This window comes from Tasmannia lanceolata, unplaced genomic scaffold (genome assembly GCF_043159265.1).
Source record: "Tasmannia lanceolata isolate RefF3 unplaced genomic scaffold, GAP_Taslan_0.1 ptg000025l, whole genome shotgun sequence".
Lineage (NCBI taxonomy): Eukaryota > Viridiplantae > Streptophyta > Magnoliopsida > Canellales > Winteraceae > Tasmannia > Tasmannia lanceolata.
In genome coordinates, this window is record NW_027518702.1 from 12,589,011 (window position 1) to 12,710,906 (window position 121,896).

Consider the following 121,896-nt stretch of genomic DNA (forward strand, 5'->3'; position numbering starts at 1 on the left):
CGAATCCGGATAATATTCACTTTAAAGGAAAGATGATGAAAAGACAAAAGTAAATACGATATCAGTTAGATAACATCAGGTGCCACCCAAATTTTCTCATTATATGTGGAGTGCTAGCAAGAAGCTAAGGAGAGGGTACTGTCCATGCAACTGCTACCCTTGCATGCCCTATATGTGGGCAGGAGGCTAGCATGATTTATACACACGGGGCATATGTGTTAGGCAATCGGGACCATTGATCTGATGATCTATCATAATTAATTATTAGATGATCTTAAACGTTTGATTTGTGAACTAAGAAATGAATGGTAAATAGAATTGAGTAACACCACACGTACGTTCAACTGTTCAAGGCCACTAATCAAATTGCTGAGATCGCTTGATAGGGTCCATCCAGATGAATAATTTGAATCATGCCGGGTGGGTCCACTTTACATATGGATCTAACAATAAATAAAAACGCCATAAATTGCATAGACAAACACATTGAATACATACCTAAAGGATAGTAAATGGGGACAAAACACACTAACAATGTAACCTTTTACCAACCCTACTCTACTTTCTAGATGTTGGCCACATGACCCGTGTCATATTTTAAAAGTGCTTATCCCCCACTCGGCCATGATTAGTTTTGTAGTTCTATGTTGTTTTGTTACTCTCACATCAGTTCTTTTCTCCCCCTTTTCAAATTTTCACATAACCATAGTCTTTTAAATTACAATTAGATATCGAATTAAGCTTCACATTTTGGCTTTTGGCACGTAATGGGGTTGATTAGGGCCCACTTCCTATCACCATCTGATCAAGATCCACCAGAGGTTGACGGCAATGACTGGTCTACTACTAATTTTGAACTAGGATTAGCAAATGCACATTGATCCACATGGAAACCATCATAATCCGTTCCGTAAACAGTGATTAGCTCATCTCAAATGTTAAATTAAACTATTTTTTTTTTTTTTTTTTGGCTAAGTAAAGTTGGGACTCACTTTGGGCTGAAAATAAGAAAGCCTTGACCATTGAGCTAGAGGCTGAATCCCTTAAATTAAACATGTAAGGGAATGGGACTCTCAAATCAATTTCGTATAAAACCTTTCATCATTGCATGGGTGGCATTGTTTAAAAAAGGGGGCTGCGAAACATGTAAGGGAATGGGACTCTCAGCCTCCTCATTTCTCCTCTCTCTTGCTTCTCCTTGCAAACCTTAGAAGTCCCCTCTTTTAATTGCATTTTGGGTTTTTGTATAACCCTAAGTTGAAAAATTGATCTGAGCCGTCCATTTACTATCAATAACTATGACATCTTCTTTCAATCACCGTCATCCATTTCTCTCTTTCATCCTACAGCCCACATCTGTTGCTTCATAAAGAAATCATGTCAAACTCCAAGAATGCCCTTAAAATGATATATTACTTAATTTCCTCCCCAAAACACTTTTTGTTTTTTGTTTTTTTTTCTAAGAAGAAAATTCACTTTTCTTTTAGAAATAAAAGATAGTGTGTCATTAAAAAAAGATTTATTGAAAGATAGAGGGTGGCTTTACTATAATGCATTGGGGTCTAGCAGGTGGATGAGGACTGTGGAGATTTTGGTGACGGAAGGGGAGGATCAACTGTTCAAGGCCACTAATCAATGGCTGAGATCGCTTGATGGGGTCCATCCAGATGAATAATTTGAATCATGCCGGGTGGGTCCACTTTACATATGGATCTAACAATAAATAAAAACGCCATAAATTGCATAGACAAACACATTGAATACATACCTAAAGGATAGTAAATGGGGACAAAACACACTAACAATGTAACCTTTTACCAACCCTACTCTACTTTCTAGATGTTGGCCACATGACCCGTGTCATATTTTAAAAGTGCTTATCCCCCACTCGGCCATGATTAGTTTTGTAGTTCTATGTTGTTTTGTTACTCTCACATCAGTTCTTTTCTCCCCCTTTTCAAATTTTCACATAACCATAGTCTTTTAAATTACAATTAGATATCGAATTAAGCTTCACATTTTGGCTTTTGGCACGTAATGTGGTTGATTAGGGCCCACTTCCTATCACCATCTGATCAAGATCCACCAGAGGTTGACGGCAATGACTGGTCTACTACTAATTTTGAAGTAGGATTAGCAAATGCACATTGATCCACATGGAAACCATCATAATCCGTTCCGTAAACAGTGATTAGCTCATCTCTAAATGTTAAATTAAACTTTTTTTTTTTTTTTTTTTGGCTAAGTAAAGTTGGGACTCACTTTGGGCTGAAAATAAGAAAGCCTTGACCATTGAGCTAGAGGCTGAATCCCTTAAATTAAACATGTAAGGGAATGGGACTCTCAAATCAATTTCGTATAAAACTAGGGCTGCAACTCGGGTCGGGCGGATCGGGTTTTGGAGAACCCAACCCTACCCAAGAAATATCTCGGGTCGGGTTTTTTTCGGAAAACCCACGATTCCCAAACCCGGCCCTGCCCATGATAAATCTCGGGTCGGTTCGGGTCGGGTCGGTTTTTTCACGTTGACGCAAATTTTTAAGGAAAATTCTTGTTTGGCAAGGCAACTCAACTCATAGAAGCATAAATTACACTCACATTACACTTGAATCAAACAATGATGTACTTACACTCACATCACACTTGAATCAAACAATGCTGTAATCAAACAATGTTGTAATTACAATCAAACAATGCTGAATCAAACACTTGAATCAACTCAACTCATAGAAGCAGAAATTACACTCACATACAGTAACAGTGGGTGCGTGGGTTTTCACTTTTAACTTTGGGATAATTACATTTACACCCCCTCTAGTTTCTGACACATCCACTTCTACCCCTATAGTTTAAAACGTGACAAATACACCCCTGTAGTTTCAATTTGTTTAAGGTTTGCCCCCTCAGCTGAAGGTTCGTTCATAGATTGAAGGGTTAGGATGATCCGATGGAGCTGATTTTTTGGGCACACCATATCTATGTCAGGACCCATCAAATGAACGCTTTGGATCATCCAAATAATGTGGGCCCCTACCCAAATCCCAACACTACCAAAAAATCATCCAAATAACATGGGCCCACATTGTTTGGATGATCCAAAGCGTTCATTTGATGGGTCCTGACATAGATAGGGTGTGCCCAAAAAATCAGCTCCATCGGATCATCCTAACCCTTCAATCTATGGACGAACCTTCAGCTGAGGGGGCCTACCTTAAACAAATTGAAACTAAAAGGGTGTATTTGTCACGTTTTAAACTATAGGGGTGGAAGTGGATGTGTCAGAAACTAGAGGGGGTGTAAATGTAATTATCCCTTTAACTTTTAACTAACAATAGAAAAAAATGTACATACTATAACTTATGTAACTCGGGTCGGGTCGGGTCGGGCCCCTTCAAACCCGGCTCGACCCGAGATTCATGCGGGCTTTTGAATGCTGAACCCGGCTCGACCCGAAACCCATGAAACTTGAACCCGACCCAAGCTATTTTCGGGTCGGGTCGGGTCGATGCGGGTCGGGTAAAACCCGGCTCGAGTTGCAGCCCTATATAAAACCTTTCATCATTGCATGGGTGGCATTGTTTTAAAAAGGGGGCTGCGAAATAGGTTTTGCGAAATTCCATCACATTCCCAAAAAAGAGATGTAGATGGTAGATGTAGGCTATACAAGCAACATTCCCTTTTAAGAGAGTGGGAATCCTTAGGCGCTGATTTCATAACATGGGCACCAGATCCAATGCAATACAAAAAAAATGCAAGAAAATGAGAGCCACTTAACCACACCACATGCATTTCCCATTTATTTTCTTTTGTATTTCATATTTGTATAGATATGATATTGCCACTCTCTTTCTCCCTTTGTTTTAACAAATGGGAAATGATACATTCACCCCCTTTTCTTCTCCGGGCCGGCCACCCACTTGTTGTGTATAAATACACTAGAGAGGGTGTCTAAGGGAAGAAAATGGGACGCTATGTCACTTCCCTCACACGTTTCTAGAGTCTCACCTCTTATATTTTCAAAAGGGAAATGTGAAATCGAGTTGTAAAAGTCTCCGTATCAAACATCACCTCTTCATTAGTCAAATATTCGAAGTCCAAGTTTGATCTTATCAAGTTAATCGAACACTCATTTGACTCGCCGGAGTTAATGAAAAATCGACCTTAGGCTATATTTACTTCAACCAGACTATGAGTTTTTAAACACTAAGAAGTACACATACCTAGAAAAATTCTTTACTAGATGATCATTTAGACGTCTATGATAGGAGGGTATGTGAGATTGTGTTACGTGTGCATCTCTCCATCTATGTGATACGTGTGCATCCACAGTCCAGAAGTATCTGTTATGTGTGCTTCTTTACAAATATTCATTAAGCAGTGTTTATCTATTAAGAGTCCAATAAAATGTGGTTAGTTGGTTGTGGGTAGGAGATATTGATAGGGATAATTGGTGATTTGTAGGGGTTAAGTTGCTAGGATGTAGGAGTTAGCTACGAGTCTCTTTTTAAGTTTGGGCCATATGCAATGTAAAGTGGGGTCTTGAATAAAAATTTATTTCGGTAAGTTGTGTTTTGAACAGAAAGGAGGAACGACCCTTCCCTCGAAGTGGGTTAAGAGGCCGATCTTCCCTCTGAGAAGATCAATCCGGTTGCGATCCGAATCGGGTTCATTACAGATTAAAGGCTCGAAAAGAAAAGAGTGGTGCCATTTTCAAAACAAGTGGGTCAATAATGGAGTCTTAGAAGAATAGAACATTCTACGCGTTTAATGCACCTCATAATTCGACAAAAACTTTGCAAAATCATGGTTGTTCAATTTTTACCTTGAAAGACCTCCAATTAAAAATTTAATGGTATCCCTCTAGGTCATACCCGTATCATTTCACTCTAAATTGTGGAATGGACTAAATTTTCTTAGAGAAAAACATTTCACATGAAATATTTTTCTTGGAATCTAAACAGGGCCTAAGGGCAAGTTTGGCAGCCATGAAAAAATATTCCATGGATTATTAGTGGGGCCAGTTATGAGAGATGTGAGGAGAGGGAGAACAATTGAGAGGGTGGCCCCTAAAAAACAGGGGAAAAATCCAATCTGGAGTAGTGTAATTTCTTTTCAATGCTTTTAGGTGTTTCTCATCCTCTGTCCGTACTCCCTCAACATGTGCCCTCCCAAGTCTCCCCCTCCTTGGCTCCTATTTTATAAGGGGGCCAACGAATATTCCATGGAATATTTTTTTCATTGTTTGGTGCATTTGCTACTCACTAATCTAATCGGCCCCTACTTGATTGGGATGTGTGGGTTCATTAATTCATTTCGTACGAGGGAAATAATATTACCACCCTCTTTTCTCGGCATTTCCACGCTCTGAAATAATATTGTTTATCTGGAAAAGACAAACAAAAGGTCAAAATGTGGAAAGGTGGCGGAAACGAAACCATTTTTTTTTAGGAAAAAACGAAGGGGTGGCAATATCAAATCACATAGAAAATGGTATTGCCAACCCACTTGTATTACATATGCACCCCATGTGGTTTGGCCATTTTTCGCTTTAAACCCTGTGGTTTGGAAGTTACCAACGACACCCCCTCAACTTTCCGTGGATTTTTTTAATGTGACGGATTGGACGGAAAGAGGGAAATGACTGTTATGCCCTCATCTTCCCCAATTGAAATTAGGGTTTTCATACTTTAAAACTGAAAATTAGAGTTTGATTCAAACCCTTGTTTATTTATCAACATAAACCCTCGATTTAGGAGTTCTATTTGTCTTCATTCACATCATTGTCATGATTTGCACATAAACCCTAATATTTTAGGGACTTTTCTTTTATTTTTATCAATGTTTTTTTTTTCTTGAAATGTGGGTTTGATGTAGCCATGGGGTGAGGTTTCATTGTCTGTGGTGAAGGTGACAGCGGTGGCCGGAGATGGCGGCCGCGGTGGTGGGAAATGGCGTAACCCTAATCCCTTTCGAAATGGCTTAAAATCAGTGATAAAGAGTATTTATATTCTCAAAATATTAACCATGGTTAGTTTTAATCATTCTGTCAGATTATACTAACGGACCGTCAACAGAGGGGGGTCTACTTAAAAATGTCAGGAAGTTGAGGGGATGTCTTTGGTAACTTCCAAACCACAGGATTTAAAGCGGAAAATGGCCAAACCACAGTGGGTCTATCTCTAATGTGGGTCTATCTCTAATTTTCCCTTTTTTATAATCACACGTCCCCATCTTCTACTTTCAATTTTTCCATTGAAGTACAAATAAAGTCTCGAAATAGAGCGGTGGAAATGTACCAAAAATAAAACAGAGACATCCACATCAAAACAAGGAAAAAAAAATCATTTTCACACCAAATAAAGAAATGGGAAAAAAATATATTCTCTGCAGTCTGCACATGTATTAAGACAAAAACTGGAAAAGAAAGATAACGAATTAGGGTTCGAAAAAGAATCTGCACTGTTTTTATTTATTTACTAAAAAGAACAAAACAGGAAACCCTAAAAAACCCTGACTGAAATGCAGAGAAAGAGAAGAAAACAGAGAAACGAATGAACAGAGGACTCGAAATTTATTGAAATATTTTTCCCCAAACAGGATTTTCAGGAAAGAAGCTTCTCCGTATACCGTACAGTAACAGTGCTTCTTTACAAAGGAAGAACTAAGCCAATATGTACAGAGAATAAAAAAAAGAGCGATGATAAATTCGCACCCACTACAGGATAATTCGCCATATATCCTCCTTTCACGGGGAGCGGATTATCCTACAATGGGTGCGAATTTTCATTGTTTTAATAGTACCCACTCGTATCGACCATCTAATGGCAAATCCTTCTCCACATCGTAATTATACCTGAAGAAAAAAAAGGACGAAGAGAGCGCAGGCTAAGCGAATTATTTATTTTCTTTTATACTTCATATTTGCATAGATATGATATTGATGTTGGGATAAATCCCAGCCTTAGGCGGCCTGCGCAAAGATCGACGGTTGGGATTAGTGGGGCCCATGATATTAGGAATCACAAGAGGTTTAACAACAACCTAACTACCAAAAGGAAGTGGAAACGTAAATGTTGGGAAGAGTGGGAGAATGAAACGGTGATGGGTAGTTTCTATTCTTCAAACTCTATAAAGATATGTATCTCTCCCACGAAGAGATAAGGGAAATCAGTTCTTGGTATCCACGGAAAGAATTGATAGATTCCGGGCATCCCGTCAGCCTTTTGGATGTGAAGTGAGGAGAGCGACGCGGGTTTGACGTTTTTCATGTGTTCTCAGAATCCAAGGCTTGCAAACGATGGCAAGGAGACCGGAGAGGAAAAGCTTCCACTGTTCAATACCATCTCCGGACATCGCTTGTGCGAGATGGATCAACGGCGATGGAATCCAGTAAGTCGGTTTGTAAAATTTTGTTAAAAACGTATAAAAGTAATGGGTTCTTCAAAGTTTCGCGCCCAAGATCGTCCAGTACCGAGCACTTACAATTGGCACTCTATTTCTCTCTTTGTTTTAAGAAATGGGAAATGATACATTCACCCCGTTTTCATCTCCAGGCCGCGCACCCGCTTGTAGTGTGAAATGAGCAGTCACAAATACACTAGAGGGGTGTCTAGGGGAAGAAAATGGGACCCTATATCACTTCCCTTGAAAAATTACATGTTTCTAGAGTCTCACCTCTTATATTTTCAAAAGAAAAATGTGAATCGAGTAGTAAAAGTCTCCGTATCAAACATCACCTCTTGATTAGCCAAATTTTCGAAGTCCAAGTTTGATCTTATCAAGTTATTCGAGCATTCATTTGACTCGACTGAGTTAATGAGTTTCTAAACATTAAGAAGTACACACAATTCTTTACTAGATGATCATTTAGACGTCTATGATAATATGAGAGATGAAAGGCTTTTAAAGAAAGGATTGGTGCCATTATCAAAAAAGTGGGTCAATAATGGAGTCTTAGAAGAATAGAACATGAGCTACCACATGCTAAAGACTAAAGAGCACCTCATTTCGACAAAAACCTGGCAAAATCATGGTTCTTCAATTTCTACCTTGAAAGACCTTCAATTAAAATTTTAACAGTATCCCTCTAAGTCATACCATATCATTTCCCTCTAAAATTGTGGAAGCGAAGAAATTTTCTTAGGAAAAATATTTCACACGAAATATTTTTCTTGGAATCCAAACAGCGCATAAGGTCATGTTTGGCAGCCATGAAAAAATATTCAATGGATTATTAGTGAGGAGAGGGAGAGATTTGAGAGGGTGGCAGTGAGGGGAGCATGAAAAGCCCATAAAAAACCGGGAAAGAAAAAACAATATGGAGTAGTGTATTTTTTTTGCCCATATAAAACCAGGAAAGAAAAAACAATATTGAGTAGTGTATTTTTTTTTTTTCAGCCCTCTCAAGTCTCCCCCTTCCTTGGCTCCTATTTTATTAGTGGACCAACGAATATTCTATAGAATATTTTTTCATGTTTGGTGCATTCGGTACTCACTAATCTAATTAATGGACCCACTTGATTGGGATGTGTGGGTCCATTAATTCTCGAACAAGTGGCTATTCCACGATCAAACTAATCGGTGCTTTCTAAAGAATAAAAAAGTTATTGGACTGATAAATCGACCCCCATATGTCTTAAATCGACCCCCTTTGTGTCCTTCTCTCAAACCGGGGTCGATTTAAGATATTTGGGGTCGATTTATCACTGCCCAAAAGTTACAATAAAAAATCATTTTGCATGCGCAAATGATATTTTACTCCCTCTTCTTCCCCAGTCCACCCATTGTGCTGTAAAAAGAACAGTAATAAATACACTAGAGTCGGTTGGCCAGGGAAGATAAGGAGGCGAATATATCACTTCCCAAATTCATTTCAAATTACCACCCTCTTCTCTCAGCATTTCCTCCCTCTCAAATAATTTTGTTTCTCTGCAAAAGACAAACAAAAGGTAGGGCTGCAACTCGAGCCGGGTTTTACCCGACCCGCATCGACCCGACCCAAAAATAGCCTGGGTTGGGTTCAGGTTTCATGGGTTTCGGGTCGAGCCGGGTTGAGCATTCAAAAGCCCGCATGAATCTCGGGTCGAGCCGGGTTTGAAGGGGCCCGACCCGACCCGAGTTACAAAAGTTATAGTATGTACATTTTTGTTCTATTGTTAGTTAAAAGTTAAAAGTGAAAACCCACGCACCCACCTGTTACTGTATGTGAGTGTAATTTCTCCTTCTATGAGTTGAGTTGATTCAAGTGTTTGATTCAGCATTGTTTTATTGTAATTACAACATTGTTTAATTACAGCATTGTTTGATTCAAGTGTGATGTGAGTGTAATTACATCATTGTTTGATTCAAGTGTAATGTGAGTGTAATTTTTGCTTCTATGAGTTGAGTTGCCTTGCCAAACAAGAATTTTCCTTAAAAAATTGCGTCAACGTGAAAAAACCCGACCCGACCCGAGATTTATCATGGATAGGGTCAGGTTTGGGAATCGTGGGTTTTCCGAAAAAAAACCCAGCCCGACCCGAGTTGCAGCCCTAACAAAAGGTGGAAAGGTGGCCGAAATGAAACCATTTTTTAGGAAAAACCAAAGGGGTGGCAATATCAATTCACATAAAACAAAGAGCTAGCATAATTGAAAATGATATTACCACCCACTTGTTTTTTTTTATACTTACACACACCCCCACCCCCCTGCTTCTACTTTCAATTTTTTTCCATTGAAGTACACAAATTCATCTGAGAAATAAAGTTTCGAAATAGAGAGTAGTGGAAATGTACCCAACAATAAGATAGGGACATTCACAATCCACATCAAAACAAGGAAAACAAAATCATTTTCACCCCAAACAAAGAAATGAAGAAAAGAAAAAAAAAATTATCTGCAGTCTGCACGTGTGTATTAAGACAAAAAATGAAAAGGAAAGATAACGAATTAGGGTTTGAAAAAAAGAATCTGCACTATTTTTATTTATTTACCACAAAGAACAAAATAGGAAACCCTAAAAAACCCTTACTGATATGCAGAGAAAGAGAAGAAAGGCAGAGGAAATGAACGAACAAAGGGCTCGAAATTTATTGAAACGTTTTTCCCCAAACAGTGCTTCTTTACAAAGGAAGAACTAAGCTAACATGTACAGAGAAAAGAAAAAAGAAAAAAGGGAGCAATGATAAATTCGCACCCAGTGCACGATAATTCGCCACATATCCTCCTTTCACGTGGTGCGAATTATCCTACAAGGGGTGTGAATTTATCATTGCCCAAAAAAGGAGTTCTCGAATTTTCACTGTTTTAATCGTACCCATTCGTATCGACCATCTAACGGCAAATCCTTCTCCACATCGTAATTATACCTGAAAAAAAAAAAAGGACGAAGAGAGCGCAGGTTAAACGAATTATGCTAAAATGCGCTAAAATGTCAAGTGTCTTATCATGCGCACACGTTTTTTTTTTTTTTTTTTTTTTTGGTTACTTACTTTTCTGCAAATAGCTTTTGCTCGTTTTTCTCAGCTGAGGAGAAAAATTCTTCGATCTCAGCCTTCGATGGCATTTTCTCAGCCGTCGATTTAAGGCCGGAATTCGGCCCCGCCGTTGAATCCAGATCGTCCGATTCTGCGTGGAAATTACTCGAAGGAGTTGTCTCTCTCCTGAAAAAAATCAAAAGAACAAAAATCTAATACAAAGAAGAAAATGTAGAGGAAATAAATAGATAAAAGAAAATCAAGAAATCGAAACGGAAGACACGATCTCGTTCTTAATTACAGTTAATGAGCTCTTAATTAGAGTTAATAAACTATAAAATAGAAATTAAAAACTAAGAAACCTTTCTCTGCAGTAGAAATCCGTTGCGTTTTCAAAACCCTCGCCCTGAGAGAGAAGAATAAAAAATGTTAATAAATCAAGCAATTAAAGTAATAACTCAGAATTGAATTTTCTGAATTTCTACTTCAATTTCACCTCCCGATCTCCTGATCTCAACCTCTCCACTACGAGCTCCGTTGATCCGTTACTGGAGCAGCGAGAGATCGGAAACCGGTCGTGATTAATCCACAGATCGGCCTGAATCCTGCCGGAATTCGCCGATTTCGCCGGGGATATCTTCATATTCTCATGCGAAACGTTTCTCCGGCTGCTCCGTAGCTGGAGATTCGAGACCTGGAATTCCGCCGGAGAAATCCCGCCGGAATTCGACGATATCGCCGGAGAGATCGTCTTATTTTCATGCGAAAGGTTTCTCCGGCTGCTTCGTAGCTGGAGATTTGAGACCTGGAATTCCGCCGGAGTGATCCTTTCGGAATTTGTCGATTTCGACGGAGAAATCGTCGGATTCTCATTCGAAAGGTTTCTCCGGCTGCTCCGTAGCTGGAGATCCGTGGCCTGGAATTCCTCCGGCGAAATCCTGCCGGAATTCTTCCGCTTACCGGTCGCCATCGCGAGTGCTAGGGTTCGAGCTCTTGTACGTACACCGATCTGAGCCACCTCCATCACTGCAATCTCTCCATTCCCTTTGCATTTTCTCATGTATTTTCCCATCTCTCTCTCTCTCTCTAAACTTCTGGTACTGAAAACGAAAAGGAATGAGTCTTTTTTATGAGGGGAAAAAGGTGAGTTATGATGATGAGATCGGACCGTTGAGATTTGCTTCTGTTTAGAGATCTTAACTCCGTTAATGGTGAACGGGAATCCGTGACGGCGCCGTTTAGCAGTGTAAGAATCCGATCCGTAGAGGATGAGGCCGATACGTTGGCTAATGACATACAAACACGCGGCAATCTGCAGGCCGTTGGTTATACTGTCTGAACCGGTGAGATCCGATCTTGACCGGCTGTAGCCGGTCAAGAGTGGTTAAGCTGCAATACTACCCATTTCGTGCGGGATGTGGTTGTTATGTCTGAAATCCGTTAGGTGGGATATCGGTCCGAAACGTAATTATCATGTACGTTTGGGAAATTACTTAATTAACCTTAGTTTTATACAAATATGACAAGATTCCTATTTTTATATGGTGTATGGCCTTATAGTAACGTATTTCTCTAAAATTACTGTATGGACCACTTCGTAGGATGATCCAAACCGTCCATGTGATGGGCCACAACTTAAATAGGTGATGCCCCAAAAATCATTTCTATATGGTGATCCTAACCCTCCGATCACTTCTAGAAAAACAAGGTACTATTAGGGCTTACACCATGTAAAAACTTACAAGTCACTAAGTTAGGACCTTTTTTAGAAAATTCATTGGAAATTGAGAAATTATGTGGTGGACGACCGTGCATGAATGTGCAACCCAAAAACACTGTGGGGCCGACATTGTTTGGGTGATCCAGACCGTTCATCCATTTGGTCCTTACATAGAAAACTTCTTGGTGTGCCCAAAAGCTCTTCTCCATAGGATGATCCTGACCCTCCAATCTGCGGAGGTTTAAAATTGACAGCATAGTTTAGATCATCGTATGGAGAAGATTTTTTGGGCACACCCCTATCTATGTGAGGGCAAAATGGATGAACGGTCTGGATCAACCAAACAATGTGGGACCCACTGTCACTTTTATTTGTGAGGTGTACAACTAATGGTTCCATGGAGTGGGGCCCAGTTTGCAAGTGGCACATCGCCTTTTTTTTTTTTTTTTTTTTTTTTTTTTTTTTTTTTTTTTTTTTTTTTTTTTTTTTTTTTTTTTTTTTTTGATTGGTGAGTGGCACATCGCCTGGTTGTTGTAAAGTTGATGTACCATTACCCAACATGAGTTGAAAAATATTTGTCTAAACTATGGACAACAATCCACGTTTGATAACAAAGTCACACTAATCAACGGTTAGGATTGTTTGATTTCAACCACCAGATCAAAGATGGAGCCACTACCGAAACGGAAACCGTTTTCGTAAAAAAAAAAATTTAAGTGGGGTTCTAAATGTGTGATACGTGCACAAGAGGACAAAAGTGTCAATTGTCAGCCAAAATTTGGGTTCTTTAAAATGACCAAAATACCCCTATTTCAAACACTACCGACAAGAAGAACTTCTTGTCATGTTGCACACGTGGCGCTATTCAAGGCCCCTATTATATTGAAGAATAGATTGGAATTTATTAATGATCTGGAATATTTTCCTAATTTATACCAATTCAATCAATGGAATTACTAACATTAGTAATGAAAACGGAAGTGATATTTGCGCCCCCTTTTCTTCCCCCGACAACCCCCTCCAATATATTTATGAATTATGACCATGGTTTAAAATACCGGTTTCGGTCCCCGGGAAAACTGAAATTCCAAAATTTCGGTCGAAATTTGGTAAGAAATTTTAAAGAGTAATTAATTAATTTCGAAATTTCGGCCGAAATTTTGTAACAAATTTTTTTTTCTTTTTTAAAAAGTCCCAAAAAACGAAATTTTGAACGGACCATGATTATGACTACTCTTTTTATGTAACAAGGGGGTGGCCCGGGGAAGAAAAGGGGGCGTATATATCATTTACCTAATAAAAATTAGATAATGTGGGGACCATCGGATTGGAATATCAATGAGGCCGTTGAAGGGCTACCAACATCCACATGGGAACGCTTTAAATCGAGATCGTGCGGTTGTTCAGATCGCATACACCGAATTTTCGTCGCAAAGCGATGATTAACACAATGTTGGTACCAATCCCACGCTTGTCAATTCGTTCGATGCACTTACACCAAATATTCGGTGTCAGTGCTTACGCACAATCAAAGGACTTCAATAGAAAGAGGTCACATTGATAGAGAAATGATATGTTCATCCCCATTTGTTTACTTTGGACATCCCCCTCTAGTGTAAAATAGTAGTAAAAAGTGCACAGAGTGGGCTGTCCTAAGTAACAAGATGGGGCTAGTATATCAGTTCACCTGATATTGATACGTTACTATATATTTGGCTGTTGAAGTAATGATATTTGGATCTTTCCTATAATAAACGTTGCAATATTTACTCCATCATATAGATTGTTAGTTAATATATTACTATCACAAAAAGGGAAATGATATTTCCACCCTCTTTTCTCAGCATTTCTGCAAGCTTTTGTTTGGGTTTTTTTTTTCTTTTCTTGAGAATGAAGCCAATTTTTACATATTTACACCCATTTGTCTTTCTTTGAGAGTGGAGTCATTTTCTAGGAAAAGAAACTTCATTCTCACAAATTGCAAATACAGGGCCCAAACATCTAGTCGTTTTCTAGAAAAAAAAACAAACAGACAGGGTTAAGGAATGATATAAAAACTCCCTATTTCAATAATCGATCCCCTTTACGTTGGCAGCAGAAGGCATTTCGCAGATGCTCTGTTGCATGTGAGAGCAACCACCTCATGAAGAAGACAAAATCTGTTGCATTTGAGAACAGAGCATCCACGAAATGCCTTCTGCGATGGATGCTAGCAAATCCCTTCTTGAATGTCTCATGAATAAATTGAGTAAAACATCTTCTACTAAATTTGGGTCACTGAAATTGAACGAGGAGCGGTTAGTTCTACTCTAGGCTTTACCTCCCATTTCAATAAAAACTACAAAAAAAAAAAAAAAGGCGGCCTGATGCACGAGTCTCCCGCCATTGCAGGGTCTGGGGAGGGCTAGATGTACGCAGCCCCTTACCCCTGCATTGGAGAGAGAATTCATTACCTTTTTTATGGAAAGATTCTTGGTTATGCTTGTGTGATATTGGCACACTTGTGGAAGGCTAAGACCAAAAAACCAATGAAAAGGACACTAAGAAAAGATCCTAGAAAGATACATACTGACCAAATTCTATGGTGGGCACTGAAAAATAGGTTATATTTCTTTTTTGGTAAGATTTGATTTTAATCATGGATTCGCTAGTAGACTCCTTTTTACTTTCTCTGGTAGACTCCTTTTTACTTTGGTTAAGTTCTTGTTATAGTGCCAACTTTCCCAACCAATGCAATTTGAACTATTTTAATTCTTTAAGGCCCTGTTTGGATTATGATGGGGTATGAAAAGCAGCAACCAATTAGCTGTCGACACGTGGTCCTCAAATGACCCACCACAAATTCAGCATCTACCCAGGGGCAGTTTGGTAATCTGTCAAGAGCAGGTAAACCTAAACCCACAAATGGGTCGACACCTGTCCTGGGGTAGGTAATTCAACCACCCCAGGGCTCTCTCTATAAAAGGCCCCCTAAGGCCCAAAGAGAAGGGTAATAACTTATGAACTACCACTTTTAAAGTTCTCTGCACTTCTGCTCATACTGACTTGAGTGTCGAAGGGCCCGTCCGAAGCAACGACTCCGGGTTGTTCTTCTGACCTTGTGCGCTCGTGTGCCCCTCGGGCCCGCCCGATCAGCTCTTTCGTCACTGTCGTGTCTGTTACCAATTTTAGGCATAACAGATTGCATAAACTTTCTAAAAGAAATTGGATAGGAAAAATAGTTCTAAATTTACCTATTTTTTCAAACACCAAAAGGATGACTTGAACCAAACCTATTCAATTTTTATTTTGAGCGACCTTCAATTTAATGATATCCCTTTAAATTAACCAAAATCATATTATTCCCCTATAAATTGTGAAAAGAAAAAAAACCTCACAGAAAAAATATTTCCCTTAGAAATGTTTTTCTTGCAATCCAGAAGAAGGCTAAAATTGACCACATCAAACATTGACCCACACAAATCGACTCCCTTTTACCTTGGCCGAGTTGTGATCAAATCCAACCCTATGGTTGTGAAAGAGAAAGCCAAGATGGGTCTATGAAGAATGGATGGAGAAAGAGAGAAGAAATGAGAAAATGGTGAAAACGCATGCTTTTTCTTGTCCAAGATATCACAACCCAATCAAATGATTCACTAGGAAGGAAAAAAATGGAGAAAAGGGTAAAGGGAGAAAAAGTAGGAAAAGCCATTTTGGCTCGGGCTCGGCTCGGCTCGTTAAGGATTTAATATATTTAAATATATATTATATATTAATATATACACTAAAAGGTTGTCCAGGGAGTGAAAGGGGGAGGCAAAATATGTCACTTTTTTTTAACCCCATTTGTTACTTGGATTCACCCCCGTGGTGTAAAAAGAGTAGTCAAATTACACTAGATAGGGTTGTCCAGGGAAGATGAGGGGTGTGAATATATCATTGCCTTAATATGTCCCGAGCTCGGTAAGGCAGGCTCGCGAGCCTGGCCGAACTCGAGCCTGGTTCGAGCGCAAGCCGAGCCTGAGCCGAGCTCTTGAGCTTAACGAGTGAGTTGGGCTCGTTTACACCCCTAGCTACAACAAAAAGGATTTTTAAGTGGGAAGGGGTGCCGAGACTAAACAGGGGCATCTTTTCCGATGTCCAAACAAAGACATTTCCACCGATCAAACTTATCTCATTCTATACTTTGCGGCTCATATCTTTCCACAATATAAAGTTACACGCAGATCGAGAATTTTGTTCGAAAATGTAGGTCATATTTTAGTGGCCACTGAGCAGGTCGACTTGGCCTTATTAGAACTACGTGGTTGAATGTTAAGATGTCACTGGGTGAGTTTTTGGACCACACCACTTTGCACTCGGCTAAGATTTATAGTCAAGAATATGCACTATAGCTTTCTTTACGTGACATGAAGAGATATTTTATTAACAAATTTTGGCTACTGATATGGGCACTACCATTTTTTAATAATTGCACAAACTCAGCTTTTCTTTTCTTTTTTATTGACTTTTTTTTTTTTTTTTTTTTTTTTTTGGGTAGGTAAGTTGAGATCGAACCTTTGACCTCTGGGTTGAAGAACAAAGCCTTGACCATTGAGCTAGAGGCTCCATCCCAAAAAAAAAAAAAAAAAAAAAAACCTTTGAGAGTTTTTCAGGAACTCTAATAACCTTTGAGAGTTGTTCAAATAATAGAAGACAAGATGAGTTAGTGCAATTACCAAAACATTTTAGTGCCAACATCAGTAGCCTAAATTTATCATCTCAAGTGAGTAGATGGATTTCAAAACTGGGAGCTAGGTGGCGGTTGGGCGGAGACTTACGAGTTACGAGAACTCCCCAATTCGCGAGGGAACCTTGGCCCACCATGGTTGATTCGGATCGTGCATCTCAACGAGATGAGATGAATCTTTGAATATGTTTGCCGATCTTTAGTATGCGATTTTATACTGTGGAAGCCCTTATAGTCCCTTATTTTTCAAAGGGTTTTGCTAACGAGTGCCCTGGCACTCATTAAGGTGCACCGGGAGCAGAACCCTTTTTCAAAAAGTACTTTACAAACCACATCATAGGATGATCCAAATTGTCGATAAGATGGAAACATGGAGCACAATATAAATAGGTTGTTCCCCAAAACCATTTCTATAGGATGATCCCAACCCTCCGATCTATAGAGAAACTGCGTATCCATAATTTTTCAAAACCCAATCATATCTTGAAATATGGATCCTTAATCTAGATCTATCTTATCTAAATAAGTCCAAATCCATTCTAGTTTGATAGGATCCTGGGATCTATGAGACAGTCTATGGTAATGACATCCCTAACAAGGATAAGATGTGGAAGCCAATGGACCCACCGTGGGCTCCACTCTATTCGCTTTGTGAGCTTCTTGGCTTGATCCAGTACATCCATAAACCTGTTGATCCATGCCACATCTTGATCAGATTGTATTGATGCATTGATCAATCTCTAACTTACACATGCACTATTTGATAATCTGAACCGTCCATCAAGTGGGCCCCACCATGGACTGGCTGCCAAAGTTTTTGCCTATATTAGACAACCACATTTTGTCAAGAATTTTGTGCTTCTCTCTCTTTACCAAAATGAGGATGGGGAGACATTTTGCCACTTGGATCGTAGAAAAGTCAGATTTTTTTCCAGTGAGAAGGTAGAAACTAGAAAAGACAGAAAGAACGGTGGGCCCCATCTCCAGCGAGGCTCCGGATCCAATCATCAGCCGTGGGTCCCACCGAGCGTGCTGCGCGTGTCGCTTTCAATTCTTGCGCGCGAGTGACGCAATGGAGCATCGGATTCTCTCTTTTTTTTCTCTTTGTGGGCCCCAGAGAAAGAGTTGAGATAGCGTCTCCTCGTCAACGTTAGCTGATCTCATTAAAGGCTTAGAGCCCTCTTTCTTTATTCTTGTGGGGCCCAAGAAGTCTGAAATGATATGGGCCGCTCTTTCAACCATGGTTTAAAATTTTGGGGACCGAAATCAGAATTTCGGATTTTAGTTGAGAACTTGAGATCGAAACCGAAACCAAAACTTCCGAAATGTGCAAAATTTCGGCGAAATTTCAGCTAGAATTTCGATAAAATAATATTTGTTTTAGGACGATGATAAATTCGCACCCCTTTAACGTTGAAAAGCCTTAAAGTGTGCGACATCTATCCACTTTAAAGGGTGTGAATTATCCCATAGAGGTGCGGATTTATCATCACCCTATCTTTTATTGTTTTACAGAATTTCGGCCAAAATTCTAGCCCAAAAAACAGACAATTCAAGATATTTTATCAAATTTCAGCCAAGATTTTGGGATTTCCACTGAAATTTTGGTTTTGGCAAGGTCCGAAATTTAGTCCGAAACCAAAATTTAAAACCTTGCTTTCAACTATTGAAGTAACTGTGAGCGGGCTGATCCAGGTCCGGATCCGGATATGGTCCTACTTATGTTAAAAAAACGGATTCCCTTATCATCCCTATCATTGAATAATTAGTGAGCCGGGTTTAGGTGGCTAAGATCTTTTTTTCAACAGCCAGGACGTAGTCATGTGTTCATCAATTAGACATAATCGACTGAAATGATCGTGTCCACATGTTTCACATGGGGGTACAACATGGTCCGGGCCAGGTTGGGTTAGCCTTCCCCAAAATTAGGTTAGATTAGGGTTGGAAAAGACTTGGAGAGTACTAGAATAGGAAGTCAACGGGGACATACAAGCATTGGATTTGCCTGGAATTACCTCGGAGAATAGTGGTAAGTAGTGTTTGGTTGCACAGCATAGGCTCAGAGAGCATGGGGAATAAGAAGGGACTATCATCATGGTTTTAAATTTCGATCGAAATTTCGTCCTAAAAATGGGATTTTGTGCAGCAATATCAAATTTCGGTTTCGGATAAGTCCGAAATTTTAGCCGAAACCGAAATTTAAAACCAAGACTGTCATTACCAATATAGGGAAAGAAGAGAGTAACGAGAGAGAAAACACCGATTTTTCAAGTAAAATTTGGTTTGAAAGCTATAAGGAAGGGACAAGAATTCCACTTCAGCAAACATGCAATAATTACCTAGAAGACATCCCAAGGAGTTTTCCGGGTGTTCAATGCAATATTAGCAACCAAATGAGAAATGACATCACAATTCCAACCCAAATTCTGATGGCTGCTGATATTTTATGCAACCAAACACATTAAATAATTTTATTTTTTTAATTAGGTTTGGAGAGCTTTTTGGGAACTGTAATAACATTGGACAACCGTTTAAATTAATAATGAAAGACAAGACGAGTTAGTGCAATTATCAAAAGTTGGTAGTACCATCATCAGTATGGCCAACATATATCATCTTCTTCTTTATAATGAAAGCAAATACTACCTGTCAAGTTGTGAACAAGAATACAACAGGAAGCTTACAGCCTTGGAAAGGGATGACAGGAAGCTTACAACCTTGGAAAGGAATAGCATCTATTATTCCAAAAGAAATGGATTGTTGCAATGATTTTCTATGGTGAAGTACTTTGGAGACAGATTTAAGATCACTAATCTCACATGGTTTCCATCCAGAGTTAAGTCATTGGAAGATCAATATCTAGTAGATTTTCATTCTTCTCTGACTAGAAAATCATAAGAGTTTTACTTTTTTGGTAGGTAAGCTGGGATTGAACCTTCGCTGTTGAAAAACAGCCTTCAACCTTTATTGTGGTGGCTAGAGGTGCGAGTCGAATTGATTTTTGGGGTTTTGGGTTGAGCTTTTTCCATTGGATTGATTCCAATTTATTTTGGGCGATGATAAATTCGCACCCCCCATAGGATCATTCGCACCCCTTTCGAGGAGGGTATGTGGGAGACTTTAACACTTTTTGACGTGTTAAAGGGGTGCGAAATATCCTATAGGGGCTGTGAATTTATCATTTACCTTTATTTTTAGCAAAAGCTCAACCCAACCTGACCCAAGTTGCACTCCTAGATCTTGGGTCCGGCATTTTATTTTTGAACAAAATGACTTTAGGGGCACGTTTGGCTACCTCCAGTTTTTCCCTAGAATATTAGCTTATCTAATGGTGAGGGACCGAGTGAGGAGAGGGCAAGAAAAGGCAGAAAAACTAGAAAACAAAATACTCCACTCAATATATGATTGACTTTTTCCTGATTTTTTTAGCTGCTTCTCACCCTCAACCTATTCATGCCCTCTCAAGTCTCCCTTCTTCCTCCCTCCATATCCCTCTCTTACCAGTTGGAGACACTAATTTATCATGAAAAAAAAAATTCCTCGCCGCCAAACATGGCCTGAGACTTCAAACGTGAGGAGGTACTGCTAACCCAATGCGGTTGTAGTGATATAGATTTATGAGTTTCAGGTGCACTCTAGTGCGTTGTAACACCACTTGTGAGTATGGAAAGAGATAATGTGGGGCCGTGATAGAATATGCGAGATCTCACCGTTGGATTGAGTTGAGATCCTACCATTAGATAGATTGAGCAATAGCTTAGGGGAAGTTGGTTAGTTTAGGCAACTCAAATAGATTAGTGAAAAGTAAAAAAGAGCTGAGCATGTTCTTCATCGTGGATGTAGGCTATTAGGTAACCACATAATACCAAGTTGCACTCCACGATCCTTACAAGAGACAGAATAAAAAGGATTAAAAAGAACAAAAAAGGCAGCAAGTGAAGATGGGAAAGAAGATAACCGATTATATATGTCGTTCAAGAGTATTGAGCAGTTTAAACTCTTAGGTTTAGTGTTCTGTTTTTGTCTATCTCGAGTTTTCGGATCTCCCTTGCACTCACTTACATCTATCTCTATCTAATAAACTTGTAGGGATCTCCACCAAAACCCAGCTTAGCTACAAAAAAAAAGAATTTGGAGAAAAATTGAACAAGAAATAAAGATAACAATAGATAGAGGATCCATATGTATTTTATCTTAGGAGACCTCACTTTGGATAAAAATTCAGGCCAAAGCTTAAAAACTAGTGCTGTGTATTTGTCGTCATTGAACATGAATAGATTTTAGTGTGTGGCCATCCATCTTAGAATTAGATGTGTATGATCGCTTTTGGGTTCATACGAGATTCAAAGCAAGGCCTATCAAATTGACGGTTCAGTTCAGCTAAGGGTGGGACCCACTATGCTAGTAACTGTTTGTTTATTTTTTTCCTCAAAACAAAGAGTGCTTTACAACAGAAATCTGATTAAAATTTCCCCATTTTTTTCTTGGAGAAGAAAAATCTAACAAGGAAAAAGCAGATAGTTGATAATGGGATTCAGATGAAGACGAGAGAGAGAGATAAGTAAAGAAAATGGCGAGGTTAGAATGGGGAAATCAAGGGAGGGGTAAATTTTTTTCTTATTATAAAAGAACGACAATCGTTATCTGTTCTATCAACATTGTGGCAGCTCTCTATGTTCTACACTCTCTCTACACCTCTTTCTACATCTTCCCCAACCCTCGTAATGATAATGTCACCCCAAATTCGTTTACAGGTATGAGGAAAAAGAAAAACCCATTTCGTATATTGCTTTTTCTTTTCTTTTCTTTGCGTTTTCTGGCTCTAATTCGCTTTTGGAGAAGAACCCATTTGCTGTTTTGATGGGTTTTGTTTATTTGGTGTTTGTTATGTAAAAGAGAGAGGGGGTGGGTATTTTTTGTTTATTTATTTGGGTTTTGTTTTGCAGGTTTTAAATACACAAACGATCAGATTAAGAAGATGGAAGAATCGATTCAGATTCGGCGAGCGGCGGAGCCCATTGAACTTGTTAGGCTGGTAAAAATCACATTTTGGTTTTTTGAATTTTGCTGTTTTTTTAATGTGTTTTTTGGTTATTTTTGTACCATTGAACTTGTTAAGCTTGTAAAAATCACATTTTGGTTTTATGTTTCTTTTTCTTAGTTTTTTTTTGTTGTTTTTGTAGATCTGATGGTTTGGTTTTGGGGATTTTGTTTTTTTTCTCTCTCTTCCTTATGATGCTATTTTTTGTTGTTTGTTGTTAAAAAGGTGAAGGGAATCAAAGAGGAACTCTCCAGAGAAGAAAGAGCGTTGGAATTGTCGCGGCCTGTGAAGCAGAAGATAGCTAATGAAGTTCTCCAGTGCTTGAAAGGGCTGAATGCTAATGCGAATTTGAGTGAACAAAGAGGTGGGTGTGTTTTGATTTGTTTGGTTTTGTAAATAATGTGTCTTTGTACTACTTTGATTGCTTCAATTGTTTGGGACATCACATTTACCTTGAAACGCACACGGGTATACAGTAATCCATAGAACTGGCTTGCATACTAATCACATGGGATGTTGCTATCATAATATTAATATATTATTGGATGAGGTTGTCTTAGAAGGAGCATTAAACAATTTTTGTTTTCTAGATTTAGTTCAATAGGGGAAAGTTTTTTCAGTGTTTCACCAAACAATCTGAGGCTAAGGTTCCAATTACCCCCAATTGTACTTGACTTGGGGCTCTACTATCATCTTGAGACATCTCATGGTGTGTGGATGGAGATCACAATATTATTCTCCTTTTGATTGAATGGGGATGAGGCACACATTTTTGTTATATTTTTTTAATAGACGAAATTCATTAACAAGTGGAAGGATACAAGGAGAGGCTGCCAATTCAGACCCACCGAAAAATAAGACTAAAAGAAGACATCTTGTGCCAATAAAACAAATTCCTACTTAAAGTGCCATAATTTGCTAGACTATCTACTTCCACATTTTCTTTCCTTGAATGTGAGATATGAAGACAACGGAAAATCATTCCATACATGCCAATTCCCTAAACTAGAATAAAAAACACCAAGGTGGACAATAAGATCTTTTAATCAATTTTATGGTGATCAGAGAATGTCCTTTAATCCAAACTTTAGAGTATCCCATCTCATTATGCAATCTCACTTCATGCCATGCTTCTTTAACTTCAGCATTGAGTGCCTACTCTTCAGCTAAGGGACCTTCAAAGGCCATAATATGTTGATAACAATGCTATTAGAATTTTACTTCCAAAAAGAAAAAAATAACACTATTCGAAGCAAATGTTGTTCTATAAAAGCCATTACAATCACTATAGACCAATGTTTAAAAATGCGGATGTGGCGTGGAATGCGGATGAAGAAAATCCCAGTCAACTCGGCACGACGCGGCTGAGTACTTGCTTGACGCGGTCATAATCCTAGAGAGTCAAAGAGTTTTTATTGACTCTGTAGGTTAAAACGCGGAACACGGATGCGGCAAAACGGGGAACGCGACCAAGGTAAAAGAGACGCTATTCGGGGGAAGTCCATGATGACGCAGGGGAGTTTTAAAAGTATGCTATAGACTTCTTGAACAACTATGTTGCTTACTTGCTTTCATTGAATTTAACCTTAAACCATCCCAAAATTCGAGGAGACAAAACTTCTGGATTTTTGCCAATTGACATGCAATCCTTGCAAACACCTAGTTAGAAATTAAAAAATTAAAAGGAATATTAGAAATACATTCAACATTAGAAGCACATATCTTCCCTGTGAACTAAGTGATACTCATTATTGTTTCACATGAAATTCCTTTGAAGTTGTTTAATTCTCTTAATCATCATCACACGATATTGACAGACTGACATGTAATAATATAAGGGAAAGTTTGCAAGCAGGCCTTGATAAGGGTGATTCTACCCCTCAGGGAGAGCAACCTTTCCACTCTCTCAATCACTGGATCCCAAAGGCTTTTTGCAAGCTTATCGACACACACCGGGAGACCAAGTATTATGTTGGGGATAGATCCAGGCTTATAACCCAAAGAATTGGCAAACTCTTCCATGCTGACTCCCATGACTAGAGATGGCAAAATTGATCCGTTGCCCTGAAACAGCTTCGTAGCATCTTAATACAGCCTTAAGGTTTTTAATTTTCCATCTATCAAGACAGTTAAAAAATAAGGGTGTTGTCAGCTTATTGATGATGAAAATTTCCACCCTAGGACAACCAATAATAAATCCCTCTATCAAACATCTAAGTATGGCTTTCTTTGTCATTCTATTGAGAGCATCCTCCATTATAGTGAGCAACAAGGGATATAGAGGCTATCCTTGACGAAGACCTCTATAGGTTTTAAAGAAGCCTAGCGGAACCATTTATCAGAATAGAAAACCAGGTCGAAGATAGACAACTCATCATCCACCCAAGTTATCTATCTTTGAATCTTATTCTACCCACGAGATTCTCGAGGCGACCCCACTTCAGTCGGTCATGGGATTTTTTATTTCAATTTTACAAATGACACCCATCCTCTCAAATCATGATAGAAGTCCACTCACTCAGTGGTTAACCAAGCACCAACTGTGATCTGTCTTCCATCAGTGTAAGGCACTTTGATCTTTAGATAATGCCTCTCAACACACTACACAGCCTATTCGCCATAATTTCATAGATGCTCTCCACCAAAATGCTAGGTTTGCAGTCACCTAATCTGTCTGCTCCACCCATCTTAATGACCAAACTTCATATCCTCCAGATTTGGAAGTGTGATTCTCGGAGGAATACACTACTTCGAAGTAAGAGACAATCTCCAAAGAAATGACCCTCAGGTCATCTATTCTTTCTCCACTTATGACCAGAGCGTGGATTCTGTTTGAACATCTCCTGGCACTAACAATACTATGAAAATTGGCTGTGTTTATATCACCCTCGTCCAACCATTTTGACCTTTGTTTTCATTTCAGCTCCTATAAAATTATTCAATTGTACTCTTCCTGGAGTTGGGTTCTCTCTAAAAGCTCATCCAGGGATTACTATCCAACTACACAGATACCTTCAAGCACCGAGAACCTCTCAAGAATTGTGTCTTTCTTCTACCCCTTCTCACCTAAGAACTCCTTAGCCCAAATTTAAGCATTTATTTGATGAATCAGAGCTTCTGAGCTAATCTAACATACACGGGGCTAGTGCATTCAACTTTGAACTACCACTCTTTTAGAAACACTTTCAAAATGGTACCTTACAACTAGACATGCTCAAAACAGAAGGCTGAAGGACCCCACAACCCCAGCATAGGGTCTCGGAGGATGAGAGGGTGATTCAAAATAGGTATGGAAAGAGCATTTTCAATGATACTCAGAAAAGGCACGCTCCATTGGGGGAGTAATCTATCTAATCTACTTTTATTTTGATTCGTTCCCAAGTAAATCGCACCCCAATGAAGAGGAGATCAACCGGCCCATCCCCCCCATCCCCAACCAAAAAAAAAAAAAACACCACCACGAGATTTGCCAGTGGTCCAGGATAACATTTAGTTTAGTCCACATGACATTGTGAAGGGATCCATCGATTCGGCCATAAAAAAGCTGAGAAGACCCAAGTCTTATTATCCATCACCCTTCTTCTATTGACCGACACTGGAAAAGCAACAATAATTTCTTCAACAACAGAATTTCCTACTATCCCAGTCAACAGCAATTTCCCAGGCAATTTTTTATGCAATGTTTCCCAAGTAATTGCAATAGTAACACAGTAATGTAAAAACCCACATAGCATGCCGGCAAAGCCCTAAAGAGTAAATAACAATAATAATAACTGAAATAAGATTCTAATACTTATTAAATATTATTGGGCGGGCCCACCTCAAAGGGAAGTCAATACAAACACTTATTACTTATGTTAGAAGAATAGAAGGAAACTTAACGAACTTTAGTGTGTGTACCGAAAGAATGAAACATGCTTTTCAGTTTCAACACTTTACAAACAGCCATGTCTAAGTCTAAGCACGTGTCCACAACTATTTCCGTGTCAAATCTATGTGCATCGAGTGCCTATGAATCATAGGAAATATACTATTTTTTATGCTTCCGTTTATCATTTACTGTAATATCTCACTTAAGAGAAGTCAGTCATTTTGTAATATTTCACTTAAGTGAATAATAAGGTGATGCTACACAACATTAAGCATACCCTATTGCACAAACTCTATTTCCTCTTTTCTCTTGTCTCCTCTCTCTTTCTCTTAAATATTTTAAAGATGCTTACATGGTATCAAAGCAGATATGGATCTGAGGACGTCAAAATCCATCATCCTCTCATCCAAATGAATATCAAGTGCATAGAAGAAATTTTGGTGGACTGAAGAGAGAACATATACTTATCCCAAGGTCATATGGTTGACCTCGTCATCTGTACAGTACATCTTCGTCCAGATATGGAGGATACGCCTGATTATTGATAGATGACATGCAAAAGGCATTTATGATTTATCGCGATTTTTAAGTGATTTCATTGATATTAAGGTGGTTATACATAGATCTGAAAGTCTCAGATTTCTGATTTTTGAGAGTCCGGATCTGGACTTCTTCCATCTGCTTTCGATCTAAAATGGGAAAATCATTGCAATCCCATCATTTTTTTTTATGGTGGAGATATTGGAACATATTTGTGGTTGGTTATCTGTTTTGAATGAAGTAGAAGCACATGTCTTGAGATTTTTTTTTAGGATGATTGTCTATTTCTTTATGAATATTTGTTTTTATAAGAACCAGCAGATCGGGAAGTTGTGGTGATAATATTTTATGAATAATGATATGGTAACCGATTTGGGGACGAGAGTGGAACCGAACAAATAGCCTCTTAACACATTAGCAATCTTTCCCTTAATTTTTGGTTTTTTTTCTCTGTGAAAATGGCAAAACTACCCTTCCCATGCCATGGGGCATGTGGGGATTTGTTAGGTTACACTTTCGGTTCTACTCTGGGTATCCATAGTAGCAGTCATATTTTATTTATGATTGAAGTGAGATCATGCTTGAAGACATCTCATCCATCAGCTCAGTGACAAATTCAAGTCCATATAAGATATATAGTAAACAATAAGTTATGAGCTGTTCACTTCCTCATATTGATGCGGGAGATCCATATGGGCTCTGAGGCTACAAGCTGGTAATTCATTTCTTGGAACTGAGATAAGCAATGCCAGGGTGGGGGAGAGGCTTTGAATTCTCCATTCTACATTAACTCATGTTGGTTGAATTTTCCAATTGGCATGTTTTGTCATCCCCGTGTAGTTCAAGAACTTTGTATCCTATCTGGGACTAGTGATCACCATGAATGACTACTCAGCGTGACTCAAATTACCTCCAAAAGTTCTAGGACACACAAATACACTTGCCCCTAACCATGCTCATGTACAGTAATATTGATGCACAGTTCTCCAGAAGTTTTGATCAAAACTCCTAACTTATGCTCAAGCGCCAGTTATTGTTGGCTAGCGCTACTGTTCATCACGTCTTGGTCTACCCCACTGGACATGGTCTTTGATTTCCTACCATTATTTGGAGAACCTAACTGAATAGAACTGGTAGATGTTTCTCATCTATTGAAGATAACTCCTATTGTCTTTAACATATTAAAGAGGTTTTTTTTAATGGTAACATATTAAAGAGGTTACTTTTCATCATGAATCTTCTTTGCATCTTCACATTTTATTTTAAGGTTTAATTTATGAGTAGACATTTTTTTGCATTTTGACGTGTCCTTCATATTTCATCAAACTTATATATGTTCTATTAAAATGTCAATCACTAGCTAACTCAAAAAATTATTTTCTGTCATTTGCTTTGTATACTGAAAACTTTTTTTGGTAGCAGCGTCACTAGAAATATGGCGCAAGGAAAAACTAGAAGAAACCAAACTGGTGGCACTTGGGGGAGCAATGTCTAATTCAACTATCTCTGCTGAAGAAGCCAGTATAATGTTCTTCCCTTTGAGTGCTATTATTCTGTGTCCATTTATTGTCTGATTTATAAATTTAGATTATCCTTAAGTTTTCAACCATCTTGAAGCTACATTTTTGGTGGTTCCATGCCTTTTTCTTTTTTCTTTTTTTACTGAATCCATGTGTTTAGTATATTAAGAGTGCCTTTCCACAGAGATGTTGCAAAGAGTCTTGGAATCTGAATGGGTCTATCTATTGGAAGAAATTGGCCTTTGGATGCCAGCTGAAATCATCAACAAGGACAGCAATGACAAACTTGAGAGTGAACAAGAGTTAGGTAACAAATGTTTTCATGCATCAATTATATTTTGTTCTGTATTTTCAAACCAGCTGCAGCATTTACATAAACCAAAATCATAATTCATCTCTATCACGTGCCGCTTATTGTTATATCACATACATATAGTAGCTGCTCCTCCTCGACCACCTCGGTCTTGGGATTTTTATTTTCCCCACCTTTGTTTTCAATAAAATCATCTGCTGCCATTAAAAAAAAGATAATTGAGATTTGACATTGTGGGTGTGGAGAATATGGAGTATTCTTCTACTGCTGTTTGTCTTTTTAGGATTTCCCTAATGTTCTTAATGATCTAATGAATTTCCATCAAGTGAAATACCGGTTCGTCTTTGTTGAACTATAAATGATTAAATAACATCAACGATAACAGCTTGAGCTCTTTGAATAATTGGTTATTTCATAGTCTTGATCAATTTGAGATAGTATTTTTATACTTTTTATTTGCCAAACCAATTCTCTAAAAACAACTATTGATTTTCTATTGTTTCCATGTTAAGAAAAGGTTTCAGGATGTACAACTCTAACATGACGTTTTATGATTTAGATTCATAGTTCTCAGATTATCTTATAGCTATGTTGCATGGATTCTTTGCCCCCCTATGCCGAATCTGTGTCGACATGCCTCCACACGCTAATCGAACATGGATTCTCGTGGGACACACCCGGATTCTTGTAATAGCCGTGTCCCGCACGAATCCTGTTTTTTTCGGATGAATCCGACTCATCGGATTCTCTTTTAAAATGCAAATCCTATATATTTCCCCTTTTAAAAAAATTTCTTCTTAACTTTTTCTATATGAAGGCACAACCTGTACTTTCTTAATAAAAACCCTAGCGCCTCGACCCTAGAAGATCGACTCTCCTTCCTCCTTCGACTCTAAATTCAAATGCATCAATCCTTCACCCTCAAAATTTTCATCAATCCTTCACCCTCAAAATTTTCATGAATATATATATATATATATATATATATTTTTTTTTTTTTAAATTTTAATTTTATTTAAAAATTACCGAATCCACAAATCCTAGTTTTTGGGGTTTGCCGAACCCGACACGCGAATCCGAATCCATGCAACAGTCCTATAGATTTTAGAAATGTTTTTTTTATTCTTTGTGGTATGCCTCCTCTCCGCAGAAGATGACATCACCCCCGGTCGGCCAATTCCACCTGAATGCCATGCTGAGCCACACAGAGATTATGGTGGGGCCGCTGTCAGATGGGGTCTTACCCACCATAAGGAAAGTGCCGGTGACTGTTGCCAAGCTTGCTTAGATCAGGCTAAAAGTGCAAAGGCGGGTGAAATGAAGTGCAATATATGGGTTTATTGTCCATTGGAGAATGGGTGCTATTCGCCAGATATTTATGAACACAGACATCAGGAGTGCTGGCTGAAACAGGTAAGGATCTCTAAAGCATATTTGTTATTTTTAGTTTTATTAACCATGTTATGCAGCTCATTAGGCTCTACAGGTTGCTTTATTAAGTTGGTTGTTATGTAACTTTCTATTGTTGCTAAATGAGTTTATTAAAAGAAAGAAGGGATTTGCTAGGGACTATCGCAGAGAGACATTTCACGTCTGGCTGTTGCATGTGAGAGCAGCCACCTCAGATGAATTAAATGAATAAAACAAAATATGTTGGAAATCAAGCCTATGTGGCTGCTCTCACATGCAACAGCCAGACGCGAATGCTCTTGAACTAGCATAAACCTTGACGCCAATGTTGGTTTTTTTTTTTTTTTTTTTGAATTGATAAACCAGTTGGTATTAGTTAGTTAAGAAATCAAGAAAAGAGGGAAGAAGAGAGAAGAAGAAAGGAGAAGGGAGAAGAAGAAGAAAACTAATGGTTTTGATTTTTGAAAGTTAAACACCACAACTCCTGATGTTTAATATGTGGGATGTGATATATTCGCGCTTTTTGTTACTTGGGACAGCCACCTCTGATGTATTTATTACTAGATGAGGCTGTCCCAAGTAAAAAGGGGTGAATATATCATTTCCCTTATTATATAGTTGAAACAAATATTATATTTACATAAATGCCACCCATAAGTTGTGCTCCCCATCAACAACATATAAATCTCCCCAGGAAACTGACAGCTTGCACAAGATAGACTCTAATTGGATTTACATTTTATTAATTGGAAAACAAAATTACAAGAGGGGGGCATACCGCCTTACCTCAAATCTGATAAAACTATTCTAAAGAATCTAAACTACTTAATCCGAAGACTAGGAATGGTGATGCAAGTGATTAAGAGAGAAGGAGAAGCAACTAGAACACAATAATAAAACCAAGAGAAGGAGAAGGATGGAAGCTATGCTCAACCAAATTGATATATTATAAAAAATACAAGTGTCAAAAATACCCCAACTACATCTCATAAACACGTTTTATATTATCCTTCCATAGGAATCTCCCCACAACATTAACTACTACAATTACAATTTTCAACAATACAACTTGCTAAACTCCCCACAACATAAACCTATTTATGTTGTGTTCCATCACATGGACGATTTGGATCAACCTATGATGTGGTCAGTACAGTTCTTTGTCGGCCCGTGCATCGCACGGGGTTTTTTACTAGTATATATATATATTGAATGGTAGTATATTATATTTTTTTTCCGACATTATAATCCGCATAGCTGGATTTTAAGACTTTTACAGGTCCAATAATAAGATTTGGACTCAGGAAGTGATATATCCGCCCTTTTATTTTACTTGGGACAGACACCTCTGGTGTATCTAGGACTTCAGACGATTTATTTACTTCATCTGGGAAGGAACCTGATTGCCAAGTACACTGGATTTGGCTGTCCCGTGTTAAAAAAGGATGGCGAATTTATCATTTCCCTCTGAACTCATAACTAATTCTCAAATCCAAAATGAACCAAATGAAGTATCAAAGAGACCAACAAGTTAAACAAAGATTACTTCCTTGCTATATTATTATTATTATTATTACTACTACAACATAAGAAAAGACTACAACTGGGGTTGGGCTTATAGCTCATTGGTCGAGGCTTTATTTCTCAACCTTGAGGTTAATCAAAAAAAAAAAAAAAAAACAAAAGAAAACAAAGAAGAAGAAAAAAAAGAGGACATGATCATTTGACTAGGCAGATGGTGAGTCCCCAGTGCTTCTTTGCATAGTCGACGAACTCCTTAAACTCCGAGCCAGGATCTATGCGGCCATTATGGTTGTTATCGGCATGCCTCACCGCTTTCCATGCTCTCAAATCCACGAACCATAGATTCCGGTGATGGAGAGCTGCCTCTAGCTCTTCCACACTTATGGAGCCATCTCCATCTGTGTCAATCATATCAATGGTGATACTTCCGTGACCTTGGGGACCAGATGGAATGATGATTAACCTTGGCATGGACTTTAGAAACCAAGATATATTGTAATCCGGCATATCATGGAAGAGTTGGAGAAATGCTCGGCATAGGTAGCTTCGAGATCTCCGTGGGAAGATTGCAAAGATTAACAATGGTTTTAGTTTCTATGAATCAGTAAGGGGGCGTTGGTTTTTTAGGTATACAGTGGTGGAAGCATTTCTCGTTTATTCATGGATGAACTTGTCTCATGGTGTGGCCGGAGTTTTTGGTATGGTATAAAGCAGAAGTCAATCTATGGTATCTATCGTTAAAAATGGACCTGTGGGTATTCTGGTTTTGCCTTTTTGGTTTAGGATATATCATACTATGTAAAATCACGTGGGGACTCCTGGTCCCCAGCGTAACCTAATGTAATTTTCACGGTATGAATACAATTGTCATCTTTCAAAAAAAAAAATTATCCAACAATCTTAAGAATCATAATATTTGGGCTTCTTAAGATATGGGTTTTTCCAACATTTAACTAGCCTTGAATTATACCTACATGCTCAATCCTAATCATAAACTTTCATCATTTATGAATACAGGCAGAGCAACCAAGATTGAATTTCAAAGACAAATATTCAGACTCATACAGAAGCTCTCACCCAAGAGCACCATTAATTGTTCCTTGGATGTCTGGCGTCGTCGGTAAATGAGTTGCTTCTTCTCCTTTTGGAATTAGGGTTTAGGTTGTTCGAAGATGCGTTCTGCTATACTACACCCATGCAAGGAAGCTGGAATGTCACCATTTTGATCCTCCCACTCCATGTTGGTAATTTCATTATTCTTTTTTAAAATTTTTTTGGGGGCCTTTTCATAATGTCATTTGTAATTTTTTGCAAGCGCCTTTTTCGATTTTGAACCTGAATTTAAGGAATCCTGTGCTTTGGCAGAGGTTTCCAAAGTTGGTCATTCTTTGATACATGTAATGTATTTGGTATTATAATTAATTAATCACGTGGCTGTTCATTCTTAAGCATGATTAGATGAAAGGAGTTTGTTGCGTGCTACATGAAAAATGCTGAAAACGGGCCCGTTTGTGCATCGTGGATAGTATCGATCCGTCGATCTGGACGGCAACCATAAATTTGGTGGTCCGAATGCCATTGGGAAGACCTTGATCGGATCATCTAGCCCCTTGATCCATCAAGTTTCCTCGTTTAGGGTTCCACCAAGAAAGACTAAACTGTTGATTTTTGTATTGCTTTATCTTACCCATGGGATGCCCATTCGAGATGGGACCAAGATCATCTGGGTCGCCTCTTGAACCCCACCGAAAACCAAAATTTCGGTCCGAAATTTGGTAATTTGGTTCGAAATTCCGAAATTTTGTTACACTTTTATTTTTTAATAAATAATGCCATTTAATCGAAATTCGGTAAATGGCGAAAAATGAAATTTCGGTTTCGGTCCCCAATTTCGGATTTCGGTCGAAATTTAAAACCATGGTACTTCTATCAGATCAACTGTCTTGATTTCACTTACATGTTCCCCTATGGGACCCAAAAATACCTTGCACCATTAATAGTGAAACTGGACTTTCTGCGTATTGTGTCTATTGTTCGATTTGTTCTTCTATGAATCTTGACCGTCCATCGGCTGGTCCCACTGCAATCGGTTGCCCATGTTGCACCAGCTTAGCAACTCCATCCCATCCATCTGCCACTTCCCCAACGTAAACGGTGCTGTGAGTTTTCTCTCTCTTTCCTATGAATGTCTGGTGTAAACCTGTGTGGTCCAGTATTTTTCAAAAAAAAAAAAGTATCTTATGGCCCATGGCCCTCGCATAGGATGATCGAAACCATCCATTTGATCGGCCACAAAGTAAATTTGCCAAAAAAATCATTGAAAACGTCCATTTGATTGGAGTTGTGCCCGAAAAAATCATTTCCATAGGATGATCCTAGCCCTCCGATCTATAGAGGGACTGCACATTATGGAAAGTGTTATAGGTTGGAGGGTTAGGATCATCCTATGGTAATGATTTTTCGGAGCACAACCTATTTAATTTGTGGCCGAACAAATGAACGGTTTGGATCATTCTGTGGCGGCATCATGTAAAATCTCCAGTATATCGTAGAGCTAGCATTGGGTATTTCTTTCTATCCTGCACGTCTGATATAAGCTCAACTCAACTAAGCCTCTCTCCGAAACTAGTTGGGGTCGGCTAATGAATCCTTTAGAAAAATTCTATGAAGAAGGTGAAAGGACCTATCCGGCACTATTTACTGATGTCTTCATTTTTAATTCGATCTAATCTTCTGTGGCCGCACATCCACATAAGCATTCACATCTCCGCTACACTCATCTTATACACATGCTGCTTCTTGGTGGCCCAACATTTTGAGCCGTACTTATATAACTTTCCCTACAAAACTTGGTAGGTATTTTATGGTGGCACAGAACTCCTGAAACATGCTTCCACTTCAACCAACCTACTCTTATTCTGTGGTTAACATGCTCTTCAATTTCTCCTTCCTTATGTAAGAGTCGGATATAGGCTAAAATCTCAAATAGCAGGGGCACTAGACAAACACAATTTAGGGGTGCAACTTGGGTTGGATTGGGTTGAGTTCAAACCTAACCCAACTAGAGATAGCATTCCCTCAACCTTAAACCAACCCCACCCAACCCTCGGTTTGAGGATGGTCAACCCTAACCCAAACCATCTAACCTGAAATCGAGTTAGGTTGAGCGGGTTTGGTTTGGGTTCACCCTGGGCCCAAAAAAAAAAAAAAATAACCCAAAGAAAAGCAAGCTAAAATTAGAGGAGGGAGGTCATGTTGGGTCTCCAAGGCCTCAATCCTAACGCAACCCGAAATTAAATCTAGTTTGCTTTTCCCAACCCAACCCAGCCCGAGCCAAAATAGGGTTGAACCCGTAGGATTTCTGTCGACCCCGACCCAAGTTGCACCCCTACTCGGATAGAACCCAAAATCACTATAAAAACACCCCTTGACCCTTGTCTCTGTGAGAGAGGTCTTTCCATCTTTGAGTAAAGTGGAGGTTGAGCACAAAAAAAAAAAAAAAAAACCATATATCTATGGGAGAAAAACAATCTCAATGGAGTGTATTCGACAACTTTAAGACCTTCCCAACCACTCCAGAATCTCTAATGGCAGAGATAGACACTGCAATTGCCTCATCAGAGTATGCCCACGCCACCGCAGTCCTCGACTCCGCCGCAACCTCCGTCCGGCGATACGACGCCCGCCTCGCCGACGAAGCTTACCGGTCCGGCTGTGCTGCTCTGGCTGCCGGCAAGACCGAAGAGGCCCTCCGATCTCTCGAAATTTCGCTTTCTCACTGCCCCCCTGACAAGAAATCTGCTATTGCTAAGCTCACATCTCTCATCTCCTTCACCTCTTCTTATTCTCTCCCAAAAAACCCCCCCACTTAAGTTTTTTTTTTTTTTGGCTGAATTGTAGTTTAATGGAATATGTTGGATTTCAACAACAGGGAAAACCCATGTCTGATCTACTGTTAGAATTCCACACTAGGGTTTTTACGACACTGATATTGACACTATCATGTTTTGATAATTAGACGAAGTGAACTTGTCTTTTATATCCATCCCCTCACAAGGTGTTTTTTTTTTTTTTTTTTTGTGAATTGTGGTTTAATGGACTATGTTGGATTTCAATAAGAGGGAAAACCCATGTCTGATCTGTTGGTAGAATTCAACACTAGGTTTTTTTTTTCAGGATACTGATATTGGCACTACCATGTTTTGATAACTGCACTAACTCCTGTTGTTTTATTATTATTTAACGGGCAAAAGTTATTGTAATTCTAAAAAAGATCTAGAAAGCCGAGTAAAAAAGAAATGACAAAGCGAGTTAGTGCAGTTATCAGAACATGGTAGTGCCAACATAAGCAGTAGAGCTGCTCTGGCAGTTGGGAAGAACGAAGAGGCCTTAAGAACTCTCGAAATCTCACTCTGTCACTGCCCACCTGACAAGAAATCTGCTATTGCTAAGCTCAGATCTCTCATCTCCTTCACCTCTTCTTACTCTCCCCAAAAAAACCTCACCTGATATAGGTGGTTTTTTTTTTTCGTTTCCTTTTATTTTCCTTGTTTCTTGATGAATTTGAGTTTAGTGATTAATGGAATATGTTGATTTCAACAGCGCAGAAAACCCATCTCTGATCTATCGGTAGAATTCAACATTAGGGGCTTTTTAGGCTACTGATATGGGCACTACCATGTTTTGATAATTAGACGAGGTCAACTTGTCTTGCAGCTGTGAAAGACCTAATACATTCCCGAAAGGCTCTCAGCAGGCAATTTTAAAAGAAAAGACGAGGTGAGTTCGTCCTGTTATCGAAACTGGGTAGTGCGAATTTCACTAGCCTTTTTTATTTGGAATTTTTATTTTTATGATATCTTGTGGTTGGAACAGTTATGAATTCAAGGCTTGCAGTTTGATCTCGGATGGGGAAGTGATATATTCGTCCCCTTTTTCTTCCCTGTTTGGATACGCGGAGTTTAGAATCCAGGTTTTAGTTTGAAAACTGTGTAAAAGAGGGTTTATGATCAGGCTGCTGTGTGCTGCCTAGGCAGCGTTTCTTGGATTTTAAGTAAGAAAACCAGGCGTTTCTTGGATTTTAAGTAAGAAAACCAGGTTTTAGAAACCTCTCCGTGAGGTATCCAAACAGGTCATGCTTGGTTCCCTTCTGTTCTAAAACCTGGTTTTTTTACTTAAAATCCAAGAAACGGCTGCTAGGACATCATGCAGCAGCCTGATCATGAACCATCTTTTACACTGTTTTCAAACTAAAAACCTGGATTCTAAAATCCATGTATCCAAACGGCAAGTGTCCTTGTGAGTCTGTGACAACTTTTTTACACTAAGAGGGAATGGCAAGGGAAGAAGAGGGGACCAAACATCTTAGGAGAAACTCTCTTAACGAGCATTAGGCATGGACTTGGACCAGATGTACGGTGATCAGTGTGTCCATTTGGGTGTCATCCTCATTTGATGACTCTAGACCTTTGATCAGGCATGATGAAAAAAGACTCCTCTTAATATGATCTTCGTTTCCCAACAGATTTGGACCCACTAGGGTGCCCTGTGATGGGGCCCATCATATGGAAAGTCTTGATCGCAAATCGAACTAGATGATATCCTAACCGTTCATTTTTTTTGTGTGCCTGAGCTTGATTGTGTACAAATATTAGATTCATTGGTTTTTCTTCAAATCTTAGGAATTTAGTGTCTATGTGATTAGTGTGATTTTGGTCGTGGGGCCAATTAGATGAAAAATCTTGATCTTATAACTGATTGCATTCATTGCGTAGGAAAAGAAAGCAAACCCTAAGCCCTAAACCCTAATGTTAAACCCAGTACCCTAAACCATGTGTAAGCTGGTCAGGAAACACAATCAAACAATTAGGACCATCTGATCAGTATAATCTTTGGGTCATGAAACACGATCCAACGACTAGAACCATCCGATATGATCTTTGGGTCATCTGCCTTTCACAATGAACCCTATCAGATGGCAAGTTTGGTCGACCAAGCATGATGTAGATTAGGTCAAGTTTGGATGACCAAGAATGATATCTAAACCCCCTCGTTTTAATATCGACACCTCCAATATTCTAAACTTTTATGATTAACTGTTAAAGGCTATTACAACTCCCCAAAAGCTATCAACATCCAATAGAAAAAAAATTTAAAGTTATAAGTCACATTATCAAACGCTTCGTTGGAGAAAATAGAAAGAAAGAGATGATAAAACAATAAGAACAAAGAATAAGGAAAAGGATAAGTGCTCATTATAAAAATAAGGCTTCATTTAAGATAAGTTAGAGAGAAAGAGAGGGCTATAAAGTTATCTACTATAATAAGCCGGAAGCTTTTTTTACTGTTCACCCCTGCCGCGTGTCATCGTCCCCTCCTCCCCCAGCTGCTTTTTGTCTGCTTCTTTACGGTTCAGCCCTCCAACAAATTTTGATTTCCCTCTTTAATTTCAATCTTACCCCATATACATGCAGCTTCTGTGTATACCTCCTCTTAAAGAGAAAGATATACACTGTATTTCTGTGTATAGAAAGGCATACGTCCCCTCAATTTACCCCATATACATGCAGCTTCTGTGTATACCCCATTTTAAAGAGATATTTCGGTGTACAGTTATGTCAGAGATGTTTGACTTTTTTCCAGTAATTGTCATAAATTACTACATGTTGTTCGTATTTTTTTGGTAATTTAAAAACTTTGTAACCATTTATTGGTAATTTGTAATTATTACTTTTTTTTTTGTGTTTGCTAGCAACAGTTGCCATTCGCATCTTTTCACCGAGAAAATTTCAATCCTACCCCTTGATGCTTTTAACAAAGGCACCCATTATATCAAATAATTTCAATCCTACCCCTCCTTTATGCTTTAACAACGGCACCCATTAAAGCCGTATAATTTCGATCTTACCCCTCCTTTATGGTTTTTTAATTAAAAAACTATAGGGTGATCTTGACCATCGGATTTAAGATAAGAGGAATTATGGAAACATCTATAGATTGGAGGGCTAGGATCGGCCTATGGAAATGATTTTTGGGGCACAACCTATTTATGTTGTGTTCCATCACATGGACGGTTTGGATCAACCTATGACGTGGTCCGTACAGTTCTTTCTCGGCCCGTGCATCGCACGGGTTTTTTTACTAGTTCTTCAATATACCAGGTATATAAATGTAATTATGGATACAATTTCAAAGATTAAATAGTCATATAGGGCTGACTGACTTGGAAGTTGGAATATGCCTTTTGTGGGTCCCACCATTTGGGGGTCCTACCTATTCTTCAAGAGGAAACTGCATGACATAGATTAAATTCAAAATTTGATCCAGGACCCCTGAAATAGAGAGTTATGAAGCAATTCTTCAGTATACCAGGTATATAAATGTAATTATGGATACAATTTCAAAGATTAAATAGTCTAATTGGGTTAACTGACTTGGAATATGCCTTTTTGTGGGTCCCACCAATGGGGGTCCTAACTTTTGTTCAAGAGGAAACTTCATGACATAGATCAGATTTAAAATTTTATATAGGGACCCCATGCAAGGTGTGAACCAGTAACTCCAAATGAGCTTCTGCTAAGGCTTTTTTAGAGAACTCTCTTCACTTGAAAGAAATCAGGCCTTCCCTCATTTGCTGCAGCAATATCATCTACTGATGCAACTGCAACCACTACTCCTTTATCCTTAACCGCCTCAATCGCATCTGCAAACTCCTTGAAGTCCTTTGAACTGCACAATGAATAGTGGAAAGCTTAAGAATGAACGCTTTTTGGAATTTGGGTTGAACTTTTGCTATAAAATCAGGTCGGATTTTGGTTAATTCCAATTCATTTTTTAGCCAAAGGTCAAAACGACACGACCCAAATTGCACCCCTACTGCAAGATTAGGCTATGAATGAAGATCAAGTCAAAAGCCTATATAGCTTATTTTTGGCATCAGATAAATTGTAAATAGTGAAATGGAACAGGTACCTGGTTGACAATATCTCTTCGCGCCTTTTCTGCCTTTCCTCCTCTGTGATGCCCAATAGATATCGCAACATACTGTAAATGCACAACCGCCATTTCATGTTCATAATCGGCTAAACATGCATCGCATAGGTACTGCTACCTCATTAAGGCCCTGTTTGTTTTAGATTTTGAAAATTGATTTTGAGTCCAAAGCTGATTATTGGAGTCAAAATTGAGTTTAATTTTATGTTCAATTATCAGTTTTGGACTTCAAGTAAAAAACGAACAGGGCCTAAAGAGGTAAATCTACAGAATAGGAATGTCAATCTTCCAAAAGATCCAGTAAAATGTGAAGCATATCCTCTTTACCACCAGAGCTATGCATAGAAAGAATTAAGAGAGAACTGTTCTACATGTTTGATTAAAACAGGTGTTTCATACCTGCTGTAACCTTTGGCATCGGGTAGCTGGTACGAATCCACATCTCCAATGGTTCCAATAATTGCTTTTGTAAGAGTATCATCATCTAGTTCTAGCTCACGGAGGAAACTTGCAGTTCCATCATATACCTCTAGGGTCTTCAACAAGTTCGGATCACGATAAGACAGGTATGAGAATACTCCTACAATGAACAAACAAGGATAGATTGAAACAATCAGTTACTCCAAAAGATTAAGCTGTTAGAGTTGGTGTTACTTAATCATTTATACTTCAACACTCCCCCCCACCACCCAACATCCCCCCCCCCCCTCTCTCAGGCCCCTCTTTTGGGTTGGTCGTACAAGTGGATTTTCACTCTAAAAAAGTTGTTGGGTTTTGAACCCAGGACCTGCCATGAGGCAATAGCTCTGATACCATGTGAAACTACCAATTACTCCAAAAGCTTAGCTGTTAGAGTTGGTGTTATTTAAGAATTTATAGAAACCTAACGTAACAAAGGAGTACCTGAATGAGTATCAAAGTCACAAAAACCTCCATATGCACCACCACTAACACGCACACGATCCCATAGCCACGTATTTCCAATGTATTTGGAAATAACATATGCGCTTCCATTGAGCTGATATCCTGTCTCATATATGTTAGCAGCCTTCCCAACGTAGTTCACCTGTGGAAGCAACAGAAGAAAATGATGGATTAAATGGAGATTGGAACAAGATTATGCTCGGTCAACGAAAATGCAAAAGCAAGGATGATCCAAAAATGGTTTAAAATTTTGGCCGAAATACCAAATTTTCGGATTTCCACCGGGCCGACACCGAAAGTACCATGAATTTGGTGTCGGCCTAGATTTCAGCCGAAATTTCTGAAATTTCGGCCATATGTGATTGTTTTTTATATTTTCCCCCAAAATTTCCGTAAATTTTGGAAATTAATGAAATTTGTTTTTTTATCGAATTTTGGTATTTCGGCCGAAATTTCAAACCTTGGATCCAAATCAATTCAACCTTACCTGAGTGGGAATAACAATAGCTTCATTTACTGGCGAAAGCTGAGCATTCCATGAAGTAGTCTCCATGGATGTCATGCGTGGAAGCAAGTCAAGGAACTTAGTAACATATTTCTCGGTGTTGGTCAGATTTTTCCCATCCGCTGTCAGATTAATCAAGCAACCTTCCCTCGAGAAAAGCGATCTGCGTATCTCTTCGAGAGAAGAAGAAATTTCATCCCAGTCCTGGTCCACTTTCTTCTCAAGGACTTCTAGATACTCCAAATAACTGGAAATTTAAAAAAAGTTTAGGCAATCATGCTTGTTGACATAGTGCATATAATTATGTAGATAGATATTTAGTGCTTATCACTATGATGTCTCAAATAATGCAACACAAAGAAAAATGAGACATTAAGATGCATTTCCTTTAGTATGAACAGATACAAGAATATAACCAAGAGTTTAATAAATTAACAGAACTTCAAAAGAAAATACTGCGAATAAATGACAACATGGCGTATGTATGTACTACAATAGATGGTAATATAATGCATCCAGGATGTATGTATGTACGATGTAACCTCCAATAGTCCAAATATACTACCTGATACCACCCATCTGTTCAGAAATCCATCCTGCAACATTTAACTTTGCATCCATCCTTGCAGCCGCAATTCCATGTCCACTGCCTCTCAATCGGTTCTGCCAACAAAAATCAATCAATAATAATAATAATAATAATAATAGATAAATGGTGTATAAATATGCCATTAAATATGATATAAAAGTCAAATGGATACCTCCATTCTTGCTTTGCTTTGGGAAACAAACTGCTTGAAGCGTTGCTGGTCTGTGAATTGAACATCTTGAAGGATGCAGTTAACCTGAAAAGCAATACACATTCATGAGCCCCTTATTCAAGATCCCATGCAAGAATTACCACTTACTCCGTGAACACGAATTGAAACTCCAATGAGGACATAGAACGATACTATGGGGGGAAAACTGCTTGAAGCATTGTTGGCCTGTGAATTGAACTCATATGAGAACAAATAGTGTCCCACGGGAGATAAAAACGGTTTCAAGCATTGCTGCTAATAAGCTCATTGGCAAAGTAATAAGCTTTTCTAGGGGATTCTAAAGGATGGGTACTTAGTCTCTCCAATCCAAGCAGTATTTATCGTTACTGATCAAGATATAACATGATTGAGCAAAGTGAGAAGTCCACAGAGATTGAAAGTTGATTTCTAAATACTTCAATGAGAGCTTTATGATTGTGATATCAAGCCTCCACATGACAATCACAACCTCAACAGCATGACCCTAAGAGAAAAATGCATATGTATGATCCGTGCTAGATATATAGGAATAAGGTATACATCTATTACTAGGATGCCCCAAATAAGGTATACATCTTTTTCTGATTCATTTTGCTGGTAATTTTGCTCAACCATCTTGATCATTGTGATCTTGCCCCCTTTTTAATAAAATTTTCATCATTCAAAAAAAGCCGGGGAGGATAAATACATAGGTGGTAGGTAGGGTAGGCAACAAACAACGCTATTAAAATGTAATTAGTATTTAGGAGTGGAGAATTTTCTGCAATGGGGGAAAACCTGATGGATTAATGCCGCACAGAGGTGGAAGGCCCACAGGTCGTGAAAAGAAGCAATGACATTATATGGGGAATAAGCATCGGCTAACTCTCTGCCACCAATCAGGTAAGAGAAGATGTAGGGTAACTAGCGTATGATTTCCATCGTTATTTTAGCCTATACCCATAAAGGAGCAAAGAAGGATGTCACATCATTTTCGTATGATTAAGGATCGCACTCTACCTTGAGGTTGTTCAATGTTGTCCATAACAACCTGGTTGTAGAACAATAGGCTATGGGACCCACTTGCACATTTGATGACGTGCAAAGTCGAGTGGGTCAATAAGGGGGATGACTACTCACTCAAGAACACGCTAAATATAAAGAGTATGGCATCACTGAACCAAACATGACGAATGATATGCTCGACGACTGGAATCCCTTTTCTATGGCTATGAAATGTTAATGCATATTTATTTTAGAGAATATCATTTTTTTATAAAGAAAAGCACACATATAAATGTTAATGCAGCCTGACCAATTACTCCATGATACTTGGCCACCAATCTAACATGAGATCCAAATGTGTTGAATCCTAAGGATTAGCGGCTTACTGACAAGAAATTGTTCTTCTACTTTATCATTCAAAAAAAACTGCTCTACTTTATCATATCTTAGATTGATGATTAGATTTATATCTCATGCATGTATTAAGCATTTAATTCACAGATTTCTCCATTTTTAATTGGATACTACATTTATCTTGTAGCAAATTAGGATTGGAAAGGAAAATTGCTTAGTCTCTAATCTTTATAAGTAGCTCTTGGATCATAACATGAAATGAGGGTGCAAGGAGAAAATGACGGGTTTCTTTTTAAGAAGCACTTGGACCATACCATAAAATGAGCGTGCAAGGAGAAAATAAAGCTTTAATAGGAAAGTTTTTGTGAACAATAAAAATATAAAAATGGGGATTTGCGGATATGAAAATAATAATCATACCAGGTTAAATAGGTCTTCAGCTCGTCCCGCCATGGCTTTACCTCGAGCAACTATATGGCTACATGGATCCTTTTGGCCCCGAACAGATGATGTCAATGGATAAACTGATATTCCTCCAGTCTTTCTTCCAATTAATTGATTAAGTTGGACAAAATCCATGTCTTTAGTGCCCATCTCCAGCAAAGACTGACTGTCAAGAAGAAGGCAAATGCCGCCATTAGTTATGGATGCGTGCAAAATCCTAACTTTTGAATTGCCAATGAAACAGCAAAAATAGCTAGTCTCTTCTATCCTTCTCTAGCAACCATTGACTGTCAAAATAACTTTGTTGGTTCACGCTCTAGATGGTCCTCTGTCCTAAGCATGGTTTTAATTTTTTGGCCGAAATGCCAAAATTCAGGATTTCAGCCGGGGCTGACACCAAAAATACACATTTCGGTGTCGGCCCAGATTTCGGCCGAAATCTCGGGAATTTCAGTAATTTTGCCAGAAATTTCGGCATTTTCATTTTTTATTTGAAATTTCCTTTTCTACCGAAAATTCAGGAATTTTGGCCGAAATTTTGGTAAATTTTTCAGATTTTGTCAAAAAAATTTCCTTTTTGGCCAAAATTTCAGTTTCGGCTATGTCCGAAACAGAAATTTTAAACCTTGGTCCTAACTCTCAGATAATCCGTTCAAAAAAAAAAAAAACACTCAGATAATCCATGCAACAGAAACATAGAGACAGACATAGTAGGGAAATAACGACTTCTCACCAAAACAGTGGTACCAATGGAAGTAGTTCCTTCTTCAATGAGCGCATATTAAAGACAACTTCTGCATAGAGAACATCGTTTGTGAAAAGGTCATGCCGCAAAACTTTTACCCCATCAATTTCTCCAACCTACAATTAAGGAGCACAAGTAATCAATAAAATGCACCACCACCTAAATGCACACAATATCTCGAAGGTTGCGGCACTAGCAACAGATGTAGAGAAACACTATGAAGAGAATTAAAAGGAATAGCCGAATAGCATTGATAAAAAAAAAATCATGCTGGAACTTCGCAAGATGACAAAGGTTAACTTAACCATGAATGCTAAACTAATAATTTGGATTGAACTCCTAGATAGGGTACAGTTGGGGCTCTCATAATTAATGCTCCATAAATTTGGGGAAATGATTTTAACACTCCGAAATTTTTATAGGTAGCGAAAGTAGCATGTCTTTTTCCTTTTAAAGGGCTGTCAAAAGGTTATTTACAGTTCCCAAGAAGCTCTGACCACACCAATTGAAGACAAAACGACATTCTACTTTCGCTACATATCAAAACAATGGAGTGCTAAAATCATTTCCCTAAATTTATAATCTCTAATATCTTATTGCTAGACCAGGAACGTACATCGTAGGAAACGGACATTGTTCTGGTAATTTATAATCTCTTATTTCTAATACTTAATAAAGAAAAAATAGGAAAAACTAGTGATATAAGACATAAGAAAGTACCTTCTTAGAAAATGTTGTTCAAAGTATATATACTTTACAATACTATGTGTAGGTACAACATAGGAGAAAGAAGAGAAAATAGAAAATAGAAAAGAAAACATGTATCAAAATCCAGTGATCCTAACCACATTTCATACTTTCTAACCAAAAGAGTGTAGGACCGTCAACTCATCTCTCTCAAATGAGAGGTGTAAGACCGTTAATCTCTCTCTTCCCACTCTCTCTTAGTATTAGATGCTAAAAAAAGAAAAGAAATTTGCAAGAAAAATCGGATGATAGACTTATTTTCTAATACTTAATATGCTCTAATATTTTATATAAAAAGATACCACCGGGAATATAAAATATATGAGCCCCAGCTGAGCCATTCAAAAGAAAAAGAGAGAGAGCCCCAACTGTACTTAATTATACAAAGGAAAGGGAATTTGATAACCTCCATTGGCACATGTATAGGTTCTCTTGGAATATCATTTAAAGAGAGGCTTGGCACAGTTCTCAGAGCTTCTGGTGGATCTGGAGTTTCCTGCTTTAAGCGAAGCTCCTGCGTACCACGAGCTAGCTCCGCAAGATCCTCTTCTGTCATACTTGCTTTTACTTTCTCCAGTATTTCCCTCTCAGCTGCTTCGTCACGAGAAGCTTTTTCTGGATCAGGCTGACATTTGACAAAGATGAGATCCTCTAGTAATCATGTATCAAGGTTTTAAATTTCAGCCTAAATTTCCAATATTTCGGATTTCAGCCCAGACCGATTCCGGATTTCGGCCGAAATTCATTTTTGAAATTTATTTTACAAATTTTCCAAGGAAAAATTGTAAAAAACCAAAATTTGTTAATTTTTTCCATAATTTCGGCCGAAACCGAAAAATTTTGAAACCGACATTTCAATCCATGCATGTATATTTACAGAGTATTATTACATAAACAAATCATTAGACTGCAAAAATCTATATTTGCACCTGCATTTCTATTGTAACGCGGTGAGGATTGTTTAGGATGAATTTCTCTATTAAAGGAGAGAAAACAGCTTTGGATCCTTCTTCAGCTATCTGTGCTTTTAAAGATTGCAAGGGCTTCTCATATTTTAAAGGCTCAAAGGGATCCCTATCATATATCCATTTTCCCTGCAAGATTGGAACTACCAAAATAAGAACATGAAATTTTCACAATCGTGATAATTGCACTTGACATTTTGTTCAATAAAAATTTATTCAAATCCCTTACAATGGAGCGTAGCATCAGAGATAAGCCTCGAGGGAATGAACCAGTATTATTCTCCCTTAAAGAGAATTCAATTGTATTCATAGACGCCTCTATTGCTTCCGGGTCAAAACCTTTCTCCGCTAAGTCTTTAAGAGTAGTCATTATCAACTCTTCAACTTTCTTGATGTCATCTTCAGAAACACCTTTCAACCCTATACTAAATTGGGGTTGGAGGAGTTCGTCCTCAATTCCCCCACCAACAATGGCATCTCCTAAGCCACTTTCGAGTAGGATTCTTCTCAAAGGAGAGGCCGGAGTCCCAAGCATAAGATGATCCAAGAAACCAAGGGCAAGCTCAGTTTGCAAGTCCAACGGCTCGTCAGATAGCAACCAGTTAAGGCAAACCATGTGTTTCTTTTTCAAATCACCACCTTCACCTGCAGGATATTTCTCAACAACCCTGACTGGCCCTGAGAATAGTTTCTGTGGTTCGACTTTTGATTCATTTGAAGCGGAGTTTGCATCAAATAGATCCAGGTATTCTGTATGCAAATAACAGACTATAATTAGTAGAAACCAAAACAAAATTATACCACCAACACCAAAGAAACGTTCTCTACTCTGAACTCTTATGATTACTTAAAAGTTAAAATGAATATTAACACGGGACATTTTAAGATAGACATCCTTCCAACTCTGACAGATAACTAATATTGAAATTGAACAACCTTAGAGCATCACAAAGTTTATCCATATGTTTCTCTACCATTCTAATGCATTACCCACTGATGCTGCACCCATGCAACATGTGTATGAATTCTTAATAAGAAAGTCATTAACACATGCAAATGACTCACCACGGGCATAGTCAAGATAAAAGCCAATCTTGTTGAGATGCCACATCTAAACAGAGGCAGCTAACAAAACATCAAAACTTTGTAAGGCAAAATCACAAAGAACCATATTCTTGGAAGGTGTGCAGTGGTGGTAGAATACATGTATTCCTTTTAACGATCGGAGGGTTGGGATCATCCTATGGAAATGATTTTTTGGGCACAGCCTATTTACATTACGGCCCATCACATGGACGGTTTGGATCATCCTATAGTGTGGTCCGTACAGTACTTTTTGAAAAATACGGGACTAGGCTTACAGCATATAAAATCTCCTTTTTGACAGCATTTTGTCTTTTAATGCTACGTATTCATCCAGTTATTATTATTTGTAAGCATTCTAATGGACGGCGAGGACCTCGAGGCTGCCCAAAGGCCAAACCCTGACTACCTCTTCAAAAAAAAAATTAAAAAGAAAAAGGCCAAACCCTAACTCCATCCCTCAAGCTCTAATCCCTGATTGCCCACCCCTCCAAGGATTCAACCTGAGTGACCCAAGACACGACCAATCTTCATAGGAACCTCTGGGAGAAAATCCTCCTTTTTGCCACCTTGTCCGTCGAAATTTCCAAAGAAAAGATAGGATACCAAGTCTGGCAGGAGGGAAGGGGGGCTCTGGCCCACTAGCCCTCAGCGAGCGTCCAACACTAGGGCCAATAGAAAGATTTCACCGACTCCCAGTACTCATGCAATGGAGGAAACTCGCTGCACAAAGGCCCACTACAATAGGTAAATATCGGTGAGGGCTTACCATGCAAAGGACCTTCAAATCATAAAGCAGCATCTGGAGCATATCAAATCATATTCAGAATTGTTTCTCCTTGCTTATTGAATTTTCCTATCCCTCTTTTCAACTCAAGTCGAGAAATAACCCACTCATCACCTTTGATCAGATCTTGCCTGCTATCATCTTACCCAAACACCCTTCAGAACTTCTACTCACTCAGGCCAAAGTCATCTTCACATCTACTCATTCCAGGACCTCTTTTTGCATCTCTCTCCACCAAGCCTCCTCGATGATGGACTGCCCTTCCAAAGGACTAGTGAGGCTACTACATGCCTGTTGCCATTCGTCTAGCCTCCTCATTCCCACCCCACCTTGAAAGAAACTCAATCTTGCTTTCTGTCTACTTCATCCACAACCCCAAGCATTTGATGAACTGTTGAGTTTTGATAAACACACCATGCTTATGAGCAGCAAAAACAAACTGCAACAATTTTTGCTTTTGCTTGTTCACTTTTTTCTTTCTTATTGTTGTATTTATTAGGTTCTGTTTGGGTTTTTTTTTTAAATAGTCAAAATTAAGAATCGCTACGAAAAATTTTAAACTTAAAACCACAAATCTATCCATAGTTCCATACTACCCCACTCACAAGGTCACTGCTTGTTCAATAACCTTTAACTCATGAACTCCATTTCTACAACTGTTTTTTACGAAGTTCCATAATCCTAGCCCTAGATTAGATATCTTCTCTTATGATCAACCCTCTTTACTAGCTTCTTTCTTCTCAAGACTCCTCTTTGATGGTCATTCCTTTTATTTTTAGTTTTTACTTTTTGTCCACCTCCTCTAACTCTATTCTGGTCTCCCATATTGTTCATAACACTTCTTTTCTAAATTGCTTTTTTGTAATGTCCACAATTTTTATCATTTTCTATTGATTGTTTTTTGTAATGGCAAGTTTATGAACATGTCTCTTACTTTCCAGAAGATAGTATCATCCTATCATAGAATACAAAATTGAAAATTCTATCTTTTGAGAGACAACAAGAATTTTATTGGAAAAGAGAAATGGTAAGAAAAGGAAGGGGATATGAAAGAAAAGAAACATTGAATGAAAAGTAAAATAAGAGAATAAGCAAAAGTGAAGATGAATAAATAGAAAACAGTCATATGGAATACCGCTTAGGATGCGTAGACGCTCATTCTGATCATCATCTCCGTAGAACCATATCCTGGCATTGCTAGGATGGTAATACTTTCTGTGGAAATCCTGAAAATAAATGCCTTGCCATATTATAATGTATGGGGAGAAACATAGTACAATGCCACAGCCATGTGTCCATGTATCGTGCATGTGTGTACATGGATATATGACTCATGCATACAAGTGTGTGTGTGTGTGTGCGCGCGCGCATAATTTCTACAAATGACATACAACTAACAATAGAATATCAAACATATGTATGCGTGTATGTATAACTCTTGATGTCACAGACTTTTCTTAATAGTGGTAGGGAATTCCCTACGCAAGAAGACTCGGAAAGCATAATAAATGCATGCCGAGCATATCTAAGCAAGAATAACCCCCCTCCCCTCTTCATCATCGAAGATTTGTCCTAACACTAGACAAGGGAATGCACCTGAGCCATGGGGTGAAGAGCCTCTGCCTCAGTGAAGTCAGCCCTAAAAAGGATAACTAACGAAGCTTAATGCCCCAAAAAACCTACGGTGATTACAAACCCGCCCCAATTCCTACCTCTCCTTCCAGTTCAATTCAATATTACCTATCATATCATGTACTAGGCATGCTTGTACTGAAAACCGATATCAACACTGCAGTGGTTCAGAGTTACCTTATCTACCAACCTCTGAGGAAAATAGCATTTCGATGTGGAAGATTTCCTTGGCGCCATGAAAACCTTGGTGGGAAAGGTGCCAGGAAAGAGTGCTGGGGTCACAACTCAGGATTCTTTTAGAGAAGGGAAGGATATCATACGCAGGGGCAAGTGCTCCACTTAGAGGGCTTTGTATTTTTTTTAAATATGCAGGGAGGACAATTGTGGGTTAAAGGCGACTCATCGAATGCAATCACAGGGAGACTAGGAAGTGAAGATATTGAAGATAAGCTAACCCAACAGCAAAACTCATTGATATTTGTGGAAAATCGGATATTCATTTTGTTTATGTTCCAAGAGAAGCTAATGTACGGTAAGACTCCCTCGTTAAGGATTGGGCCAGTTGTTTTCTAACCCTAGAAAACACACATCAAGATAACCAAAGTATGAAAGCTAAAATAAAGCCCAGACAACATTCACTTCCAATATATGGGATGATGGTATCATGATAGGTTTTTATTTACAAGTCAAAATGTGTAGGCATATTTAACCACAGATATTTAAGCACTATTTCAACAATAAGTGAGGGTTTCTTCCTTCTAGCCTAGTTTTTGGTTCTCACTGATTGGTCACTGGTTTTTCCTTCTTCTTTTTTCCTGGTTATGTTTCTTTAAAAAGACAAGAAAAAAAAAACATATGTGTGTGTAGAGAGAGAGAGAGAGAGAGAGAGAGAGAGAACAATTTGTGACAGGCAAATATTATGCAGGATGATCAGGTAAAGCCAAAGAACCATTACAATCATTCAAAATTCAAATTAATTCCAAGAAGTTGCAGCATGAATAAGTAAATGGTGTTACAATTACATACTGAAAGAGAATAATCAAGGAGAGCAACAAACCTTGAATTCATCAAATGTAAGTTTGGGAATATCTTGTGGGTCACCTCCACTATCAACCCCATATGTATTATCAGGAAACAATGCCTGCAATAAATTAGCATCGTCATAAACATAAGACCATCATACAAAACTCAGATTTCTAGATGCATTCACATGTGATGCCTCCAGTCCTTCCGTGATAAATACTTGTGAGCAAAATTAAAAATAAAAAACATTTTGAAATAATATATGCAAGTACATAGTTCATCACACAAAGGATAAACTACTCATAACAGATAATACTGAACCAGACCAGGTCCTTGAAACAGCACATCTACAAAGCAGCACAAGCTTGATTATATTTCAGGAATTCAACTAGGATAGATGACAATAGAAAAGTTGAAAGAGTTCTAACATTTGAAAACAGATCAAAATTTCCAGTAAGAAGAAGGATATTGAACACTAAACAAATTTTAAATGACATAAGAAAACTAACAGGCTCCTCTCGTACTGCTTAGGCAATTGGTGAACACATTAGTGATGACATCTTCTAAAGCACTTAAACAGAGAAGTGCAACAAGACGCCCAAGAGGGACGCCAGGCCAGGATGACATCTAGTGCACGCCCAACAAGTGGGCCAGGCCACACAGGTGGTCTGGACACATCCTGGGCATGCAGTCAGAGGGCATCCCAGAATGGCAATCCCCAATTGCATTCCGTAATCAATTTCCATTTAACTAACCATAAAGGAATACGCACAAAGGACCGAGTTTGGGGAACCATAAACTTTGAGTTTGGGTAACTCAAAGTTGGTCCCCTCCCGCTCCTGGTTTCCTAAAGCAAAACTTTGACGGATCGAGTTTGGGGAACCCCAGTCCTGCTGGGGCAGATGCGGATGGCGTTTCGCGTTGGGCCTTCTCTGGACCCCTAGGGATTACAGATTCTAATGAAGCTGAGGTGAGGGCGGTCCTCCAGGGCATTAAGTTGATTGAGCGGTCTGAATTGCCAAGGGTGATAGTGGAGGGAGACTCCCTCAATGTGATTAAATGGTTAAAAGGTAGTTGTTCGTATCCTTGGAGATTTGCGAGTTGCATCGATGAGATTATGGACTGAGTAAGGGAATCTAGTGAATCTTTCCATCGTGTGAAAATATGGCAAATTCGGAAGCAGGTAGATTGGCCAGAAGAGAGTAAGAACTTTTTGACTTTCTCCCTCCGAGGTGTTTGATTTCTTTGGATTTTGGTGTAGTTTTTCTTCTTTCTTATTCTTCATCTGACCTCCTCAGTTGGTGTTGTGCATTCTCTCTCTTATCAATGAATCATTGCCATTAAATAAAAGGAATGTGCAAAAAGAGGTTGGGAGGAAGCTTGCCTGCTGAGAAATCCGACCTAATATATTATCAGGCTGAGAATAAACACCTTTCATTTCATTGAAAACAACACCTGAAAGTGAACAAAAAGAAAATAAACATTAGGGCATGTATGTATCGTTTCGCTTGCATGCACCAAGAGGTAGAAACTTAAAAAAGCAATTGATAGCACACAAAGAGGCTTCCCTTAAAACTCCTAAGTCGGGAATATACAACCAGAGGAAGAAAAATTAGAGACTGCCCTATACAAAAAGAGAGAGAAAAAAACTCGGCAGTAACAGCCCAAAAAAGAAAAAAGAAAAAAGCTCGCCAGTTAGGCGACAGCAGTGTGATATATGAAACCTTTGTAGGTTATTTCTTCTGCGGGGTTATTGAGCTCATAATGCCAACCCTCCTGTTGGAATGTCTGAAAGTCCTCGACACATTTGGGAAAGAAGACAGCATCCAGGTATACATCAACCAAATTGTAGAAATCCTGGAGAGAAAAATGAATTAGGAACTCTAAACCAAAGCTGAAAACCACATCCCAGAGTTCAAAAAATGAATTAGGAGCTCTTAACGATACCTTGGTATTTGTAGATGCAACTGGATAGCATGTCCTATCAGGATAGGTGAATGCATTTAGAAAGGTATGCAAGCTACCTTTCAATAGCTCCACAAAGGGTTCCTTCAAAGGATATTTCCTTGATCCACATAATACACTGTGTTCTAGTATGTGAGGTATCCCAGTTGAATCTTTCCTACATTTACCAAAATACATATGATAAATATACTGTAAGGACTTGAACATTAGTCATGAAGAGATGCTAAAGTATTGAAAAAGCCATCATTTAGCCAACCTAGCACAAAATCAGTGTTATCTGATTATATTCTAATGCAAGTGCCACTCTCAAGTCCTTTTCTTAGTCATGAGTTTTATTCGAAAAAATGATGGAATTGAACTTACTCATTCTACTTAGCCCCCCATCCCATCTGTTTTCTTCTTCTTAATACCTTTCAAAAATATAATATTAAATGGTGTCTGATGATCTGGTCATAAATAAAGAAACAAATAACCATATAGGGCAGGGACTGAATTGTACCTAGTATAAGAAAAGCCCCATATTAGGCGTAAAGCGTGAGTTCAACAAGGAAGAACTACATAGGTTTTTTTGAATTGTGCTCCCTCAATTATCACATAGAATAGACACCATATATGGTTATTTGTTATATAGGCACTTTGCCTCTCGACCACCACCCACACACACACACACACACACACACACACATATATATATATAGGACAGAAAAAGAATTATCCTTGAGGTGCACAAGGACAGAGACTAAAATATTCAAAAGCAAAATCCCAATTTATGTTTACCCGGATGGGTGTGAGCGTGGTTTACGGGTGATTGAGCACATCCATAGGGATTAGTCCCACCCTAAAAGCGTGGGGTACCCTATGTCATAAAAAAAAAATCCCAACTATGTAAGAAAATAAACGATATTGCATTACCAATACGAATATTATCATTCGAAATAAAACTGAGGGTTTTGCTAGGGACCATCGCAGAAGGCATTTCGCGGCTGGGCAGTTGCACGTGAGAACAGCCACATAGGCTCAGATTTTGTCTTACTCATTTAATTAATCTGAGGTGGCTGGTCTCACATGCAACAGCCCAGCTGCGAAATGCATTCTGTGATGGTCCCTAGCAAATCCCTAAAAATGATATTACCAGTATTTCTTTAGTAGAGTTGGTCATCCATTAGGATCCTATCCTTTAATCCCAATTGCCAACCATGAAAAAAACAACACGAAGGGCGAGGTGATAAAATCTCACACGCTTGCCAAAGGAGCTTGAAGGGCAAAGCCGAGAAAAGGAGCTTGAAGGGCAAACCCGAGAAAAGGAGCTTGAAGATCAGAAGCCAAGACTATTCCTTAAAAATATCTAGCTAAAAGTAAAAGGTGTAGCGATAGGTTTGAAAGCCAAGACTATTCAGTTTTCAAGTCCACCACCAATGACCCTTATAAACTGTTATAATTTACCATATTACATCCACATCCAGCTTTACTTTCCAATCATTTATTTCAGTAGCACATTCTAATTAATGAGAACCCATAACTCAATTTCTTACTATTTGAATTATAATAGCTTTAGTTATGCAGTTCTGATGCAATACAATTTTTTTTTTCACAAGTGATGGTTGTATTAGTATAAACCTGAAAAAATTGGCACTCACTACCCATGTAAGGATTACATTTCTGCTTACATTCCAAAGGACTAATAAAAACATGTATACCAGCACTAGAAAAACACAAATAAAGAACCAATAACAGAGTTTGATATTGATAGATTTACTCACGGTGGGGTGCGGAAAACAATACCGAAAACCTTATTCTCATCATCAGTCGATACCGACATTACTTCCGCACCCGTTTTCCGATGCTTATAAAGCACGGCTTTTGACTTGCACTCCTCAATCATCTGTTCAGAAATCTTCTCGAACCCGAGCTTGTCGGCAATGTCATGGCTCCCATCCAAGTCTACTAACAACGAAAAAACAAAAATGGGAAAAAAAAAGAGACCATTTTTAGCTGCAATTTTACATATTGAAGCATTGAAAGAGGGGAAAAAAACAAAAAGAGCCGATTTGCAAAAAATGCAAAAAAGATTATTTTAGCTGTATTCGATTAGAAAAACCAAAAATGGAGAAAAAAAATCCATTTTTAAGCTGCAATTTTACCATACTGAAGCATTGAAAGATAGCAAAACTAAAAAAACACCCATTTACAAAAAAAAAAAATGCAATATATATTTTTAGCTATATATTCGATTGACATGGAATAATTGAAAGAGAAAAAAAAAAGAATCAATTTACCAAAAACTGGCAATTTTCCCCATATCAAAGAATTGAAAGAGTAAAAAAGGGATTAAGGGATTATTTTTTAAATGCAATTTTACCATACTAAAGCACTGAAAGAAAACAAAACAAAAAAGAAACCATTTACAAAAAAAATGCAAAAAATCATTTTTATCTGTATTCGATTCCATTGAAAGACAAAAAAGAATCTACTTACCAAAACCTGGCAAAAAAGACTATTTTTTAGCTGCAATTTTACAATACTGAAGCATTGAAAGAGGGGAAAAAAGAACCCATTTACAAAAAAAAAATTGCAAAAGATAAAATTTTTAGCTGTATTCTATTCCATGGAATCATTGAAGGAGAAAAAAAAAACCCATTTACCAAAAACTTTAAAAAAAAAAAAAAAGGATACTTTTTTAGCTGAAATTTTCCCAATATGGAAGAACTAAAAGGGAGTAGTTTTACCTGGTGGAGAGGGGTGTATTGGGGAAGTGGAAACAGCTTGAGGAGGTACAGAGAAGGATCTTATGAGATTGAAGTGGTGAGGTGGGACCCATCTCAAGGGACCATTTTTGTTAAGGACACGAAAGGGTTTTTTCTGTTTGTGGGGAATTGAAGAGAAGCAAGAAGAAGAAGACCTTGTTCTGAAGAAGAGCTTTCTGTAAGCTGTGGTTGAGCACGATAAGGAGCGAAGGAGCACCGCTCTATCCATGCTCTCTCTCTCTCTCTCTCTCCTCTCTCTCCTCTCTCTCGAGGATTTTTGGAGTTGAGTTCTGTAGAGATGATTTTGCTTGGGGAAGGGGGGAAAAATCTGGGTTTTTTGAGAGGAATGTGTGTGAATGATATAGGTTTACAAATAGCGTTTGGCATTTTCTTTGGGTTTGAGACATGTGGCCCGCGGACCACCATACAGAAATGTAGTATTTTTTGAGTGATACGAAGATAATTGTAGGCTAGTAATATTGGCACTACTATGTTTTGATAATTGCACTAAGTCAACTGTCTTTTATGTTTTGATAGGCTTCTAAGACCTTTTTGAGACGGGAAATGATATCAGAGCTCCAATGTTTTGATATTTCCGCTAGGGTTTCTTGTCTTTTAGTGTTATTGTCACAGATTTTGCAAAGAATTCCGATCATTCATACCTTTTTTACCCTCACATAGATAGTACGTACAGATATGTGGGGAGGGCAAAAAACAGGAAAAATTATCAACATTAACGTGTTAAAATAATTGTATTTTGGAGTATTTTAGGGAGATTTTATATTTTTAGGAAAATGATTTCAACACAAGCATGTTTTGGTACATGATTGTCTTTTATATTTAAAGAGCTGTAAAAGGGTTTTTACGGTCCCCAAAAGGCACTTACGTGACAATTAAATGCTAAAAGACAATATACATGAGAGCATGTATCAAAACATAGTTATGCTAAAATCATTTCCCTATATTTTATATGGGGTGTGGTCTTTTGGTCCCGTATTTTTGCAAAACGTACAGTACAGCCCACTCCATAGGATGATCCAAACCATCCATTTGTTGAGCCAAAACATAAATAGGTTTTCATAGGATGATCCTAACCCTTCGATTATAACTATATAGATCGAAGGGTTAGGATCATCCTATGGAAATGATTTTGGGGGTGCTACCTATTTACGTTGTGGCCCAAAAATGGATGGTCTGGATCATCCTATGGAGTGGGCCGTATCTTTATGAAAAATATGTGTTTGTACAGCCACGCATCATATAATCGCTCCTGATATTGGCACAACCGTGTTAATTTGTCCCTTGTGTGTGACGATACTCTCTGTACAGGTGTGTTGGAGCAGACTTTACTTTTGCTTGGCGAAGAGGAAAAATACGTGTGTTTTTTAGGAGAGGGATGTGTGTATGATATATGTTTACACTTTACAAGCAGCGTTTAGGCATTGTCGCATGTGGCCCCCGGACCTCCATCCAAAAATTTGTATTTTTCCTATACTAGAAGCCACTGATACTGGCACTACAATGCTTTGACAATTGCACTAACTCACCCTGTCTTTTCTTTTTTAACTGGCTTTCTAGATCTTTTTGAGAATTGCAATAACTTTTGACAGCTCATTAAATAATAAGACAAGATAGATAGTGCAATTATCAAAACATGGCAGTGCCAACATCAATAGCCTTTAAGCCTAAGATAATTGTATATGGCTACTGATATTGGCACTACCATGTTTTGATAATTTCAAAAACTCGACTTGTCTTTTCTTTTTAATGGGATTCTCATAGCTTTTTAATTGGAACTGTAAATACCCTTTGATAATTGTTTAAATAATAAAAGACAAGCACAGTTTGTGCAATTATCAGAACATGGTAGTGCCAATATCAGTAGCCTTGTATTTCGAAGTATTTTAGTACATTGGAATTACAGGATAATTGAATTTTGGAGTATGGCTATTTGGATGTAGGGAAAATAAGTGGAATTCTTTTCTATAGCTCTGTTCACTTGCGTTCCCAGGAAAGCAAATATTTAGAAAACAGCTTATTTTTTTTCCTGACAAGACCTTGATAAGATAGAATTATGGTGTTTACTTGCTTTCCAAGGAAAATAGAATTACACATGTGGAATATTTGCAAAAAAGCAAAAACTGACATGGAAAAGCCCATTTTCCCACCCTTTAGGGATTTTATTTCCTAATAAAAACACACAGATTTCGTTTTCCTGAAAAACTAGTGCAAAAAGAAGGGCAAGCAGTTTCCCTGGAAACCTTTTCCAAAGCAAGTGAATAATCTAGGGAAACTTTTTTCTGCACAGATTCTCTGGATTTCTTTTGCTAATGCCACGTCAGATACCCGGTAAACATTTTCTTTTCCTTTCCCAGGAAAACAAGTGAACAGAGCCTATGGGAAATTAAAATTTCCAATGTCTGTAAAAACATTTTCTTCAGAAGCAAAATTTTTCTCTATTTCAAGAAAAGGCAATGATATTTTCACTCCCCGCAGTACGCATTTGTGCGCCTTTTAACATGATTCGATATCAAAAAGCGTTAAACTGGCCCACTGTTCACATTATAAGGGATGTGAATGCGGACTCCGGGGGTGAAAATATCATTACCCTTCAAGAAAACAAACAGCAGTCCTACTATAATTTATTTTCATTGCAGTATTTTCAGAAGGCCCTGTTTGGATTACAAGAAAACTATCTAGGATAGATATTCTTTTCTTGGGAAAATTTTTTCTTTCAACAATTTGGAGGGAAATGGTAAGACCCTCTAATTCTGATCGGAGAAGAGGAAAAATCAGGTTATTTTTAGGAGAGGGATGTGTGTGTAATTGTTTATGATATATGGGTTTACAATTAGCGATTAGACGTTGTCGCATATGATCCAATCAATGTGGGAACCACAGTCCAAAAGTTAGTATATTTTAAGAGGGCTATTGATGTTGGCACAACCATGTTTTGATAGCTGCACTAAATTTGCTTGTCTTTTATTATTTAAACTGCTGTCAAACGTTATTAAGGTTCCCAAAAAGCTCTCAGAAGTCCATTAAAAAGAAAGTTTGTTCAATTACTAAACACGGCAGTGCTAATATGGGCAGCCTTTAAGAGATGCTTGAAGCCAATATAATTGTATTTTGGACATATCCAAAGGTCCTATCTAGCACAATAACATTAGCCAAAGCTTTGTCCGTGGGCTATTCAATAAAGTGATTTGTCCAGTGCATGAACCATTCATCGCACCCATTCCAGTGCTCAGGGTCTACTACCCCAGTGACCAAGATAAGCCACCTCAATGTATGTATGTGGGCGGAATCGATGCTGGTTGTGCATAAGTACAATATGTCCAATCTCAATGTCTGCAATGAATCGGAGGGTCATATATCCCCGCCACGTAATATATATGATGCAGCGATCTTCTTACAGCAAACAACTCGTGGTGGTTATTCTTAGCAATAACTTCACCTTTGAAATTTGAAGAGCACTTATCACCACTACTTGTAACTTCCAAAGGCCGCCGCCGCAACGTTAACTTTCACTTTAAAAAAAAAATAAAAAAATACCCGTAGCTTCTCCTTTGAAAAGGTCTATTGAATGCTAAAAGGCAACCAAACATGGGATGGGACCAAAATTTAACTTACTCTCCCACATAACTCCCAGGAACAAAAAAAAACCCTGCAACCAAACGGAGTTAGGGATGATCTCTAAGCCCGTATGTATTTTAACTCCTGTTTTTGGCTTTCTAATACACATAAAATCTCTCTCTAAAGAAGGCCTCATTGTTGTAAGGCCTTGCACCATATAATTTCTGTTATGGTTTTACTATTTTAGCTCTTATAAATTTTCTCAGCTTCTCACTAAAATCCAATTTGGTTTGTAACGTAGCGTGTACGTTTTTCTCTCTTTGGAAAGATGAATTCAATAGATAACTTTTTAATTAGTGGGAGATGAGAGAGGGAGAGAGAGGGGGTCCATATAATAATAATTGGATAAGACAAAATCAGTGGTTCTCTCCATCAATAGTGAGCCCCCAAGTGGCTTTCCCCCCAAAATTACATAGCTAATCCCATTTCACAATTGGAATGGTTATAAAATCTTGTCTGCTACACTTCTCATCTTCCAGCAATGGAAAATATATTTCTAGTAGCATTGAACTTCAATGAAGATCTGCTTAATTGATACCATGGTTAAAATTATCACATCTCCCATTAGTGTTGAGATCAACGGCGACGATCAATTATAGGCTCCCTCACAATGCACGCGGGTGCAATTAAGACCGTTGATCTTGTAGACCATCATGATCGATCCATGCTGAATAGACATCCCAGGCATAAGATAAAGAACTAGAAAAAAATCATAAATGAATTAAGGGGATGTGACTAGGTTTGGGTCAGGTCGGGTTACCCATAACCTTAACTATAACCAAATCCGAAATAAAATCGGGCTGGAAAGGCCAACCTTAACCCAACCCAACCCAACCCAACCCAACTGAGGGCCAACCCCAAGCCGAAATCAGGTTAAACCCGTCGGGTCCGGGTTGGGTCCGATCCAAATTACAACCCCAGTCTTAAGAGGGTAAACACGTCTTTTCACTAGTCTTAGCCATGCATCTATGCTCGAACACGTCTCCCCTTCTCGCTCCTTTTTACTCGGGTACAACCTATTTACGTTGTGGCCCAACGTATGGACGGTTTGGATCATCCTATCGAGTGGGCCATACCCTATTTTTTTTTAAAAAAATACGGGTTTAAACTGCCACACGCCATACTGTCCGCGAAATTGCTTAGCAAATCCCTCCTATATCTCTCTATTTTTCTTTTCGAACTCTTTCATTGCTTCTTATGTCTTTGTCCAATCAAAGTGTTTCACTAAAAATAAAATTAGGGTGGAGGCACCAAAACAAGAGGCTAAATTTATCGCTTTATTTATTATTCTCTTTTCCATCGTCATCTTTTTTTCACCACTTTGCCCAAACCCTCATTCTCTTCTCTCTCTCTCTTCGATGGGAGCGAGACGAAGAAATCCCTAAAACCCTAATTCCCTACAAGAAGAAAGGAGTTATAACCCTAACCCTAAAAAAAATTCTCGAACCATGCTCGCTTGGAACCTCGCCAAATCGGCGGAGGAAAAGTTCTTTAGATGGTCGATTAAACACGTCTGTAAATTCCTTCTCAAGAAAAAATTGGGGAAATTTATACTTGGAGATCTCGATCTGAACCAGCTAGAGGTCCAGCTTGGAGATGGCACGATCACGCTTTCGGACCTTGCGCTTAATGTCGATTATCTCAACGAGAAGGTATGAATTCCTAAATTCGGTTTGTTTTTCTCTTCTGTTTGGGGAATTCTAGGGTTTTAGAGTCTAATTCACGGTTCTTAATTCTTCTTTTTTTGTTTTCTTTTTGAATTGTGCGTGTGCTAATTGATTATTAGAAGATTTTTGTCTAATTTGCGTAGTTATTGAACTCCTGTTGCTTTTGAGCTTTTTGGGAAATATAACAATCTTATGACAGCTCTTTGAATACTAAAAGACAAGATGGTTTGTGAAAATATCAAAGTATGGCTGTGCTGATATTATTTCTCAATTTTAATATGTAAATTTTTTTTTTTTTTCGTTTTATGAAAGCTTCTATTTTTTTTTTTTTCAATTTTGAATTTTGAACCGTAAAGCTGTTACTTGTCTAATTGGCCGTAATACGAATAAAACAAAGAAAAAGATAGAAAAAGAGAATGTAAGGGTTGATTCGAGGCAATTGGACCTCCTAACAGTTCAATTCGAGAAGAACCATGACTGTTCTGAAACATAAGTTTCTGTGTTGGATGCAAATTATATTCCTTTTCATTAAGATATAACTCGTTAAATACAAACACAAAGGTGTGCCACATCACCAATCCATTTAACCACTTACATGACACATATTAAGTAACTAACACCCACAAATCTAAAATGCATAATCCTGCAATAAATATTTTGTAACTACATCATATACACCATAACATGACATGTACATTTATGGACTCCAGTTGTTCGAAATTCTGGGGGAATTTTAGGAAATTTAAAAATGTAGCCTTTTCCTTTTATGAAGGCTTCTGTGTGTGTGTGTGTGTGTTTTTTTTTTTTTTAATTTTGAACTGGAAAACTGTTACATGCTTAATTGGCCGTAATACGAATATAACAAAGAAAAAGAAAACGGAAGGGTTGATTTGAGGCAACCGGACCTCTAACGGTTCAATTCGAGAGGAACCGTGACTCTCCTAAAGCATAATTTTCTGTTTTGGTTGCAAATTCTCTACATTTTCATTAAGATACAAGTCTTTATATACAAACAAAAAGGATTGCCACATCACTTCTCTATTAACCCACTTACATGACACATAAGCAATAACTAACACCCACAGTCCTACAACACATTCCCACGACTACATGATAACTACATTACTACTACCTCACAAACACCATAATTATATGCACATATCAAAAGCATAGATGCCCATGATAAATGACTATTGAAACTATATTATTATGCTGTGGGGACAATGTTGTGGCAATTGACTTTGTAGAGAAGACAACTAGGATAGTGATAAAATTCTGCATATAGGTACAGTTGAGGTGCAATTCCAAGTTTGTGCATGGTTCATGGATTTCCTCTTCTGCATGTCTTGCCAGTCTTAGCATTTTCTTAGTGGAGAGTTGATTAATTTTTTTTTTTAAAGTGTGGAGAGTTGATTAATTGGAACTGTTTGATCGACCAGAGGGAAGGGAAAAAGGGAAAAAAACTTGTATTGAAAGAAAGCTAGCCATTGCTGACAGAGAAAGAATTGGCAATAGCAATTGATATGTTTGTAATGTAGAACCAAAAAAGGAAGGTTCACCAAAAGCCACAAAGAAATTAAGCAACCCCAACAGGAAAATAATCTAGAACTACCGAGAGAACAATAGCAATAAAGTGGTGCTGCTCCATTGGGAAACCAGATATGGCATTGTGGTGGAAATTTTTGAGGCAAAAAAATAAATTCAATGAAGGGATCAGATTCAGAGTCTCCAAGCGAGATAGGGTAAAGTTCTGGCATGACAAATGATGTGGCATGACATCCATATTAGAGCTGTTCTGAGATTTATACGAAGTGTCTGTGGATAAGGAGGTGGTTGTGCATGACTGCTTTGATCGAGTAGATGTGAGAATATTGTGGAAAATACATTTTAGATGTAACTTTTTGAGAGGGAGATCGAAAGGGTAGCTTGGTTAATGGAAATATTGGAGGCCTGCTATATTAGAAAGACTGGAGACATTAAAAGGGTTTGGATTTGGAGCTCGCTTGAGCATCAAGTCAATTTACCACCATATTACACTTTGCCCTCTAGCCTCGCAATCAGCTAAAGTGTGGAGTATACCTGCTTCTCCTAGGGTTTGTGCGTTTAGTTGGACTGCCCTCCTTAATAAGATTCTCATAGTGCATCACCTTAGAAATCGTGAGATGAACATTATTGATCATTGCGCCCTATGTGCGGAAGCAGGAGAGACCGTGACTCTCATCTTTATCCATTGGAGGGTAGCGCGAGATTTGGAGCCAAATTCTAAGGAGATTTGGGATGACCTAGGTTTTCCCGCTATTGTTTCCTGAGCTGCTAGAGGCGTGTTTCTCGGCCTATTGGCCAGAAAAAGAAAGGATTATATGGAGAGTAGTGGTATTGGCTACCTTATGAGAGATATTGAAGGAAATAAATGCCAGTCTTTAGGGGATTGATAAAAAGCTCGAGTTTATTGTACACAAAGGTGATAGCGAGATCCTTCTTAGTTTTAAATTCATTTCGTCGCACGCTGTATAGAGGTGGTGTGGAGAGAGATACGTGCCAGTAGAGTGCAGCTGATCGTTCAAAATCCATCTTGGGAATCTCCGGGCCAAGGTATGCTAAATCTCATTTTGACGGATTGAGCATAGGCAACCCAGGGCCAGCTGGGGTTGGTCGTGTTCTTAGGGATGAAAGGTTTAGATCAATTGGGTTTTCTCAGATCCAATTGGAATCACAGATTCAAATGAGGCTGAGGTTAGAGTGCTTCTACATGACATGAGGAATGTAGAGGGCTGGGACCTCAATAAATTGATTGTTAGCTTACCAACTTCTCCAAAAGCTTAAGCTGTTGGAGAAAGGCGTTATTTATCTTTTATACTTTAACATTCCCCCGCACGTGTGGCCCAGTTGGCAAACACGTGGCACATGTGGTCCCACTTTGGGCCAACCATCGCATGTGGATTTTTGCTATCCGGGGTGTTTGAACTCGAGACCTTTGGCTCTGATACCATGTTAACTTATCAACTTCTCCAAAAGCTTAAGCTGTTGGAGAAAGGCGTTATTTATCTTTTATACTTTAACATTGATAATGGAAGGGGACTCACTGTAATTGGGTGGGTGAGTGGGAGCCATCCATACATATGTTAGATGAGATCCTTGCACTTGATGGTGAATCAAGTCACAAACACCCCCGAGTTACCACCCCTGAGACGGTTGCCTTTTGTAGCAATCATCATATCTGCTGGACTTATCTCTGGGTGGGATGGGGTTCAGTCCCATCTTTTCAAAGGTTGGGTCTGTATTATGCAACTTTGAAAGCCCAGGTGCTGGCTCCTTTCGAATGCCTGCCATTTTAGTACCTATGATGATTTGCAAATGCTGGTACTGACAAAACAGTATTCTCAAAGGGGTTAGCGGGAGGGACTTTCGACTAGAAGTTAGGTTCTTTTGTTTGCATAGGGTAGGGTTTAGGTTCTACATTTTGAATTCTTATCGTGATAAGTGACAGAATATCAGGTTTATATTGATGATATGCCCAGTGATATGACACATGGTTAGTATAAAGTTCGAGGCTCTTATGAGGGCTGTAGTATGTAGAAGTTTGAAAGGACTTATCCCTCTAGTATGGCAACCTGACTGGCCTTTTTCTTACTTGGGGACAAATGTTTTCAGAAGAAGAAATGGAAAAAGCTAGATAAAATCCCAGGGATACTGGATACAAAGGGAATTGATTTTACATTTTAGAATCAAAGAAGGGTGCATGTATTTCTATATGCTTTTAGATCCGGATTCACTTGGGTGTCTCAGTTTGGAGTATGGTTATCATAAGACGGGCATACACCCATGCATGGAGTGAGGCTTGATATCTTGATGGTTTGGGATGTGAACTTTTGTGTTTGAGGGATTTAGGATTGTGTTTTTTTTGAAAATTTTCCCATTTTGATTTGTGCAGGAAAATATTTTTGGTGACCAGGTTTTGAGGCTTTGTGCAGGTTTTGGGATGTACATTTGAAGAGATTAAATGTTAAGCCTTTGCACATTGATAGTTTGGGTGTGCACTATTTGGATTCTGCCTGCCATTCAAAAAAAAAAGAAGGGATTCTGCCTCTTTTTCTTTCTTTTTTTCCTCATTTGCATAAGAGTTGTGCTGCACAAAGGTTCTGCAAAGGAACAGATTTAAGGATTATGCTGCTAGGTATTGCATAGAGGGTTTTTTTTTTTTTTTTTTTTGGTTTGGCATTTACTTCTTTTTTTTTTGCATTTTTTTCCTGTCACGTAAGAGTTCTTTTTGCATTAGATATGTAGAAAAAAGACAGGAAACATCAATATTTGTATTGGAACTTCTAATGTAAATCTATACAATTTTCTTCATCTATGGTTTTGATCTCATGTAAGGAACTCTGACCATTACTCCCTGCCCTATTTTAGGTGAACAAATAATTGGAAAATGAAGTAATATTTCATGTTATTTTCTTTTATTTTTTTCTATTTTTTGCTTTAAATTTTTTTTAAAAATTTTTATTTTCTTTCTAGAAAATTTACATCAACTTGTCTGTAGAGCTCAGAAATCTAAAGACCAAATCTTCCATGTTCATTTCCCCTTTTTAAGAAGTAAACTGGCATACTTCTTTTTGCTATTGGTCTAGTATGTGCCTTACTATCTTGTTTGAGGGTGAATATTGATATAGAGCATCATATTGCATTAGATTCTAGGGCTTATGGCTCAATCATTTACATTCACAAATTTTAAACTGAAAAGCTTATGCCTGCTACTCTATTTTCCAGTTGGGTGTGGCGCCAGTCATTGTAAAAGAAGGATCTATTGGCTCCCTACTCGTTCGAATTCCTTGGAAAGTGAAAAATTGTCAAATCGAAGTGGAGGAACTTGAGCTTGTGCTTGGTCCTCGCACGAATAGCAATTTACCAGTAGACATTGATAAATGTACGTCGAGTGAAGATGGCAAACAACATTTGAGCAGTACTTTAGAAAAACTGGATTTCGAAAAGACCCATGAGAGTGCTGAATCTCTTCATCTGGATGTCCATGAAGGAGTTAAGACAATTGCCAAGATGGTAAAATGGTTGCTTACAAGCTTCCATGTAAAAGTAAAAAATCTAATTGTTGCGTTTGATCCCCTTTTGGAAAAGGATGAGAAGAGACCAGAGTCTCAAAGAACCCTGGTCTTTCGTATTTCAGAAACAGAATATGGAACATGTTTTTCTGAAGACGCTAGCACAATTTCTGATTCAAGACTTGATAGCTTTCTAGGGATGAGCAGATTAACAAACTTTGTAAAGTTTCAAGGAGCAATAGTTGAGTTTCTTGAAATGGAAGATGTTGATAATCACTTGCCACTTTCAGGTAGTATGACACCAATTTTGACAGGGGAAATTGGTGGATTCTCGGGGACACTGAAATTAAGTATACCTTGGAAAAATGGTTCTTTAGACATTCGCAAAGTGGATGCAGACATTTGTATTGAGCCTATGTTGTTAAGACTTCAGCCCGGCACCATAAATTGGATAATATCTTTATGGGAATGCCTAAAAAATGTGGGCATGGATGCTAGTAGCAATGTGAATTGCAAGGCTGTAGAATCTCTTTACCTTGACTCTTCGTCACGCTACCATTCTTCTACACTTGGGTCTGCGGTAGACAGAGTGGCAACAGTCAGTGAAAAAAAATCAGCTGGATTATGTTCTCTAATGAGTCAAGAAACCTTAACAGATGGTTTACTACCACAGGCACATTTGATCCTTGACTGGGTCCCAATGTCCATCAACAAAAACCAGAAAGATACAGGTGAAGGTGACTCAGACTATGGGGCCAGGTTTGTTTTTCACTTTATGTTTACTTTATGAAATACTGCAGTTTCTACCACAGCTGTGCTGTAACCACGGTTTTAAATTTACGCCGAAACCCCGAAATTTTGGCTGAAATTTCGAATTTTGCCCAAATTTTGGCCGAAAAATGTTTTTTTTTTTTTTTTTTTTTTAGAATTTTACTTATTTTTCGAAATTTCGGCCTAAATTACTGAAATTTTGGTAATTTCATCCAAAATTTCGTATTAAAAATGTAATTCATCCCCCCTCCTCCCCCCTCCCCGAATTCCAGCTGGAATTTTGTGCTTGGACGAAGCCGAAATTTTAATCCTTGGTTGTGACATTCACCCCTTTTTGCTGCTGCCTGTACTGGACAATGAGGGTCACATTCTGGTTTATGCTCTTGCAAAGTGCAATTCAAATCCTCTAATCCTATCTATTTAAAATTATTGCATGTGTTAGGTTACAATTTGAACCCATCCTGATGTCATGGAAACCTGCCTTTTGTACTGGAAAACAATTCGTCCTTTCCGGAATTATGTACTTTTAGGACAGGTCTCGTACCAACTGTTTACCAATTGTTATCTCAACCCCAGTTTGGTTCAAACCTACCATTAACCTTACCAGAGCCAGTACAGATACATATATTATCGTCTGCCGAGTTTCTTTCATCTGACCTAATTTGGAAAGGTTCTAAAAAGATGTTGAACGTTAGGATTCTTTCGTGTTTATCACTTTTGGGCCCCAGATGTGCCACGCTGACATGTCCTGGTCCGTTCATCGGGCCGTCAAACACAAATTCCATTCATTGCTGTTGATCCTATTTCGATGGGGTGATTCTATCTGATCTATTAGGTCTCATTTAAGGTTCCTCCAAGAGAAGCTGAAATTAACATTTCAGCAGGCCTTAATCCTACAAACGGGATGCTCTTTTGGCATGGACCAGGACCATGAGGGTCACATGCTGGTTTAAGTTCCTTGAAATTCAAATCCTCTAATCCCATTTTTTAAAATTATAGCATTTGTTGGATTACGATTGGAACCTATCCTGATATTATGGGAACCAGCTTTTTGTACCAAAAAAATGCTTCCTTTTTAGAATTGCATACTTTTTGGACCAGCCTTATAAGAACTGTTTACCAATTGCCATTTCAACCCGATATTGGTCCCATCTTACCATCAACCTTACCAGATCCAAGACAAATACCTGTGCTATTGTTTGCCGAGTTTCATTTCGTCTGGTGCCCATTTTCGGGTCCCACATGTGCCACATTGACTTGTTCGGATCTGTTCATCCGACCATTGAACAAAAGACCCAAATTCATTGCCGTTGGCCCATATTGATTGAATTTTCCTAGCCCCTTGATCTATTAGGCCCTGTCTAAGGTTCCCCAAGAGAAGCTAAAGTGTTGATTTCTTCCATCCTTAATCTTACGGATGCAATGTCCTTTTGGCACGGGAACAGATGGGTAGTCCCATGATGCTCCACCAGTTGAATGCTCCCCCCCCCCCCCCCCCCCCCCCCCCCCCCCCACAACACACACACACACACACACACACACCATGTGGGACCCATGATAATCAGGATGCGGTCTCCTTTTAGCATGGGACCGCGTGGGTAGCCTCATGATGTTCCACCAGTTGAACCGTCCCATATATACATGCATGTGCATTGCTCGATTCTACAATCTATTAAATTTATGTGACAAGGAATTTGGTGTTCCTTTACTAACATATTGATTGATGTGGAATACATTACCTATGTAATTCAAAGAAAGTTTTTATTTTTAAACGGTACGTAGGAGTGCCATTTCAAAAAAAAAAGGGACATAGGAGTGCCTATGTTTCAACATTTTTGTTATATAAAAAAAGAGTGCCTATGTTTCATATTTCAATATGGTTGATTATTTTACTGGACCTTTAAATGCTGCTAATATGTACAAGATATTGTGCCATTGCTTCTTTTGCAGCATAGATCAATTTTTCGAATGCTTTGATGGAATGAGAAACTCCCAAGCAGCTTTAGGAAATAGTGGTATATGGAACTGGACTTGTTCTGTTTTTAGTGCAATAACGGCTGCATCCAGTCTTGCTTCTGGATCTGTGCATATTCCCTCTGGTAAGTTCTTTAGTGCCAATTTTCTTTCTATAGGAGATCAAATTTTGTTTGTCTTATGATGTCAATATCACATGCTTGTCTATTTATACAGTTTTGATCACTTCAAGCAATAGCTCTTGATATGCGCGCGCGCGCGCGAGAGAGAGAGAGAGAGAGAGAGAGAGAGAGAGAGAGAGAGAGAGAGAGAGAGAGAGAGAGAGAGAGAGAGAGAGAGAGAGTTACGTGTGAAGTGTGTATTATTGTAGACACCCAATTTTGAAAAAACCAGCTCCCACAATTATTGGTAGAGAGAGAGTTACATGTGAAGTGTGTATTATTGGGGGGCGGGGAGAGAGAGAGAGAGACATGTAAAGTGTGTATTATTGGTCACTAGCATATTTGTACACACACACGTATGTGTGTGAATTACATGTGAAGTGGTATGTATTGAATAATCGGGCATGCACAACAGTGCATGTCACTAGGTACTCAATATTTTTAAACCATTATGGGCGGTTTTTTACTTATAGCTTTTTAGTGTCTATTTGTACTTATTCTAGCAGTTCATGAAGTTTCATCTAAAATGTCCATCATTTACATATGTTTCCATAAGTTTTTTGTGATTTTATTGGATTTTCACCGAAATTTCCATCCAAAACCATCATGTTTCCATTTCGTCACGGCAGAAACGTATACAGGAACCGAAATCAAAACTTGAAAGTTGAAACCTTGCATGCATGTGTGTGTGTTAATCAATTCTATTTTTATTTTGCTGAGTAAAAAAGAAAAAGTGGATTTTTTAGCAAATGTAGATTGTGTAACATTTAATCTGAAAGGTATAGAACCTATTTTCATTGAGCTGAAATCCATCGTTGCTTTCTAATTGACTAGATTAAACTGAAATCCATCATTGCTTGCTAATTGACTAGGTTAAACCTATAATCTAATATCCACCTTGATATTTTTGTTTGAAAACTTTAATGGATTTGGATACATTTACCACCTTTCCACGATTTTTTTGAATGTTTTTCATGATTTATGCTATGGTAGGTTTTAATTCTAGCGGTTTTTCTTGTGCAGAACAACAGCATGTTGAAACAAACCTAAAGGTTACTATTGTTGGGATTTCTGTTATCCTTTCTTTCCATGATGTAGACCAGAATCTGTCAAGTGATCTGACGAGTGGTCATGGAAGTTTTGGAGACTTAAATGAAATTAAAAATAAGAGTTGCTCAAGTGGAAATGTGGTAATGCCCTCATTGAATGGGTTCAGTGCTGACTCTGCTATGCCTAGTACCCTAATTGGCGATCATTATCTAGAAGCAAAATGTCGAGATCTACTTCTTACTTTACAGGTAATAATTGTGTTCACTGATTTTTTGTATTTCTATATTTAGTTGGAGCAATTTTTTTATTTTCCTGATTGGTTCTTAGAGTAATTTTAGACTTCTGACAAAGTCAACAGATATCTCCTCAAAAAATGGAGTTTGATGCAATGATAAAGCACATTGAAGTTGATGACTGCTTTGATTATGGGAGCAAGGCTGTGGATTTTGGCTGCTCAGACCGTGAGAAAAATATTTTTTGCCAGATGATTTTGTTCCAACGTTTGCAGGCTGAAGTCCAAGCTGCTCTGCCTCCATTGCCTTTTTATGCCCCAGACCCTAAATCAAAAGAAACCATAAATGTGTGTGGTAATATGGAGTCCCCGGATGGTAATGTACCAGGAATCGGCCATAAAACTATCTGTAGGGGTGAAATTGTCAAGGTAAAACTTTTACAGACTCTGGGTGATTGTGGCTGCCAAGTTGCTGTCAGTTCCATTTCTTCAGATAACATGTCAAGGGCATCAACGTCTTTTTCCGTCAAGCTTCCGCCATTTATTTTATGGGTGAACTTTCAATTGATAAATGCACTGTTGGATTTCTATAAGAAAGTGGGAAATTCATTTGAAAGCAACAAAAAGTTTAGGGCTGAGGTTTCTGATGAGAAGCATGATTTGTCATATCATGGAGATGTGAAAACAGGTGCATGCACTTATGTTAAGACCGTGTCTCCAAAAACAAGTGTACAAGGGAATATTTACTTTCCCCATGCAAGGACCATTTTATGTTTCCCTTTTGAAAGTCATGGGGACTTTAAACACTTCTGTCCATGGGATGAGTTTGTAGGCCTTGATTTCTCTCCATCTTTGAGTATGGACAAAGTAGCAGCCAAATTTCCAATTCCGACTGTAAATTCTTCAAAAGGGTATTCCGATATTCCTTCCAGTTCCATCAATTTGAACTTTGGAGATCTTAACGTGTACTTAATTACTTCTACATGTAGCCATGATGCTGGAAAGAATTCCTGCCACATTAACAAACAAACATTTTCTGCTGAGAAGATTATGTCTGTTGTCAGAGCAACAAATAATCATTATTCTGGCATTAGGATGTTTTGGCAGGCGGGTCCCGTTACAGGACCTTGGATTGCAAGCAAAGCTCGGCGCCTGGCTTGTTCACATGTTTCAAGTAGAAGCAAAGTAACGGGAAACGGTTATGAATTTGCTTCTGTTACAACTGTTGAAGATTTAGAGACAAATTGTCGTGCAAGGCAAGAGATGATCCTGAGCTCTGCCTTAGTCTTGCAAATTTATCTCGCACCTGTTAGGATCAATCTTGGCGCTTCTCAATATAGACTACTACATCGTCTTCTAAATCAAGTCATGGATGGTATGAGTTCTACTCTGAATGATAGTGTTAAGAGTGAGCAAGCTTATTCCAGTAATGGAAATTCATTTCAGGCATCGGTTCTCGTGGAATGTGATGTCGTAGATCTTTCCCTTCACTTGGAAAATGAGATAGATATCAAATGCTCAATGCAGAAGGAACTCTCAGGCTCATGGGACAGTCTGCGACTGACAATTGAGAAGTTTGAGCTGCTAACTGTGTCAAATATTGGGGGAATTACAGGCGCCAATTTTGTTTGGGTAAGCCATGATGAAGGCGAGCTGTGGGGTTCTCTTACTGGGATAAATGATGTTTCTGGAGCAGCCCAAGATTTTCTTCTAATATCCTGTAAGAACTCTGCAATGTGCCGTGGTGATGGAGAAGGTAACAATGCACTATCTTCTGGGTCTGCTGGTACAGTTATCATACACATGTGGGACCCACAGTCAGTTCAAAGTTTCACATCTGTAACTGTCAGATGTGGCACTATAGTTGCCCCTGGTGGTCGTTTGGATTGGTTTAATGAAATATGCAACTTTTTTAGTTTGCCGCCTTGTGAGAATGAACAAGCAGGTGACGATAAATTGCAGAATGAAATTTTTGAAGATAATGCATCCTGTGAAGCATCATTCTTTCTTGACTTGGTTGATATTGCTCTGAGTTATGAGCCCCACATAAAGATCAATGATGGCTTTTTTGAATCTGATTGTGAAAGTTCATCTAAACCCATTGGAGAATCTGGTGAACAGTACGTTGGATGTCTTTTGGCTTCGGCTTTATTGAATTTTTCCAGTAAAACTGTGGCAGATGCTGCGTCCAGTGACTATAAAATAAGATTACAGGATGTTGGGCTGCTTCTTTGTGGATCACCTGGGTTCAAAACTGACAGAACCACCTATGCCGTAGGCTATCTTCGCAGGAGTGGCTATGTTAAAGTTGCTGGAGAGGCACTCGTGGAAGCTATCTTAAAAACTAATTGTGATAATGGCCTGCTATGGGAATTAGAGTGTTCCGAGTCTCATGTCAATCTCGATACCTGCCATGACACCACCGCTGGTCTTATTCGTTTGTTAGCTCAACTCCAACAGCTTTTTGCACCTGATATTGAGGAGTCTATTGTGCATTTGCAAACTCGGTGGAATACTGTTCAGCAGGGTATCACTAATTCAACAGAGATCTACGACAGTTCTCCGGGCTCCCCGGCTATTCACGGGCAGCCCTTAAACAGAGATGTTGACAGTAGATCTGCGGTAGTTGGACTGATGGACGAGATACTTGAGGACGCCTTTTACTTGAATGGAAATCTGAGTGGCTCATCCGATTCGCGCAAAGTACAACCTCATATTTCACTTGATGGAACTCTGACCGGGGATGGGTATAACTTGAACATCAGTACCGCTTCAGCTTGTGATGTTTTCCCTCTAAATGTCTCTTTTAACAGGTCAATTTCTGGATTAGGATTGGAAAGTGTTCAGGCTTCATCATCTCTACAGAATGCTGGCTTCCCAGAATTCATAGAAGGGTATTACATCTCTGAGTTGGTTCACCTGTCGCAATTATCTGCAAACAACCATTCATTAAATGAAAAGGATTTTAATTGCAAATCCAAGAATGCAGTTCACACAGATGCTGAAAGTGGAAGGGCTGGATGGTACAAGGAGAGTTCTTTGAAAATCGTGGAAGATCATATTTCAAATATAAATGATAAGTCTGCAGGAAAGCATATACATGAAAAAGACACACTTCCTTCCATCAATTCTACATTACATGGTGAGTCCTGCAAGCCAAAAGGACGGATACTTCTTAAGAACATAAACGTTAGATGGAGAATGTATGGTGGATCTGACTGGCCAAACTCAAGGGAAAATGATCCGCTTACCATGAAAACAGGTGGGAGGGACACGACAGTTTGCCTAGAGCTTACATTATCTGGCATGAACCTTCATTATGACATGTTTCCTGATGGAGAAATATATGTGTCAAAGCTTTCACTCTCTATTCAGGATTTTCATCTCTATGATAACAGCATGAGTGCTCCTTGGAAAATGGTATGGATTCGCAACTTCTGGGATTTTTTAAAGGGAAATGATATTAGCACAACCATATCAAAGTATGGTTGTGCTGATAACATTTCCCTTTTAAAATTGAATCATATCCTCACTGTATAAATTGCAATTTTTTAGAAATAAGCTGCTCATGTGGTTTATATTGAAGGTGTTGGGTTATTATCATTCAAAAGATCATCCTAGAGAATCCTGTGCAAAAGCATTCAAGTTGGACTTAGAAGCTGTCAGGCCAGATCGACTGACCCCTCTCGAGGAATACAGGTAAGTGCAGAATCTGTTTTCTGTTTTAGACTTTAGTTGATCCATCTGTTTGTCACTTTATGTAATATAATATCATCTACAAAATGTAATATAATTAGAAGATCTGAAATCCCATCTGATCTAAGACATCAGAGGTTCTCCAAGGAGATTCTGATCCATAATGAATCATATATGTTGCACAAATTCTTGTAAACTGGCAAAGATTGCCCATAGCGATGTCCAACTTTGATTTTCCGTTGATTTGGGTAAGACACTTTTAGATTTCTCTCTCTATATCTCTTTTTCTTGAATCACCTATATCATAACTTATTACTAAACAGAGGTTTTGAGTTCCACCCTTCTCAGTAGAAATCTTTTAATGAAATTTAAAGATTATTTTTGTATAACCCATTATATTCATACTATTTTAGAAAATATTATAAGTTTTAATTTATTAAAATATATTACTGAATCCAAAAATCCTTTTTCCTTTCTTTTTGCCGACCCCAACTAGTTTGGGACAAAGGCGTAGTTTAGTTGAGTTGTGTTGCCGACTACAGTTCTCTTAGTTGTTCCTTTGCTAAGGTCTGTAAAGAATCACATTGGGGAACCCCACCCCCATTAGGCCCTTGACACGAGCAAGAAATCTCTAAATGCTTTTGAAATCTTGTTGTATCCTTTCAGGATTTAAGACCCTTCCTTTTCTGGATTTATAATAATAATACTGAAAATTTAGGATATTCTACACCTTAATTGCCAAAAGTGGAAGAGGATGTGTTAGTGGGAGCAACATCAAGTAGGGGCGAAGTTCTCCAAGTGTATACTCCATGCTATCATTTTTAGCCTAGTAGCACTTCTCTTGAAGCACATGGAAGTTGCTTTTGACGAATTTGTCCGAGTATTACCTTTAACACTCTAGTTGAAATTATGCCTGATGCATCGGTAATGCGGGGGTCTTGAAATTTCAGGATATATTAAAATGAAAAAGGGAGAATATGTTTATTGGGGATGGTAATCTATGTAGATTTAAAACTAGTTTCTTTTTAGGTGCCGGGGGCGGGGGGGGGATTAGACTCCTTGAAACATGCTGTCTACCCTCAGCCACGTCCTCTCCTGCATTGGTAACATTACGTATGATGATGATCAACCCCAATCAACTAGAAGCAGTGTTACCACCAAGGCCTTCATAACCCCCACGGTGGTACTAGGAATCCTCCAACCACTACACCACTTGCCAATAACTGAAAGTTCTTTGTGATAAAGAAGATAATAAAAGACCATTCCCTTGGTTCAAACTATCAAATGGCCAGTAGGGTAAGACTCACATGCAACAGACCATCTGCGAAATGCCTTTTGCGATGGACACTAGGAAATCCCTCTGAAGTCTGATTGAGGTTCTATCCATGTGGCACGATTTTAAGTTGGTGCAGACACGGGGGCATCTTTTATTTTTGAAAAGGACGGGGGCATCTTTTATAACCCTAATAATTAGAGAGAGGAGGGGCAACTTGTTATTCTCTTTGCAAGAAAAGGGCACATGCTATGCCCGGATGTTATTCGTTAAAAACACCTGTTTTTATGACTAAATGATGTAAAAATAGAGCCTAAGATTAAAAATTTAAGGTGTTTAATAGCTATAAAGAAATTTACATTCTAAGTTATTTAATAGCTATCAAGAAATTTCATGAATAAGATATTTAATATTGGTAAGTTTACATTTACGGCATTTAATAGTTAAAGGGAACTTCCCATTCGAGGAAAAAAGAACTTCACATTTATAAGGTTTAAAATAAACTCTGGACACCCCAATTTCCCTATCATATATGATATAGATGACTTTGTCACCTTAAAACTGACACTATCATATATATGTTGAAAACATGAAGTAAATGTGAAATATAAGGGAAGTGTTGAGCCCCTGCACTTGATTTCAGTACTGCAGATTGCTGTGTTGTACTTTTGGAACCCAACATCTTATAAGCTTGTGTAGACTTCGTTCCTTCGTTTCCTTTTTTTTTTAAAGAAAAATTAGAAGTTGATAGATGCATTAATCTACGAAAATGGTCAAAAGCCTGCAAGAATGGCTATTTGCTTGATTTTTAGTTTTGCATATGATTGCTATTGCATCTTACCAACAATTTTTTTTGGTTGTCTCTTACAAAATGAGAGGAAGTTCACGTGTATGAGACTTTTGGTCCTTTTCGACCTTCCACCACATTCCTATTGTATGTCTTTGTTGCTCTGTGATTATAAAGCATTTTACCAAACAATCTTTTTTTTTACTCTGATTCTTTTGCATTAGTTTTATATGTAATTCATAGATTTTTCTATTATCACTAAAAAAGAAGAAATTAAGTGTACTGCATAGGTTTCTCTCTTTTGACATGGACAGTGAAATAGGAATAATGTTGTTCAAGTGCTGAATTTTGGTTTTCCCCAGGTTACGCCTTGCGCTTCTTCCCGTGGTACTTCATCTTGATCAAGGCCAACTTGATTTTCTCATTAGCTTCTTTGCATGCAAGGATTCATCCACTGATCACTCTCTAAATCTTTGTAACGATATGGGTGGTTCAAGAATGATGCAGAAGAGTGGCTGTTTCGGAGGGCAGACTATTGTGGAGGAGGCACTGCTTCCGTTTTTCCAGGCATGTTATTAAAAACCGTGTTTGTCTTATTTTTTTTGGTCTATGTTTATTACAATATTTAAAATCGGTACCAGTTTTTGTATTTTATTTTGCCACTGTTAGATGTCTGTTATGGGCATCGTTGTCAAACTCTTACGAGTCGTATAAGTCAACTCCTGAGTCAAGTCGAGTCGCTGGGCTTTCGAGGCGAGTTGCGTGGGTGTCTCGCCTATGTTGAAGACTCTTACAAGTCGTCTGGTGACTCAAACGAGTCTCTGTGAGTCGACTCGAAAAACTAAGACTCTTACGAGTCAAGTCGAGTCATTGGGCCTGGGCTTTCTTGTTTTGATGGTTGAAAACTTTGAAGTTGGAAGTTAGAACTTAATTATTTTTGTGCATGCAAGTTACTACCATATAGTTATTTATCTTTTTGGCCTAGTGCTTTATTTATGTGCTATTGGGTTATATTTTTTACATGGTTCATCTTTTGATATAAAATTATATTTTTTCATCTAAATTTCTGTTCTTGTCAAAACTCTTACGAGTCACGGGTCATAAAATTAAGAAATCGACTCATGAGTCGTCATGGGTTGACAACTATGGTTGCGGGATCATATTTTATCATTTTTTTGTATGCGATAAGTTATTTCGCTGGAAGTTGGATCACATTTTATGCTTTATCAAAATTAATTTGATTTTGTTAATTTCCATCATTCACCTTTTTAAAGTTTTCTTATCGATTTCTTCTGCTACGTTGTGCTTGTTACTCTTTTTAGGTTATGAATAATTTGTTACATCAAGCACTGCTTTCTGTGACTAAATCATTTTCCTTAAATGTGGATTTCGTGAAATGTTAGTGAATGACATTCTTGTACTTTTGTCCCAGAAATGTGACATTTGGCCTGCAGTTGTACGGGTGGATTATACCCCCCGTCACATTGACTTGGCAGCATTACAAGGAGGCAACTATGCAGAACTTCTTAACTTGGTTCCCTGGAAGGTAAACAGCTCATTTGTGGCGACAGCTTCCACTAATGCTAATATCATTTTAAATTCAAGGTTTGAAATTTAGGTTTTGGTATCGGGTGTGGCTGAAAAAGAAATTTCGGCCAAAATTCGGTAAAAAAACAAAATAAGGTAAATTTTGGATTTTTTTTTTCAGATTGCATTTTCCTGAAATTTCTGTGTGTCGGCTGAAATTTAAAACCATGGCTAAATTTATGATAGCTTCATTGGTCAACAAAATGCAAAACACTAAAACTGTGAAAAATAATTTCCATCTTAATATTTTGTAATGCAGGATGGGAGCCCTGGTCCCGAATGCAATCTGAATATTAATGAAAGATGTCATTTAAAAAAAAAAAAGGAAAAGTGAAATAAATAATTAGTCACCCTCAACTATCATAGATCCTTAAATCTGCTCCTTAATCAGCTGAGTATCCTGTTTATGACTTGAGACAAGCCCCTTAATCGCTCTTTGCTTCAGTCCCCTATTTCGTATTATGGTAATTTGATATGATGAAAATATGTTTGTGACCCCTTGCCTGTCTTTTGTGTTTTGGGGTTGAGTATTTTGTTACACAATGTTTTGGTGCAGCGAACATACATCCTTTCTTAGCTTGTGCATATTTGTATATGGATATTACTAGGTACTTGCTTGGTTGATCAGGGGAACCGAGATTTCTGATGGTATGTGACAATTCAATGCAGGGAATTGAGCTACAGCTCAAGCATGTTCATGCAGTTGGTGTTTATGGCTGGAGCAGCGTCTGTCAGACAATAATAGGGGAGTGGTTGGAAGATATTTCACATAATCAGGTTCATAAATTGTTGAAAGGGCTTGCTCCTATTCGGTCATTGTTTGCCGTTGGTTCTGGTGCTGCCAAACTTGTGTCATTACCAGTTAAGAACTACAGGAAAGATCGCAGGTTGCTCAAGGGGATGCAACGAGGTACATAGCTCCTATTCGGCCATTCTTTGAATGTCTAATTTAAAATTTTGGTTTATTAGCTTAGTTTTCTTTGGACATTTTTTTTTTACCTGAAAAATATTATTTAATGAATATGCATATCTTTATTAAAAGGCTACTGATATTTGTACTGCCATGTCCTGATAATGAGAGAAACTAACATTTTCTATTATTATTAAGCAGCTGTCAAAGCTATTACAATTGCCCAAAAGCTCTCAGCAGCCAATTAATAGGAAAAGACAATGTGAGTTTGTCTCATTATCAGAACATGGTAGTGCAAATATCAGTAGCTTTATTAAAATTATGCTATATATAGGCTACTGATATTGGCACTGCCTTGCTTTGATAACTGCACTAAGTCACTAACTCATCTTGTCTTTTATTATTTAAACTGCTGTCAAAGGTTATTACAGTTCACAAAAAGCTCTCAGAAGCCAATTAAAAAAAAGAAAAGACAAGCTGTGTTTGTGTTACTATTAAAGCATGGCAGTGTTAAAATCAGAAGCCTATATATACGAATATGTATATATATGAATGTTTAGGACTTTTACACTGGAAGCCTGTTTTACATATAGTACAGAATATTAGTAAGCAACGAGTTAAAATAGAACAAAATAAAGTTTCCATTTTCTTATAGAAGATAAACAAAATTAGGGAAGAAGTTTGAGCCATAGTATTGGGTGTTCCCATCAGTAAAGTGGGCCACCCCAACACTGCACCTAGAATAGTGGAGTTAAATTGCTTCAATTCCATGTTCTCGTGTCATTGAAAGTGTATGTATTAATCTTTCACTTTTTGCATGGAACATCTTTCTACAATGTTAGTTGACACGCACTTTAATGGCTCAGGTCTGCCCCATTATTTGGTAGTGATGCAGAACCCAAAAGAAAAGAAAACTAAAAAGGGAAAATTTATATCTTCCTATGACTAGATTTAAGAATAAAGTGATAGAATAGACCAAATCAGGGTTCAGATCTGATAAACTGGAACGACAGGATCAAATTAATAGAGAAGATAATATGATCTTTACTGGGGAAGACAAAAGATTTTGGATCTGGAATACATCAGGTGATTTCTCCGTTAAGTCATTCTACCATCATCTAGTGACTAACCCGGTGTCTTCCAAGGTAAGCTAGAGTGTGGACTATCTAGGCTCCTCCCAGAGTTTGCACACTTGGATGGGCGGCATTAAGAGATAGAATTCAGACAATGGACTTTCTTAGAAAGAGAAAGTTTTTTATTATTGACCATTGCTCTCTATGTATTGAGGCGGGGGAATCGGTTAATCATTTATTTTTTCACTGCAAGTTTGCGAGAAAAATTTGGAGTAAATTGTTAAGCAGGTATGGCATCTCTTGGGTATTTCCAGAATCTCTCCTAGATCTATTTGTGGGTTGGTCGGTTAACCCATGAAAAGAAAGAGGTAGTGGAATATCTCCTTCCTAGCTACTTTGTGGGTGATATGAAAGGAAAGAAATGCAAGAATTTTCAAAGGCAAAGCTAAGAGCACATCATATTTATATGTTAAAGTGATAGCTCTATCAATATCATGGACAAAATCTCTCCCTCTATTCAAATTTGTGTCAGCTTATGATATGTGGGAAAGGTGAAGAGATATTTGTTTCAATGGAGAGAGTAAATAGAATATAGTTCATCAGTGGGAACCTCCTCTGTTGGGCTCTCTAAAGCTCAACTTTGATGTTCCTAGTTTGGAAAATCCGGGTCCTGCTGGAATTGGGGGTGTCCTAAGAAATGACCTCGGCAAGATTCTTTGGACTTTTGCCAGGCCTATTGGGACGACGGACGCCACAGAAGCCAAAGTGCGTGCAACGCATCAAGGTTTGGAGCTAGTCAAGGAAAATCGTCTTAATAATGTAGTGATTGAAAGCGGTTCATCTAATGTTATTCGGTGGCTCAAACGACCTCAAAAAACCCCATGAAGATTTGTTAGATGGTTCGACAAAATGTTTGATTGGGTGAAATCATTGGAGGTTGTGTTTCATCATGTGCGGCGTTCTGCTAATCAGGTGGCAGATGGTTTAGCTAGAGTAGGAGTTACCAAGGATTCTCTAGCTCTATTTGATTCTCTCCCGCCGTGATCCCATATTCTTGTATTGTTATGTGATGTTCTCTCTCTCTCTCTCTCTCTTTTTTTTTGAATGGTAATGTTCTCTCTCTCTCTCTCTCTCTCTTTTTATTTTGAAAATTGACTTTTATTAATAAAAACTAACAAGGGACAAGATGCCCCCTAAAATAGTAGATATAACATCCCAATTACACCATGATGCTTCTGTTAGTCTACAGACAACTATTCCCGAAAGCCTCGGGTACACAATGGATGACCTAATGTTCTCTCCTTTCTATGATGTACTCTGACCATCTTGGTCTCTCTTTTAATATATAAAGCTATCAGTTTCAAAAAATGATCTATAATGGAGGAAACACAAACTTAAACAATTACTTCAGTAATAAAATAGGAAAAATAGGAATGCTAGTGTCACATCAGCAAAACCCCAGGCCTCACACCTAGGTTCAAGGCCTCACATCTTAGAGAAGGTTTCAGACCCATTCTTGTAAGCTTTTGCAGAAAAATCTTTTTTCTTTCATTCATAATCTCTGATTTTCTATGGCCCCGGGCCTTAAATAAACTTCTCCAACACCACTTAATCTAAACTCATTCAAACTCCATGACCTAAACTCAATCAACTCACAGACCAAACATCTCACACCTCTTCTAGTAACAAATCCTGTCAAGTCACACTGATCCAATGGACTATATGACTTTAACCCTTAATAACGTCTCACTTAAATAATAAAACCCAATGGAAAAATAAAGAAACTATCCTAACATGGGTCTTGGTGGAATGGGCTCCTTATTGAAAGATAACAAGTCGTAGGAGACTACTTGACTGAAGTCCAACAACTCCTTGACTTGTCCTGCCTAAAGCTGTACGCCGTGTTAACTCCTCTCAACATTTCTTTAAAATAAAGTGGGTCATCCCCGTAGGCCCCTCTTCGTTTCATGGTTGATCACCATCCCCCGTTCTTCCTAATGCTGATTTTGATGTCCATCAGGTATTTTGTCACCTTAGTTGTTCATATAATAATCATACAATACCTTTGGTAAACCTTCATCCCTAATGATCTTACTCTTCCTTCCAATGTGATCCAACTGGCACGTGGGCTGTTTCTTAGGAGGGCATAGTTTTGCTTTGTTCGAGAGTCCTGCAATGTATGAATATCTACTCGACATAAGTCATGATCCAGATTCTTGGTTTTCCAATGTCCCAAATCCCATTATTTAGGGGCAGTTTCTGACATTTTTTCAGGTCTAGTTTCATAGTTCTAGGCCAGATTTCTAGTTTGTTTAGGATTTTGTGATTTTGAAAATAGGAAGATTTTAGCTAGGGGAGTTTTTAAAACCAGACCTGTTTGTGGTTTAGGAATAAACCACTTGTTCATGTCTTTAGATCTTGTGGGAACTGTGGATCAGATTGTCATTTCATTAACCTAGACATTTGTGGATATATTATTACTAGAGAAACAGCTGATCTAACTCCCTATCTTGAGGTGAAGAATTGAATTTTAATTCCAAGTATGTTTGTTCCATTTCTTCATCTCATTTCTGTTATGCCATTTGCCTTGGTTATATTCTTTTGGACATGGATCTGGACTATAAAGTGAAGGCCTACAACTATGTGCTACTCATATGGTTATTGTTTTACCAGGGGCAATTGCATTTCTTAGAAGTATTTCACTTGAAGCTGTTGGGCTGGGGGTGCATTTGGCAGCTGGAGCTCATGACATCCTACTTCAAACAGAATATATTCTTACAAGCATTCCACCCTCTGTTCCAATGCCCGTGAGAGGCAGACCAGAGAGAAGTGTACGATCTAATCAGCCTAAAGATGCCCAACAAGGGATCCAACAGGTATTCATTTTATTTTTTCAACATTTTGAAGTTACAAATGTTTTCGATAGATGATAGTGCTTCAAAATGGCTATGAAAACAATTCAATTTACTCAAGGACTCTTTGGATGCCTGCTAAAAAATATTTGCATATGATTTTGCATGCATATAATCTCATTTTCATATAACCATATATGCAAGTAATGGTCATAATAGTTTTAGGCTACTGATATGCACACAACCATGTTTTGATAACGGGGCAAACTCACCTCGTCTTTACACACTTTAATTGGCTGCTGAGAGCTTTTTTGTTAATTGTAATAACCTTTGACAGCTGGTCATAATAGTTTTAGCCTTTTATAGTGTTCCATATGTGCTTGTAGAGCATTTAAGACACGTATTTTGTGTCTCTTTATTCTGGTTGACAGGCTTATGAAAGTCTCAGCGATGGTCTTGGGAAGGCAGCTAATGCCCTAGTTGGGAATCCCCTCAAGACATATCAGCGTGGGGCCGGTGCAGCTTCAGCACTGCTAAGTGCTGTCCGCTCGGCCCCCGCAGCTGCTATTGCACCCGCCTCTGCTACCGCACGGGCCGCACACTGTGCCCTTCTCGGAGTGAGAAACAGGTCCACTTCTAGCTCAACCTCCTCTTCAGAAGCTTTTCCTTTCATCAGTTTTTTTTGGCTTCTTTTTCCTTTCATCATTAATCCACATTGTTTAGAAACAAGGATTCCTTGCTAACTTAGTTGAACTTGGCTGCAGCTTAAATCCTGAACTTAAGAAAGAATCGATAGAGAAATATTCGGGCCCCACTAAACCTCGGGATCGCAGAAAATGGTTTGGACACTAAATTTAGTAGAATTAACCACCATACATTCCATTATTGGAGTTTTGATGATTCATACCTTCTGCTTGCTCCTTTTTCACCTTAGAAGTTCGGTATTTTTTATGGTTTTCCATGTGATGCAGAGGACTCAAATTACAAGGAATTATTGAACTTTTCCTTGTGACTTTGTGAATGCTATGTAACAACAGCCTGTATCATGTAAGTTGGAACTTCTTCTAACCAAGGTTTAAAATTTCGATTTCGGTACCGGTTTCGGTCTTCCCTAAAACCGAAATTTCGACCGAAATTCTGAAATTTTGGTCGAAATTCCGGAGACAAATTCCGAAATTTCGGACCGAAATTTTGTAACCCTTTTTTTTTAAAAAATAAAAAAGTAATTTTCTCGAAATTTCGGACTGAAATTACCGAAATTTGGTAAATGGCGAAATTTCTAATTTCGCCAAATACCGGTTTCGGTCCCCACCGAAAACCGAAATTTCGGTACAAAATTTTAAACCATGCTTCTAACATAAGACTTATCTCTGTGTATGGCATTGCAGTGTCTAACAAGGGTTTATTTTTTGGATACAGGTGTACAGTTTTTTGATCAGATTCTTTACACATCAGAAATAAGATGGTATGTCTATACAAAGTGTAAATAGAAAATGTTTGAGTCTAGAGTCTTACAGTTTGGTCCCACGTGCCTTGTCGCTTAAATTTTGCGACTAGCTCATATAACATATGTAAATATCATATGCCCCTTTATCATTCTTTCCCAGTTCAATTGTAATGTTTGCATTTGGTGTTCATTTTGAAGAAATTTCTTATAATTGAAACCATGGGGCGATATGTGATCTCAGACCACATTTATAAGTTAAGGTAGACAGAATCTATTTGCAGCAACTTTCAGTTTCAATAGTTTTTCTTAGTCTTTTATTAGTTATATTTACATCTATATGTTCCTTATTTCTTATTACTGTTCTGTCTAGATTAATTACCTTAACTCATTAAAAAAATTTCCACAGATGACGACACTCATTTCATGCCACATATTCAAAGCATCTCCATCTTCCCTAATAATCCTGCAAATTTTAATATTAGCTTCAAATACGAATCACCTTCAGTGGAGAGAAGGAAACAACTGGAATAGAACCTGTTCTTTTATCATGGATTATATAAATATTTCTACTGATCGATTGCTGTTCTACCCTTTCCTTCCTCCACCTTCATCTGCATGCTCCACCTCTCATGAATTATCCTCAAGGTTTCGAATGTCGGTTTTGGCCACTGCGGCCGGAATAATGTAAAATTTGGTAAAAAATTCGGTAGTTTTTAAAACTTCAGTGGAAATCTTAAAATTTCGGATGAAATTCTGTACAAAAAAACGTTTCAGACCGAAACCGAAATTTCGGCCAAAATTTAAAACTATGATTCTCATTCACAATTTCTCTCGACCCCTCAAAATCAACAACAGCACACAAGTGTAAACCTCCTCCAAGTCTTATGTCGTAGGTGAGAGAGTTCTTACACCGGTACATGTGGCATGTTGTGATTGGATGGACATTCATGACCCCCACCTGAGAGATGGGTATGATCCCAAAATCACTATTAATCAGAGAATCCTACTCATCCAATCACCTACACACAATGTTCAATTTCAATTGGAAAATGATCTTTTAATCTAACGGTTAATATTATCGGATCAATACATACTTGTGCAAAAGGTCACATTCCGATCCATTGGGGGACCCATCAAATGACAAAACCCAAATCACATCAATTGGGGATTTGAAAACTTTGGTATTCCAAACACTACTCGCATCTCTTTTCACTCTGACAGTAGTTGCAGAACGCAAAATCCCAACAAATTTGGCCGTAGTGCTCCACTTGTGAAGAAGTACACAAGAGGACAAAAGTGGGTCCCTACAGGGTTATGCTCTGCCTCCTCTGTCTTTGTTTCTGGCTTTCTGTATTGCCTCTCAGGCCTTTTAGGGTTCCCGAGGTTGCCTTTGAATTATTGTTAGAGATGGATCTTGAGTGGCATAACATTCATGCCCCTTAGAAAGAAAATGAAAATAATATTTTCACAGCCTTTGAATTATTGCTAGAGATGGATCTTTTGAATCTAACTTTAAGGTCCTATTTTTTAAACCAAACTTATTAGTCCATTTTCGTTTAAGATTATGACAACCGATTGCGAGTGCTAAACCGATTATGGGACTCAAACAAATAAGGCCCATACACGTTTTAGCACTCACAATCGGGCCTGTTCGTTTGAGATTGTGACAACCATTGTCAGCCCCAAACCTACAATCGGAATCAAATTTAAATGTATTCTTTAGTCAATAATAAGTTTTGGGCTCACAATTGGTTGTCACAATCTCAAACGAACAGGCCCTTGGTTGTGATAATCTTAAACAACCAGGGTTCGACTCAAATTTAAACCTAAAATTGAGTCCGATTATAGATTTGGCACTCACAATCGGTTGTCATAATCTTTAACAAGAAGGGCCATTAAAGATTACAGGCTTGTTTGTTAAAGATTATGACAGCCGATTGTGTAAAGGAACAGGGCCTAAATAAGTGGGGCATACATAGATGATTTTTGGAGTATCTCCCGTGGGGTATAGGCACAGCCCTTATTCAATCAGATTACACCCAAACGTTGCAGAAAGTGCCAATCAGACTCTCAAAGATAAGTGTTACGATCCCTGTAAAAACGTCTGTTTTCTCTGTGAATTGCAAATCATCTTTTGCGATTTGGTATGTTATTCAAACTTCATGGCATTTCGATTACAAAAGGAATTGCATTCCACAAAGTATTATCCATGGAACTACTACGGAGATTATTCAGACCATATTTCCTAGTATCATCCCAATGTTCATTGCTATACCTTCATTTGCTATGTTATAATCAATGGACATATATTTGGCTACGTACAATATGAAAATATTATTTATGCTTGTTTCACTCGGCCAAATTAGCATCTAACATAACAAAACTAAAAGGGACTCTTCCCTAAAACCTATTTGTCAAAAGACAAGGAACTCTTCCCTAATACCTAAATATGAAATGCAAATGAGAAGCAGATAGTCACAATGTCACAGCACCATCTTTCATAGTTCTCTGAATGGAAAATATCACACTACTTCTCGAATCACAATCATTTGTACAGAAATCAGCCAAACACCTACTTCTACAAAATCAAAAGAAAGATGGGTCGAAGTTAGAAAATGTTATATCAAGTTCAAACAAACACAAAATCCAAAAACCCTCTCCCCTCAAATTATCCAAAACCCTTTGCCTCCACACAGAACAATACCCCCAAAAAACCCAATGTATTTTTACAGCTCCAGCCACCACCTCCTCCTCCTTCTGCTTCTAGTATTATATGATGATCTCAACGTCCCCCAACCTTGCAACTTCAACCCTCCGGATCTCCTGCAAGAGCAAAAGATGTTGAAGTACAAATGATTAAATAACACCAATTCTAAAAGCTTAAGCTTGTGGAGTAATTGGTTGTTTCACATGGTATCAAAGCTATTGCGCCTCACTGCAGGTCCTAGGTTCAAAACCCAATAACTCTTTGATATTAAAAACCCATGTGTATGGCCAACCCAGAAGGCCCCTCACACATGTGAGGGGGTGTGTTGAAGTATAAATGAAGAAATAACACAACTCTAACAACTTAAGCTTTTGGTGTAATTGGTTGTTTAACAAAAGACATGCAAAAGAATTAGAAAAGATGGTAATCTAATTTGGAGTGATTGGTTGACAACCTTATTTGTCTTTTACTATAAATGAGACATTTATACACCATATTCAAAGCTCCACTTTTTTGTGAAAGTGACTTAAATTTCAAGGAATTTCAAACGAAAATGCATAAAATTAAATAATTTTCCTTTAAAAAAGACATAAAAAGCTGGTGGAAACACGTTGAATCTCGTTATAAGGAGAGCGTGCGCGTAATGCAGGGGGAGTGAAAATATCATCTACCTTTTAATAAAAATGAAACATTTATAGACCATATTCAAAGCTCCACTTTTTATTTTTTTTTATTTTCTTTTTTTGGTGTGAAAATGACTTAAATTTCAAGGAATTTCAAACGAAAACGTACGAAAATAAATAATTTTCCTTAAAAAAATCGACAAATAAAAAGGGGGTGGAAACATCATTTCCTCAATCTCAAAACCCCAGCTTCAAAGCCCCTGAAAAATGACTTCCATTTTCAGGAAAAATCAAACAATGAGGTTTGAAACTGCAACGGCTTTCCTTTTCAATAAAAGACAAACAAAAGGGGATGAAAATATCATTTTCATAAGGCTACTGATAGTGGCACTACCATGTTTTAATAATTGCACGAACTTAGCTTTTCTTCTCTGTTTTAATTGGCTTCTTAAACTTTTAAGGAACTGTAATAACAACCTCTGACAGCTGTTTAAATAATAAAAGACAAGATAATTTAGTGCAACTATCAAAACAAAGTAGTGCCAATATCAGTAGCCTTTTCCTAATCCAAAACCCTTTATTCAAAGCCTCACTCACCTGAGAAACCTTGGTAACAACACGCCCCTCCTCCAAAGACCCATCATTCTTCTCATTTTTCTTTCCCAAAATGTGATTTTTCTTCAAACCCAAAAACTCTTTCCACCTAATCGGACTCTTGGGCGGTCTCATTAACGACCCATTTATGTCCTCATCATGGATCCGAAGCTCATCTCTCAACGTCATTTTATGCAATTTGTTAGTGCAATTATCCTTCAAAGGAAGTAATCTCCCCTTAAAAAAGAGCTCATCAGCAGTGATCATGTTATAATTAGTCACCGAGAATTCAAAATCCGACGGCTGAGATGCGCTGCGTTCGGGCTTGATCGTGTGATGATCAACGGTGTCGATGATGAAATCGTTGGAGAATGAAATCCTTGGGCCCATCTGATGATCTGTGTTGAACATGTTCATATAGACCATCAACACAGCTAAAAAATGAACACAACACAAGTGTAACTACTAACCAGCTGCTTCTATTTATATGGAGAGGACTGATTATATTCCCCCCCCTCCTTTTCTTACCATGCCCACCCCTTTTGTATGTCGTTTTCTGAAAATATGAAAAAGATAAAAGAGGGTGTGGAATTATCATTTATTTAATGAATGATGATGAGCATATCTCACTTAATATGGCACGGAAAGCAAAGGGAGTAATAAAAGAGGGTTGTGTTGGTTTGTAAGGAGCAAAAGTTTACTTAAAGAGAGGGTAAGAGAAGGGCATGCATGGATCTGGTCGACCGTACTTTGAGTTTTGTTTATTAAGAGAAAGGCATGAGCTGGTGATGGCGATGGATCAATGGGGCCACGTGATGGGGGTTGTCCCCATAAAAAAAAAGGGTGTAATTTTAACAGAAGGAGGACCCTTTTTAAAGCTTATCTCACCCTCTTCTTCATTCATTGCATTCCTTTCTTTGTTTTATAAAGGAGAGAACACATGCTCACATGAAGTCAAGAAGATGAAGGGCTGATTGGTTTTGGTGAGGAGGGTTGGTGGTGGGGGGAGGGGAGTTCAAATTTAGGAGCCAAAATTACAAAATGCCAAATGAAAAATGAATGCTGCCCTAGGGTTTTTGTTTTTCTCAAACTTAATTTCCTTTACATTTTTTACTAGGTGGGCCTAAATTAAGATATTAGGGAACATGAGAAAGAAAGAAATTTAATGATGGTTGTATGATAATTATCAGTCTTGAATGATCATGTTGAGAAGTTATTGTTCTTGATGATGGGGTGGTGTTTGGTAGGGGTGGATTCATTATAATTGGGGGGGGACAAACATCCTTGTAATAATCATCCGTCATTATGAAATATTGAATGTTTCAAATTTATTAGATACCCTTCTTTAATGTGAAAAATAAAGAAAGATAATAGAGACCTAATCCAATCAAACCCCAAATGGCAATTAGTGAGCCCTAATCACATAAGTTTAGGGATGTTGTGGGCTTAGGTGCTAGACCCAGATTGGAGGTTGGCCACGTGGTCTACGCTTGTGTCCTAGCGATGCCTCTTGTGACCCAGATCAGAGTCTAGTCACATGGCGTGGTCCTAGCCCTATATTACCCCCAACACCTTGATGGTGCTGCTCAATAAATATAATGGTTGCACCACTTGCACCTTTCCTATCGCCAATTGGTTTTGGGATAGTTGTTAGCACCACGATCCCTCAAATGTCATAGTCTAAATGTGAGTATGGTCAGGTGAGAATGACCATTAATTGATCGATGACCACTTCCAGTTGAAAGTTTAAGAAGAAATTAGCAATGGTTCACATTCAAGTTCTTTGTTCAAATGATCACATCCGTCTGATGATTGTGATTTTAAGAGTGGCATGTTCATGGTGGGACCCACCAGATGAATGATCAAGATCTTAGTGTCAACATGTAAGTGGGTCCAATACTCCAATCGCAAGAGAAATCTACTAGAATCTAGGGCGTTGTTGTGAATTATAGGAAGATTAGGTTTTCTAAAATTTATCTCCTCAGAAAGCTAAGTGGGTTTTGTCATTGATTTGCCACATTATTATTTTAGCTTCGCTAAGTTAGGACTAGGATTTGACTATTTAAGAATAAGGGGTGCTTTTACCTCCATCAAAATGCAAGGTTGTCACTCACGTGTATACCCTTTTGAGAGGGAGCTGGGCTAATCTGGTTAGAATGGGATATTATCAAAATGGGGCAGATGAAGACCAGTCAAACATATCTCATCTCTTCGAAGTTTGAAGTGAGAGAAGTTGAGGGAGGTGTCACTCATTTTGGTCTGCTATATTCTTGGCAAGGCTTTTTGGTTTGTGGACTAAATTAAGAGAGGTGTATTTGGTTAAGAGGCTTACTCTTTTGTGCTCATGTGACCCTTTTTCCCAATGTTAGATCATCCAATGAGGAAGAAAACCCTAATTTAATTTGGGATTTGTGATGGCTTAATATAAAGTACTATACAATTCCTTTTCATAATGCATGAAGAGAGATGCTGCAATCAACATAAAATTTATTTTAATGAAACAGAACTCGACATACCTCACAAATTTAAATCCAACAGAACTAAGGAATGGTCCATCTATATCTGCCCACACTAGATGAACAATTTCAATCCAACAGAACTCGACAGACCTCACAAATTTAAAAGAAAAAAGGATATTCCAACCGTTGATTTTAATCATTTATACTTCAACATGCAGTGATATCCTCTTTTTCTTCTTCTCTTTGAGTTTTACTTTTAAAAGACTCTGCTTTTTCCATGTTGATTGCCCAAGATTGAGGTTTAGATATTATATAATGCTAAAAATTAAAAAAAGTTGGGACTGAGCCTCTAGCTCAATGATCAAGACTTTGGTCTTCGGCCTTGAGGTCGAAGGTTTGATCCCAGCTTACCAACCAAAACAAAAAGATAGTTTATAATTCTAAAATAACAACAACCATGACTAGCGAAGTGTCGTGTGTGTATATAGGCCAAGCACATAGAAGATGAGAGATCTAGAAAGGAGATGTACATCCTACATAAGGTTAGTTAGAATGGAATGGAATGGAATTTGAGTCCTATCAGTGTGTTTTTAAAAGGGCATAAGTCCCCACATGTGAGAGAAGCAGTGGTTTAATATTTTTGAATCTAATATTCAAGGAGAAAAAGTTGTGTCTCTCCTTTTACTTTGTGTTCTTAGTATTTGCTTCTTGCTTTGATTTCCCTATTCCTTGTTGGAAATCTAGAATATGTAACTGATAAACCTCTACAAAGGATTTGTCAAAGCCTCCCATATAGTAGCTCCAATCTTAATCATATAATAAAACATTAAAATTACAAGAGCAAACTAAGACACGCTAGAGAGATGGATAAATAGTTACATAGAGAGTGTCACATAGCTAACCTGAACCACATATAATTAACTTTATTACTTAAGATCAGCTATCAAAGCACACACACAGAGATATAGATAGAGAGAGGGAGAGTCACAAATCTAACATAAAACAATCTTCATTCCCAAGCTCTTCTGTGCAAAGGCCACCAGATTGGCAATCTCACTGTCATCCAAAAGTCCATCGCCGTTAGTGTCAGCTTGTCGCACCCCTTGTCCACTCTTCCAAGAGCTCAACCACCCTCCACCGGCGCTGCGAATGGCCCTACCGAGCTCCTCTTTGCTGATACGCCCATCACCGTTCATGTCGAATTTCTTCAGCCACTCCTTGAATTCATCCACCGTTATCTCACCGTTGAATCGACGGATCCCCTTGTTCTTGATGGCCATCCTTCTCTCTAATGCTTAACCTTTCATGAATGTTGCACTTATATCTTTATAATGTTCTATCTTGCCTCCTCTTTTTGGATATTTATATACATATATTCTTCTCTTTATTCATTCTTATCAATTGAGAATCGTATAAACTGTAAAAGCAAAATTTGGTGGATGTCCTCCTACTACAAATTTGAGGGTCCACCCTGATCATTTCCGTACACATGGCATTCTATGTTGATTGGGAGATTTTATATGGTGTAATCCCGTATAGTCCAGTGCTTTTCAAAATGTACTGTACGGCCCGCACCATAGGATGATCCAAACCGTCCATTTGATGGGTCACAATGTAAATAGGTTGTGTCCAAAGATTCATTTCTATAGGATGATCCAAACCAACAGATCGATAGAGGCTTCCATAATATGCAGTTCCTCTAGAGATCAGAGGGCTGGGATCCCTTTATACTGGGGTTTGGAAAGACTCCTACTAGAGGAGGGCTAGGATGATCCTATGGAAGTGATTTTTTGGGCACAACCTTTTTATGTTGTGGCCCATCAAATCGATGACTTTGATCATCTTATGGTGTGGGCTGTACAGTACATTTTGAAAAATACTGGACTATACGAGCTTACACCATATAAAAACTCAGTTGATTGGGTCCGGTCATCCCCACTCCAAAAATCTCATCGGGATAATCTTAGCCACTCAATCAATGCTCCCAAATGCATGGTTGAAACAAAATTGTCCAAGCATGTCATATTTTACAATCAAAAGTCCATTGATTTGGATGGATGAGATCGTAGGATGCAATTTTAAAGCAATGACCCAGATGCATTGGGCCCACTGGATGACTGGTCCCAGTAATGACATGTACTTTGGAAATTGGGTGGATCACCAAATTTCCGAGATCGACCACCATCTCATAATAGAATATAAAAAGGAAGGATAGAAAGAAATTTGCCCTTGCACCTTCTTTTATGGATTACTACTTCTTTGATTCCTGTATTTGCAAAAATGAGTCTTCTAGTTTGATAATTTGCAAATAGAGTCCTTAAATTTGAAGGTAATTTGTCACCATGCAAAAGACCAAAATACACGTGAAGCTCAATGGTATGTTTTGATTAGGGTGGGTCCCACCAACTCAATTCAAATCGATATGGCTGGGGCCTGCCATTTTGCCTCATGTTTTGATGGCCGGGTACGTACCACATTCTCCACCAGAGCCCAGGTGTATGGCGGGGCCCACAATTTTACACTTCATGTGTTTGATGGGGTGGGCCCATTTTTTTACACCCATGTATAAGAAAGCTAGTATATATATAGAAATGATATTCCTAAACCCTTATTCAGAACTTATCATTGACTGCCATAAGTATTTTGGTCTATTTCAATTAGTCAAAAAAAAATCTGCCATGGGTATTTTGGTCACAAAATGATTGTATGACCTGATTTGTAGAATTCACTCAAACATGATGACTCTTTGTAAATTTTCAAACTAGAAGACACTTTTTGCAAATAGAGCAAAGTAGTAGACTTCTTTTGCAAAAAAAAAAAACCCTATAATAACTAATGATTGTCATGTTTGGCAACCATGAAAAAATTATTCCATGGAATATTTGTGGGTCCAATTATGTGACTATGTGAGTGGGCTGAGCAGGAACCAGGGATAGAATTGAGTGGGCCCAGAGTAGAGATTGGCATAAAAAATCCCTAAAAACTAGCAAAGAGAAAATACCTGTTTACAATTGTTTTTTTGTTTTTCTTGTTTTTAAGAGCTTTGCATGCTCCTCTCACACCACCCTCTCAAGTTTCTCCAAGTCTCCAACTCATAAATACATGAGAGGAGGGTGGGCCGGGCAAGAAGAGGGGGTGAATATATCAAGGCAGCACAAGAGAGGGTACTTAATTATGATGTTGATCCCTTTTGCTGATGTTTCAAATCATCCCTAAATCACTTCAAAAACTTTGAAAGTAAACCATTCAATTTTGCACCTAGTCGTTCGATCGAACTATCATGCAATTGATTGAGTAGGGCACGACTCATCGATCTTTAGTCATCTTATTAAAGTATTAATCAGTTTTTTTTTTTTTGAAATGGCAATAATTATATATAGCAAATTTAGGAGGCCGAGATGGACCACCTATATCTACAATAGGAAGCAAGAAAGAAACAGGAACGAAGAAAAAACAAAATACAGAGAAAACCCCTTTTCAGGGAGGAAGGTGGTCGAACCACAGAATAGAACCACCGGAGACACCACGCTTAGCTAGCGCATCCGCCTTATCATTTGCCGATCTTCTAACATGTTGAAAGCCGATAGCGGACCCCGCAGTTAAGTCCTCAATCTCATCAAAAATGAAAAAAAATCTCCACGGAGGAGCCACCCCACCTTTCAGCCAACGAATCACGCAATTGATTGAGTAGGGCACGACTCATCGATCTTTAGTCATCTTATTAAAGTATTAATCAGTTGATCAGCTAATCTATGACAAATCACTTAGTTGTACTAATCAACTAGAGATTTAAGATGAAGGTTATGGAACTCGCTCTACATCTTATAAAAATTTCAATCCAGATTTTAAAATTCTAACGTTCTAGATCGTTCTTCCACTTTGTTGTAATAATACACCAGGCCTAACACGATCTACACGATGGAAATATGAAACGAACACATGCATATAGATAACAAGAGATACAATTCACCAAACAACCGTATAACCTTATAATAAAAAAGCACACATATGGCAACATATGTAAGGCTATAACATAGTTAGTTCAGGTTTGTTCACACATAAGAAAGGGTAGGAAACTAAGGATTGATAGCAATTCTAAGTGCCTAAATCTCCTAAATATATTTATTCATAACATGGTTGCTCTTAGCCAAGGCTGCATGGATGACATTTCCCCACCGGGTCTGCGCAATGTACATGAGCCTCTTCCTCTCAGATTCGCCATCTATTACACCGTTACCATTGGTGTCGGCAATCCACAAGGCAAGTTTGGATTGGTGCTTTGCAAACCACAGATCAAGACGTCGGAGGGCCTCCTCCAGCTCTTGTGGCCTTATAACACCAGCCTTTTTGCTTGCTATTTGATCTAGCCACTCCTCCGATTCCATAACGAAGATTGAATGCCCTGCCCGATTGAGCATAGCCATGATCGCAAGCTTAGTGATGAGAAGTTGAGAAGAAGAATGACCCTTCGGAGGATCATTTATAGATATGTATGGATGTGCACTTAGCTTTCCTTTATTCTGCCTTATCTTTAGTCCAAGATGTTCTACAAGTTCAAAGGTCTTGATTTCACCTGTGTCTCCCATTGTAGGTGCTACCGTCCTAGTGGGGGCCTGTCTAGATATGGGACTATGTGGGACCCAGCCTCATATGGGATAGGTTTAAAGGGTCTAGTCTAAAGCATTCCATCAACTCCGGAGCTTTTGATGTATTGGTCAGTACTAACATTAGGCCCTAGGATTGATCGTCACACTTGATCCAATGGTGGCATTGCCAGCGTGGTGGTTCTCTTTTATATATCAAGGGACTAAGTTATCCTATCATGGTGGGACCAACAGAGATAGGCTGGCCCACCTAATCAAATGGTCCGGATCATTGCACATGGCAGTGGGCTGTATTTTTCACGGCTCACTGCCGCTCTTTTTTTCATTTTTTTTATTCTAGAAATATGAAAGATGGTGCATCAATCCCACAGCGCAAGATAGCATGGATCCCTGTGGATAGGCCTAGCTACTAGTATAGTAGTATCTCAATGGTTCAAGATTAAATGGGACCATTGATAGCTACGCATCCTACGGCTGTCCTTATTCGTTCTTATCCTGGAAGAACCATTTGAAATGCCTTTATAAAATGGAACATTTTCTTTCGGTTGATCATATCCACAATGGATCATCTTGTGGAAATTAGCAAAATTAATTGAAAGACGAAGATGAATATTTTTCCTTCACAATCCAAACAGCTGTGAAAGACGTCATATCTAGAACGTCATAACCAATACAAGAATTTTCAATCCCTAAAAAGGAAGAGGGTAAGAGAATATTCAATTGTCCTGAGACTAGAAATAAAAAGAGAAAACAGACATGGATTATCACATAAAGGGATGCCAGAATAAAGCTCCAACTTCTTCTGTGGTGCATTCTTCTGTTTTTTGAAATGGTGAATCAATGGCCATGACCATTAACCAAGACATGTGGCCGGCTCTGTTCACTTGTTTTCCTGGGAAAGGAAAAGAAAAGGTTTCCCGAGAAACTGACGTGGCAAAAGGAAAAGAAATCTCGAGAAACTATGCAGGAAAAGGTTTCCTGTGCCTGTTCACGGCGCAGGAACTGTGCAGGAAAAGGTTTCCCGAGAAACTGCTTGCCCATCTATTTTCACTTGTTTTCCCGGGAAAGCAAATCTCATCAAAATGGTGGGAAATGGTTTCTCACACATGTGAGAAAAGACTCTTTTCCACGTCATTTGTGAGATTTTCCATGCAATTTTGACATTTTCCACCTAATCCTGTTAGTTTCTCGGGAAAACAAGTAAACACCACTTTTTTAGCTTTCTCGGGAAAAAAAAGGTGTTTTCCCGGGATTTGATTTCCCGAGAATGCAAGTGAACAGAGCCATTAAGGCACATAAAAAAGGGCGATGATATTTTCACGCCCCCCCCCAACATTACGCATGCCCTCCCCTTATAAGTTGAATTGACGTCAAAAGGCGTTAAAGTTGCACACTGTTCACCAGCGGCGGAGCCATGATTTATGCATAAGGGGGGCAAGCTTATACTGACTTATACATAAGGGGGAGCAGGCCTTTAAATTTTAAAGGGGGCCAATTGAGTTGGGCCTATTAAGGATTTGGCCAAACTCAACAGGGGCAACTGCCCCCCTTATGCTACATTTAGCTCTGCCCCTGTTGTTCACGTCAAATCACCGCATAAGGGGAGCACATGCGTAATGCGGGGGGTTGAAAATATCATCTCCCCATAAATTCCTAAGGGGGGAGAGAATCGGAAAACTCCGAGCTCTAGCCACTCCTGCTCTAGCGAGATGATCTACCTCTCCATTAGCCGACCTCATGACGTAAACTTCAGTAGTCCATTTACTATAGTTTTTGTGTGGTCCCTACAAGATGGATGGTCTGGATTGATTTTGCTGAATTGCATCAACTCGCTAAATTTAGGATGAAGACACTTATATTCCATATTTGTTTTGAATTTTGAGTGTTGATTTTGAATCCAAAACTAATTCTTATGCTCTCTTTGTTTTGAATTTTGAGAACCGGTTGTGAGTCGAAAACTGATTATCGGTCTCAAAAAATCAGTTTTGAACTCACAATTGGTTCTCAAAATTCAAAACAAATATCAAAGTTGAGCATTTGTTTCGCGGTGTGAAGTTGATTTTGGACTCAAATCGACTTTACATTCCCATGAATTTTTGGACTCAACCGAGAATCAAAGGCCGTTATGGGTAAAAACACCTCTATGAGTGGTACAAAGAGTTGACCAGAAACAGTAGTTAAAATCTCTCGAGTCAGTTATTCACTCTCCTGAGTTAATGCAGTGCAGCAACACAAGATCAATCCAATTTATTAAACTTTAACATGTGAAGAAGAAAAAGGGTTTTGCTAAGAGTAAGGGCACTTGTTAAACTTCATTTAATTGCCCTTGGGATTTTGAATTTACACATACTTTGAGGAAAAAATCTCAACGTGTGTAAAAGTCTAAAAGTATGTAAATTCAAGTTCCCGAGGGCAATTAAATGTGCTTAACAAGTACCCTAAGGGCACTGGTTAGCAAAACCCAGGCTCTGTTCACTAGCGTTCCCTGGAAAGCAAATCCCTGGAAAATAGCTTATTTTTTCCCTAACAAGACCTTGATAAGACAGAATTCTGGTGTTCACTTGCTTTCCAGGGAAAATAGAATTGCACATGTGGAATATTTGCAAAAGGCAAAAAATGACATGGAAAAGCCCATTTCCCCACCCTTTAGGGATTTCATTTCCGACCAAAAACACACAGATTTTGTTTCCCTGGAAAACTAGTGCAAAAGAAAGGGCAAGCAGTTTCCCCGGAAACCTTTTCCAGCGCAAATGAACAGTCTAGGGAAACTTTGTCCTGCACAAATTCCCTGGATTTCTTTTCCTAATGCCATGTCAGATTCCCAGAAAACATTTTCTTTTGCTTTCCCGGGAAAACAAGTGAAGGATTTTCCACATAAATTTGTTGTTGTGGTTGCCCTTATTAATGTTATTAGTTTCAGAGGAAATGGCTTTCCAAGAAATTGCCTAGTAAATCCCTAGTTTCAGATTTTGCTTTCTTTATTTGTGGTGTAATTTATTTTGCCAGCATTTGCTCAAATAAATTTGTGGGTTGTTTTTATTTTTAATTCACACACGGACAGGGAATTAACTCAGGTTTATTGCCAATCTTTAAAAATCACCAGTATATATATATATATATATATATATAGAGAGAGAGAGAGAGAGAGAGAGAGAGAGAGAGAGAGAAAAGTGAGTCTAGTCTGCCGAGTAGAAAACGATCTCTAGTCTTCCCATATTATAAGCCGTTGGATCTTGATTGAATGATCGAAGACGTTATTTTAAAAACATTCCAGCGCTAAAAACATCCAGCGCTAAAAGTACCCCAAAACCCATTTCAGCTGTACAAAGAAAAAAGACAGAGAAAGGGTTTCGACTTGGATTTTGGGTTCTCTCCCTCATTCCTCATTTATGTTTGAAGATCAAAACAGGTACTTTCTCTCTAACTCTCTCCTCTTTCAAGATCTCTCTCAGATTTCTTCATTTTTTTTTCCTTTTGAAAGCAGATTTCTCTCGAAGTTCTCAGATTGAATCAGATTTCTACTCTTTTTTTTTTTAACTTTTCTCATATATAGTGAAAGATCTGTAGGTTTTTTTGGTTCGAAAGCTACGGTTTTTTTTTTTTTTTTTTGGTTTGAAACCCTAGTTTTATGTAACTTTTCTCATATCCATGGATTTCAAGGGGGTTTTTAAGATGGGTTTTCAAGGGAGTTTTTTGGTTTGAAAGATCTGTAACTTTTCTCATATCCATGGATTTGAAGATGGGTTTCTATGTTGTTTAGAAACTAGGGTTTTGTAGCTGCTGTTTTGGGATACTTCCAGGGAGTTTTTTTTCCCACAAATCATACGAGAATAAATAAACCCATCTTGTGATGAACTCAACTGGGCCCCATGATTTCATGTAGCCTCTGCTTTTACACCAGATGCATTGCTATTGATTCGAGTTCTTTTCTTGTTTTCATTGAATAACGATTCAAGTAATTGCCTCACTTAGGCCCTGTTTGTTTTGGATTTTGGAACATAACAGGGCCTTAGTAGTTTTGGGTTGACAATCGGTTCTCAATGGGGTTTTTAAGATGGGTTTTCAACCTAGGGTTTTTTTTTTTTTTTTTGGTTCGAAACCTTAGTTTTAAGATGGGTTTTGAAGATGGGTTTTCAAGCTAGGATTTGTTTTGTTAAGAAACTAGGGTTTGGGGTTTCTTTTTTTATTTTTCATGGGCTGTTGACTGTTTGTTATGGGGTTTGTTTTTTTATTTTTATGGGCTTTTGATTTTCAAGGCAATGAATTTTTTCTCCCCAGCCATGGAAAACAAGAGATGTGGGTTTTTTTGTTCGAAACTAGGGTTTCCAGTTCAGAGACCCTAGTTTCGAACAAAGAAATATCTCAGTTATTTTAGAATGGAGAAAAATCTGCAACTAGGGTTTCAAAGCAGATTTTTTATGTAAAGTAAAGGAACTAGGGTTTCCTGATTGTTTGTGTTTTATGTAAGACCATAGCAAGTAAACATTTGACTTATCTCTGTTTTCTTACAATGTTTTTCCGTAGCCATTGAGGAAAGAAAATTTTCAGGACTGTGTTCTGGCTTCTTAAACACACTTATTTATGTCAAACACCTTAGGATTAATGGATTATACTTCTCTTTTTGTTATTGGTATGTGTTTGGCTTCCTTTAATTTGCTAGTTTGGATTGTGGAAGAGATTTCAGGGGATGGTGAAAACCCATCTGGAGTAAAAAACAGAGTTAAGTCATTTACTCTCTGAATCCTCGTGTTTTTCTTTTGTTTGGTGTTCTATTGCTTTATGCTTAAATTATTCTTCATTTACTCTCTGAAATCCTTTTTGTTTAATTACAGAAGCATAAAGCATGGCATCCTCAACTAACACTAGTGGTATCTCACATGGCGTACAACCAACAGCCAGAAACTGTCTTTGTAATTTGCCAGCAGTTCGAAGAATTAAACAGACCAACAAAAACAATAACAAAGGCCGGCCATACTTCGGATGTGCTGGATACCTAGTTGAGTGACACATGAGATTTTCATTGTTTTGATAAGTTTTTTTGTAAGTTGTTGAAATTCTAAACAACGTCAATAACATGCAGGGCAACAAGTGCGAATATTTCCTCTGGGCTGACCTTCAGTTTGACGGGAATGAGTCAGGGTTGGAGTCGAGTTTTCACAACAGACGCGAAGTGAGGACGATGGAAGACCGCATCAGCGTACTTGAGAATAATGTAACGATGATGAAGAATGAAAATTCCATGCTTAGAGACCGCATCAACGAACTTAAGAATGATGTTATGATGCTGAAGAATGAAAATTCTATGCTTAAAGACCGTAATAACGAACTTAAGAATGATGTTATGATGCTGAAGAATGAAAATTCCATGTTTAAAGTTTGTGTAGTAATAGGGATTTTCTTCTTTTTTTTTCTTTTTCCTTCGTAGTACTTAGTGAGAGTAGAAGTGTCTCTGGCACTGAATGCATATTTGGAACGTCTTCTGCATGTATCTGGCACTGAATGTTTCTTTCTTTTGAATTATGTTTAAAGAGATGTTAGCTTGCTTTGATTTCAGTATTTTCTTTTTCTTTTTGAATGCTTGTTTAAAGGTTGGGATTAGTTAGTAAACATTAAAAGGGATAACTATTAGTGAGGGAGAATGGTTATATTTTCTAGGTTATTTCAATTGGTATGGTTAGCGGTTCACATTTTCTCATTGTATTTTCTTGGTTTTGTGTTTTGTTCCTTTTGCTTTCTTTGGTGTTTAGAAAATCAGGATCATTACTTCATTATTACCCAATATGTTGTGATAAGTTTTTCCCTGTTTAATTTGAAATGGTATGAAGGGTGTCCCAAATTGTGTCCTCTCCTTAAAATACGTAATTCATAATCTTTTAGAACATATAACAATGAAATAGAAATGAAATAAAATAAAACGGATCAAGGGTGTCCCAAATTGGCAATCTGTATTTTTGTTCTTTGCAAATTCAACAGTTTGTTTCATGTTGATAAGAGCTTGTCAAATTGCCAACATTTCTTCATCCCTTAGGTTTCATTTTAGGGGAAAAATACAATGGTATGCATTCTTTGTGAGCATGATCTGTATTAAACAAAACAGTAACATGGCAAGATTTGGTCATCTGTCGTATCTGTCATACTGAGTTCCTTGCTAATAGACTGGTTGTTTCCTGGTAGGTGTAGACACCCCATTTTGACCGAACCCTAAATCAGAGTCGTTAGGGTAGAAACCCTGTTAAATTAGTGTTTTAATGTCCCAATTTTGTTCCTAGAATAGGTTAAGGTCTCATTTAGATCCCCGTAATTTTTCGTTCGAATCCGTCGCGGTTTGCCTAGCAAACGGACGATGTTTGTAGAGTAGTGTAGTGTAGGATTAAGGGTGGCGATTCAGCCAGAAGCGGGGGTGCGCAGTAACCTAGAAAACCAGTTCAAATTTTCCGTCATGGGTTGTCCGGGAAGAAATAGGGGTATACGAATTAATGTGTAACGTAATTAGGGGTGTATTATCCTGAACCAGGGCAATTTCGTAATTTGCGAAGATGCTCTTCTTCCCCTCCAAGTCACCATTAAGCCCTGAACTAGGTTAGTGAGTGATTAGGACTAGGATTAGTTAGAGGGAATCTTAGTTGGTTAGGATTGCTTTGATCTTAACCCTTGAATCAAAAGGTGATTTGAAGGGTTAAGATCAAAGGGAGAGAAGATATTTTTTTGCAAAGATTATTTTCCCCCTGTTTTCTACTTGCCCCCCCCCCCTGCTAGTATAAAAAGTAATTATGAATGCACTAAGGTTGGTTGTCCAGGGGAGAAGGAGGAGGTGGACATATGTTTCAAAATTGGAGCCCCCTTTCCTGCTCGGGGCAGCCCCTCTGTAGAGTAGCAGAGTAGTCTTGCATACACTAGATTAGGCTGTTCATGGAAAGAATAGGGGGGCTCAAATTTATCGTGTCCCTTTGGATAAAACCCACCGAATTAGGGTTCGGAAGGGGGAGGTTCCATTTTTTTGTGGTGGTGAGAAAGCAGAGAAAGAGAGAAGAGAAGGAAAAATCCCTAAGATCCAAACCCATCGTCCCCAACCCCACGACCACTTCCGTCTCCACCTCCATTCCCTTCTTCTTCCTCACCCCAAACCCCTCTCTTCGATTATTCTCAGCCTCTTCAACCCACCTCCTCCATTTTTTTTTTCTCACCAACCATCTCCATCATCCTTATCCACCGAGCTCCGACGAACCCACCGGAACCATCACCATCAGCCATCACCACCATCGCCACTACCCTTGTCTCCTCTAACCTCGGTGGAAATCCAAACCCATTTCCCTGCAAAATCCAAAACCCAAAAAAAAAACCGTTTCATTTCCTCCATCTCCACCATCCGAACGATACCCCATCATCTCCTTCCCCATTATCAAACCCCTTCTGTTTACAGAGAAAGCAAAAAAGAAGCATAGAGAGCAGACCCATTCTTCCCCGGCAAGGTTGCCGGAACTCCGGACAAATCTTCACCATTTTCTCCGGTCAACCTTCCCCTTCCGGCAAGTTCGCCGGGGCACCGGCAATTAACTCCTCTGTGCTTCCACCACCCCCATCACTTTCACCATTTTCTTCCCCATCTCAACCACCCTTTTCCTTCACAGCCACATCCTTCACCCTCATCTTCATTTACAGCCACCAAAACCCACTTCTAATCCAAACTCACTTTCAAACCCATTTCATTTTCCCCATCTTCCACCTCAACCCCATCCCTACGCCCCATCAACCACCGATCCTACCTCCATCTCCTATTCTATCAACCCCACTCCCTTTCCCATTCCTAACCCACCTCCACCTTCCACCCCCCTTTCTTTAGCTAGAAACCCTAGATGTATTTTTCTTCTCCATAAACCCTAGGTCTACTCTTCTCTGTTAGATTCAAGCCCCCCCCAAACTCCATTTATTCCTGCAAGGTTTTCCGGAACCCGGCCGTATTTTTCTCCTGCAAATCACTTCCCAAGATACCCAATAATCATCTCTAGCTGCTAAAACCTTATTTCTATTTTTTTTACAACACCAAAAGGAGGAAAGGGTCTTTCATTTTCGGATCTAAAAGAAAATTTGCAGAGAGAGGGTTTATGCAAAGTGAGAGCAGAGGTTTAAGAGGAGGAAGAGTTTATCATCTCCGATTGACAGATTGAAGCTTTGAACCTCTGTTCGGGTGAGCTAAATAAGGGTTATACATTAAAATCAGGTATGCTATGCTATCTCACCTCCATTTTTTTTTTACCATAATCTTCTAGCTCCTTGGACCTTGCGCAGACTTTAGATTTGAATTTTTACACTTCCTTTCCCTTTTTACTAGCACATGTACTTTGATTTTGGCATGTCACTTTGTGAATTTCAAGTTCAATTATGTTGTTAATTCTGGGCCTCAGTGAACAGACCCTTTTTGTTTTGGCTCTCACATTTGCCTTCATTATTTCTCTTGTGTATCATTTGTGTGTTGCTTATATCTCATTGCTTACCCTTTATGTTTTGGGTTGGAAAGAAGGTTTCATGTGTCTAAGAGGTAACTTCCCTCTATGGTGTATGTGATGTTGGGGATTTCAATTGTGCCGTTATCTGTATAACCCAGGCTGGTTCTAATGAAATGAAAATTGGTTGGCTTTTGAATGATGACAGCATTTGTAGATAGTTAAGAATAAGGAATTAAGCTAATATGGTTCAATCGTAAGAGCAGAGCATGTTTTGATAAAAATAAAAGTGTTGATGATCATGGAGATTGCTGTTGGTGTTTGAATAAATGCATGCTTCCAGTTAGTTTTTTTTTTCTTTGAAAAGCAAATGACAGCCCTTTTCACTTGATAATGGCAGCCTTCGTGCCCTTACTTTGAAAGCCCTCACTCTCTTGGTATGTCAACCCTCTTTTTGCATATAATATAGTATTGCCAATGGCAACCCTCATAGTGTTGTGTAGACATAGCAGCTCTCATTTTGTTGTAGAGGCATAACGGCCCTCGTATTATTGGAATCATAAAAGCAAGGCAATGGCATGGAGTATGTATGTGTGTCTTTGTGTATGAGCATGTGTAGGTGTGTGTGAACCTGCAAATGCATGTATGTATGAATAGGTGTTTACATTACAAGTTGTAGAAATTCAGTCTTTCTTTTAATCGTTGCACTACCATTTGTGTAGTTTAGTTTTCCTTTTAGCTGTTTGCATTATTAAATGTTTCAATGCAATTTTTCTCTTAACAGTTCACACTGTGCATTGTATGAGTTTAATTCTCTTCTTCATTGTTTGTATTACACATTCCAAGTTCTACACACAAATCTATTCCCGTTTTAAGCACAAATCTGTCCCCTTTTGGCACAGTCTATGCACACAAATCCGTCCCTGCTTTGGATTAAAATCTGTCCCTGTTTTAACGCAAAATTCTGTCACATTTCAGCCCCTGTTTTACACTAAAATCTGCCCCGTTTTGGCACAGTTCAGTCCTTGGATCTGCCCCCTGTTTTAGCACAAATTCTGTCACATTTCAGCCCCTGTTTTACACTAAAATCTGCCCCGTTTTGGCACAGTTCAGTCCTTGGATCTGCCCCCTGTTTTAGCTCAAATTCTGTCACATTTCAGCCCCTGCTTGAGGCGCGAATCCGTCGCCAGTTCGGCCCTCTTTGATTTAATTTTCACTTTGGTTCTATGAGCCTCAATGAGTGCATTTAAACTATGCGCAGTCATTTGAGTGATCCAGTGAAGAAAGGTTTGATTCTTGAGCATGTTCCACTTTCATTTCGCAATTCCTTAGTGTTTTCTTGATGCTCAAGTAGGGCATTAACATTGTATGGGTGTGTATATGTGATTATGAGTGTGTAGAGCTGGGCCTGTCCCCTGAATATTATAAGCTTTGCTTGTCAATATCTGCCCTGTTATATAGTTTAAATGTACAAAGTCTCGCTGATACTGCATACTTTGATTATCAATCTTTGTACTATCTTGTCTTGCTGCCAGAAGGATTGAACTTCTTGTAATTGTCTGTACTGAATCAAGTGCCTAACAGTATGGCTATCGGGGTTATTATATTTATTTGGAAATGTGTTACTAAAGAAAAAGATAACTTCAGAATAGTTGATGAGAGAGTTAATAGTATCATGCTCTTAGACGATGGCATTAACTCTCGTTATTTGTATGTGAGCAGTGTTTAGGTTTCATAATTTGTGATTCAATGTCTATGCGCGTCTCTTTGCTTTAAGGTATGGTGTACTTATGGTGGAAAGATTATGCAAATCATAGCATGTTCTTATTTTGTGGTCATCATATAGCTTTGATTTAATTTCCTTAGTGGTATTTCCTTCTTTTCATTGAGAATATCATTAGTGGAAATCGGTAGTCTTTCAGGTTGCTTCAGATAGATAATTAGGGGAGTTTGCTTTCTTATATGAGTAATGGCCTTAGGAAAATCTAGAAAGTTTGGGATCCTTTCATTTTCTTATCCCCTAACCTTTTCACTAGTAGTATTAGAATTGTCCTGAGAATCATTCAGCTTTTTAGAAGGGCTTGCATTGCAAGGGCGATGAAGGTGCTAGCCCAAGCCCATCCTTAGGGGACTTGCTCAGTCCGAGTAGCATACCCCTCTTTTGTATATAGGAGACTTGTCCAGTCTCATTCTCTTGCTTAACCTCCTCTTTGTGTGTCGTTTGGTTTTGGGAGAACACCCTACTCGGCTTGGCAGCATACCCCTACCCTTATGGGTATTGGGTTGCACATTTGTTGCACCCTTCGGCTAGGTAGCTGTCCGGCCCGGCTGGGTGTTTCACCTTTGCCAAATATGCACAAGGTCTCTTATTCCTTTTAGACCCGCCCGGTCTCTTTCTCTTCCTAAACCTCCTCTTTGTGCGTCGTTTGGTTTTGGGAGAACACCTTACTCGGCTTGGCAGCATACCCCTACCCTTACGGGTATTGGGTTGCACATTTGTTGCACCCTGAGGGCTAGGTAGCTGTCCGGCCCGGCTGGGTGTTTCACCTTTGCCAGCTATGCACAGGGTCTTTTATTCCTTTTTGCTTGTGAGCTTCTCCTTATTCGATAGTCCATTCGCATAGGAGTCAGCCCTGATTAGAGAGTCTTTGACTCATTCATCCTTTGTAGTGTTATTAGAGTCTCTGACTCATTTGTACTTCCTCCCTAGTGTTATTAGTTAGGAGTTTTTCCATTAGAGACTAACTCAGTCATATAAGAGCCTTCCCTGCTTAGGATCTTAGATTGTTTTCTCTGTTCTTGGGGCACTATCTTTCTTGTTGTGGTTTGTCTCTTTGAGACGCCAGTTTCTTGTTGTGGATCGTCTCTTTGAGACCTTTGTTGCTTGTTTGGGGTTTCCCCTTTTTGCTTTAAGGCTTTGCCTTAGTTTATGGTATTACTTGCGTGTCCCCTTTAAGATTGAAAACATTTAAAGGTTTAGAGCATTGGAAAAGCTTTAAAATCCAAAAACATTAGAAATTTAAAACTCAAAAACATTTGAAAACTTTAAAAATATCAAAAACATTTGAAAATATAAGAAAACCTTAAAAAATCTGAAGTGTTGAGTGTTTATTTTAGAAGCGTAGTTTGAGAGTTCGTTTCGAACTACGTTGGCTTGATCCTCTTCCACGAGGTACGTAGTGCAGCTTGGGATCTTCATCCCAAGTCCAGCCAAACTTTGTAAATAAAAAATGCTTTAACCCTTCAACTTTAAAACCTTGTTTTTAACAAAAATCTTCCTCTAGAGTTAGGAGTTTGTCCTAGATAGAGAGTTTTAGAGTTAGGAGTTCGTCTTTGATTTGTTGTGTGCTTGTTTGTGTTTGTTTTAGAGTTAGGGGTTTGTCCTAGCTAGGAGTGCCTCCGTCCGGTTAGTTGGCGATTCACATCGCCGACTGATGACTAGGTCTTGGATACGTTAGCAATCCTATTGTTTCCCTTAGGGCATACAGCCTAGTTACACGTAGGTTGTAGGAACCACCTGCATTAGCTTAAGGCTAACTTGCATTTAGTTAGGGCATATAGGGTGTCCTAAAATCTACAATTCATTGGAATTTAAATAATCGTTCAAGAAGCTTTAATAATTAGTCCGGTCTTTTAGATCGAGTCTAAGATAGAGGTCTAGGTGTCTAAGGCATCCTAGCTTAGAATAGACGCGAAGAACTACGTTGCCTTGATTCTCGTGGAGGCGGGGATACGTAGGCTTCTTTGGATGAATACCAGACCATCCGAGGACTCGGGCTTAATCATTTAGAGTCTTAGGATTTATTGTGTTGTTATATTGTGTATTTTGTTGTGTTTTCTTATTTTCTTGTGCAGACCCTATACCTTTAGCTGTAGCATGCATGCGTTCGTCCACCAGAACTTAGACACCTGTTAGGCCTGTCACTCATAACCTAGTTGTCATTAGGTGACATTTATTTCGGTTCTTTTGTGTGTGCTTATTTTCATCTCCGAGACATGCATGATTAGATAGACGTTTTCTCGGAGAGGTGTGTTCCCATTTCATATGATTTTCGCCCAAAACTCTTCGAGGTTAATAATAAATGGCATAAGAGACCAAGTGTTCGCACTCGGGCGAATTGGGGGCGCTCTTCGGACCTTCTCCATTCGTCATCAGGCACGGACCTTCTGTATCTCTGGTTATCCATTGCAAACAGAGCATTTGTTTTGGTTCCATGGCGTGTCCATGGATGGCGACTCTGAGTTATTTTAGGTACATCTCGGTTTCGAGCCTTGGCTCCTGATCAGGATGTATCTCATTCGTTTTTGTATCGCCACTCATGCTATGCTGTGAGGGTGGCATCCGTTTCGAGAGTTCCTTGGTAGAGCTCTCTTCCGTTGTGGAGATCTTTGAGGATTGCTGTGGGGATCTCGCGTCCTTCGGCACCGTCCTCGGATCGGGGTCCACAGGCTGGCGACTCTGCTGGGGATCTCTTGAAATATTGCCTAACTCTATAAAATGCCATTTTTACTAACTTTGGAGAAATTTGAGCTAAAATCATTTTAAATGGGAATTCTATCGTTAGAATCCAGGGGCACCAGATAGGTGCGTAATTAAAACAAGGGATTCACACACTGCACATCATACATTGGCATATTCTTTATTTCTTTCATTGTTTTCATTATTGGCCTCAGGGAATAGATATGACGCGTACCAGACGGGTAATTATGACCTTGAGGGAACCGTTGTATCTATTTCCAAGCTATGTGCCGGAGCTGCAGCCGTAGACACTGGGTGTGCTGGTGTTCTACAGCAGCCGATGAGCGGTGAACATACTCTGTATAATGCTGGGTGTGCTGGCATTATACATCAAGGGTATGGTCATAAGCATAGTACCCAGCAGAAATGCCCGGGCCCTACTTTTATTTCATTATATTATGTATATATATATTAGCTGCTCCCTTTAGAACCAAAATTAGGGAACCCTTGCTAGGACACTATATATATGTACTCATATAGGACGAACATGTGCGACCAGCATATGTGAGCCTAGGATAGAAGTTAGCCTACCCATTGTAGTGTAGAAGGGTAAGTCACACCGTGATTACCCGCCGCGCTATCTAGTACACTCACACACTTTCGAGTCAAGGTTTTCTTGGCTTTGCTAGATCAGGTTAGGGCTGGTGCCCCTGGTTAGGGTGTATGTATATATGTACGTGCATGTATTATATCTATTCTTAGATTATGACCTGTCTCTTAGATTAGGTTTCTGTATCTATCGAGGTCGTGCATTCCTTCAGGCCTGATCGATGACCCTTACTCTTGCTCGGTTGTCAGCTAGATCATGATTTACCCTGTGATCTCTTATCGCATGGTCATTCCGGTCTTAGGTCCATGTTTGTGAGTTTTTCTGATCTATTATCATCAGGTGCAGTTTGTTCCTTCTTTCAGTTTTGGGTCTAGCCGACGGTTCTGTTCACCACCTTTCATGGCCATGGTCCAGTCCTTGATTCCTTATTGTCCTGATCGGTCTTTGTGCTAACCTGTTAGACCAGGGTCTGTCTGTCAATAGAATTTTCTGGTCTAACTATTAGCTACATAGTTTCATTCTCCAGTCTTCAAAATGGTTAATCATTTTCCCTGGTCTTTATCCTGATCATAGGCTATGGTCTTTCTTCTGAGTGTACACTTGTATTATTCCATCGTACGTCTTACTCACTCAGTCGATGTGCAGTTTTGCCATCGTCTTGTACATACCCTATTTGTCAAAGTCGGTCGTTCAGATCAGGCCCCCTTTTGCAGTAGGTGTTCCATGTCTGATTCATCCTATTTGCATTCCTTCGATGCAGTCGATAGTATCTCTTTTACGGTTGTTGGGGCTATATCTGTCATTTTGTCTTCAGATTGTACGAATCTCGTGTGCATACTCAGTTTTGTCGGTTGGTTAGATTAGAACCCTCTTTTCCAGTGAGGGATTCCTGGTCTAATCGATCATATATACAGTCTTTCAGAGTCACCTGATTAATGGTCCATACTCGTCACTCTCATGGCCATGGTCTATTTATTGCCCTTTGATCATGAGTTCATCATGTTGTGTACACAGACCCATGTCATATATGTATGTTGCCCTTCGACTATGTACCCATTCTTTTGATATGCCATAGATCCATGCTATGTGTAGATATTACTCATTGGGTTAGGTTTTGCTATTTGCATGCTCTGTCTTAGATGTGGTTGATGGCTTGTCCGCTGTCTCTGTGACCATAATCTATCATTATTGATCCTCTTGATCATACAGTTGTCAATATCCATCATCAGATTTGAGATCCAGTCTATGACCTACTTCTGTCATTTTGTGGCCATGGTCTACCTTTCTGATCTATTGATCATCCATGATTATTGATGAACAAAATCAGTGTCACCAGTCGTATCCTTCCCATGTGGTTGATCAAAATTATCCCTATTATTTCGTTATTCAAGGTTATCTTTACTCTCTTCTAATTTTATCCTATCTGTGATTAGGTTGAATCATGTCGAACAAGGTGATGAGGGTTTGGATAGCCGAGTCAATTAGAGCTCTCCCGCGGGAGCATGCAGAGTGGAGTATGGCCGACAGGTTCATCAGCACGTTTAATCATTTGAGCGCCTCCGGTGTGAATTGGCAATTTCTTCAAGCAGCTGCAAGACTTTGGGATCCTATTCTTCATGTTTTTCAATTTGGTCCCTTTGAAATCTGTCCTATATTCGAGGATTGGTGCGCCCTATTAGAACTCCCACCTGAGGGACTCTGGATCCAACCTCCGAGTGTAGCGTCTCCTCGTTTCCTCTTCTGTAAGCTTTTCGAGAACAAGACTGTTGATGCTATGCCCTATTTCAAAGACACGTACGTGCAATTCGATGACCTCATTGAGCGTTTTTCTAAAAACGTTGACCCTGTCGACTCCCGTTTTCAAAGTTGCCGGCGCAATGCCTTAATCTTTGGTGTCCTTGCACGTCACGTTATCCGTGAAGACTCCAGTATTGCTCCTGTGACCTTACTGAGTGTAACCGATCAAATTAGCGAAGGAAGGAATCCTGTCCCAATAATTCTAGCGGAAACCTTCTCTGGGTTGGACCTTATTGCTCAACGAGAGGTTAAGGATAATTTTCATGGGTGTGTCAAGCTGCTTTATTTGTGGCTTTGTGAAAAACTCACCATCCTTCAGCCACGGAGCTCCCTTCAGTACACCCTCAAGGATCACCTTTCGTGGCAACCAATGGCCAATAAACCCCAATCCATTGATGAGTGGCATTATTGGTTGCAGAGCGTGGAGAAGGATCAATTTCACTGGGTGAGTCATTCATGCTTACACGTTATCACTAGCACTCTCCCGCATCCATTTGTGTATCTTATGGGTTTGGAAAAGTCAACCTTTTATGCACCAACCCGTTTGCTTCATCAGATCACGGGATATCCATGTCTTCCCGGGGCTGTAACGCCTCCTTCTTGTGAAAAACTGTCTCCTGATCTCATTCAGTCCATTGTAGCTGCTTGGAGGAATAAGGTTGTGGAAAGAAGGTTTTCCTTAACATCTAAAGTCCGGCGTGGAGAGTTACCGGAAAAGCCCGCAAGCAAAAGGGCTCGGATCGCAGAGCTCTGAGGATCTTCGGCATGAGATTATCATTTCCTTTATTGTCTTTATCTGTTTTACTTGAATATAATCAGAGTCAAATATTGTAATCCTGGTCTCATTATAGATGAAAATATGAAGGAAAGAGTTTTACTTAATACATGTTATAAACAATTGGCGATTCAAAGATTCATCAATTTTGCTGTCGTTATAACCTGTCTTGATATAATCAATGCAAAATGTGTTTCTTTTCTTTTCTCTCTACTTGTGGAAGCTACCTGATTTCATTTGTCAACCATTTAATCTAGTTTGTTAACTTCCAATCAGGATTCTAAAAGATAGCAACCATCGCTCCGAAAAAGGACACCCAAGCTAAACCTACCTGGTCTAGACCTACCTCAGTGTCTAGACTTGTTCGTCACTTCGATCCCACTGTGTCACCAACAGCACCTTTACCATCTTCACCAGAGTCGTCAGGTTCTTTTGAAGTCAACCAAATGGCTAATGATCTAGTGGACCCCATGATAACTATACAGGAAATGCTGAGAAATATGTGTCGAGATATAGCAGGGTTGAAAGATGAGGTGACTCATCTAAAGAACCAGGGTACTGAAAAGGTCTCTACTTCTAAAGATCCCGCCATTCAGCCTCCTCCAGCCATATCTCCTAACCTCACCAGACCAGCCATCTCTCCCGTAGAGATCGATCTAGAAGATGAGCAATATGTTGGAGAATATTATGTCCCTCCGGTTAACAAGGAAAATGAGTTGTTCGATAAGTATGAGAAGATGGCTCGCGACATTGAGAGCATGAAGGTTCAAGCGTCCAAGGGATTCGATATTTCTGAATTTCTGATGTCCCCTAATGCCGTATTCCCGCCTAAGTTCAAGGCACCAGACTATGACAAATATGATGGAACTGGGTGTCCGAGAAACCACGTCAGATGGTTCATCACTCTTTCCCAGCAGCATGGTCTAAGTCGAGAGCAGATGGCCCATTTGTTTCCCATGTCTCTTATAGGGGTGGCCAAAAGATGGTTTTTGAGGTTGAAACCCGAAGAGATTAGGACATTGGAGGAAATCTCTAACCGGTTTGTTGAACAGTTCTCTATGGAAGAAGGGATTGAGGTTACAAAAAGAGACTTGAAACTGTTGAAGCAGAATCCTCAGGAGACATTCACATCATTCATCAGGCGCTGGAGGCGCAAGTCTGCTCAACTGGGCCAGAGAATGACAGAGGAAGACCAAATAAAGTTGGTCCTCAAGAGCTTGTCTCCGCAGTACTTTCACTTCATGGCACCGCAGCACTTTCAGAATTTCGAGCACTTGATTAAGACTGGCACCCAGATCGAGGATGCTATTGCTAAGGGCCTCAGAGCCAAGACGCTATCTGATGTCCGAGAAGGGAAGAGGCCTATGATCCAACCAAAGGAAGTACAAGCAGTCAGTTATACCAGACCAGTGGCCAAGCCTGTTACGGAAGTTGCCGGACCGGCGATAAGGAGGCAGTTCAGACAGTTTGACCCATTACCGTTTCCACTGCCCATGATACTTAAGAAGTTAATCAGAGACAAGAAGATCAGACTTCCAGATGTCAAACCTGTACCTAACCCGCTGCCTGTAAACTGGAGAAGGGATCAATATTGTGAATATCACAGGGGCCCAGGGCACATGACTGAGAACTGTTTGGCCTTGAAGCACGCGATTCAGAACATGATCGATAAAGATGAGCTTGCAGTTGAAAGGCCGAATATCACTCAGAACCCTCTCCCCAACCACCGAGCTGTTGCTCCTCCCACTGCAAACGCTATCTTTGTAGATGAGCCCATCCTTGATCCCTCTGCTCTCATTTGCGCTATTACATCTGACAAAACATATGTTTTGAGGTTTGACGATGAAGAGCTCGGGGAATTCAAAGGAAAAGAGCCTTATGTGCTGTCGTTCAATGACGCTGAGCTCGCTGAGTCATCTTCAGCCCAGTCGTATGCGCTTCGGAATGTTGGTCTGGAAGAAACGAAGGAAGCCACCTATGTTCTAAGGATGGAGGACTTTGAAGAGGATGTCAGTAATGCCCCTTATGTTTTCAGAACGGAGGAAGACGAACTGCTGTTACTAGAGGATCAATGTGACGAGATGCGTCACATGACCAGAGGTGGGCGTGTATTCAAACCTCCTCAGTTGAGCGTAGAAAATCCGGCAGAGGTTGCAAGAAACTCAGAAAATCAGAGGCAGAATAAAGTGAGCGCAGACGAAGAAGATGAGAGCTTGTTAAAGCAGCTGAAGAAGACTCAGGCTAATATCTCGGTATGGGGTTTACTCATGGCCTCATCAAAGCACAGAAAGCTAGTCCTTCAAGAGCTTAATGCAGCGCAAGTTTCTGTTAATACCTCGCCCGATGAGCTTGTCAGTCTCGTAGCCATGGCCAGAGCAGCGAAAACATTGTCATTCGCTGATGACGATTTACCTCCTGAGGGCCGAGACCATACTAAGCCTCTTAAAATCACAGTCACCTGTAACAAGAAAAAGGTGCCAGAGGTGTTGGTTGACAACGGCTCTGCGCTGAATGTTTGCCCGTTAAGCACCGCAGCAACCCTGGGATTCAGTCCTGAGAATTTTATTCCATCCGAGCAGGGTATTCTAGCATATGATGGCACTCGCCGGGATGTAATCGGGACTTTGGTCACTGAGATACAGATTGGCGGAGAGGCCTTTGAGGTAGAATTTCAAGTCTTAGATATTAAGGCTTCATTCTTACTGTTGCTTGGCCGTCCGTGGATGCACAAGGTCGGGGTTGTTCCGTCTACTCTCCACCAAAAACTGAAGTTCATTCGCGGGAACAGAGTGATAACGGTAAAGGGGGATCCCGATCTTGAGATAGGGCAGATCACTCCGGACTTAACTGAGGAAAGATCCGAAGATATCAGTTTGACAGGGTTTTCACTAGAGGTGACTACGATCACCTTCAAAGAGGCTTTGAATGAGGAAATTTGTTTCCTGACCAGCACAAATTCAAATGTCATCAGGATGATTCGCCGGCAAGGGTATATCCCAGGCGCTGGATTAGGCAAGTACCATCAGGGTTTGACTGATTTTCCGGTGTTCAAAGCGTTCAATGGTTTGTTCGGGCTGGGGTACAAGCCTACAGAGAAAGAAATCAGAGAGATGAAGCAGTTAATGCTGAAATGGGCAGAAAATCGTCGCCGTGGGTTGGGACTACCAATGGCGCCTATTGATTTGAAAATGAACGGTCGATTCCGAAAAGAAGGCGCAGCCTTTCCTTTTTGTGGCTTTGCTGAGTTTTGGTTGGATGAGAACACAGGGCAGATGCTTCCGGGGTTTGAGATTTTCTTCGATCTTGAGCTAGAAGATGAGCCAGTGGGTATGCAGATTATAGAGGCAGAGTCTGAGACTGATTGGGCAGAGCACATAGAGCCGAGCCTTCTGAATTCGCTTTTCCAAGAAGGGTCACAGACTGTGGCCGTGATTGGCAAGAGCCCGCTGATACTAGACCCAACTCGTCTTATCACCCCGGCTGAGGAACCTCTGACCAACTGGACTTCTCAAGTCCTACCCCAGGTTATTTTCCAGTACAATCAAATCCCTTCAGAAGAGTCAGTCGTCCGTAAGTACGTGTCAATCTCCGAGTTTGATTCAGAGTCTATTTCTTCTAACAAGTCTTTTGATGCAGGTACCATAGAGGACTATTCTCCCAAGGTCAGTGGTGGTTTTTCTTCTTCTGGCAACATTGAGTTGAAGATTGTTCCCAATAAAGCAGCTGATGCTGTTTCCTCATATAGTTCCGAGTCAGTTGACGCAGGTGTCAACATATCCATCGAGTCTGTAAAAACGAGTCCAAAGTTCATTGTAAACCCCGATGAGGGTAATTCATCTGTTGATGTATTTGATTCAAATTTCAATGAAATAAAGGATTCTTCTTTTGAGTACATTCCTGTCTCTATTTCGTCTACTGAATCTGCTCTAAAATCTGATAATCTTAATAATAACAATCAAGACTCCCCCTCTGATGAGGATGCCGACGAAACTCCCCCTGAAATCAGACATATGATCCAACAGGAGGAGAGTCGCCGAGCAAAACCACTTGACGAGGAAATTGAAACTGTGAACATTGGTGATGAAACCTCAATTCAGGAAATAAAGATTGGCAAAACTTTATCTCCTGAAGAACGCGAGGAATTGATCACTCTGCTTAAAGAATTCAAAGAAGTTTTTGCTTGGTCTTACGATGATATGCCAGGATTAAGTGAGGAAATCGTCCAGCACAGATTACCCTTAATCCTTGGTGCTAAACCAAAGAAGCAAAAACTCCGAAAACTCAAAACAGAATGGGAGTTGAAAGTCTATGAAGAAGTGAAGAAATTGTTAGAAGTAAAATTCATCCAGGTGGTGGAATATCCTGAATGGCTCGCGAACATAGTACCGGTGCCCAAAAAGGACGGGAAAGTCAGAATGTGTGTTGATTTTAGAGATTTAAACAAAGCAAGTCCTAAAGATGACTTTCCTCTTCCTAGCATTGATCTCCTGGTAGATAACACTGCCGGGCATGCTCTTTTATCCTTTATGGATGGGTTCTCAGGATACAATCAGATTAAAATGGCACCCGAAGACATGTTGAAGACAGCATTCATTACTCAGTGGGGTACGTATTGCTACAGGGTGATGCCGTTCGGTTTGAAAAATGCTGGTGCTACGTATCAGAGAGCCGCTACAACTCTTCTTCATGATATGATTCACAAAGAGGTTGAGGTTTACGTTGATGACATGATCGTAAAGGGGAAGACTCGGCCTGGGCACACTGTTGCACTGAGAAAGTTCTTTGAGCGAATCAGGAAGTATCAGCTCCGTCTGAACCCGAGTAAATGTGTATTTGGCGTTACGTCAGGGAAACTCTTGGGGTTTATGGTTAGTGAAAGGGGGATCGAAGTGGACCCGCAAAAGATTAAGGCGATTCAAGAAATGCAGCCGCCGAAGACAGAAAGGCAGATCAGAGGTTTCCTTGGCAAAGTTCAGTATCTGAGACGGTTCATAGCACATCTGACGATGACGTGTGAACCCATCTTCAAGCTTCTGAAGAAGAATTCCTCGAAGAAATGGAATGAAGAATGTCAGGAGGCCTTTGAAAAAGTTAAGCGGTGCTTATCTTTACCTCCTGTTCTATCACCTGTCATTCCAGGTCAGCCGTTGTTGTTATACTTGTCTATCACAGATACAGCGATGGGTTGCATGCTTGCTCAGCAGGATTTTGAGTCTAAGAAAGAAAGGCCCATTTACTACATCAGTAAGAAGATGCTAGAGTATGAATTAAAATACACTGTTTTGGAGAAGACTTGTCTCGCATTAGTTTGGGCAACCCAGAGGCTTAGACATTATTTGCTTTCAAACAAGGTTCTTCTGCTTTCGCGAATGGACCCTCTAAAGTATTTGTTTGAGAAGCCTGCCCTTACAGGAAGGACTGCAAGGTGGTTATTGTTATTGTCTGAGTTCGACATCACTTATGTTACTCAGAAATCAGTTAAGGGGCGGGTTATAGCTGAACAATTGGCTGATGCTCCAGTTGAGGAGAATGCTGTTCTAAAAGCCGAATTCCCTGATGAAGAGATTATGGATATCGAAGAAGAAGAGGTTCTCAGCACCAAGTGGTTAATGTACTTTGATGGAGCCGTAAACAGTTGTGGTCAAGGAGTAGGTGCAGTCTTGGTCTCTCCGAAGAAAGAATACATTCCTATCTCCATCAAGTTGCAGTTCGAGTGCACCAACAACATGGCAGAGTACGAAGCCTGTATTGCCGGACTCGAAGCAGCCTTAGCTTTGCAGATTCAAGATATTGATGTGTTCGGGGATTCCATCCTGATCATTTACCAGATTAATGGGCAATGGAAAACTCGAGAAGATAGATTGATCCCTTATAATATGTATTTGGAATCTCTAGTCCAGAAATTCAAGAGCGTCACATTTACTCACTTGTCAAGGACCAGAAATCATTTTGCTGATGCTTTGGCTACTTTGGCCTCGATGTTAGATATCTCTGCTACAATGGAAGTTCAACCGCTGGCCATCAGACTGCAATGGGCTCCTGCTCACGTAAATGCTATAGAGATTTCAGCTAGATGTCCAGATGGGAAACCTTGGTACACAGATATCAAAAACCTCATTTCAGGCAAGGGTCATCCTCCAGAAGCTTCAAGCAAAGAAAGGAAAGCTCTTCAGAAGTTAGCTGCTAATTTCATCATTTGCGGTGAAGAGCTGTATAGAAGGTCATTTGATGGTATACAACTCCTTTGTGTTGATGAAGATAAAGCTGCAGAGCTTATTGAGCAGACTCATGAGGGTGTTTGTGGACCTCATATGAACGGGAAGATGCTATCTAGAAAGATCCTTAGACTTGGATTCTATTGGCCTACGATGGAAGCAGACTGCTTCGCATTTGTAAAGAAATGCCATAAGTGTCAAGTCTATGCGAATCTTATTCATGTTCCTCCTTCAGAGTTGCACTCCCTGACTTCGCCGTGGCCGTTTTCAGTATGGGGAATAGACATCATTGGGAAGATTTATCCGAGATCCTCGAGCGGACATGAGTACATTCTGGTGGCTATTGATTATTTCACAAAGTGGATAGAGGCTGCATCTTATGCTTCCATCACTTCGAACACAGTTGCGAAGTTCATCCGTACCAATATAATTTGCAGATACGGAGTGCCTCACGAGTTGATTTCAGATAATGGATCACATTTCAAGAAAGAGGTGTTACACCTGTGTGAAGAGTTCAAGATAAGGCATCATAAGTCGTCCCCTTACAGGCCGCAGACGAATGGAGCCGTTGAAGCAGCAAATAAGAACATCAAAGTCATTATCAGTAAGATGACTGAGACATATAAGGACTGGTCGAGCAAACTCCCTCATGCCTTATGGGCGTATAGGACATCGATCAGGTCTTCAACAGGTGTAACTCCGTATTCTCTGGTGTACGGAATGGAAGCTGTTCTCCCTGTTGAGTTAAGAATTCCCTCTTTGAGAGTGATGATGGAGGCCAGCCTGCCAGAGTCAGAATGGGCAAAGGCCAGGCACGAAGAGCTGCAGATGATAGATGAGAAGAGGCTGAGAGCCTTGTATCATGTCCAGGGATATCAGAGACGGATTGAGAGAGCTTTCAATAAGAAGGTTCGTGTCCGACATTTGAAGCCTGGAGATCTTGTTTTGAAGTCCTACAGGGCACCGGTATTTGACCCAAGAGGAAAGTTCAGGCCAAACTGGTCTGGTCCTTACATTGTTGATGAAGTCCTGCCTGGAAAAGCCGTAAGACTCCTCAATGAAAATGGAGAAAAATTAAATGAGCCTACAAACCTGGATCAATTAAAAAAATATTATGCTTAAGTACACCATGAGGCCATCCTTGGACGATTTGAGCTTCAAGCCAATACCCAAATGTTTTAAACTATTTGCAAACCCTTTGGGCCTAGAAAAAAAATGAATAATGAAACCCCTTTCCGCTAAAAGAACCTGTGAGCCGAAAGCAAAATCAAAATTTCTTTGTTAAACTTAAACTAGGGGCATCTTTTATGACTTTCGTCATAAAAGATTTTAAACCCGAACTACGCGTGACCTGATTCCCAATTTCTTTGGGGATACGTAGGCAGTCTGGAGGACCCAGATTCGGTCCAGATACATGCAAACATACCAAAGTCTAACCGGTTTGAACCTAAGCCCACCCGAAAGTCCTTCTGGTGTACTCAGGCCCAGGTTTGTAGAGAAACAGAAAGAAAGAAAAATGGTGGAGTCTTAGACCCGCTAGACTGAAAACCCGCAAGGGCGGTCTAGGCAAAAGTTAGGGTCATTCACCCGCTAAGCTGAAAACCCAAAAGGGCGGCTTAGGCAAAAATCAGGGTGCTGAGCCTGCTGGATGGAAAATCTGCAAGGGCAGACAGTCCAGGCAAAAATTAAGGCGTGCGGTCCGCCGAATCAAAAACCTGAAAAGGCGATTTGGTCATGGCAGTGACTTCATGGAGAGAGGACAGGGCTTTAAAAAGCCAGCTTAACTTTTCGCTTCTTTGGCCTTCTCAAAGTCTAAGTAAGCGCCATCAAGACTTCTTCTGATACTCTTTGAGTTAGAGAGGTTGAAACCGAGCAATCTAAAGGGACAATAGCCATGACGAAAATACCAAAAGGGGGGTTGAAGCACCTTTAAGCACGGCATTCAAAAGATTCCAAGAGTGGTTGACTTTTACCATTTAAAAAAAAAAAAAAAAAATCTTATCAGACTAAGAAGCAGATTTCAGTCTATCTTGGTATTTGGGTATTTGAGTCAGGTGTCCGTCAATGTCCTCGTTCGTTGTTCGTCAAAGTCTTTCCTTTGTCGAGTCGAGGTCAATTCTTCGGAGTCCTGTTTAGTTAAAATTCCTCCCCAAGCCGGGGTGGCAAAAAAAAAAAAGAGACAGGAGGGAAAGCAGAGCTCTCAGAGAAGCAGAGAATTTATGGCTCCTGTGAGCAAGTGTATAGTAGAGCAGAATTCAGAGGTTGATAGGCTTTTAGCCCAGTTCCAGCGTTAGCAGATGGCAGTAATGAAGCAAGATTTTGAGCAGAACCATTGTTCTTGTACTTTTGAGGAGCTTTATAAGCCCAGGTGTTCATCAGAAAAGTTTGTAACCCCAAGTGTGCATTAATGAAAGCCTTTGGCCCGTTTTTCTTGTGTTGCTCTCCAAATGAACTTTGTTATGGAAGTAATCATACTAGGGGCATCTTTTATAACTCACGTCATAAAAGATGTCAAAGTGCACATTGATATTTGAAATGGACATTCTCCTCAAATAGAGACTAGAGAAGTTTGAGCATGCTCTTTTGGTTCAAGCTCTCCCATCGAGTTGTTTTCTTTTGGATTAAGATTTTCAAAAAAAAAATCTTATCCTCAGCAAAAAAAAAAAAGGAGATTTTCGAGTGATTAACGTACTTGTTTAATTCTTACTATCCAGTATTTGGTTAGTGTTTCTTTGGTAAAGCTTCAATCTCTAAAAATAAAATAAAAATAAGAGTGACTCTTTGAGCGTGGCATTTGGGACCTTTCAGGGTCCGCAATGTGTCCCTGCCTAACAGGTCATGAGTCAGGCGTATCCGCGTGGAAGTTTGTATGGATCCATGTTGCATGATGGGCATACAAGCCTGGATTTATATGGAACCGTGTTACATCACGGGCGTGTAAATCTGGGGTCTTGCGAGATAATTTAGCATTTCCTTTTGTGATTTGAGACTCTTTGAGTATAAATGTTTTGTGTTGATTTGAGACTCTTTGAGTAGTTGAGACCCTTCGAGTGTTGCAGACTCTTCGGGTAGTTGGGACTCTTTGAGTATAAATGTTTTTTGTGTTGATTTGAGACTCTTTGAGTAGTTGAGACCCTTCGAGTGTTACAGACTCTTCGGGTAGTTGAGACTCTTTGAGTATAAATGTTTTGTATTGATTTGAGACTCTTTGAGTAGTTGAGACCCTTCGAGTGTTACAGACTCTTCGGGTAGTTGAGGCTCTTTGAGTATAAATATTTCTGTGTGTGTTTGAAGCTCTTCGAGTGTTACAGACTCTCTGAGTGTTTGATTTGAGACTCTATGAGTATTACATACTCTTTGAGTAATTTGGTTTGATATTCTTTGAAGGATTGATTTACGTCTACATCGATAATGGTTTGCTTTCTTTGAGGTAAGTTCATTGGGTTCGTTTTCTTAAAAGCTTCGTTTTAAAAGAGTGTTTGTGTCTGCTTTAATAAAGTCTTTGCATTTTGATTTAGATAGTTGAGTCGTCAGTATCAGAGAGAGGCTATCTCATTGAGATATCGTGATTGCCGAGTTAAGGGTCGGTGAGAGGTTATCTCCCTTTTGCTTGCAGTCTTTGAGTCTCGTAGTGTTATTTCGTAGTCTTACTTTTTTTTTTAGAACCTAAAACCCAAAAAAAAAAATTTTTGCTTTCGGGTCAGCCAAAATGTGTCGTCTGTTCGGCTTCGGCATTCGCGTGTTACACACGCTCTGCCAAAGAGGGGCATCTGTAGACACCCCATTTTGACCGAACCCTAAATCAGAGTCGTTAGGGTAGAAACCCTGTTAAATTAGTGTTTTAATGTCCCAATTTTGTTCCTAGAATAGGTTAAGGTCTCATTTAGATCCCCGTAATTTTTCGTCCGAATCCGTCGCGGTTTGCCTAGCAAACGGACGATGTTTGTAGAGTAGTGTAGTGTAGGATTAAGGGTGGCGATTCAGCCAGAAGCGGGGGTGCGCAGTAACCTAGAAAACCAGTTCAAATTTTCCGTCATGGGTTGTCCGGGAAGAAATAGGGGTATACGAATTAATGTGTAACGTAATTAGGGGTGTATTATCCTGAACCAGGGCAATTTCATAATTTGCGAAGATGCTCTTCTTCCCCTCCAAGTCACCATTAAGCCCTGAACTAGGTTAGTGAGTGATTAGGACTAGGATTAGTTAGAGGGAATCTTAGTTGGTTAGGATTGCTTTGATCTTAACCCTTGAATCAAAAGGTGATTTGAAGGGTTAAGATCAAAGGGAGAGAAGATATTTTTTTGCAAAGATTATTTTCCCCCTGTTTTCTACTTGCCCCCCCCCCTGCTAGTATAAAAAGTAATTATGAATGCACTAAGGTTGGTTGTCCAGGGGAGAAGGAGGAGGTGGACATATGTTTCAAAATTGGAGCCCCCTTTCCTGCTCGGGGCAGCCCCTCTGTAGAGTAGCAGAGTAGTCTTGCATACACTAGATTAGGCTGTTCATGGAAAGAATAGGGGGGCTCAAATTTATCGTGTCCCTTTGGATAAAACCCACCGAATTAGGGTTCGGAAGGGGGAGGTTCCATTTTTTTGTGGTGGTGAGAAAGCAGAGAAAGAGAGAAGAGAAGGAAAAATCCCTAAGATCCAAACCCATCGTCCCCAACCCCACGACCACTTCCGTCTCCACCTCCATTCCCTTCTTCTTCCTCACCCCAAACCCCTCTCTTCGATTATTCTCAGCCTCTTCAACCCACCTCCTCCATTTTTTTTTTCTCACCAACCATCTCCATCATCCTTATCCACCGAGCTCCGACGAACCCACCGGAACCATCACCATCAGCCATCACCACCATCGCCACTACCCTTGTCTCCTCTAACCTCGGTGGAAATCCAAACCCATTTCCCTGCAAAATCCAAAACCCAAAAAAAAAACCGTTTCATTTCCTCCATCTCCACCATCCGAACGATACCCCATCATCTCCTTCCCCATTATCAAACCCCTTCTGTTTACAGAGAAAGCAAAAAAGAAGCATAGAGAGCAGACCCATTCTTCCCCGGCAAGGTTGCCGGAACTCCGGACAAATCTTCACCATTTTCTCCGGTCAACCTTCCCCTTCCGGCAAGTTCGCCGGGGCACCGGCAATTAACTCCTCTGTGCTTCCACCACCCCCATCACTTTCACCATTTTCTTCCCCATCTCAACCACCCTTTTCCTTCACAGCCACATCCTTCACCCTCATCTTCATTTACAGCCACCAAAACCCACTTCTAATCCAAACTCACTTTCAAACCCATTTCATTTTCCCCATCTTCCACCTCAACCCCATCCCTACGCCCCATCAACCACCGATCCTACCTCCATCTCCTATTCTATCAACCCCACTCCCTTTCCCATTCCTAACCCACCTCCACCTTCCACCCCCCTTTCTTTAGCTAGAAACCCTAGATGTATTTTTCTTCTCCATAAACCCTAGGTCTACTCTTCTCTGTTAGATTCAAGCCCCCCCCAAACTCCATTTATTCCTGCAAGGTTTTCCGGAACCCGGCCGTATTTTTCTCCTGCAAATCACTTCCCAAGATACCCAATAATCATCTCTAGCTGCTAAAACCTTATTTCTATTTTTTTTACAACACCAAAAGGAGGAAA

The 121,896-nt window shown here is 39.1% G+C and overlaps 6 protein-coding genes across 9 annotated transcripts; 3 read left to right on the forward strand and 3 right to left on the reverse strand.

The window, feature by feature from the left end:
* Positions 1-10,045: 10,045 nt before the first annotated feature.
* Positions 10,046-11,712, reverse strand: LOC143857812 (uncharacterized). 2 transcript variants are annotated; one of them, XM_077368314.1, is made up of 4 exons: positions 10,941-11,712; positions 10,818-10,861; positions 10,471-10,641; positions 10,046-10,347 (listed from the first exon to the last, which is right to left on the reverse strand). In XM_077368314.1, the coding sequence occupies exons 1-4, from the start codon at positions 11,525-11,527 to the stop codon at positions 10,313-10,315; spliced, it is 837 nt and encodes a 278-aa protein (XP_077224429.1). In that variant the 5' UTR covers positions 11,528-11,712; the 3' UTR covers positions 10,046-10,312. The 2 variants fall into 2 exon arrangements, with proteins under 2 accessions (XP_077224429.1, XP_077224431.1); XM_077368316.1 differs by having other exon boundaries at positions 10,952-11,691.
* Positions 11,713-21,337: 9,625 nt separating this feature from the next.
* Positions 21,338-32,550, forward strand: LOC143857791 (uncharacterized). Its single transcript, XM_077368277.1, has 7 exons — positions 21,338-21,637; positions 21,830-21,918; positions 22,150-22,288; positions 27,758-27,856; positions 28,040-28,162; positions 29,319-29,581; positions 32,120-32,550. The coding sequence occupies exons 1-7, from the start codon at positions 21,454-21,456 to the stop codon at positions 32,228-32,230; spliced, it is 1,008 nt and encodes a 335-aa protein (XP_077224392.1). The 5' UTR covers positions 21,338-21,453; the 3' UTR covers positions 32,231-32,550.
* A 5,852-nt stretch (positions 32,551-38,402) lies between these two features.
* LOC143858173 (presequence protease 1, chloroplastic/mitochondrial-like) lies at positions 38,403-55,136 on the reverse strand. 3 transcript variants are annotated; one of them, XR_013238884.1, is made up of 20 exons: positions 54,779-55,136; positions 53,813-53,996; positions 52,035-52,209; positions 51,812-51,944; positions 51,472-51,542; positions 50,122-50,205; positions 48,568-48,658; positions 45,792-46,312; positions 45,527-45,691; positions 45,004-45,222; positions 43,839-43,966; positions 43,082-43,271; positions 41,285-41,368; positions 41,089-41,186; positions 40,506-40,770; positions 39,998-40,160; positions 39,494-39,674; positions 39,074-39,145; positions 38,536-38,830; positions 38,403-38,433 (listed from the first exon to the last, which is right to left on the reverse strand). XR_013238884.1 is itself a non-coding variant. In XM_077368812.1 (19 exons), exons 1-19 carry the CDS (start codon positions 55,023-55,025, stop codon positions 38,689-38,691), a joined length of 3,213 nt encoding a protein of 1,070 aa, XP_077224927.1. In that variant the 5' UTR covers positions 55,026-55,136; the 3' UTR covers positions 38,440-38,688. The 3 variants fall into 3 exon arrangements, 2 of the variants coding, with proteins under 2 accessions (XP_077224927.1, XP_077224928.1); XM_077368812.1 differs by lacking the exon at positions 38,403-38,433 and having other exon boundaries at positions 38,440-38,830; XM_077368813.1 differs by lacking the exon at positions 38,403-38,433 and having other exon boundaries at positions 38,440-38,830; positions 53,813-53,993; positions 54,779-55,135.
* Positions 55,137-59,719: 4,583 nt separating this feature from the next.
* ATG2 (autophagy 2) lies at positions 59,720-83,247 on the forward strand. Its single transcript, XM_077368893.1, has 14 exons — positions 59,720-60,084; positions 64,864-65,909; positions 67,872-68,020; positions 69,080-69,354; positions 69,465-72,758; positions 72,925-73,037; positions 75,457-75,661; positions 76,527-76,640; positions 77,351-77,591; positions 81,338-81,540; positions 81,948-82,144; positions 82,281-82,355; positions 82,488-82,563; positions 82,936-83,247. Coding segments are annotated over exons 1-13 (6,117 nt in total). The 5' UTR covers positions 59,720-59,880; the 3' UTR covers positions 82,489-82,563; positions 82,936-83,247.
* A 2,005-nt stretch (positions 83,248-85,252) lies between these two features.
* LOC143858323 (uncharacterized) lies at positions 85,253-87,432 on the reverse strand. Its single transcript, XM_077368978.1, has 2 exons — positions 86,891-87,432; positions 85,253-85,786 (listed from the first exon to the last, which is right to left on the reverse strand). Exons 1-2 carry the CDS (start codon positions 87,311-87,313, stop codon positions 85,733-85,735), a joined length of 477 nt encoding a protein of 158 aa, XP_077225093.1. The 5' UTR covers positions 87,314-87,432; the 3' UTR covers positions 85,253-85,732.
* Positions 87,433-110,478: 23,046 nt separating this feature from the next.
* On the forward strand, positions 110,479-119,769 carry LOC143857654 (uncharacterized). The gene is made up of 6 exons (XM_077368097.1): positions 110,479-111,725; positions 111,867-112,218; positions 112,324-113,467; positions 113,669-113,797; positions 119,635-119,677; positions 119,766-119,769. Exons 1-6 carry the CDS (start codon positions 110,479-110,481, stop codon positions 119,767-119,769), a joined length of 2,919 nt encoding a protein of 972 aa, XP_077224212.1.
* The last annotated feature ends 2,127 nt before the right edge of the window (positions 119,770-121,896 follow it).

Coding starts and splice junctions, on each gene's coding strand:
- LOC143857654 (XM_077368097.1), top strand. CDS start 110,479: ATGGCTAATGATCTAGTGGACCCCATGATAACTATACAGGAAATGCTG. Junction 111,726..111,866: donor GATGAGCTTGCAGTTGAAAG/GCCGAATATCAC, acceptor ATATGTTTTGAG/GTTTGACGATGAAGAGCTCG. Junction 113,468..113,668: donor ACAGACTGTGGCCGTGATTG/GCAAGAGCCCGC, acceptor CTTTTGATGCAG/GTACCATAGAGGACTATTCT.
- LOC143857812 (XM_077368316.1), bottom strand. CDS start 11,527: ATGGGAAAATACATGAGAAAATGCAAAGGGAATGGAGAGATTGCAGTG. Junction 10,862..10,951: donor TGAGATCAGGAGATCGGGAG/GTGAAATTGAAG, acceptor CTTCTCTCTCAG/GGCGAGGGTTTTGAAAACGC. Junction 10,642..10,817: donor GATTTCTACTGCAGAGAAAG/GTTTCTTAGTTT, acceptor GATTTTTTTCAG/GAGAGAGACAACTCCTTCGA.
- ATG2 (XM_077368893.1), top strand. CDS start 59,881: ATGCTCGCTTGGAACCTCGCCAAATCGGCGGAGGAAAAGTTCTTTAGA. Junction 76,641..77,350: donor TTAACTTGGTTCCCTGGAAG/GTAAACAGCTCA, acceptor AATTCAATGCAG/GGAATTGAGCTACAGCTCAA. Junction 82,145..82,280: donor CTTCTCGGAGTGAGAAACAG/GTCCACTTCTAG, acceptor ACTTGGCTGCAG/CTTAAATCCTGAACTTAAGA.
- LOC143857791 (XM_077368277.1), top strand. CDS start 21,454: ATGGCGAGGTTAGAATGGGGAAATCAAGGGAGGGGTAAATTTTTTTCT. Junction 21,919..22,149: donor CCATTGAACTTGTTAGGCTG/GTAAAAATCACA, acceptor GTTGTTAAAAAG/GTGAAGGGAATCAAAGAGGA. Junction 22,289..27,757: donor GAATTTGAGTGAACAAAGAG/GTGGGTGTGTTT, acceptor TTTTGGTAGCAG/CGTCACTAGAAATATGGCGC.
- LOC143858323 (XM_077368978.1), bottom strand. CDS start 87,313: ATGGTCTATATGAACATGTTCAACACAGATCATCAGATGGGCCCAAGG. Junction 85,787..86,890: donor TTGTTACCAAGGTTTCTCAG/GTGAGTGAGGCT, acceptor TTGCTCTTGCAG/GAGATCCGGAGGGTTGAAGT.
- LOC143858173 (XM_077368812.1), bottom strand. CDS start 55,025: ATGGATAGAGCGGTGCTCCTTCGCTCCTTATCGTGCTCAACCACAGCT. Junction 51,543..51,811: donor AGAAGAAATAACCTACAAAG/GTTTCATATATC, acceptor GTTCACTTTCAG/GTGTTGTTTTCAATGAAATG. Junction 43,272..43,838: donor CCATTGGTACCACTGTTTTG/GTGAGAAGTCGT, acceptor TCTTCTTGACAG/TCAGTCTTTGCTGGAGATGG.